This window comes from Scatophagus argus, chromosome 10, assembly GCF_020382885.2.
Source record: "Scatophagus argus isolate fScaArg1 chromosome 10, fScaArg1.pri, whole genome shotgun sequence".
NCBI classification, from domain to species: Eukaryota; Metazoa; Chordata; class Actinopteri; family Scatophagidae; genus Scatophagus; species Scatophagus argus.
Window position 1 is genome coordinate 3604137 of NC_058502.1, and position 143858 is coordinate 3747994.

General features: G+C 42.1%; 6 protein-coding genes, 1 long non-coding RNA gene and 1 other non-coding gene across 13 annotated transcripts; 4 read left to right on the forward strand and 4 right to left on the reverse strand.

Moving 5' to 3' along the window:
• The first annotated feature begins 2851 nt into the window (after nucleotides 1-2851).
• On the forward strand, nucleotides 2852-30478 carry cdh5 (cadherin 5). The gene is made up of 15 exons (XM_046401308.1): nucleotides 2852-3746; nucleotides 11081-11320; nucleotides 11587-11866; nucleotides 12392-12508; nucleotides 12694-12861; nucleotides 12982-13163; nucleotides 14910-15023; nucleotides 15414-15556; nucleotides 15650-15783; nucleotides 16948-17057; nucleotides 17151-17253; nucleotides 21026-21156; nucleotides 21360-21474; nucleotides 24993-25125; nucleotides 25372-30478. Exons 2-15 carry the CDS (start codon nucleotides 11081-11083, stop codon nucleotides 25754-25756), a joined length of 2355 nt encoding a protein of 784 aa, XP_046257264.1. The 5' UTR covers nucleotides 2852-3746; the 3' UTR covers nucleotides 25757-30478.
• A 5876-nt stretch (nucleotides 30479-36354) lies between these two features.
• Nucleotides 36355-67762, forward strand: bean1 (brain expressed, associated with NEDD4, 1). The gene is made up of 5 exons (XM_046402620.1): nucleotides 36355-36487; nucleotides 41083-41202; nucleotides 58325-58528; nucleotides 59293-59434; nucleotides 66193-67762. Exons 2-5 carry the CDS (start codon nucleotides 41178-41180, stop codon nucleotides 66590-66592), a joined length of 771 nt encoding a protein of 256 aa, XP_046258576.1. The 5' UTR covers nucleotides 36355-36487; nucleotides 41083-41177; the 3' UTR covers nucleotides 66593-67762.
• A 2954-nt stretch (nucleotides 67763-70716) lies between these two features.
• On the forward strand, nucleotides 70717-81157 carry LOC124065875 (transmembrane protein 41A-B-like). Of its 2 annotated transcripts, none has more exons than XM_046401744.1 (8): nucleotides 70717-71239; nucleotides 71357-71444; nucleotides 71541-71630; nucleotides 73071-74657; nucleotides 77333-77483; nucleotides 77605-77766; nucleotides 78502-78640; nucleotides 78730-81157. In XM_046401744.1, exons 4-8 carry the CDS (start codon nucleotides 74518-74520, stop codon nucleotides 78963-78965), a joined length of 828 nt encoding a protein of 275 aa, XP_046257700.1. In that variant the 5' UTR covers nucleotides 70717-71239; nucleotides 71357-71444; nucleotides 71541-71630; nucleotides 73071-74517; the 3' UTR covers nucleotides 78966-81157. The 2 variants fall into 2 exon arrangements, with proteins under 2 accessions (XP_046257700.1, XP_046257699.1); XM_046401743.1 differs by having other exon boundaries at nucleotides 70718-71239; nucleotides 71312-71444.
• A 269-nt stretch (nucleotides 81158-81426) lies between these two features.
• gpr155b (G protein-coupled receptor 155b) lies at nucleotides 81427-91120 on the reverse strand. Of its 4 annotated transcripts, none has more exons than XM_046401739.1 (21): nucleotides 90963-91119; nucleotides 90792-90852; nucleotides 90350-90566; nucleotides 90027-90174; nucleotides 89754-89883; nucleotides 89452-89630; nucleotides 89172-89324; nucleotides 88901-88968; nucleotides 88419-88590; nucleotides 87741-87896; nucleotides 87490-87573; nucleotides 87153-87276; nucleotides 86929-87013; nucleotides 86617-86704; nucleotides 86062-86281; nucleotides 85816-85893; nucleotides 85493-85647; nucleotides 85282-85377; nucleotides 85134-85198; nucleotides 84883-85020; nucleotides 81427-84015 (listed from the first exon to the last, which is right to left on the reverse strand). In XM_046401739.1, exons 2-21 carry the CDS (start codon nucleotides 90799-90801, stop codon nucleotides 83481-83483), a joined length of 2901 nt encoding a protein of 966 aa, XP_046257695.1. In that variant the 5' UTR covers nucleotides 90802-90852; nucleotides 90963-91119; the 3' UTR covers nucleotides 81427-83480. The 4 variants fall into 4 exon arrangements, with proteins under 4 accessions (XP_046257695.1, XP_046257694.1, XP_046257696.1 ...); XM_046401738.1 differs by having other exon boundaries at nucleotides 85463-85647; XM_046401741.1 differs by having other exon boundaries at nucleotides 83870-84073; nucleotides 85463-85647.
• Nucleotides 91121-91548: 428 nt separating this feature from the next.
• On the reverse strand, nucleotides 91549-91630 carry trnas-cga. The gene has a single exon. It is a non-coding gene; the product is annotated as a tRNA-Ser (tRNA).
• Nucleotides 91631-91995: 365 nt separating this feature from the next.
• On the reverse strand, nucleotides 91996-111142 carry wipf1b (WAS/WASL interacting protein family, member 1b). Of its 2 annotated transcripts, none has more exons than XM_046402148.1 (9): nucleotides 110989-111142; nucleotides 97365-97467; nucleotides 96967-97096; nucleotides 96638-96808; nucleotides 95733-96438; nucleotides 95290-95390; nucleotides 94863-95081; nucleotides 94085-94198; nucleotides 91996-93486 (listed from the first exon to the last, which is right to left on the reverse strand). In XM_046402148.1, the coding sequence occupies exons 2-9, from the start codon at nucleotides 97422-97424 to the stop codon at nucleotides 93434-93436; spliced, it is 1554 nt and encodes a 517-aa protein (XP_046258104.1). In that variant the 5' UTR covers nucleotides 97425-97467; nucleotides 110989-111142; the 3' UTR covers nucleotides 91996-93433. The 2 variants fall into 2 exon arrangements, with proteins under 2 accessions (XP_046258104.1, XP_046258103.1); XM_046402147.1 differs by lacking the exon at nucleotides 110989-111142 and adding an exon at nucleotides 104529-104769.
• A 2024-nt stretch (nucleotides 111143-113166) lies between these two features.
• ciao2b (cytosolic iron-sulfur assembly component 2B) lies at nucleotides 113167-115465 on the reverse strand. The gene is made up of 5 exons (XM_046402773.1): nucleotides 115225-115465; nucleotides 114489-114568; nucleotides 114118-114243; nucleotides 113898-113943; nucleotides 113167-113765 (listed from the first exon to the last, which is right to left on the reverse strand). Exons 1-5 carry the CDS (start codon nucleotides 115349-115351, stop codon nucleotides 113665-113667), a joined length of 480 nt encoding a protein of 159 aa, XP_046258729.1. The 5' UTR covers nucleotides 115352-115465; the 3' UTR covers nucleotides 113167-113664.
• Nucleotides 115466-131268: 15803 nt separating this feature from the next.
• LOC124066308 lies at nucleotides 131269-131920 on the forward strand. The gene is made up of 2 exons (XR_006844572.1): nucleotides 131269-131465; nucleotides 131704-131920. It is a non-coding gene; the product is annotated as an uncharacterized LOC124066308 (long non-coding RNA).
• Nucleotides 131921-143858: the final 11938 nt, after the last annotated feature.

Here is a 143858-nt window from a genome sequence, read left to right on the forward strand (position 1 = left end):
TCATATCAGGTCATGTTTTTGGCAACCTCTAAGAAAATCTTTTAAACAACTAAACTAAATTTTAATGATAAATGCTTCTTTGTCTTTGACAATTCAAAACAAAAAACTGAGCGAAAATCATCAACTTCCACTTTATTTCAAAGTGAAACAGAGTTTTGCATTGTTTTTAGTCATTTTAATGTGGAAATGTTGCCATTTTCCAACACTTTTTATCTTTAACCTCACAGCGCTTCGCCCTGACACGAGCCACCTTTGTAGGAGTGTTTGGTGATTCGGCTACTCCATGTTGTTTTGCCTGCCCTCTGAATATGCTTATGGCAAAAGCATTGTAGGTGCTAACGATGAAAGTGGCCCCTTTAGGCAGATATAGCACTGTTAAAAAAGATCTGTCATGTTAGACATCTGCCTCTCTCTCTCGTTCCTTTTCTCCCTCTCTCAGTCCTCTGGTCCTTGATGTTCGGCTCCCACTGGTATTCCTCCATTCAAGCCACCAGTGGGGGAATATCACCCATTTCTTTACATGTCATGAGTGCAGTGAGGATGCAATTTTTAGTGCCAAGGTGTTTTTTTTCTGTCTGTCTGTTTTTTTTTTTTTTTTAAGGAAAGTAGGCCAAGAGCATGAGGATTTTTGAAAAGACAGAGTGACAGAGAGAGACATGGAGTGGGAGAGGAAATGAGATGTGTAAACAAGAGAGTTTCAGTCAGATTTGTGACATTTTGTCTTATTTGTTTGTGGGACAACCATCACTCCTGTACACGTCTCCTCGTCTTCTGAAAGACAGCAGACAGCCGACATGAGGACAAACTCTCTCTCTTTGTTATTCCCTTTTCTCTGAATACATACACGCTTACATCACACTGTCTCTGCCCGAGTCAACTCGATAAAATTTAACTCAATTTAAAAGTGATTTATAGACACGGCGCTCAAAAATTAATAATTAATAGTAAGAAAGCAATTTAGATGAAGTGAAATATGTATTACACAGAATATAAATACAGATACATAAACCGCACAGGATTAATTATGGTGTAGTGAATACTGATTAGAATAATGTAGGGTGATCTAAAAAACACATTTTCACTCACTGTCCTTTGGGCTTCTTCTTGCTCCCTGATATTCAGCTGTCATCAGAGTCACTAGTCATTCCCTTATCTGTCTAAAATGACAGATAACACGCATGCACGCACACACGCGCACGTACATTTTCGCATGCACTTTCAAACAGAGGGAGAGAGAGAGACTGAAGAGAGTGAAAGATTTTCCCTGAAGTTAGACGTTAGGTCTCTGTCAAAAAAACAAGATGACACTTAAAAGTGTGGTTCACAGGGGAAGCAGAGAGAGAAAAGACGGTAAGGGGAAATCAAAACATCTGAAGGTAAAAAGAAAGTCATGCATACGAGTGATGGATTCACAGGTGATGCTTTCACACGGGGCTGCATTAATGGCAGCGCGTTGCTTCAGCTATCATGACGCTAACAGATCAGTGAGTTCGAAGACAGCGACACCCTGCTCTGAAAAGCTGTCATTATAATCCAGTTAATCTGGAGCTGCTTCACATCGTGTTAATGACAAGTTTAATGTTTAGTGTGAGTTTTGGAGGAGGGCAGGTTGGATGTTTGGGTCAATAAAAAAATGTGTCTTTGGACCCTATCTTACACCCTTTGTGTCGTTGCTAGTTTCCGACCAGCACTGTTGTCATTTTCACGCCCAGCACCCATTTTGAACAAACTATGCATGTACTTGATGATGTCTCTTCTTTCATGGCTGTTTGGAAGTCGGTACATTGAGGCAGCAAATAGTGACTGTGCCAACAGAAACCATCTGAGAAACCTAAAGTCCATTACACGTATGCTTGAACCTATTGTGAGTTCTTTCCTCTTTCAACATTTGGAAAGCTGATTTTTGGAATGTTGGCTGTTGTCGGTATGCTTGTTGTTACCAGCTCAAACTGTCCATCAGCAGAAACCAACATGCAGCGTGTAAAACGCACCATCCATGCACAGGTCATGCTCTATAGCACCAGGTTAGCTTTAAGCATAGTGGACTTTTCTAAACCGTTTTGAAAGGCAGTGAAAGAAACCCCTTATATCTTTCAGTTTATAGAGCTGCAGAAAGTAATGCATTTTGTGCAACACCATGAATCCAATCAATTACACCACTGAAATGGAAATACTGCATATACGGAGCTGCTGCTGAGAAGGGAGTTTCAAAGTAAATGTTGTTTTTTTTTTTGCCATGTTGACGTTAGGCAGTACTGCTCCCAGCTGTAATAAGAACATTGTATGTAGAGTGGAACTGAAATTGCAAATAACAAGAGAGCATAGCAAACAGACAGAGTGAGAAGGAAGACAAAGAGGGAGGGATGGACATGGAAAAGAAAGACAGGACTGCTGTTGCCACAGGAGAGGCTTCATGTAAAAACACACAGCCGCCTTTCCTGTCCAATTCGCCAAATTACTGAAGACCGACTCCCCCCTTGGAGAGACGAGGAGGAGGGTGAGATAGATGGTGTGTCTATGTGTGTGTGTGTGTGTGTGAGATGGGGCGTCCTACTCATCTCATTTACTGGCTTAGACAAGATCTCTCTGTCAGATACACTCACACACACACTCACCCCGCCGCGGTCTGAAATATTTACTAGCCTCATGTGGGGAAATCTCAAAGGATTATCCTCAATAACCTGTTTAACTTAATCCTTATCTCACACACATGAATAATAAATCCCCCCCCACTCTCTCTCCCTCTCTCTCTCCCTCTCTGAGAAGTAACGCCTCTCTCACCTTACTCCTCATCGCCCTCCCTCCCTTCTTCTCTCTCACATACTCACTCCATCTGCTTCATGAACATGAGCCGGCTGCTTTCTCTGCCTCTCCGAGCATCTTTGAGCTGTTTTGACATATGTGCTGCCTCTGTGCTTCTCTGCTGCTTTCTTTTCTCTGCCTTTCTACCAATCCCATACCTCTCTCCATACCTCTGTATCTCTCCGTTTTCCCCTCCAGGACAGGAAAAGGAGCGGTAGCAGGGAGCACCAGCGAAGAAGGCTGACCACAATAACAGGAAGAGGAAGTGGGCAGTGACCCGTGTGAGAGAGGACTGCGGTTGGACAGCTGTGGTTCAACACTTTTGGCCACTGGATGAGAAAACCACATCAGAGACGACAGGAAGAAAAAAAGAGCACGAAAAACTCTAAACCTGTTGGAACCCTGTGGAAAAACCTTGACGACCCGAGGAAGGAAAACAGGCTGACAAAGACATTTCTGAGTAAAAACTTTCGACTTGGAAAGTCTCGAGACTCGACAAAGTGATATCACAGCGATTACCCGCTGAGTAAACTCTGGTTTTCATTCCTGAATTTGTTGCTCACAGATTCTGTAGGTTTATCTTTGGAAATCCAGCTCTGGGATACATTCTCACTCAAGAGGAATCAACCAATACTTTCATCATCTCAGACTTATCTTATTATCTGGTCCAGTCCAGAAAAGGATTTGTACAGAAGCCTGGTGATCCAAGAGAAAACCCTGCCTGTGCAGCACCTGCTGCTCTCGTTCAACGTCAGAAAACACCAGCAGACAAAAAGGAGTCAGAGCGAGGAAGAGTTGAATCAGGAGGTGGTTTTACTCCCCGTCGAGCGTACGACCACCTGCCAGCCACTGATTTCTACCACAACCTGCCACATTAATAAAGCACAACTCCAGTTTGAGCGAGCAAGAGAGCACTGTGAAAGATTTGGGCATCATTTTGTGTGGTAAGTTTCCTTTTTCTATACTGTCCAGGTGTGTTATGTGTACCTACATGGTAAGTGTATGAGTCGGTTTTGTGAATGTACAGCCAGATACATCCAGAGCTTTCCCACTCAGAAAATGGGAGTGTGAATTTACATTTCCTACTGACTAAAAAGTGTTGTACGGCAGCACAGCCAGAAAATGTAACCCAGATCCTTTGAAAACGCTCCGGGCTACTTTCCCAGTCACTCCAGGGTGAAATGCCCATGAATACTGGTCAAACTGTCGAGAAGAAGGTACGGAAATAACTTGAAATGATGGGCAGAAGCCCTTTAAGGACAGCCTGTCGACCACCGTCACTGTTCACATATGCTATGCCAATGATCTCGGACAGCTCGGTGTAGATTTGAATGCTGTAATTGAGCGCTGCTACCCCTCCTGAGGCCGGACTGTCATTCCTGAAGGCAGACGGCTGTGACCATTAAGACGATACAGGATGATCTGTGGACAGAGGAGGGGGAAAAAATTTAAAGGCAGACAAAATCCACCAGGAGGTGAGCAGAGTTCTACATAGAGAAAATTTTGTCTGCAACTGTCAGCGTGATGTCAAGTCGGTTATAAAATATTGATGACAACATTCAAAATTTCCAAAGTAGGTGGTTGAGTGGTGTCATTTTGTCAGCTGAAGACTTCCCTGCTTCACATAAACAGCTTGTTTAATATCATTCCTCATCTGCTCAATCAGCACATGAAGGAGTGCATAGAGGAACATCTACAAATGAATTTTTGTGGAGACCGTTTTTGCTGAGATGCTGGTGCAGCACTTTGCAGTGTAGTCGCCCCGGAGTCCATCTTTTTTTTTTTGTCTATTCTGTGTATGGGAGATTTTCTCTGTGGATTTGGATCCATGTCCCAGAGTGACAGAGGTGGTTTGATTTGGTTGTTACGTCGAAGGCCGTTGATGCAACTAAGCCCAGTGGTCTAATTCCTGGAGAGGGAACTATCAGGGAAAATCCTGTGGTGTGCCATCTGGGAGACTTCACCCTACCACACACATACACACAAGATTCATGATTAGAGCCATTCGTTCATTCAGATATATGTCAGCGTGGTTGACAAGCTGTCCAGCTGTGGCCATGTTAGCTCCACTGAAGTCTCTGATTACAACTGAAAGACCCAGTTTGGGTTTTATTTTCAGTGACTGACCTGTATTCTTAAGAAGACGATACCACACTTGTATCTGAATAAGTTTTAATGTAGCTTGTCAATGTTTTTATTTTGATCAGTTCTTTCCATATCCAAGGATTTGATTAATAGGAACATGCAGTCCAAATTGGAATTGTTCAACATATTTGAAGGCTATCCTGTTTGGTCTGTAGCTCCACCTTAGTTCAAATGTTCAAATGCTTCAGACTGGCCTGACTGGACATATTTTAATGTTTTTATTTTATTAGTATTTCTATTAAGGAAAATCCAGTCAATAGTGCCGTTGGTTGAAGATGGTAACAAAAGCAAAATGATCAACAGTAAATGTGACCTCATTAACATTTGGATCATTCATTATTTTCTGTATGGACAGAAAAAATAATCTCTTCACATTTTCACTATTTTGAGGGTGCTCAAGTTGGAAGTTTTGCCTTCAGGAGAAGCAGCGGATGACCGCTGAGCCAAAACCAAAGAGGAGAACGCGGCTTTAAATTACTTTCAGATGACTGTTGGTCATTACTGTCGGTTGGAAGCTGGCTGACATCATTCATCGCTGGTGCACTTTGATAAAATCTGATTTGCTTGATTGTGAAAGAAAATAGAATTAAGTTGAAAATGTAAAAACTCAAATCAGACCATAAATACGGTCTGGGACATGACAGAGTCAGCGAGGACACAGTGTGTGTATGTGTGTGTGTGTGTGTGTGTGTGTGTGTGTGTGTGTGTGTGTGTGTGAATGTGTGTGTGTGTGTTAGTAGTTGCAGTTCCTGGTGTGACTTGCTGACAGACAGATTGTTAAAAGCTGCTCTGTGATTAAACCTGTTTTAATCTCAACAACAGACACACACACACACACACACACACACACACTGCACTGTTCAGCAGTTGAACACCACAGATTTGAGGCTGTGAAATCACTTCCTGGGCCACATGTACACAAATAAACAAACTCCTGATTTTTCAAAGACATAACTTTGAGAGAGACATTTTGTGGCTGAAGCTTGTCTAATGCTGAAAGGCGTTGGTGTGTTGATACACTATATAGACTAAAGTATTGGGACAGCTGACCATTACACCAACACATCTCATTGTAAACACACAGACAGCTTTGCAGCTCTAACAGCTTCCACTTTTCTGTGAAGGCTTTCCACAACATGTTGGTGTGTTTCTGTGGGAATTTGTGCCCATTCATGCAGTAGAGCATTTGTGAGGTCACACACTGATGTTGGACCAAAAGGCCTGGCTCACAATCTCCGTTCCAGTTCATCCCAAAGGTGTTGGATGGGGTTGAGGTCAGGGCTCTGTGTGGGCCAGTCAAGTTCTTCCACACCAAACTCATCCAACCATGTCTTTATGGAGCTTTGCTTTGTGCACTGGGGCACAGTCATGCTGGAATAGAAAAGGGCCTTCAACAAACTGTTGGCACAAAGTTGGAAGCATAGCATTGTCCAAAATGTCTTGGTATGCTGAAGCACTAAGATTTCCCTTCACTGGAAGCCAGGCCCAACCCCTGAAAAACAGCCCCATAGCACACTTGAATTCAATAATAAAGAGGTCTGCGCCCAAATATTTTGTCTAAATGGTGTGAGAAAGTGTTGGACCTCTTGGAGCATCAGCAAATCGATATATCCAGATATCCATCTTCACATCTCAGATTTCATGACCGAGGCCTGAGCTGCGTTTTATTTCCGTTTTTAAAACACAGGATCAACACAACCAGACTTGTGCACGAACTTCATCCGCCCTTCAGCAATCGCCAGGATTATGAAGTCTTGTTGACTCGTTTCTGTGCTTTAGCCTTTGGTTCAGTGAAACTAGGTCAGACCTGTCTGCCAGTCACAAAACATCCCGGAGAATGACAACTGTATCTCTGCTCCTCCGTCACACTCGCACACACTGCCTTGCCTGCGGACAATGTACAGATGTAATTACAGATATTCCTGGATGTTATTTATTCTTCATACCTCCGAAAGATGCCTTTGATATATGATTCCATAAATAACTTCCATGCATAGCGCTTGCAGTTGAGAGGAAATTTAAAAAGGTGATTATCAAAAGACTAACAACTGCTGGCATAAATAAAAACGACAGGTATGAACAACAAAAATCTAAACTTTATGTACACCTCCTTGATCACACTCAGCACTCCTGTCACTTTCCATACATCAAGCTGTAAACCATCTGCTGATTTACCAGTAATCTTTGTTACATAGAAGAAAAAAAAAGAAGTCTGGCTGTATGGGCGTGTTTATGCTTGGCATCATCTTATCAGGTGCTAAATGCCCTTTTAAGGTGAGGCAGAGAGTTACGGGGATGGTGAGGAAGAGAGGTGAAGAAGAACAGGTGAGAAAAGGAAAAAAGGAGGAATGATAGACAGGAGACAGGAATAGACTGTGTGAAAAACAAGACGCAGCTTTCACCTCGGGAGATTCGACTCGAGAGAAGCGGAGACTTTAAGAGGAAAGAAATGATTGAAAGAACGAGAGATAAAGTAAAGAAAGAACAAGTGGAGGAATGAGTGCGAGACAGACATGAAGTCAGCAACTGAGTACCAGGAAGGGTGTGTCCGCTTACTAATGATGACCTTTCATTAACAGAGCCGACAGCATTTCCCAGAAGGCATTGTGTTTACACTTCCTGTTACTGATAAAAGTGAAGGAGTAAGACGCTGCCCACCGAAGAAGGAAATGCAGTTTTAAAAAATGCCCATTTAGGGAAAATGCCCACAATGGATTTGTCATCACAGAAAAAACTTTGTGTGTGTGTGTGTGTGCACCCCAGTCATAGGATGTTATTGTGTGTGTGTGTGAGTAAGATGTTGTACGTGACGGTGAGGAAAAGTCTCGCCGGAGTCTGAGTCGAGCAGTATCTCAAGTGCTTCAGTGTTCTTTTCATGATGCAAAAATATTTTTCTGTAATATCCCAGGACAGCTAAAGCCCCAGTTTCCCCAAACATTATCCATTATTAACCCAATAAAAGTAATATTTTCTATATCAAATCTGTGGTGAAGTTGTGGGCTGGAAATGTTAAATCTCGTTTGGTGTCACTGCAGATAGAAACTTGAATTTTCAGTGTGCATGAATAAGTTTAACCAGAGAGGTTTGACAAGTTATAAATTTATTCGACAGAATCACGGCTTTGACACATTTTCACAACTGATCACTTAAAAAGGTCCTCAAGTTTAGTCTGTTAAACAACTTCAGTCATGTTTCATGTGGGGAACTTTTGTGTGTTTGTTCACACTGTTTGAATCCTCAGATGTGACTCTGCACATCTGATTTTGTTTTCTTTGAAAGGCATTTAAGATCTCCTTGCTGCAGGCCCGTGTGTTCAGAGGACAGTGTGTGAGAACACACACAGCGCAGGGTGAGATGGCTTTGTTTGTCCAGAACATGTTGAGAGGAAGGATACGGCTTGACGCACAGTTAAAACTAAGCAGGGTGAGGAGGAGGACACTGGAGGACATTGGAGGTCACTGTCAGGAAACATGTTTGGTCTCAGACAGCAGCCACGTCTCACTGTGAAGTGTCTGATTTTGCGAAGAGAGGAATGATCGAAGAAACTATACAGTTGTACAGTGTTTTTAGGAAGTGAGTTTTTAGGGTCCCTTTAATTAGTGCTTTTCAGCAATGTGGATTATCAGTTTTATACATGTGACATTTAATATTTTGCATAGAGAAGCCACTGCTGTGGTGCCCCTGAGCGAGGCCCTGGTCCATAACTCATCTGACTGAGCATTGCTTGGCACTACCTTCATAAACTTTATTCTGTATGTCCATGAATTTACTTTGAAATGAGAAGGGGGAAAAAAGAAACTAGAAATACTTATACTTATGGATTGAGACTTTGTTTTCATGTTTGTTCAGCACTGACAGAAGTGCAGTAAATAAATGTTTTTATACATTACCAAGACTCAGTGCATCTCATGGCTCGTATATCACTGTAATATTGCAGCCACTCTTGCTTGCAGGGGTTTAGGTTAATTAAGTGTTTCAGAAATGCTACTTTGAAACTGAAAAATTGTAACTGCATTTAAGATGGAAAATGGATGACAAAATGCTTTGATTGCAAAGAACAGTAGCAAATGAGGTTGAGATATTAATTCATTACCAGTCAGAAAAAAACAGATATTTACAGACTCTGTAAGTTCTTTAATCACTTACACTTCCATGCAGAAGTCCCCAGTAAATTCCAATAAAAGGCAATGCACTTCTGCTTAATTAATTTAGTCCTGAAAAGAAACTGAACAAAGAGAAACACGGGAGAGAAAATAAAACCCAAACAAAAGGATGTGAAGTAGAGGCCAAAAAACACTGCTGAGTCTTTGTTTGAGCTGATTTGTGGGGAGCCGTGTGAAGAGGTCAGGGGAGGTCAGCAGAATACGAGATTAGGCCATTAGAGGGAGAAGACTTTGTGCCAGTGTAATCCCCTCATCATAATCTCTCTTTCTCCCTCCCTGCTGCTAATGGCTGGAAGACAATAAAATGCACTAATCTGTCTACTGGGATGGCACAAGGCTGCGCGGAGATATCTACTGGAGCACAGAGCACATATAGACTAAAATGTTTTGAAGATTATTTCCCTGGCATTTCTGCTTTATTAGATAGAACCAAGTGGGGGGAGACAGTAACCATGGGGGAGAGGGAGACACAGACAGAAGGGGTGAGAGGCAAGAAAGAATAGGAGGAAAAGCTGAAAGTTGACTAGACTGCTGGTGTTTGTGTGCCTTATACATTTTATTTTGGTTAAATAGTGCTAAAATGGCTTGCAGGCAGGAGAAAGTGATGCAAGGCTGTGAAACGTCTCCCAACTTATAATCAGTCAAAAACCAGAAATCAGAAGAGGTGCCAGTTTGGTTTAAATTTTAGCAGTGATTCCACCATATTTTTTACTTTAATATGAGTTATGGCCTCAGCTGAGGACAGTCTAGCATGTCTCCTTTATGGAAATTACTACTGCAAGTAGTTTGTCTGTTATATTAATGTAACCCGCCACTGATGTTGTGAGAAGCTCTCGATTTAGTTATTTAAGAGGTAGCCTTTGAAATCAACTGAGTCGAAACATATTTTTGTCCAAAATTATAAAAAGCTGTCATTGTGTTGGTTAGTGGGTTCACGTCAGACTGAAATATCATTTGCTGAGTGAATGGAAATTTTGGGCAGAAATTCATGCTCTCCAGAGGGTGAATCCTAACGACCTTGGTGGGCCCCTGAGATTCCCTCCATGGCTACCTTTAGGAGAATTTTGTCTTGATGACCAACACTTTGATTTATCTTTTGTCACAGACTGGCTTTCTTTACGATGAATATTATGATGAGGCCGTAAACTCTTCGTCTCGTATCTTTATTTCTCAGACCAAAAGGTAAAGTTGAGAACAGAACATACACTTATGAATGAGCTACGAATCTGCCAATTTAAAGGTGTATCCAATGCCAAAGCACTCCACAGAGGGGATTTCAAGAGCTTGTACTGGCAACTAAGCCTTCACTGAGTGCGAGAGACAATTTGCTGAGCTTTATTAAAAGGCAAAAAAGAGAGAAATACCAATCAAAAATTCAAAATGTCAAATCGTCCCTTTATGGAAAATGGCCTTTCTAATGGCTGATAAAGACTGACATCCTAAGTGGCTTTAATGTCAGTTCCTCTCTCCATCTCTGTCTGTCTGTCTCCTTCTGTTTCTGTCTGTCTCTCTCTCTCTCATGCTACGCCAGTGGGTCAGGACCTAAAATGGGTCACAGGCCTATGTTTAATAGATCCCCATACGACCACAGTAGTGATATTCCTCAGCCAAGGTCCCATGATGAGAGGCTAAGTGATTCATTTGGGTCCCAGGCTGAAAAGGTTTAAGAGCCCTGGTCCTAAATGATAGCTAGACCTCGAGCCCAGTGGCGGACTGTAAGGGGACAGCGAGTCCTTGGCCTTCACTCTGAGTCTCACCCTGGCACAGTGAAGGAGTCTGTCCACAGCTGATAAGTGGTTTTAATGTGATCTCCTCTCTCTTCTTTTTTGCTCCCTCTCCCATTTCCTCTCCCTCCATATTCATCTCTGCTTCCTCACATCACTTACTCTGGTCTTGCCTCTTCCTTCCCTCACCCTTATTCATGCTTTTACTCCTTCCTTTCCCTCGTTCCTCCCTCCGTCCTTACCTAGATGATGGCTTTGCTCCAGCTGTGGACCATGGGGCTCGTGGCCACTGTAGCCTTGTCTGTCTCACTTACTGTTGCTGAAGATTTAGGCCTTCCCGTGGGGGAAGCGGAGAAGCTGGGCCCTGCTGACATTGTGAAGAAGGAGTCTCACCCTGTCCTGTTCAGGCAGAAGAGAGACTGGATCTGGAACTCTCTCTATGTGGAGGAGGAGAAACCTGCACCTATCCCCTACAAGATAGGACAGGTAGGTTAACATCAGCTCTCACTGGCCGCAACGCACAACTTAAACAAGCTGACAAGAATCTCCTTGTGTTTATGGTCTACTTCTTGGGCTCAGGCAAATGTGTACTTCTGTCACTACCATTCAGTTTGGTGCTGTAGCATGACAGGAATCTGGGCCATTAACTTGTTGCTAGTCAGCTCTTTGATGAATATCTGAGTGATTCTGCACTGATACTTTTATTTGTGTAAACTTGCTGAGCCTATTCCTTTCCCTTTCCCCTTTTGCAGCTGAAATCGAGCCAGAACCTGGCAGTGAAGAGTTTTGAAATAGATGGTGAAGGAGCAAACACCATCTTCACTGTGGATCGCAAAGGAGACCTGTTTGTCACCAGAGCTCTGGACAGAGAGGAGAAGAACTCATACCATTTGACCGCCAGGATGTTTGATGGGAACAGGAAGTTGATAGAGGATTCGGGACACTTTATTGTCCAAGTTACGGATATCAATGATAACAGCCCAGTTTTCCCCAGAACATATAATGGATCCATAATGGAGAGGTCCATGATAGGTGAGTTGGATTAATGTCGAAAAAATAATTTGAAAAAGATCATCAAAGATGATCAAGAAGTCGACACCAGATTGGAAAGTCACTCGCGGTTTTTATTTTTCATGTGCACAACTTTGGTGTGATCCAAGCAGCCCAAACTCTATTAAAAAAACAAACAAACAAACAAAAAAAAAAACCACTTACCGGTACATACAAAAAAATAAATACAAGATCGTAAATGAAACAACTTTACATCATTGCAAGCATGAATTTACAGTGATAATTTAGATTAAAAATAGACTAAACTGTGAAAAGTCTGGGGAAAACGAAGCACATGTCAACACCTGTCACGATCATTAGCACATCCTTCTGTGAAAAAGGCACATTGCCAACTTAAGTAACACAGTCTTAGCACATCATCATAATTCATTAATCAGCCACGATGTTCAATGTTAGAAAATATCAGCTGCACATTTTCACAGGACACTAAACACTGTAGCAAGCTTTTTAATTAATGATGCAAATTCTCTTTGAAATTTAATCCAGGAACTAAAGTAGTTGAGGTTAAGGCAACCGATGCTGATGACCCCACAACTGCCAACGGAGAGCTCAGGTACTCTTTGATCAACGACCTTTCTGCCTTCGAAATCGACAGCAACACAGGTGAGCTTGCTGCACGGACGTCCAACATGATTGTTATCCTGCGGCAACGCTGTATTTTTTTTCCTTCCTCGTCAAGTTAATCTGGGGCAGGTGTAGCCATACATGCAGTTTTCACTTTAGCATGAGTCAGAGCCGGCCTCAGAGATAACACCCCTCCCCGACTGTCTGTCTGTCTGTCTCTGCAGGTGTGATCAGCTGCAAGATAAACACTCTGGACCGGGAGAGCAAGAGTCACTATGTGGTGGTGGTTAAAGCTCAGGACATGAGAGGATTTGCCTCTGGCAGCACAGCCACCACCTCCGTCAGCATCAGCATCACCGACACCAACGACAACATAGCCTCTTTCACCCGAAGTAAGGAGCAGAGTGCTGGAGTGATATGAAAATTATGAAAAATTTTAGAAGGAGCTGACACGTAACATTTACTGTATTTGTCGTACAGCAGTACACTTAATGTCCGTTTTCTGTCTTCAGGGACATACGAACTGCAGGTTCCAGAGGACCACAATGTGAATGAGAGGATAGGCACTCTGGAGTTGGAGGACAGAGATCAGATTCAGAACAAAGAACCCATCTTCACTCTCCCGAGTGAAAACAGCAGACTGTTTAATATTGAAGCCAGCCCTAACAAGGATGGCAACCTCATGCTCAAAAAGGTGAGAGGCTCACATGGCCGTGAATGAACAGGCAACTTTGAGTCTGAGTTTGTAAATCAGCCAAAGTATTCCTTGCTTGTGTTGTGCCAAGGTGGTGTTTTTTTGTGGGATTACTTTTAGTGGAAACTTGTCCACATTACACGCGATTATTTTATCCAATTTCAAGTTTTTCAAATTTGTTGAGTTACTCCACAGTCTTGGGAAGTAGAAGTAGAAGATCACACCTCAAAAAGGAAAATATGGGTACCTCAATTTTACAGTTGATCCAAAATTCAGTGAAAGAGGTTTAGGGATTGCTTTACATGCTCACTTGTTAATGCTGCCCCGTATACAGGGCACCCTATGTCCAAATAGTGCAATTTTGTTTTTGACTCCCTGCACATTATGCAACCACACGGCTATAAATTACATGAAAAGTACAACTGCAATGTCAAAGGTAGAACTTCTTGCAGGACGTAACATGGAACTGAAACCCAAACATCCCGACATCCCTCTGGTTTAAAGAGCTATTTAGGCTTGCAGGTTTGCTTCACAGGATTGTGCTCTCCAGATAAAGTATTTGGGACATCAGAGAGCTGAAAATGTATTCTAATGAAATGAGCGCCGTAATAGCTTGTGCCCACGCTGGCCTGGAATCGAATGGCAGCCCAATCTTCTCTGTGCTCCACTCGCCCCTCAGCTCTGTAGCCCTTCTCATCTCTCTCACCGGCTGTGTTTACATGTACAGAGTAAGCCAGCTATCAGCCACACTGCCGCTAAGGTCTTATTCTTGTTAAGCTGTTTACACATGCCTTTGATACCCTGCGACTGAGTATCCCTGTTACCATGAATAATCCAGTTAACAGAATATGGCTACCTGTGGTGTCCCATCCACAGATAAAGCGAAATGCAAGAAAAAGAACATTTACCTGAACAGTAGGTTATTTCTAATACAGGGGAGAGAAATGATAAGCAGAAATGTGACAGTAAGCAGGGCTTCCTGCCATATATTTGTTGACATGAAAGTGAATCTGTAACACTATGCAAGTCTCAGTTTGTGCAGATAATGAAAAAGTGAGAGGAATGAGGTATTTCCACACACGGTAACATGTTTAACACGGGAGGAAAAAGCTGATATTTAAATGTGTTTCTTAAATCCGTATGAGCTTAACCAGGTTGTTTCAGCTGAGTTGTGACATTTAGAGCCTTTTCACACCTGGCATCGACAGCTGTCCTCGGTGAACAGATGCAGGTGTAAATGCACTGGGGAGCAGAGGAGATGAATCTGAGCATGTCGGAGATAAAGTGCAAATGGCCTAAAAACAGGGGCAACATATGTGGAAATACAGGACTGAGGATGAATGCAAGCATGGAACACCTGAACTTTATTTCTTGGCACAGCTAGTCATTAAAGATGAGTTTTGGTGAGAAAACAGGGACATTTTGGATTTCCAGGAACATAAGCTGTATGTTAATAAGAGGTTAAAGTGATGCCTCGTAGGTTGGTAGTTTAATCAAGTTTCAAACTGTCTGAGAAACAAAATATCTCAGAAATCCAGTGCAACTACAAATGAACACACTGATCTGCTGACAGCATTCATACAGTATTAAAACAAACATTTGGGGTATATATATAAACAACTCATGTAAGGATGAGAAGAGATCCTAGTACGTCCACTATGCTCCATAATGAATCCTGATCCAATAAGTCCTTATTTTTCACTTACTCTCGACTCAAATCCCATTCACCTCTTTTTGAATTCACAGGCTCTGGATTACGAGACAACGAACAGCTACACTTTCACGGTCCAGGTTCGGGAAGACCTGACACACCTGCGCTTTCCTGCTGACAACCTGAACAGTGCCGTCACATCAGCCCAGGTAAATATCAGCCAGGACATCTACAGCTTCTTCATCTTCATGTCATCCTCCAATTTTCTATTAAGCAGAAAAGAAGGAAAAGTACATGCAAAATCAGTGTAAACACAACTTAAAAGTCACTGATTTGGAAAAGGAAGAGCTGGTAAATGCAATTTTCAATATAATAAGCTGTCTAGTCTCGGCTCCCAACTGTGCAGCTGCTTAATCATCAGCTCAGCTCTACCAGGCAGCTTTTAGCAGGCAGGTTTCAGTTCAGTGACAGAAAGAAAGTAAGACACTGAAGAAAAAAAAGAACAAGCCATTTCAGTCCAGCAATTTCTAGTCGATTTAATTCTCTCTTGTTGACCAAAGTCAAAGCTTTCTTTCATCTGAATTAATTCAAACTGACAGGTATACATCAAGGTGTTGGATGTGGACGAGCCGCCGGTCTTCTCCCCGGACAGCTACACTTTCACTGTGGTGGAGGAAAGTATTGTGAACAACATAGGAACAGTCAGTGCCAAAGATCCTGACGGAGACAACAAGCACATACGGTACGATGCTGTGCAAACCTGTACCAAGAACAAATAACATGACCGGTCCTGCACAGAGGCTGTTAACGCTTATCTCCTCCTGTCTTTGTTTAGGTATTCCATCTTGGACAAGGACTGTCCCATCGGTATCAACCCGTCCACGGGTCAGCTGTTCACCCTGAGGATGCTGGACAGAGAGCTGGAGGCCACACACGTGTTCCAAGTTAAGGCACAAGAGCAGCCAAATGGTGAGTCACATTTATTAATTTCTCTGAACAATAAAACCTCAGATAGAACATTGAAACCATGTGTTTCATTTAACAGCGATAATGTCCACACAGGGAGGGAGTGAAAAGACAGTGTGTGCTCTTGTTCACCGAGCTGCTCTTATGGATTTATTGAGGGATGGGAGTGGATCCCATTAACGGGGATTTTTTTTATAGATTTCACGTATTGCCACAACACCTGGTCGGGGAGGCGAGAATAAGCAGGAAAATCACATTAGTGGGTCTCTTTGTTCACTCGCAGCTTCCAACCTAAACTGTATATTTTTAGACCAGCAATGAATGAAATCCAGAGATCTATTTTAGTGGCTTGTCATGGTTAAGGAACACAATGGTCCCTTGAGCTTGACAAGGTCCTCGATATACAGTACATGTGTTGTAACTAAAGATAGTTTCAGAATCTCAGTGCAAGAGACAAGGCGAGAGACCCACACATTTATCAAAAGATGCATATTCAAAAAGAACATCAGCGGTGTAAAATAAACGTAAAAGCTGCTTTAATGTGACAAAACAACCCTTGCCAAACAAAAAGCTCACAAATAGAAATCTTTTCTGTCACTTGACCTTAATCATTTCCATCAAAGAAAGAAGCACACACACACGCGTGCACGCACGCACACACACACACACACACACACACAGATGATCTCGCGGCAGGGCAGTCAGACCTGCCCATTAAGGTAGAAGACATCAAGCTGTGTGACATCAACAATAAGACAAAAGAGAATCACAAGCAAACAAAAATGCTGCAAATACTCAGAAACGTATGAAGTCATCTGTGGCGCTTTCACAACTTTTCAGTAACAAAAAGAAACTGAAAAAATAGATTAAGCTGTAAAAGGAAAACACAAAGAAACTCTGTTTTAACTGATTGATTTGTTTCAGCTCCACATTTAACATAAGTCTACATCACAGTATATGAACGCTACATCCAAGGGTTTTTGTGATCCTGCCCCCCCCCAGTTTGCTCTGAAGAATCCCTGCAGGCAGAAAAGTGCATTTCTTTTGACGATTTCCATTTTCAGCACACTGTGGAACAAAGATAAATCAGTGCGACAGGAACAATTAGCCCCGGCGACAAACATCCATCTCTGCAGTTAATCATGCGCTGGTGTTTCCCCTCCGCAGGTTTGGAGTCATTTGTGAAAGTTAACATTACAGTTGAGGACATCAATGATAACAAGCCTGAACTGACTGTGGATGAGATCTTCCTGTGTGAGAATGACATGACCGACACGGTAAGAAAAACACGTTTTTTACAGTCGGTTATCACTTAGTTTGAATGGGTTTGTTGTTTTAGTCTCGACTGAGGTGTCTTTGTCTTGTCTCAGGTGATAGGAACTCTGAGAGCCACAGATAAAGATGACCAGCCAGCTTCGTTCAGTTTTAGCCTGGCCACTGAGAGCTCCAACTTCTCCATCAGAGACCACGGCAGTAAGTCTTTGTGTGCACACACACACATTTATCTTTCTTTTAATGCCTGTTGCTTTAGATTTCAGCCACAAAAAGCGCTGGAATCGACACTTGTTGGTATGCAACAACCGAGCATCCATTTGAGGCGCACAGTGCTCTGTTGCTGAAAGTTGAAATTATTTTAACTTCACAAAGCGTGCTTTGTTTCCCCCGACCAGACGGGGGATTAAGAGCCTGGGACCATAAGTGCTGTCTAGAATGCACAACAGCAAATACTGAAAATAATGAGAGCAAGTGGCTTGGTGGACTTATAGATGACTTTCTATGTATTATGAACTCATCCCAGCTGAGGATATTAAAGGAACATGTGACACACAGTGTGACTGTGGGTCTTTTTTTTTTTAAACAATAAAATTATGGAAAAAAAGTCCACATGAAAAACTGCACCAAGAAGTCAAGCATTTGCTTGGGATATTCATGAGCGCATACACAGTCTCATTATATGTACATTGTTCTAATTGTTTTAGGACTTTTCAGAAATGCTGGAAGACAGAATTTCAGTCAGCTGAAGCTACAGCTTCAATTTAAAAGCTTTATTTATTGATCACAAATTTGAAACAGCATCTGCAGTCTTGCTTTGCAGTAAATGTGTAGGATTTAACTGTGCAAGTTGAAGAAATGTCAGCTCGAATAAACACACCGACGGGGTGAAACTCTATAGATGCATTTGCTTTGATCCACACAATGATATTTAGACAAAAGGTTGGTGCTCTGTTACGTCAGATTTCCAAAACCGTATTAAGGTTATTCAATTTAGGACACAAAATGGCACAAGTAAAACAGTTTTCATCATTTTTGATCATCACATAGCCTTATAGTACATGAAAGCCCGAGGAAAAGTGTTACCAACTGTTCTTGTCAAATATTAAAAGTCTGAATAGATGAAAGCAGTAGGTAGTCAGATGAAAGATTTAGGTGAAGTGTTACTATTTAATTTAAGTGAAACTTGAAACATACTGAAAGGAAGATAAACACTGTGGTAAAAAAAACAGAAAAGGCATGAAGTTGCTTCATCCATTTCCTCTCTGCTCATGCCTGGAGGGGGCTGACATGTTGAACTGATGGAGAAAAGGAAGAGGAAGATGGATGAGAGCAAAAGGAAAGACAGATGGGGCAGAGGTGGACGACAAGATGAAAGGAGGCGAGAGGAAGAGATCAGGATTAAGGGAGACGGGTAATATTAAAGTGAGACCGTGGCAAAACGGGGAGAGGAGGCAAATATAAAGCAGAGAGAACAAGCAAGATAGAAGACAAGAAAAGAAGGGAAAAATATGAATGAGTGGAGTAGAACGGGGAATATTTATCGAGAAAGGAAGAGCGTGTGAAAGGAAGATAGAAGCTGGGACAAGAGGAGGAGAAAGTGTGTGGAGGAGAGGAGAGATGACGACCTGATAAAATATTAGAGTTTAAATGAAAGGTTGCAAAGAAAGCAACACGAGGAGGAACGGAGAGGAGAACGACAGAAAGCCAGAGGCAAGAAGAGGAGAAGAACCGGGAAGAACGAGGAAGAGCGTCGGGAGGGAAGGGCAAAGAGAGGGGAGGAGGTTGGGTAGTTGTTGATAAGTGCTGGTTGTCAGTGTAAACCTCCGTGTCTCCCCTGTGGCTCAGGACTGTGGTCCCCCCCAAAATCATCTGACAGCACCTCACACCACTTAACACACACACACACACACACACACACACACAGCAAGAGCAGCGAAGTGAGGGCTTTTAAAATATTCATTGACTACCAGCTCTTTAAAATTTTCTTTAAAAAAACAAAAAAAAACAAAAGCCATGCTTTCATTAAGGGATCCAGAAACACACACACCCACACTCACACACACAAACACACACACACTCCAACAGTGAGTGTAGCTGCAGAGTGAAGTGACAGGACTCGGTGTTCAGACCAGGCGGCTACACGAAGCTCGTTGCATTAAAATATCAGACTGAGGAGAGAGAGAAGGAGGGAAAAACAAAGAGACAAAGAGAGGAAAAAGACTAACAAAATGACAAAATACAGGGAGAGAGAGAGAGAGAGAGAGAGAGAGAGAGAGAGAGAAAGAGAGAGAGAGAGAGAGAGAGAGAGAGAGAGATGGAGAACACAGCAGAAATATAGAGAGGATGCTGAGAAGTACGCAGAGATCCAGTGCAATGGGAAGGAGATAAACTCAAACAAAGGAGGAGCAGGAGGAGAGACGGATAGGAGGGATGAGATGAAGGGAGGACAAAAGCTGTTTTCATCTTTTATTCAGTTAGTTAAGGCATCATCATCTTGTCCTCACACACACACCTTCAGTGACTACATGTTGTCTTGTAGGCAGCAGAAACCTGATCTCATTGACGTGGTTGTGTGAATCTTATTTGGGTGTTTGAACTTTCAGACACAAACATCTTTTCTCTCCTTCCTCTGGTAGCATCTTGCCACGCAGTTAGCTTGAAAACCAGCCGTAAGGTGAAGTTTTGGCGACAGAGCTAATGAGCTTGCTGACTTGCTTGTAAGGCTATTTTGGCCATGATTTTGATTGACGAGTGCTAACATTTGCCCAGCTGAACGACGTGTTAGCTATTAGCTCACCTGTTGCACTTTACCTATTTGGTATCCTTGTAAATAGACCTCAGACAGCCTTGTTTTGGAAGGGATATGCTGTTTTTGTGTTGTGTGGCCTTTATATAATGGAGGTGAGTAGTAATTTCCGTGCTTCAAAACCCTTAAAAATTACATTCAGAAAATTCAACAACAGCACATCTTTCAAGACACTTTGTCTTATGTTCATATTTTTCAATAAGGCCTCTGAAGGGTGGAATCAGAATTAATTTTTAAAAATGCGAAACAAGCCTCACAAGAAATGAAGCTGTTGAGATTCATTGTCCCTCCTCTCTCAAGGCCGATAAAATTTGTGCGAATGTCAGAAACGCCGTGGTTGTTTTTATTTAAACTTGCCCTTAAACCTGAGCTGTGGTGTATTTGTTTGAAGGTTTGACCGAGTGTCTCTAGGTATGTTTGAGTGCTAACGAGGGTCTTTCCTGCCATTGTGTTCTCTGAAATTCCTCCAACGGTGGGATATTGTGGAAAACTGCTCTCCCGATCATCTCGGCAGGAAACTAGTGCCTGCAGGGGATTTGACTAATGACTGCATTGTTGGTCAGGTCTGCTGAGGAGACATTGTTCTGTTCTGATCAACATGTTTCAGTTCTCTTGTTACTTCTACTCTTTTTTGTTTTCGTTCTATTCCCTCTTGGACTTTTAGCTTCTTGTGTTCTTTGACTTGAAGAAAATGTCTGACCATCAGATGATGGCATTGAATTCAAATGTTTGGGGTTTATACTGGTTTTGGAACACATTTCCAGTCACAAAGAGGAGAACAGTATGCGTTTACCAGTTTGTTGGCCTTGTGTAAGATGCCACAATTTCAGGTTTTTAAGATGCTGCCATTATCTATAATCCTAAATCCTAAATGCACCGAACCGACAGATAATCACAAATGATCTGTCTGCCTTTATGCAATGGCTCTCTTCTTGTTCTCATATCTTGTTTTATCTGTGGAACAGACGCTCGCTGTATAAATAGACTTTAAAGACTCTATGTACACAGAGCAGGTGAACATTCGATCTGCTTTAGTGAGATGAAGTGATGACTCAGACAAATTAGACATGGGTTTTGCAGAAAGCAAAGGTAATTTTATGTCTTGAAGGTGCTTGTCATATTTTTGTACACTCACTGTGTGTATTTATACGCTCCTTTCTTAAGACAGCACAGCAGACATCATTGTGAAAATGGGGCCGTTCAGCCTCGATGACCCCAAAGATTACAGTGTGGATGTGCGCATCTCTGACGGAGGACAACCCATCCAGACCAGCATCACCAAACTGGCAATCAAGGTCAGTGTGTGACTTGTGTTAGTAAACTGCTTTCAACATTATATTTGGTCAAAGTGACAGGTTTCAATACAATAAAACCCAGGAGGTGTAATCACATGCAGTGTATAGTTTATACTGGACGTACAGACAATGAGCACAAGTTGATCAGCCCGTTCATCTCACTCGTGTACTGACCGAGTGATTGTTCATTGTGCTTGTTGTAGTCCTGTCGGTGTGATGTCAGGCGGATTCCTACGCATTGCAAAGCTGGAGCTCGCAGGATGGGAGTGAGCGTTCATGCCCTTATAGCCATCCTGCTCTGTATACTCACCATACTGGGTAAGTTTGACTTGCTTTTGTTTCCTCTTGTTTTCATCCTTTCTTTCCATCCATCTTTCATCGTTGCCATCTTTGGAGGAAACGCTCGTTATTGAGTCTTTCTGCACGGAGATCAGAGATCATGTCAGGGTTTTTGGCAGGGCGGAGACAATCCTGTTTTCTTCCTAAAAGTGCCTGAAGAACTTTTCTTTCTTGTGAGTTTTTATCTTCAAGAACACCTCAAATGGGAAATTTAAATCCGTTAAATTTAAAAGAAAAAACAAAAACCTTGTGATGTCGGCTGGAAGCCTGCCAGACACATGTGTGCTCCTCACCTCTGCTTGAGGCCACAGAGGCTCTAAGCTACATTCGCTAGCAAAACACACCTGAATCTCAGACATAACTGCCAGTGGTCACCTTGCATTGTGGGTAATGTAGGTGCTCAGTTTTGACAAGGAATAATATTAGTGATAATATTAGTGTAATTACTCTCATTGTCAAAGGGAGGAGACAAAAACAGGTTATTTCCTGTTTATTGCACATGTTCTTTTGATCCCATGTTAAGGTGGGGTTTGCAAACACATACTCTGACTTCAGTATGTCATTAGAAGTAGGAAACAGTTGGAGGTAAACAAATCAGAATCACAGTCAAACTCGTGCGAATTCCAAGCAAGCAGAAAAATGCATCACGTCCTGTTTGGCTCTGGATTTGTTCGAGGTTTATCGGATACTAATATACAAATATATATGTGAAGTGATTGTGGATTGAATCAGGAAGAGATGACAGGAAAAAGAGACATTTATAAAGGGAAAAAAAGTCGATTATTGATGCACTGATTTTTACTTTAAGTCTAAGTGGTTGTTTTACAGTCTGCCAACAGTCTGCCATCTTAAACCCACAGCGTGTTTAGTCTGAGAGGAATTCATGAAGATCTCATCAATGTTGCAAAAAGCCAGCACTGAGTGATTGGGGCATGTGCACAGATTCACTTGCCCTTGCTTTGAGATAAATAAGGTGTTTTGTGGGGAACAGTTCCCCTCCCTTTGTTGTTGGTTTTATGAATAATGCAGCTGCGGATGTGGAAATAATGCCTGCGGTTGTGCGAGCTCAGTATTCTCTTTGATACCTTCGCCCCCTGCTCCATTTTTCTGGGGAAAAAGAGACACTTGTCATGTTGGATGAGAGACACGCCGGAGATAGTTGGCCAAACAAGAGGGATCTGGGATGAGAAGTGCTGAGGAAGAAAGGCAAAGAGAAGAAGAATTTAAAGATTAAGAGGGACGGAGGCGGAGTGACAGATGGGAAAAGAAACTTATATCTCGACTTAGATATGGGAGGTGGAGAGGGGTGAAGCAGGCACACAGACGAGAGGCGAGTGAGACAGGAACTGAGTGACAGAGAGAGACAGAAACAGGTTAACGAAGGGAGATGCCGAACAGGAGAATTGTGGGAAAAGTAGCAGAAGAATAGAAGTGGTAATGAGGAGAGTTTATCAGTTCTTTAGGTGCCGTCTGCTTATCAAACACCACCAAACACTCAACCTATTAACTATTAATACACTCCATCACTATCACGCTCTTTTCCCTCCGTTTTTTCCTTCATCTCTCTCTTCCTCTTTCTCTTTCCCTCTGGGTCTCTCTGTCTCTCTCTGCCTCCCTCTTCCCCTTTTTGTTTCTCTCTTTCTCTTTATCAAACACCCCCTCCCTCCCAACGCAGGCCAGATTAACTATTTAATGCACTTGTCATTATCTGCCAGGGCCCAAAGCAATTTACCGCGCTCCCCATTCACCGACACATTTTCTCACAAGAAGTCGAGTTTGACACACGAAAAGAAATTTTTCTCAGTCGTTTTTCTACAAAGAAAGGGCTTCTTCTTCTTCTTCTTTTTTTTACCCCCTTTTTCTCGTCCCTTTAAGTCTGATATCTCCAGAGCTTATTAAACTGCAGAGCATGTGTTGTAAAAGATTAATCTGTTGGTTTCCCAGGCAAACTTAAATTAGTCCCGCTCGCCCTCGACTAAAAGGCATGGCTAATGCTGCCCGTCCGCTGAGAGAGAAAGAGGTTCATATTGGGACTGAGGCTCGGGGCCTAATCTAATGTCAAATGTATCCTTCTTCTCCTCATCTGTCTTCTCTCTTGATTTCTTCTCGACTTTACTTCTCGCACGTCTTCCTCCTTCCCAAAATTGTTGGCTGCTCTCCTGGTTTGTTTCTCTTCTCCTTTTGCTCTCTCTCTTCCTTGTCCTCGTTCCACATCTCTATGGCTGCTGAGATGCAGGGCGGGAGCAAGAAAAAGAAAAAACTTTACTTCTGCTCTGATTTCTTATCCATTTGGACAGTAAGTTTATGCATAAGAAATGCAGCAAAGGCATTGCGATGTTACTGTTTCTGTCTTCACATAACCTGTGAAAGTAAGATTTTATAGCTCCATTCCTGACAAACACTCTGCTGTGACTTTGCCTTTCAGTGCTTTTTCCGGTTACCCGAATGTCTTTACAGTTAAGCTGGAAACACACATTATGATTGCTATGCCTGTTGTAGCTCAGATTTGGGTGTTATGCATGGTCTGATCAAGGTAGACTGAAATCCAGTGCAGCAGTCATAATCCCTTCAGTTGCCAGAGATCTTTGACCCTTGAACATATAAATGCTAAATGTCAATTTGGGGTATTTTCTAATGATTATTTCCTTGTATCCATACAGTCTGGTGTTTACTCTCTTACATCCTCTGTTTTCCTTCTCCTCCTTCTTTATCATGTGCCAGTTCTCCTTCCCTTTCCTTTCTTTCTCATGTTGTTTTCTCATAGTCATTTCCACATCCTCTCCTGTATTTACCAAATCTCTCTTTTTCTTTCTTATGCTCCCCTCATTTTTCTCTCTTTGTGCTTTATGTTTGTCTCTGGATGAATCAATTTGTTTGAGATTTTCATGGTCGAGGCGAACGTCTCAGACACCTTAAACCATCCACTCCTCGTTCCCCCATCCTCATTCTTGTTCTGTTTTCAAATCTTAGTCCCTCATTAGTGTTCCACTTTTCTCACTTGTTTCCCGGCCCCATTCTTATTCTGTTGTGGTTTTTCTGACCTAATTTTTTTCTTTCATGTTTTTAAATTCATAGAAGTGTTGGTCCAACAGGAAAGATGGCAGGACAATCTGTTGACGTTTGTGTTCTTTTGTGAATGTCTTACCAACACCTACTAATTTCTTTAAAAGATGAAACACATAACAGAGATGTTTTCACACATATTTGTGGACTGAATACAAATATTTCCTTTATCTGTTTGTTTATCAAATAATGATTTCTTTTGAATGCTGCAAGGCCGGACCTCACACTGCTCCAAATGTGAACTGAATATCTGATTTTCTGGCTGTCAGTCAAAGCCGATCTCGTGTTCAGTTTGATGACCCACTTCGCCCCCCTTTTGTCTAAAATGAGCAAATAATTTCAACATCGTCTTGACTTGTGTTCAAGGCGCTGCTGATTCAGACTCAGCTGTTCACAGAACAACAAAACAAACTCTCCTCTGCTGTGCTCTTCAGTCATAGTGATCCTGTTTGTGATGAGGAAACGCTACCAGAAGGATTCTCTGGCCAGTATGAAAAACAGCGGTGAGATTCACGAGCAGCTGGTCACCTACGATGAGGAGGGAGGAGGAGAGATGGACACCAATGGGTACGTCGTTAAGAAAATCTGAACATACTTTTTCTCATTCTTCTTCTTCTTCTTTGTTTTCTACTCACAGAATAATGAGAGTTTCAAAGATTTTAAAACACGGAAACAAAACAATCACCTCTAACTTATATAATTCAATTATCTCTGATGATTAAACTGCAAGTGATTGAGAATAAAGGCACCAGATTCCATTGTCAGATGTGGAGCTGATCAGTTTGTGGTAAGCTAACATACCCTCTGTTGCAGCTATGATGTCTCAATCCTGTCTTCTGCATGCCACGATGGCTCCCTACTCCGTCGCCCGGATCACCACCCCCACCCGTCTCTCTACGCCATGGTCCAGAAACCCTCTCACCACTCTCAGCCCACGGCCTGTAAGGGCGACATGGCCATGATGATCGAGATGAAGAAAGACGAGGCGGATCATGACCGAGACGGCTTCCCGTACGACACTCTCCACATCTATGGCTATGAGGGACCTGAATCTTTAGCTGGAAGTCTCAGCTCTCTGGGAAGTTCCTCCACTGGTTCGAATTTGGATTATGACTTCCTCAGCGACTGGGGGCCGAGGTTCAAGACCCTGGCTGAGCTATATGGTGTGGATGGACCTGAGTATTACCATCAGTACTGATGGATATGGTCTGCTAGTTAGCATATGGTTTGCCTAAATGCACATACATTAAAAACAGCCATAAAAATGCACTGACACAAAGCCAGAAGCGCATAGCAAATACACCCAGTAACACACGCATACAGCCAGGCTCTGATACTTTTCATTTTGTTTCTGGACAAGATACGTCGATCGAGTAGACAACCATGTTCTCCAAAGACTTCTCTGGCTTCTGAAAACAGAATCAGGGCACTCTTTTTTCCAGTGTAACAACAACTAACTTATGTTATCATGTGTAATTCAGTAAGTCATCCCAGTCTGTTCACTGCCTGTCAGTAAATAGGAGCTTCATCAAACTCCAGGAAGCACCATTCAATTAAATAAGTTTTTGTTTTTGGAGATCTCTGGTGTCCTTTGCCTCCTAAAATGACATGTTGAAAAGATTTTTGAAGTAACACCAGGACATGATGCCAAAGGGGAGAGTGACAACAGATTTGAAAGATTGTTGGTGACAGTGTGAGATTCACACAGTGAGGGTGCATTTTATTCCTTCACAGTGTTGTGATGTTTGACATCACAACCCATGGAAGATCTGGAAGTCAACTTCAGGCTGTGTCTTGGATCCATGATGGGGTAATCAGTTCACTGCTGGCCAGCAGTTTATGTTACTCATAAATACAAATTTTTTTTGCATTCAATTCATGTCACAGCTCCTTTACGCTGCACCATTTTGCATCCCCTTGTTGATACTAGTGACTCTATTGCAGGTAAAGCTTTTTGTATCATGTCTCTTACAAAATTTGTCTTTTCAATACACAACTAGACAAAGATTCACCACAAAAATAATACCTCAAACATATGCTTTGTCTTAAAATCTGAATTAAAAACTGAATACAAATAAAAGCTTTAAATTTGTTTATTTTCATCCTACAGGGGATGCAAAATGGTGCAGAATAAAAGATACTTTTGCCATGTTTTTATTTAAATTTTTTCATCTTACTCTTCTCACTGGTGTTGTTGGCCAGTAATTTATACAGGGCCAAAAACACAATGAGAACAAGGCGATTTTATTTTGGATCTGAAGTTGGTGGTCTGATTTGTAAATGTGATTGCTGGATTTTTTTTGTGTGTGTGTTTGTTTGAGGTGAGGTGAAAAACTAAGCAGCTGCAAGAGTTTTAATTCTAAGAGGTCTGAGTTGTTTGATCACAGCGAGATGCCAGTTGTGTTTGCTTTATCTGAAATACAAAAAAGGACTGTCTTTAAGGTAAGCTATGGAAAACTCACACTGTTCATCAGTCTGCAATGTCCACCGGGTTGTTTTGTGACATTGCCCTCCTTGTAGGCAATACTTACAGTTTTACTACATTTTCCTGAATGCAATCTTGCACCAAGTCTTGACATAACACAAGGTGTTTGCCAAGAGAGTAAAGAACAAGTTCATATGAGGTCCATCAAAAGTTTTTGAATAGAAACCTTAAAACTTGTATTTTTCCTCCTTCGTTTCTGAAATCCACCACCTAAAATTAGTGAGGAGTCATTTTCCAGCAAAGTCATTTTGTCCATTTTCCCAGTTATCTTCTACTCTTGGGAGAGAAACAGGCAGACAGAAAGGAAATGGCACTATTGCTGCTCAGACAGAATTACAGCGTGTTCCCAGGGTTTATTTGACAGAAACTATCATCACACTTATTGTTGAGATGAAAGCCCAATTCTCAGAGGCCTGCTAGAACAAAAGTCATTCAGACAACTCAGGAAGCACCGAGTGGCAGCTGCAGCTAGTTGGGCAGTTGTGATAGCTCTGAGGTGGCAAGAATAACTTTAACCTCTCATCCTTTTTGGCTACCGTCAGGTCATAAAACGTCTTCTTTAGAACATTTTAGCATATTTACGGAAACAAAAACAAAACAAAACACTGTACTGATCATTCATTTAAAACAAAGTTTGAATCCCTCGACCGACTTGGCACTATTTCTCAACTCTGGGTTGTGCCATCCAACAGTGAGGCAAACTGATAAAGGGTTATTGATTTGACATTACTTTACTCCTATGGATTGACTGACTAACCATTTCATAATTTATTCACATTGGTAGGTCTTTAGTGCCCTTTTGAATAAAATTTAGACCTATAAGTAATCAAGAGCGATTTTATCCATGGATTGTCTGACTGCCGGCCAGCTGGACAGGAAAGTAACTGAGTAGCATTTGGCCTGGAGATAAATCGTGGCCTTTGGAGAAAGTCATTTAAAAAGGTTTATAAAAGGTAAAAAGGTCAGTCATTGTCATTAAAATAGTCTTGTGGGCAATGACATATCTCAGTACATTGTTGAGCTGAGTTCTGTGCTGCTGAAGATGCAACCACGTGTCCTGAGGACGGTCCTTTTTGCTTCTGCAAATGTGAATTCATGCTAGTTCAGACAATATAGTTTATTTACTCTCCTGTTTATTATGTTTTGTTTGGACTTGAGCTCGTTCCTTTAAAACTCTGGCCTGCATGGAATGTCATTTGATAAACGGTGGATACAATAGCTGGAAGCCCGCTCATTGCTTTCCTGTTGGGTTCACATATATACAAAGTGTAGCCAGTTCCTCCACCTCACTGTTTCTCTCGCTCTCCTCCTCCTCCTCCTTGTTTGGGTCACTGTAACTCTACAACACTGCTGCTCTCTCTCTCTCTCTCTCTCTCTCTTCGTCCTCTAATCAGCTAAACCAAACAGTGGAGTCGACTTCCTTTCCATCTGGGGCTTTGCGCCCGCCCACTTCCTGTTCGCGTTATCTCCTGTGAGGGAACACATTGTGTTCACTTCCTGTTAGCCCAGCTTGGGAAACAATCTTGGAGAGGAAAAGGGAGCGAGGCAAGAAGAAACACTGGATAAGGTTGGGGGTTAACAAGAAAGAAAGATGAAGAACAATGTAGAGCAGTGATGAGTTTTCCAGCCGAGCAGAAACTTCAGAGCGAAGATGCTTGTGATGAAACACTGAGATCCATCACACACACACAAGTGATGTTAACATTGTGCTGCCCTGGCATCTTTATGAAGCAATGTTGAACACAACATTCAAAAACCAATACAGATTACTCACAATTTATGTATTAAGATTTATAAAAGAGAACTCCTCATCCTGGTGGCTGAAAGTGGCAGAAAAAAAAGTATTTTAAAATCAAAAGGACTTAAAGCCTTATTGTTTTTGTATTTTTAAGGTTTGCACTGACTATTTCATTTGAATCATGAGTTGAAATATAAGACCTTTAAAAGAAAAAAGAAAATGTGAGTTAGTGTGAGTCTAAGCCATCCATTGCGCGAACAATGACTTACTCCTCTGATCGCCATCTTTGTTTGAGTCAAACAATGAAGAGTCACCTTGTGAATCTTCACCCCAAATTGGAGGATATAACTTTTTGTCCTGCCATTCCAGAACTGTGGCTTTGAGGAGTTTGTGTTTTATCATGGCTATTGTTGATTACAGCTTTTATTTTGAATGAAAAAATCTGTGTTGTTGAAATTGGCAGCCTGAAAGAGAGAGCTGCTCCGTTATCTACTTTCCCAACAGCAATAAGTGTTATGTGTACTTAGGGTGAGAAAATAGGAGAGGCAGATGGAATTTCCTAACAATTTTAGCCAGCAGTGTTTTCCGCTGTTCCAAGTTCTGCTCCAAAACTGTATGTAAAAAATTTGAGGTAACATATTTGTATACATTTACTTCTAAAAGATTCATCAGTAGATCATCAATCATTAAACAAGCACATGTTTAGATGTGTATGATTCCATTTTAAAAGTGCCATCAGATATCGCAAAACTTTACACAACTTAAGAGGATTCCTGTATTCTCTTTGGCATTGTTGTGCATTTTCAAAGCCCAACAGTAACATTCGTAATGTCCTAAAAAAGTGCCATATTTGACTTTTTTTTTGCTGGCCCGTGAAGGTTGTGGGAGAGCATTCGTCTCCTCTGTCAAACGTTGAATCACTTTGGATCCAGGCAGTGGAAATAAATCTCTCAGGCTGGGATCCAGGCACAAAGAAAAAAAAACAAAAAATAAAAAACAGTTGTTAACTTTTATGTCAAGAAACAAACACCCTATGTGTATCAATATACTCTCTTCACAAAGCAAACCTTTACGGTATTTAACTGTAATTTCATCATACGCTGTGGGGCTATACTTTAAACGAACTGTATATATTAAAAAAATGTGCCTAATAGTGATTTTTCTCTGGCCTCACCTTGTTTATAGTTTGTCTCAGTTACTGTGTTTAGAAGATGTTAAACTTGACACAATCTTTTTTTTCTTAAATTGCTGTAAAAAAATAACAAAAGGTCCATTTTCTACAAACAAAAGAGAGTAGCATGAGTATCACTCACTCATCACTCTATTGTATCACTCAGTCACTTCATGCATGAGTGACTGAGTGATATAATTTTTTTTTTATTTTTGCTTGTGTGTGTGTGTGTGTGTGTGTGTGTGTGTATGTGTGTGCTTGTGATTTTACATGTACATACACAGAAAAGGGTGTCAGCCTAATAAAAAATAGCAGCAACGTGATGATTTTTCGCCTGTGTAAATACAGTGAGGGTGGTTAAGGGATCAATATGTGCCTTTTATTCTTTAAAAACAAAAAAAATACTGTAATTCATTTTTTGATTACAAACACAATGTTTTCTATATTGTTTTTATGGTGTATAGCAACTACTTTTTATTACCTGACATTTTTGTAAGTGTAAAATAAAAATAAACACTAAAATAAGTTTTGTTGCCTTTGATTTATGTTTTAAAGTTCAAACTGCTTAAACAAAGCAAAACAAAAGTGAGCATGTGGTTATCAAAAAGCAGAAATTCATGGATTTTCTTTTGAGGAAGCAAAGACAACACATGTTTTAATGATAAAAATCATCATGCACATCCATCAAAGGAGAAAGTGGACTTGACATCCCAACAGCTTTGACATCAACCTGAAAAACATAAAATCGTACGTTTCACCAGCCAGTTTTTAAAGTCAGCCAATGTTTTTATGAATAAGATTCCATGTGGTGAAGATCAGCTCTGGTCCTTTGTGTAAAATGATCCCACATGTTACACAGTGTGAGACTGTGTCAGAAGAGCTCAGATCTCCTCCACCTTGATCTTTGACATGAGATCAGAAGTGAGTCCGCTGTTTTTCTCTTCTTTTCTAACTAAGTGTAAATTCAGCACAGGTTCATCCCGTTTTATTATGGCAGAGGCTGGCGGATTGAGGGGTCAGACCTCCACATGTGATCACATCCATATGAGACATGAACTCAAGATATGACGGAGTGTTAAAGATCCTGAGGTGAAGAATGAGAGAGACGGAGGGAAAGGCTAAAGTGATGTCTTGGGTTGACACCCTGCTGGGACTGAACCCACAAACCACACAGACACTTTTACAGATCAACTTAGAAGATTTTGTAATTTTGATCTGGTTGACAAATTACTAGAAAACAGGGCCATGTGTTCTATCACCTTCAGGCTCTGTTCCATCTAATGTTGTTATGTGTGACCACATGTCTACACATATGTATGTCAGGAAGTACAGTTTCCAACAGATAGTAAAATCAAAACTAATTTGTTTTATTGCCTAAAATGATCCACACGACTGTTCCAAAAAAGTTTCAGAGAAAGGACAGTCATGCATTTGAACATTTGAATAACCAGCCAATGGTTTCATTTTTCTAGTGACAACACTCTGACTCCAAGAGGCCTTTACTTTTGCAATATTTTTCTCTCTGTTCCCTCAGTTTCTCCCATTCATAAAAGCCATCTGTTTGTTTGAGCCTTTGGAGCAAGTAAATCATAGACTAAATTCAAACATCACATCCATCCTGAGGGCTGAGTGTGGCTTGAGAAATGATTCATGTGAGTGTTGTTTTAAGGCATAAAGGTAGTTAAGGCTCAAGGAGGAAGAAAGAGTGAACCCTGGCAACACACAGGCCTTATATGGCCAAAACCCCTCCCATGTCTCAGGTGCAGCCAGTTTCTCTGAAGACCAATTCAGATCAATCACAGTACAGGTGTGTAGAGTGCGACACCAAATTCAAACTGGGAGAGCAAAAAAAAAAAAAAATCACCCTTGAGCATGATAAGGGACATCAGAGACTAAAAACATGATATGCATGGTATCCATAAGGTGCCAAACTTAACCTACATGTACAGAAAGAACAATGAGTCCATGTGGACCAGCGTGCATCCCCTCCTTGATGTTTTCTCATAGTTCCTCTATAATCAGGAACAGGGATGCTTTCAAAAAGCTCTCATTGACTTTTGTGAGCTGCACAGACACCAAATTCACTCTGTCATCAGTTATTCAGGCGAGGAGGATGGCTGGAAGATGTGACGGATGTCTGCAGGAAGGAGTGAGATGGAGAGGAAAGAGAGATGGTGATCGAGTGAGGGGCGAGGCAATGCTTCCATCTCGTCTTCCCTCCTCCCTTCAACCTCAGCTCAACTTTGTTCTACTTGTGGCGAGGATGGGACAGGACCAGCTGGCATGCCAAACATTGCATTTAGCTACAAAAACCAGACTATTAAACTGAGGCGTGCTTTATCCTTGAATATGATTACATGGAGACTGCGAATGGATAATCCTTTGAAGCCTGATCAAAGAAAGTCTGAATTTTGAAGTGGGCTGCAGTGTGTGTGTTTACATGCAAAAGGAGTTGATACGGGTAGCTCTTTACATGACTACAGCATGTAATCCAGTTAGAGAATACTCTGCGACTCGTCATGAGGAGTTACGTTCGTTTCTGTTGGCATGAAGAACAGCACAGGACAGAGAGAGAAGCATGGCTACCTGCAACAACAGAAACTGAAACTATCACACACACACCCCATGATTTTATGTACATGTGGTTGATATGTGCAGGCTTTGAGGGGGTCATTTTTCAACCTGGTGTTCACGTTACTGCACTAATGCAGTTCTTCAGTAAGTTCATATAATTGGAACAGTGTATAGAACACGTAAATTCAGAAACACTAAACAATCTCGTTGTCAGAATTAATGCTGGGACTGTATGTTTCTGCAATTTCTGCAAAACGTTTCAGTTCTCAATTTTATGTTGAATACAGTGCAGCGAAAAAGCTCCAGTTAGGTTTGAGCACAAGAAACACTTGGTTTTGGTGAGGAAAGGATCAGGTTTTGCCTTAAGATTCCTGGTCCTGTTGCCACAATCAACTCTACCAAAATGTTCTTCAACAAAAACAAACAAAATGAATGTGCTCTGACATGTTGTAGAAATGTCGATGTGATCTGTATGAAATGTACCAAGTTAACATATCTAGAAACTTCTGCAGAAACATTCATCAGTAAGATTTTATTCTGTTGACTGGACTGAATGTTCACATCATCAGAAAAGTAAAAAACATCCTGTCACTGTGAGACTCCTGGATTCAACCTCCACACAACACCACAAAAACATTTTTATTTTTATGACTTATGATTTGTCCATCCATTTATATTTTTGTTTTGTGAGTAGCATAAAGGAAATAAGAAAGGCAGTAGAATTTATCATTCCACAGCCTCGTGCTGTGGAATGATAAATAAATGAGCCTTGCACCTCGCACTTTGATTCTCTCTGTGAGTCAGGGGGAAAAACAGAAAAAGGTGCACACATCACCTTGAATGTTCTACTTAATGTGATGCTGCAGCCATAAAAAAGAAATCTTGGATTTATGGTGCATCCAAAAAATAAAAAAGCTATTTAAAGGGAACTTCAAAAGGAAAAAAACACAATTTTTCACACATTCAAACCTAAGAGACTTCTGTTTCATGGATCATTGCAGCAAATGCAAAACTCTTGAGGTCTTGCGTCTTTTGACGCACATTTCCCTGAGATTAAACAGTATTTGTGATCGTTGGAAACACTGAAATCCTAACAAGAAGTCAGAATGAACTTCAGGGAGTTTAAACAAGAGATTAAATCCAGTTGAATTCAATATGAGGAATGTCTTTTATTGTCAGAGACAAACTTGTTTCCAAAACCTGCCTGCTCGTCTCCTGACTCCCATCATTCGATACAATCTCATAAATAAAAACTCTGTGTCTCTTGTTATTACAGAAGAAGAAAAACTGTTTTCTTTGGGTTGTCTGAGCAAATATGTCCCTGTTTTGTTCCACAAACATCTTACAGACTAAACACTGTGGCACACAGGTTCTGGCCTCACGCGGTGATCAGGATTTGGGTCTCCTTTGTTTCATGTCCTCGGTTGGTCTGTGGAGCAGATGTGTTTTTGTCTCTGTCAGAGGCAGGAATAAAGCTGTGGCATGTAGCTAAGAAGGTGGAACATGTCATTGCCAGATTTAGAGGTCCAGTTCCCTGCCTGTAAGTCATGGCAGAGCAGGATTACCGTACTCAAACATACCAGTGCCCCTCCCACGTGGATGCCCACTGGAAACAGGTCTGGTCCTCATTCCTGCTTTGAAAAACACTGCAGTCAACCATCACAAAAGCAGAGCTGCATCAAACATCCCACTGACACACTGACAAACAAACCTGAGTTCAAAACAACCGCTACAAAAGCAGAAGCTGTTACAGATGAAGACGCCGCTGAGGTCCGATGTCTCACTGCTCGTTTGACGAGACCTGTGAGGGACGAGTAAGACAGGGTCTACTGCCTAATGAGCTAAGAGATGCGGTGGTTTTGTGCTATAACATTGAGTCCATTATCAGCTGCTGTAATGTCATATAAAGCATAGACACCAAAGGTGATGTCAGTACTGCCACTGTGGCTGTTTGACCAGCATCCTCCTCTTCTTTGTCCTCTCATTCTCTTTGCCTGTCACTTCTGTTCAGAGAGTCTCGTACAGTCTAGACCAGCTTGCCTGAGCCCCCATGATTTTTATTAAAATTTTTTAAAAAATAACAAAAGGAATCATATTTATATTTAATGATATTTACACAGATTTCTCTACATTGCCTGATCTGCTGAGATTCCATAGCAACATGTTTACATTAAAATTTAACAATAAAGGGTTTCAAAGTTTTACTTTGTGGCTCCAAATGTTAAACACCATCTCTGATACTCATTATGTGCGTAAGAAATGAGACAGTAGATTATTTACTAACCACAAAAGGGAGAAAACAGGAAAACCTGAAAAAGCCAGACTGACAGCGGTCTAAAAACTGGCAATGCTCTGTCGCCACCCTGTGGTGGAAAGCCTACAACACACCCTGTTTCGTTTCCATACATGTTTCAGGCTCCTTTTGTGTTGACTTGGAAAAAAAAGCACAATTAATATATATTTTGACTTTAAAAATCTGTCAGTCTGTCAAGCCAGCCGTCCTGTAGTAAAATGCTCCCTGATGTCCTGTCAAACAATGTCTTCCTGCTGCTTTTTCAAAACTGATTTGTTGATAATCGGTCTGTATTGATACACTGGATGTTGCTCTGGAGGGACGACACTAATTTCACACCTCATTCTATGTTTTGAAAATAGTGGTACTAATATTGATGAATTGTCCCCGTCAAAAAACACAAACTTTCAGTGGTTTCAGGGTTCGAAGGGCCTTAAAATCTGCGTGGGTCCGTTGAACACGTGACTCCAAACCACGAGCACTAATGGGCTGCTTTAACAGCCTTCCACCGGGTTATGAAATCTGGCTGCAGTGGTTTGTTGTTCGGCCACATCAGACTCAGTGAGTCTGGCTCACAGTTCATCCCCAGCAGGTGCTGGATGGGGTCAAGTCTCGATGCATGCCAGTCAGGTCCTTGTAACCAGGATGTTGGGTTTTCCACGTTGAAACAGGAAAGGTTCATAAATGAAAGAGGAAGTGAGCTAATCTACTTTAAGGGTCCATTCACTCTATTTCTACTTGTTTGTATTCTATTTCTCTCTTGTATAACATCCCCTGAACTGACCGTGTATCAGTGACTCTGACCAGATCAGACATCTGATTAATACTCGTGAAGGTTTCGGTGTCATTCTAGTTTTTAATGTACTTTTTACAGTCGACTACTCTTCCAGTAGGACAGGACGTGCGCCTCCGGGGAGGTTTGCGCACCTGAAATCGTTGCCCTCGTTTCTCAGAGCACCGCGGTTTGTTTTTGGTGAGGGATTTCCTGGCTGGCCGTCTCACCGTCGGCGTATGCCTTCCTTGGATGATGCGCTTCCCTTCCCGAACACTGACACACTTACTGGGCTGCAGAGCCGAGCCACGGGACGAGCCACGGGACAGAAACACGGAGAGGAAGCCGCGAGGATAGAGTCAGACGAAGATGACGAGGATGCAGGAGAGAGAAAAGAGCCGATGAGAGCTGATGATGGGGATAAGGCTGTCGACAGGCGGATGTTGGTAGAGAAAAGAAAATATAAAGCTCTGCGTGTTTGAGGGTGGTGACTGTGATGATGATGATGATGATGATGATGATAATGATGATGTCTCGGTTGTGAGGACGGGACCCCTCGGAGCAGCAGGAGGAGGAGGAGGATGCTCGGATGATTGCAGCGCCTCTCTGCTCAGTGCTGATCATCGTGCGGGTAAGTCTCGGGTATCACCGAGAGTTTAACGAAGCGCTATTCTGAGGAGGTGGGCCAAGTCCCGGGAGAGAGAGAGAGAGAGAGAGAGCGAGGGAGGGAGAGGGAGAGGGAGAGGGAGAGGGAGAGAGGGGGGAGAGAGAGGACCTTCGGACTGGCTGAGCTCTCTGGGATGTTGTTGCTGCTGTTGTCGGTGATGTGAAGCGACATTAAGGAGCTGATGAAGGGACTCCTGCCTGCGTGTGGACACGTTTCTACATTTTTGCAGGTAAGCAGCTAATCCTCCTTTTTCTCTTTCTGTCTCTCTCTCTGTTTTTCTCTCTGCATCCCAATCTAAACTCTCTCTGCTCTGTACAAATACTCCATCTAGTACAGTATGGCTATAGGGAGTTCATACTGAGATTACCATCATAGTATTTATCTTCTATTGTATCATAGTGATATTATGTAATATTCCAACAGAAGCACCAACAACAGAATAAAACACTGTAAAACGTGGGTCAAGCTATGACATACATTACGTTTATTTATGTATCTGAGTGTAGTTTTGAGGTATAAGTACTTGAGTATTTCCATTTTATGCAACTTTGTCTACATCACATTTCAGAGGCAAACAGTGTATTGTTTACTGAATGCAGTAGTTTATTCTTACAGATTTAATTCACAGATTCTTACAGTTTTAACCAAACTGTAAATAAAAACGACCTCCACGCCAATCTGCTACAGCGTGCAAACAAGCTGCTTACACCTCAGTGCATCAGTGTAATATCATATAGCACACACACAAAATGTGTTTGGCACTCATCTCAACACAAAAGGGAAACAAAACTACTACAGTGTGTTAGCATGAACCAGAACTCCCTGTGCTTACATTACTGAATTATTCCTCTACAGGAAATTTAAAAAAAAAAAAAAGTGGTAACAAAACAGGAAATTAAAAGTAACATAAAACAAATGTTACAATGAAGTACTACAAACACACTGTAGGTCCCTATAGGACTGTTGCAGAGGTTTTTGGACTCATCTCCTCTCTCTCGCTCAGCTCTCCTCCCAGGCTTTCCTCCCACACACTCTAACTCTCTTGTTTCAGCGGTGAAGTACAGAAGCCTCACAACCCTTCAGTAACAGAGCAGAGAGGAACCGCAGCCAAATGTTTTCATAGGTTACTTTATCACTCACAACGGCGTGCACATGATCAGCTGAAGTGTTGGGGTTATATAAAAGTTATTTAGATCCCTGAAAGAGAGGGAATCCAAACAGGTGCAGGTGATGTGATGAAACCGTATGGGTCAAGATAAAAACAGTAAAATGCATCACAGCCGGGAAAAGAAGAAATATGGAAGAGCGTCCCCTGATACGGCCAAAGTGTGGTCGTTTGTGTCACTGTGTTTACAAGCTGTTTCCAGTTTTAAATGTGTGACTTCATCAGTGCCAGAGGTTGACAGTTTGATCTAAAGAGCCTCACAGTGTCAGGGCTGTGTACAGACTTAACACAGGCTTCCCCAGAGGATATCAGAGCTATCTGAGTGACTTTCCCTCTCCAATCAGCCATGAAGGTCAATGCCACTTACTCATTTATGCAACACGTGTGACTCTTTGAATTCTGACAAATTCCATCAGCTACAACTGAGATGTAGTTTTTAGATGTATTTTTTTAGTCTATGATAATGATGACAACCAAAACTATAAAGAAAAGATGCAGGCTGGGTAATAATTTAGAAATCTCTTTAAAAACAAGTACTTTAAACACAGCAAAGCGAAGGTGGATTGCATGAGGACCTTGTAACAAACGATGAACTCCCTGCTCCATGAGGACTGGACCCCTGACCCTCTCGCTGTGGGGTCGAGTCTGTGACCCGGCTGTCATGGGAACTGAACCCGCGGGCTTTCAGCGGCGGCTCTGACTGCTGCGGCTCCTGCCTGACCGCCTACAAACACTATAGTCAGTGTGATCTTGGTGCCATTGCCAGGACTGACAGGTTGAATGGATGACAGGGCTGTGTGGGCCAAATAGACTGTCAGAAAGAGCTGGGAGGAGATGGATGAGAGGAGGGAGAGAAGGACGCAGAGAGAGAGAGAGAGAGAGAGAGAGAGAGAGAGAGAGAGGGAACACCAGAAAGAGAGATGAAGAAATGATGGAGTGCTGTTGTGGCTACAGGCGATATCCAGCTCCCTCAGTTTCTCTTTCTCTGACTGGTCCTGTCCCTTACTCTCTCATTCTTTTCTCTCCACATCATCACCTGCTTTTGTCTTTGTGTTTTTGTCTTGTGTTACCGCACTTACCGCTTGTGGCAACTTGACAGATTACTTACAACACTTGCTTTCTTTCAGTACTTTTGCCCATTTCATTACAAAGGCATAATAGGTCGCTTGAAAGAATTCCGAGATGGCCAAAAGCACTAAAATCAATTCGCAAATGTGACCTTAAGCTTTGGTTCAATTTAGGCAGCTAAAAATTGATTGAGGTTTTGGATAATCACCTGCTTGGATAAAAGAAAACCCTCGCTGACTATCAGTACAAAAAGAAAGATGCAAAGTGCAGGGAGAACATTCACCCTGGTCATCACGTGCTCTGCTTTGCCTTTTAGCAGCTGTGTGCTGTGGTCTCTCCTCCAGAAATGCTTTGTGTTCCTGCATGCAAAGTTGCAGCATGTAAAATCCCAACTATGTGGAGCTTTTATCCTTTTCTTCCTGTCCAGTTAGGATTTTTAGAAGCTGTTTATTTCCAACCAAAGTCTCTCTTAGGACATTCATACACGATTTTTGAGAAATTGGCAGTCGCCTCCTGTTGGCTGCTCTGACCAAAGCAAGTCTGCAGAGGAATGACATCATCTCCATTTTGTCTCTTAATATTGCAACAGAATCATGTGCATTTGTTTTCCCACAATACTAATTTTAACTGCATGCTTTGTTGAGCAGTTTGTTTTATTTATTCCAATTTGCAAACTCTCTTTTGTCTTGTCTTGCCTGTCTCTTCATGGACTGTTTGTAAGTAAGATTTTTATCTGAATTAACTTGCTTGGATAATATAATAGTAACAGTGATTAGAGAGTGAAACTGGTTAGAGAGGCTCTCCTTGGTAAACCACAGAAAACTTCAGCCTTCCGTTTAAAATGAGGCTCAGTTTGCGATGACCGTAATCAGCTTATAATGACGATTTAGTGCAGCAGCTGAAATTCCTGAAATCAGTCCTGAAAAGCTTCTGAGGTCTTCCTGCAACGAGGAGCTGCAGCAGCACTTCTCAAATATGGAGACAGTGAGCTCAGTTACCAACCTCAAAACATCACATTGATTTGTCAGAGCACTTTTCAGTAAACCAACACAAGCAAATGCAGCGTCTACAGCCAGCCATGTGAGATAATGTGTAGCATGTTACTGTTGCATGTTACTCAAGACAAAAGTTATTTTACTTCATGTTGTGTGTTAGATCACATTTTCCATAATGTAGAGGAGGTTAAGTCATGTTGTGTTTTCCTCTCTCACTCACTCTTAGCTCGTAGCTTCAATTCTTCATTCACTGTGCCTCAGAGTTTGAGTCGACACAAATCCTGCAAATTCTGCTTCCTCCTTCTCACTGTCTCTCACACACACGACTGTGGTGTGTGTGTGTGTGTGTGTGTGAGGGAGAGAAGAGAGATAGTTCAGCCTCTAGCTGCCAGAGTGTGTTGTCTGTATTATCTGTCTGTGTGAGCAGGGACGGTTATGTAACAACAAAGCAGAATGCGTCGTAGGTTCGCACGAGTCTCTCTCACTCACTCACCCTCACACACACACGCAGACACACACACACACACACACTGTTATGCTCCTCTACACTGTCTGTCACAGGACACGAGGTGATGGATTCAATTGTACGCAGCACTCATGATGTATCAGAATTAGAAGAAATGTGGTGTGACATCTCATGCCCTCCTCTCATTGGATGGATGGTGGTGCAACAGGCTGCGCGTGAACAATAGCTGATCACAAGAAAAAGGTGACCAGGAAGTAGTAAAAGTTAGAAATATAAGATCCGAAGAGGGAGACGGTCTGCTTAAGCTTCTGGAATCCAAGAAACAATGGGATGTAATCCTAATGTGGTAAAAGCACAGCCAAATAAATAAAACAAGTCAGTTTTTAATTGTGAGCATCGTTAACAGGTGCCCGCAGGTGAGACAATACAGGTGCAATATCAAATGCACAGGTGTGTGGTTTCTGTCACTCGGAGGACAGACACACGTAGTGAAGAAGCGTGGGAACGTGGGAGTTGTCTTTACTGTTCGCATGTTATTGAGGTTACATTTAGACGTGCAGGTGAACTTTTTCACTTTTGACAATGAAAATATTTATTATTATTTTTTGCTATAATCATTATTGTCATTACTGTTATTATTAGTGTAATAATTTCACTAGTATTACAACAATGTAGTAAATCAGTGATAGCTACATACATGTATTTAAGTGTGTGTGTGTGTGAGGCTGGTTCAGGTATTGATTGGAACATCTAAACCCTGTGGTCATGTTCCGAAAAGAGCACTGGACACACATGTACAAACCACACACACACACACACACACACACACACACACACACACACAGTGGCGTGGGTGGCCACTTGAATGCATCTTGCACACACACACACACACTCACACACACATTGCCTTGGGCTTTATAAACAGCCGGGCTTGGAGGTTGTGACTCGCACATCAGTCTCCGCTCGTCCCTCTTTCTCTTTCTTTCTCTCTCCTCACAGCTTCTCTCATTCGCTTCATTTATTTCTCTCATTCTTCATCTACCTGCCTGCTGTTCGTTTTCCTTCCCTGCTCTCTTTAGGCCTGCTCCACACACCGATCTGCCTCTCTCCCTCCCTCCCTGTCTTTGTAGTTACATTTATAGCAGCGCTGTGTGGTGGAGACCAGCTGAAGTTGGCTTCCTGCCCGTTGAGATGTGCCAATAGGAAACACTGTGAGCTGGGGTTCATGCTGATGAAATTGATCTGCTCAGGTAAGAAACAAGACTCCTTCTTTTGTTCCTGTGCTTTTTGTTTTGTTTGTGCTTTAATTAGTCTCCTGGTAGCTATTGTTATTTGTTCTAGAGCCACCAAGAGCGGAGGAAACCTGATTCGTATTAATGTTGGCTTAAGGTGATGAGAGAAAAGCCTCATGTGGGATTAATGTGGAAATTTACAAGACAGAAAAACAGAAAAACTTTAATATCAAATACGAGTCTAACATCAAATGAAATCTGATCCTTAAACAGAACAAAGAAAAAATAAATGGTGAGAGCATACAGGGTTATAAACAGGTGTGTGTCCGTCAAATGTATACGCGTGTTTATGGGATATATACAAACACACACACACACACACACACCTCAAAGTACTTTATATCCAAAGGAGTCTGAGTAAAAGAAATATTTAAAATTAAAACAGAAATGAAATGTTTTTAACACTGGACACACATTACCGTACTATGCAGGATATTATATATTAAATGCCAGGCAGCGCTACATGTTACTCTGAGAAGTATATAAACTGTATGAAAGTTTTATTGATTTATCAGTTGATTTATCATCACTGTCTTTGGGTCTGACAGATTCTGAGGGGGAAACATACATTTCATTCAAGTTGTTTCTTTTATAGAAATTAAATTAGCATTGATGGGTATCTGCTAGCATAACAACAAAAATGTTGTCATTGACTTTTAAAATCACAGATCATTCAACCTCCGGTTTCTTTAGATTTGTGTCAGTAAAGGAAATCTTAAAATATGCTTTGCGTTCTTCTGACATAATTTGTGGAAGAGCAGAAGTTGTGCTTTTCCAGCGTGTTTTGATTTGTGAGTTGTTGTGGATATCCTTTGTTTATTTTTAGCTGGATTACAGGTTGAGCTTTTAAACTCCAGAGAACAAGGTAGACATATTTATGGAAGCATCCCTCCTCAATAAAAGATGAGTCGCTATCTTATGCAACAACTCCTGACCACACTGTGCAGGCAGGAGACGGAAGGAGGGACGGACGGACGGACGGACGGACACATGGGTGACTGTTACAGACGTGTGCTAGCCTGCCACTGTCTCTCAGCCGTCCTCCCCGTCTGACTCGCTGTCCTTTTGACACCCTCTTTATATCTGTTTCTCTTTCACCCCCGTCGCCCACCTTTTTATGTCTCCCTCATTCTCTCCCCTCGTCTCTCTCCCACTTTCCCTTCCCCTCTCTGATCTATTATTCACAGCTCTGTCTCTGGCTCGTTCTCTCTTTCCCTTGACACCTGAAATCCCTCCGTCCGCTCCAGGCCGTTTAGACCTCCACCGACAGTGCTTCCCTCCTAGGAAAAGAAACAGAACGATGAATAAAAGAACAGAGCGAGGAGACAGATAAAAAGCTTTGGGGTGGGCAGCTCTGAAGATATGTCGAGGTATTTCTCCATGTGGCTTATTGTATAGGCTGACATTTTCCACAGTCCTGTGTGATCCTTCAGAAAGACTGGTTCCAACTGAAAGATTCACTGCGGACAAGAAGCGGAAAATGTTCACACTCGAGACACATCAGTAACTTAAGCTTTTTTTTTGTTTGTTTTTTAAATCTAAGTTTAACCTTTAGGTATCTCACACTATGGGATGCCAGCAGGTTATGGGATTTCAGTATTTCCAAAATACCTCTAAACAACAGAAACAAAAGATATATAACTTTAGGAAAACGTTCGTAATTCATGCTATTTTGATAACGCATGCCGATGTTTCTGTGCTGACTGGGCGATTTCTTACATTAAAGTTATTGTGGGTGACGGAGGCCGTGGTGTTGTTTCAGGAGGGGCTAACTGAAACAATGTCATAAAACTTATCATTCATCATTTTAAAAGGGTTGTCACACCATAAGTCATTCAGAAATAGAATAAGTGGAGTCCCGACACTGCAGGTGGTGAAAGATGAGGAATTTAAGAGCAGGGCGGGTCTGACGTGGAGCAGGATTTCGGATGAAATGACCAGCTGGACGCAGGAACAGCTGGCTCTGATGACATGTGACAGCAGCAGACAAAGGAAGTTTTAAAGCGATGACGGCGATGAGACGCCGGGCTTACAGTAGTGGTGGCAAAATCAGATTAGCTGAACTGAAAAGTGTGAACACCCTCTGGCTGAGCTGATCCGATTGTGTCTGAAGAAATAAACAAGCATGAAGTAAGCATGAAGATCGTTTTGCTGATTGAACTTTGACTTTCACTTTCGCATTAAAATTGATGAAAATCTTGATGACTCAGCAGCAGGCCTCAAAACTCAAGATGAAGTTTAGGACTTGGGACTTCAGGATTGAAGATTTTATCCATTAAATGTGTTTTTCACCATGATGTCCTGTAGTTAGCCGGGAAGATGAAACTTTCATGTTTTGCGGACCTCTCAGCTCTGTTTGAGCTCCATGATCCCGAACTCCTCTGACGCTTCAACCTCGAAATCTGCTGTTGGGACGCATGCCACCCAAACCCAGACTTCTCCATTGATTGTGCTAGTGATCACCAGCAGAGGAATGTGATCGATCAGTGAGCTTTTCCCAGATAGACTAGGGTTCAAAAAACTTTATCGTGACCCACCCTTGGGTGCTTGAGCAGTGTGTGAAGGAGGCAGTCGTGTTCCACATGGCAGCTGTTTGTGCCTGAGGGTTCCTGTTGCTGTGCGTCGGCGAAGGGCGTGCAGCCCCAACTGCCAACATAAACATCCAGATCTGTTTCCATAACCGGGAGAACATGGAAGTCGCTTGGTTGGTTAGAGGAAGCATCTGACTTCAAGTAAAATGAATGTTTTTTTTTCTGTTTTGTTAAAGTTAAGTAGGCAATTAGGCAAAACAGCACAACTCTTATCGTGTGATGCACTCGTCCAATACATCGAAACTCAGTCATGACTTTGATCTATAGAGATGATCATACAAAGCTGAAGGTTGTTTAACCAAATGAGCATTTGTGTGCATGGGGTTTGTGGGTGTCGATGTGTGTGTGCTCACGCCCCACCCTCTCTTATCAGTTCAAAAGATAAAGGCTAAACACAATCTACATATTAGAGCACTGGCATGTGCATGCATCAGATGAGGGCAGATCTGAAATGGAATCTCCTTCTGTTCCCCCTCGCTGCACACATCTTCCATCCATCTATCAGCGCTGCGGCACAACGTCTCGCCTTCCCGCCGCTGAGCCATCAATCATCAAATTCCCATGCTTTATGGAAATGGGAGGAAAAACTTCATTTAATGGCATTTTACCTTCTATCTCATCCACCTTTCTCTCTTTGTCCGTCCATCCATCCAGCCGTCGGTCCGTCTGTCCGTACGCGCTCGCAGTGTAAGGTCGTTTATTTAAATCTATTTAAATGGATATGAGGCGCGTGCATATGCAGGGAGATTTCACGGCCCAGCAGGTCAGCAAATACCAAAGTTGTTCCACCTCACTAACCGCCCATCAGGGCCCATAGACAATTAATACACACCACAGGTGGTGGAGTTTGTGTGCGTGCCTGTGTTGAGAGGAAAACAAGTGCCTATCTATCTATCTATCTATCTATCTAGAATAAAATGCCTGAAGCAGCAGGGGAGAGAGGTGGTGAAGCATGGACGAAATAAAAAGGGGATATAGATGGAAGCAAGGAAAGCAGTGAACAGGAGAAAGGTATGCTGTAGGAAGTGAAATGGGTGTCGAGGGAAAACACAGTCACTCTGGAGGGGAAGTATGGCAAAGGGGAAGAGGGCAGAGAGAAATTGAGAGAGGTGACTTGGAACGTTTGAGAGAATAAGAAAAGGGGGGAGAGTGGGAGGGAGGAGCGAGAGGAAGGAGAAGTGAAGGGTAAATGTCTTTGCTAATGTCTTCGGTGCCAATATTGACTGATGCTGGCTCCCTTTGACTTCACTACACTCGCCGCACCCTCCTCTTCAGTTCATTAGCTGTGTCATTTGGAAATGGATGTATTGGCTCAGTTGTTCAGTGTGGATGGATGGATGGATGGATAGATGGATGGACATGTAGAGTATCGAACGTCTACCACTTAGACTTATTTACTACAAAACCACATGTAATACTTAAACACACCGAGACGATTCTCTAAAGGAAACCATCCAGTGGTTCATCTATTCAGACCGATAAACATTTCATTCCTTCCAGGCAGTGCTAACTTCAGCTAAACTCAAATCAAGTTGTGGGTGAATGAAAGTTGCTTGAAAAAGGGAATTCAACCAATGGTTATTTATTTAACATCCGAAAAAGGTTGTTTCATGTATAGTTTGTATTAATCTGCTACATTCTGGTGGGAACCTGTTGATTCTGAGACATGAGGTGCCACCTACAATAAAAGTGCAAATGGATGAATTTCTACAAAATAAATGAATGATAGTACAAGAAATAATAAACTGATTTCCTTACAACTGCTAATTAGTTGTGAGGCTGGATGGATGACAGATTGTGTGTTTACAGTATTGCATTTTCAATAATTTGATCTACACTGTGTTACACAGAGTGAGTGAGTGTGTGTGTGTGTGTGTGTGTGTGTGTGTGTCCAGAGGGGAGAAGGCTACACAGAGGGGTGTGTGCTGCAGCTGTTCTAACATGATTAAACATCGCGTCTTCCTCCCCTGTACACCTCTATTTCATCATCTCCTCTCCTTCTCCTCCACCGTTTTCACACCCCTCATTATCACCTACGCAGCTGAGCTGAGAAAGAAAGAAGGGTGAATGAAAGAAAGGCAGACAGAAAGGAAGGAAGAAAGAAAGAAAGCCAGAGGGATGGGGAAAAAAGGCAAGAGCCACACAGGGAATCACACATAAAGGCAACGAAAGGGAGCCTCAGACGGAGCGTGAGGCGAGGACGGTCAGGGACAGAAAGAGGTCACAGTCCTATCATTCGAAAGGAAGAGATCTGTCTGAAATGGGCTTCTGTGATATGAAGTTATGATTATTTTGGCTTTTATTCATCAGACGGCTCCAGTTGTCACGAGCCACCTGCACTTACTGGATTGGGTGTAATCCTCCTCCTCCTTTAGAGACAGATAGAGACACTTCCAGGCAGATCATTTGGGAGAAACAGAGGACAGATTTTCAAAAATCCTGCAGATCTCTCTCTCTCTCTCTCTCTCTCTCTCTCTCTCCATATATATATATATATATATATATATATATATATATATATATATATATATACATATACACTAACACATGATGTTGTGAAAAAGAGAAATCAGAGCAATACATTTTCATTGAATTTTCACCATGTCATGGTGTCTGTCAAACTGTCATGTTGGTTTGGACTCTCAGTGGACGCCTCATGTCTCTGTGTCTGTCTTCAGGCCAGGAAGCTGATAATGTTGTTTGAGAGATTATTGTGTCACAGGAAAGGCGTCAAAGATTGTCAAAAGGTTGTTTGCTGCTCCGTCTTTTTGCTTGTCTTTTTTTATTTTTTAGAGAAAACCACACAGCCAGGACCAAGTTGGCATTACATGAGTAGTACATGAGGTGATTGATATTGTTTTTATACCAAGGATCAATCTGCATCTAACTGTATATTTCCATAAAGAGAGCAACTGGGACATGGTGTTTCATCAAAACAAAAACATTGTATGTTGGACTGTGACCCTCTTGCTAATACATCCATTGATGTTCTTATATAGTTTCTGTATTAATCAACTGATCGTACAGAAGAGTTACACAGAATATGTAGTACATATACTTGAAGGCATATAGTTTAACGAAGAATATGTAGTACATATAAATGAGATGTTGATTCCAAATATTCATTTAGGACCAGCTCTGCCTTTTCATGAAGAGAGGAAAAGCAGAAATTGATAAAAACAGACGTAATGTCTTATAATGCTAAGGATTTCTGAATGTACACTCTCGAATCTGGAGTTCGGGCTTACTGCTTTTTGCTATCTTGTCAGTTTTGGGCAAGAAAACAAGGAGCAACAAGGTGAGCCTCAAATGAGTCAGGAAAAGGAAAAGGATGTCCACAACAGAAAAGACAGACAGGAGTTTCTACCTGTGAAATGATGAGAAAAAGCAGTATAATATTGTTTTTTATTTAAAACCCTTATAATGTGCTTCCTCTGTTAGACCAATAATGAAATGTCCTGATCCATCTGTGCAGCAGGTCTCTGTGAGGTGAGAAAGAGGAGAGGAGCTGGGGAGGACAGGTGTTGTGTTGTGACTTGTTGCAAGGTGAGATGGCAGGAAGAGAAAATTAGTCACATTGTCCCCGAAAACGTCAGAGCTTCACACTCTCCAGCGAAAACTGTAATCACAGCATATTTCACCAGATGGCCTTGGTGGAAATGGTCAAGTGTGTACATGTTTGAGTGCTCACAGCCTACTGTACTCTGTGTGTGTGTGTGTGTGTGTGTGTGTGTGTGTGTATGGTATGTGAGTATATAAAGTAGCTGTGGGATAGTAGATGGATATTTTCTGCATTGCCGAGGTCTTGATTGACCAATCACGTCCGGATTAAAGTGCTCCCTGACCACTTGGACCTGAATCTAAGAGGCTCATTGACGTTTTATGGGCATTTTCCAATCATACCTCAATCTGCAGTGTTTATTGATCAATCAAAGATGGATCTGCAGAGATCACTGACCAATCATAGAAGGATATACTTCAGGCATTGCCAGGATTTATTTTCAGTTTGGTTTGTGCCACAGAGATACCAGAGTCGCACTGGGTTTTGAGTGATCTATGAGTGCATTTTGAAAGTACGAAATAGACAGTTTTTTAGGCTAAGTTTCACTTTGGCATAATCAGACCAACAGGACTTCCAGTAAACTATCAAGCCCCCAATTCATTAAAGCACTTCTGTTCCTTGTTCCTGTAGATTCAATTAAAATTCCAGTAAAGACTTTGGGCGATTGAATACAAAGGGTTTTATGACTGATTTAGATCATGTCATTTAACATCTGGTGAAACAGCAGATGTTTCTGTCACGATTGCTTAAGGGATCCCATTGCTCAGGCAGGCCCATGGTGAGAAGGTGTCGCTGCCTGGACTGACGGACGTTATACTTAACTTGGCAGTAAGCATATAGCACAACAACACTGACTGATGTAAGCTGCGTAGACTTTTGACATCTAATTAAGGTGAGCAACTTGACCTATTTTTCATTATTAAAGGGTTTGTCCTTGTGCATACTGAGAGTCTAAGCTGTGATATTGGGCTGTATAAATAAAACTGGCTTGACTTCTCTTTCCTACTGTTTAGATCCTGACAGATAAAAAGCAATCACAACTGGACACTCAGATATGACCAGGTGTGAACATCTGCCTGTCTCAGCTGGATCCAGACACAAAACAAACACACAAGCTAGCAGAACTTCAAACTCTCTTGTTGTCTGCAGTATGTATCCGTCGATCCTCGTCGTGTACTCGCTGACAAAACACATGCAGCGTAAAATAACCTCATGTTATAAAATGTTACATCACTGCACCTGTCACTTAAACAACTTCCTCTGCATCATAATTCACGAGCGGTTAAGTCATCAGAATTAGGTCTGATTAGCCGCAATTTTAGGGACTAATAATAAATAATAATAGCGACCACAACAATAACAACAACAAGCAATGGAAGGAGCTGAACGAGTGAAGAAAAGGGGTGGATGATTAAATGAGGGGAAGGGAGGAATGTGGGCCAGCAGGGTGTGATAATCTGTCTCTCTGCCATCTATACCACATGGGAGGGAGAGAGAGAGAGAGAGAGAGAGAGAGAGAGAGAGATTAAGGGGATGTATGATGTACTCTGACCCATATTCATGCACACAGTGATGTTTTGTGACCCACATACCACCTCATTTAAATACACATCCTAATTTGATACTGATATGCATGTGAGTGGGTGCGTGGTTGTATTTTGCACTGCAGTGTGTTGAAGCTATCGGTTAACCTTTGAGGTTTTGCCATCGGAGTAATTTGTCTGTTTTACTGAATGGAAGAAATCAATGCATCGCACAGATGCATTCATTCACAACCACAAAGTGTGCAGTGAAAATCAGAGGTGCATTTAGGAACTCCTGGATGGGAGTGCACATTGGTAATCTAAATAGTTTTTAAGATGCACACTTACAGTCACGGAAGCCGTACATTATTGATAACACAGTTACACAGTTTATTCTGTCTAAACAACCCTCAGTATTCTAATATGAAATAATATATCATCATTTTGTGTCTGTTTGTGGTCATTTTGTTTGTCTTTGTGATAGTGTGTCTCTTTGTTGTAGCTTTGTATCTCTTTATGTTGTTTTTCTTCCTCATTTGGGTCGCATCCATGATGCAAATAAGTTAACTACGTGTCACCTTCTAACTAAGAGGGGGACCCGGCTGGAGGGGGCAGCAGTAGAAAACTTGTATGAACTTGTATGATCGAGGAAAAATGTCAGCGAGCTCTATTTGCAGTTGTCAGAGGGGTGATGCTTTTCTGTCATCATCAAATATCACCTATGATTTGAATCCACATGCCACTTTTGGCCGGGAGTCAGCAAAGTGTGTGGCTCGCCTCGCCCCCTCCATCGGCTCATACCACTGCACCTGTCACTCATCTTGATGAGCCGTCAACCTTGAAACAGCGTCAGGCCTGAGGCTGAGCGAACCATTTGTGTGTAAAGCTTCCACAGGCCCTGCAGGAACAAACAGCAAACACATCTGCATTCACAGAAGTACAAGGTCTTCTGAATATGTCCTATATTTACCTTGCCAAAGGCATATCTTTGTTTCTTTATGATTTCTAATATTATTGTTATATGCACAGGGGGAAGCAACTCCCTAGAAATAATCATGCACTTTAATTTGTACTGTTTTCATGCAATGCCTTTAAATTACAGCCAAAAATCAACCATTGGCTTACATTGATGTTAAAGGCGGGAATTACAGAGCAGCCTACAGAGCCCTTTTTAGACATGCAATACCTGACATCACTGACATAATCTGTCTGTTAAACTAATGGCTTTTCATCATTCAGACATGGAGGTCTGTTATGTAAATGTCCATTGCAGCTTATTCAGATATGACAGGACATTTAAGGAGAGAGAGCCAACTGAGATACACTGAGATATGCAGGAGAGGAGTGTGTGCTGCTGTTTTACAGGCTGCATCGGTGGCTATTTTACTGCTTTAATCAATGAACACGAGGAATGGTGACCCGTTGATTTAAACTCTCATCTGATTCCTCTTTGCTCACATGCAGCCAGAGAGGTTTTCATAAATCAATTCGTGCAATCGTCGTGCGATTTTCACCAGCATGTCGTGTTTCACTTTGACTCTCAGGTTTGGTGGTTATGTGGGTTGCTGCAGGGGAGACTGACACAATTTTGACACAAAGTTTGGAGGGGCTGTACAGGTGCAGTGAAAAAAGCTTGAAAAGCTTGTCAAATAGTGGATGGCTACCTTACAATGTCACACTTTGAATGAATCGCCGACGAGGCTGCCGTATTTGACACGAATCGTTTTCAGTCCGGTGTTAAGTTAATCTTTAAAACATAAGAGGACATAACATAACATAAGAGTCCCATTCTTGTCAGGGATTTTACTGTTGCTTCCTTTTTCCCCCCCTCCTTTTCCTCCACCAGCAGTAATGTGCCATGATGGTTTAATGGCCAATGTTCTGCCTCCTTCAACAACCAAAGACCCCCTGGCATCTGTTCGATACAACAACAGGAAGGATCAGAGTGCGAAAAGGAAGGGGAACAGCAAGACAGCAGTGAAAGACAGCCAGACAGGAGGATGTGTGTTTGAGAGAGACAGAGGTGTGTTGTCTTCAAGAACCCTGTTGTCCTTTGACCAGGCTGTAGAAAGGTTGAGGCTTTTCCAGCACACTGCACAAGAGAGGAGATAACATCTGTCACTTTGAGTCCAGCCACGACCACATCCTCTGCAAATAAAGATACGGTGCATCTTTTACTGTAAAACCGGACGCTCTGGAAACACATTAGGCTTGTCGGGCTGGACATCATCACATTAGATTAATTAAAATCTTAGTGTTGTTAGTACAAGCCGGTGAAATAGTATTTAGTTCATTTTTAGCCTCTGTCCAATGACTCTCTTTGCTTCATTTCTCTCTCCGCACTTACTGCACACTTGCGTGTTCAGTAGAAACAGTCGTGTTTTACTTGAGTCTTTCTGAAGGGGATATTTTTAGCGATAAGACCGCTCGCATGTCCGGAAAAGAGGAACAACATTGTTTCTGCAAGCATCGGAGTATCTCTGGCATCCCGAGGGGCTCAGAGGCTGGAGGTCATCCTGCTGCTTCTGTTGCTGAACACACACACTCTGAAAAATAGAAAATGAGAAAAGACGGAGGGTGTTCACATGGGTCTAAAGAATGAACTGTTTGTTCTTGTTGAGCTGTCATTTGATCATTACTGGCATCTTAAACATGTAGCAGGTGCTCTTAATCAGAGGAGCCTCCAATGTTGCTTTAGTAAAAATAAGCCAGACAAGAATACTTTATAAAAGTTAAGCCAAAGCCGAGAGGTAATTGAAAATAAATCTGTCCTGTCAGTTGTATTATAAAATAAACAAGTATCATATTGTAATGGAAAAATAAGCTCCTCCAGCTGAGAGGTTAATTAGTGCCTGTGATGTCTGATGTTAATTCAGCTCAGGTCAGGTGTGGTCTGATGGGTTTTCAGAAAGCAGGTAAACAGGGAGGAGCAGTGGCCATGACTCAGGAGAGAACAGCTCGGTCCCAGCAGTGGCCCAGTCCCCGTAGGGCTGAATGTGAAAGGTCTGTCTTTCAAAAATTATTTTTTTCAAAAACATCTTTTTCCCTTCCCTTATGAGGAATGAAAAAAAACATGTTTTACTTTTTGACTTCATGTTAAAAGTTTGAGAGATGACTGCATGCTGTGGCGGAGATGTTTTCAATACCATTTTAAGCTTACTGGCTGAAACTCCAGCTGTGTGGTCAGAGACCTGCACTGATGTTAATGCGTCCTAATGAGCATCCTGGTCTAACTGCATTGATACTGACTGTTACGTGCAAAAAGACTAATTAGCCTTCAGTGTCAAATGTGATAAATTTGTCCATTAGCTAATTGGTATGTTAGTACTGAATCTGACTCACTTTAAGCATGTTAACATGCAGAGCCAAATGGATTTCGAATGGCAAAATCACCTCATAGTAGTACTATACTATGTACTGTACTGAACTACATTTCTACCTTTTTACTTTTTAAAAGATTAACGTTTGCCACAGTGTTTTGTCAGCTCCTGAGGAAAATACTGACAGATTTGGTTAGAGGGAGGAAGTTACGCTACCGTGGCAACAACAACTCTTCCTCTGGTTCACAGAGGGAGGAGAAAGACACGCGTAGCAAACGCCTGGTTAGTGAATGAGAGTAACAACAAAAAGGTTACTGAAGGTCATTGAATCAGATCCTCTTCAGCTCTGCAGCCCACACGCGCCTGTTTAAAATGCACCAGTGAAGGAAAACAGATGTTGTAGTGGTGTAGATTTGTTGCTTCATTGTGGGTTTTAGTGAAGATTTTCTTTATTTTCTTTCACTGCATTTGGATCATAACACTGTGTCATTTCTCTGGAAAGTAAGAATTTAATTGAGCATAGAAATTAATTATGTTTTCATGCATACATTTTTATTTCTGCAGCGTTTTGCATACAGAACATGTTTCTTGAATGCACTCAGACTTCTTTATTGTTTCTATGCCAGGATGGTTTGTGACTTCTATGAAGTCAGGATCCACACTTTGTTATCATACAGTTTGGTGCTAAATGAATGAGTGAAGAGCCTGAAATGTGAAAATAAGCCAAAGCTGGTGAAAATGCAACCGTGAAGTGAACAACATCTGCTATTTCTTTATTTTTATTTTTTTATGTATATATTTATGTAGTTCTGCCTTGATTATTTTTTATTCACTATTCTCTTTAAAGCATATTTTACTCACATATCATCTGGAGGTTTTATATCATTTTGGTTTCTAATATGCAAATAGTTGACTGTACAAACAGAGCCTGAAGAGTGTCCTGACCTTGGAGAAGACGCTGACGTCTCAGGAGGGATGTGTGTGTGTGTGTGTGTGTGTGTGTGTGTGTGCGCGTGGGAGGGTAGCAGTCCAGCTGTCAGCTATCAAAAGAGCAAAGACTGCAGTGGTTTGTTGGGTTGCTCTGAATGTTCCTGGACGACTGAAGCGCAGGCTGAAAGAATGTAAAGAGAGAAAGATGAAAGGTTGAAGGGAAGGATGTAAAAGTGGCAGAAGGAGGACGAATGGTTGAGGATGGGGGGAGATGGATAGATGGATGATAGTTGAGCGGATTAAAGACAGTTTGAGGTTTTTCCAGATTTTCCTGCGGGTTACGTACTGTAGCGTCGTCACTGTGCCACATGTACAGCCACAAACACAAGTGTGTTTTTTAAGGATCAGTCATGAATCATCCTCCTTCAGTCACACTAAATATACCACAGAGATGCTGAAGCCGCTGTTGGCTCAGCCTTTGAGTTTGTTGTCGTCCCTTATTGAACATCCTGCCAAGAGGAACTCTTTCTGCCTGGATGTCTGTGGATGTACAGTCAGCCTGCACTATGGTATATTTCATATTGAAGAGAAGATGGTTGTAACTCATAATGACAAGCTGTCAGATTGAATCTGAGTGGATGCTTGATGCTTCTCTATAATGTATGCAGCTAATGTACAAAGTGATGCTGCGTACGCAGCAGCAGTCGATATCACAGGCACTTAACCTTTATAGTTTGTGACACCCAAAAATAAATGAAAGCCAGTGACCCCAGTATGGATGTACACACACACACGCACACGCACACACACACACACACACACGCACACACACACACAAACACACACACACAAACACACACACACGGCGCTTATATGTTGATCTTTGACATCACATTACGTTGTCTTCCCTTGTGAGTTCCTCTCTCTTGATTTATCATTACAGGACTCCAAACAGATTCACATTTTAATAACAAAACATTATCCTAAATATGAAGGTGATAACGCTACATTTTTATATTCACGCTGAATTTATATGTCTCAACTCTCGTGATGACCACTCGCATTTCCTCTGCTTCATTTTCACTTCATTTCATGACTTCAGGCTGAAGAGAAATCCAGTTAACAATTAGATATTCCCACTGTGCTCCATTTGCTGAACTCCAGGAGCCGTTTGCTGACACAACGGACTTCATATTTTTGATGCACACAGTGGCCTTTGTACCCCCTCTTCTTCAGTAACGCACTCCACCAGCCAACCACATACATGCACTCACACTTTCTCAGTTTTAGAGTTAGCTAGTTTTAGAGTAGCATTTTGAGGAAATTCTTCTTCTTGCAGTTATTAAGACCGGGGATGAAATAATTGTGATAAATTTTTGTGAAGTTGTAAAATCTTGCAGGTCTCATTGTATCCTTAACGTTGTTGAGTGTTGGTGCAACGTGGACACAAAAGATGGTCTTGTTCTGTGATGAAGTCCTCCCGTGAAGTCAAAGCACGGTCGTGGTTCTGCAGGCTGACTGTGAATCCACGAAAGCAGAAACTAACAAATGCTTGAATCTCATACACACTTAAATGAACTAAATAATCCTCATGTCAACACTCAGCTTAGGGCTTAGAGTGTCAACATCACCATTACGAACTGGCTTTTTCCAACACACTACAGTATATGGTGTAGCAGGCGGGTGCACGTTCAACAGTGAACTTTAGTGACAAGCTGTCAAAGTGAATTACTTCTGCTGCTCTTTCATTATATATGAACATATACCATATATACTCTCTCTCTCTCTCACACACACACACACACAGCGGTCACTGTGTGTTTCTTCCCTGCAGACACGAGCTCTGCTGAAGTTCTTTTGAGCAAGATAGTGAGCCCTTAGCGAGCACGAGCTAAGCCACAAAGCCACAGCCGCCTCAGGATTCAATATCACAATTTGCTGCTCAATTCTGGCTCTGAATTTGTAAATGTTTCACAACTACACTCGTCAGTTTGTTTTCCAGCAGTTGGCCTCAGTGGATTTACAGTAGCATCTCATAATGTGTGTTATTGTGACTCTTGCTTTTGGCCCTGATTTTAAAAAAAAGGTGTGACTCTGTAGTGCACAGCAGGTTTATGATGTTTTCTAAGGTTAGTTTAGATTTATAGGTTCCTTGCTAACCACCATCATTTACACTGATTTATGTCATGCGATGGCCATGCAGGGCTAATATTTTTACACTCAGACACTTTTACTACCCAACAAACATACACACTCAGATGCAAACCGAATTTCTCTCCTCTTTCTCTGCTTTCTCTCTGCAGCTGGGTCCAGTCCCCTCGGGGTTTTGAAATATAACACTATCACCATTTATTACAATCTTTCCCTCTCCTTTTCTCTATCCATTTCTTCCTCGCTCAACCCAAGTGACTGGGCGGCTGCTTCATCCGCAGTCTGTATCTTTTAGATTCTCCTCCTCTGTCTTAAATCACAGTGAAGTGAGGAGAGCAAAAAGACATTTGATGGGAGGTTTTGTCCAGTGGCCTTACAGGACGTCATTCAGCCACGTCTTACGATGACGTTTTACAAAAGAAGTAGAAGTCAAAAACAAAAACGCACAAATTATGTTACAGTTAATTCCTGCCTTGCACTGTGACTTGTTTACAGCAGCTTGAGCTCATCTCTTAATTCAGTTCAAAGTCTCTTGAGAGGCACTTTGAGGCAAGAAGGTTTGCACGCAGTACAATGCACACAGACAATTTATTTACACACATAAAAACAGTCTGATTCCCAGAGCATCAAACACCACTTGGTACATCAGAGCAACGGCACAAAGTGAGAAAGTCACACACAGACAACTTTCACCCAGGAGTCCACATCTGGGAAAGCAAACACACGATGCCAGTCTTTATCTAAGCATCTCTGTGTGACTGCAGTAGATAATATGGAACTTCATTCATTAATTCATTTAAAAGCAAAACAGAATCCAGGCAGTGGTTCTGCTTTTCATCACAAAGTAATTGGTAAAACGATTTAGTAAGATGTCAACTCAATTTCTGGGCTGAATGTTTGTGCCTTATTCACAGTGCAGTTTAACGTGGTCGCATGATAACCTCACAGCCAAGGCTGATGGGAATATCATATGACAATTCAGAATTTTGACTTCACGATGGCGCCATCTGAAGAGTCAGAGGATGATCAAAATCAACAGGGTTTGTTCTCTGGGGACCATGAACGTCTGTACAAAATTTCATGGCAATCCATGTTATAGTTGTGAAGATATTTCAGTCTGGACCAAAATGAGATGAGACGGAAGAACAAAGCGATTTGTGCTGAAAAAAGAAAAAAAGGTTTTTGATGAGCTCAGCTAGCAATTATTATGAGTTTGTCTGTAGTTCATCTGTGTCAGTGTCTGCGTGTGTTGCAGAGGAGGGAGGTTTGTGTGAATTTAAATCTATATAATTATAAATTTCCCTGTGAGTTCTCTCCGGAGAGAACGAGAGAAAATGGAGTTTATGAGGAGGAGATGAGAAGTGAAATAAAGATAAAATCATGTTAGGAGAGAGAGAGAGGAAGAGGAGACAAAGAAGCGTATGAGAGAGCAGAAAGGTCCGCTGGGAATCGTTTGGGGTGAGAGAACATTTTCCTCTTCTCGGGGATCTATGTGAAACCAAATTACTGTAGGCAACCGAATTACAGACGCAGACATTCAGGGGCAGAAAGAGATGAGAACTGAGCAATAGAGAAGCACAAAACGAAAACAATATTGTGAGTGTAGATCATTTTGTGGATTTGATTGTGATACACAGAAAGAGAGACAAAGAAGACCAGGAAACGTGTCTTCCAGCACAAAGGATACGGTCTCCCTGTGGGTCGGTCAGTGGCAAAACTGAGCTTCTCAAGGATCATCCGAGAAGCGTCTGAGATATCAAGACAGACACATTTATTTACTGGGTTTTGATGAGAATAAAATAAAGACAGGTACTTTGCTTTTCTTTTCCATTTTTGCTATTCCTGAGTGCAGGAAATGCGTTAAATTTCTGGAGTAGTAAGATGACTCAGTAAGATGTCACTCATATCTAAAGCCATCCAACAACTCCTTCAAAATAAAGGTCCAGTATGTAGGATTTAGTGACATAGGAGGCGCTGTCTCGCCCTCCATTTAAGGACCACAGTACATAATATGACTGTCCATTCCGAGTCCCGTTGTCCTCAATGCTGACACTTCCCGACCTAACTGACAACATTACAAAATTGACTGATATAATGTAGCATTAAATTTTCAATAATTCACCTCCTGATTTGAGTATCGTTAAATCTTGAACCGGTCACACGAAGAGCAGCTTTAGAACTCAAAAGAAACCATAAAGTAGGAGGTGCGTCCCTTCTCTTCACTCAGCTGTGCTGTGACTGCAGACAGACAGATCAAAAGTGACTGGCAGTAAGACGGAATGAGAGGAGGACAGACAAGAAGAGCGTGGATGGGCAGAGCAAACAGACAGATGAGACATTAAATATAAATGGAGGGGAGCAGCCTCGTTCTGTAATCTAATGATGATGATGATGATGATGTGTGTGTGTGTGTGTGTGTGTGTGTGTGTGTGGACTGCAGCTCTAGTTATCTGTCACACACTTAAATGGAATAAGTCCTCGATGACATGATGCGTCAAGAGCAAGACAGCAGTTATGTAACATCACCTCCGGGTGCACTGCTGTCATATGGACTGACAGATGGACAGACGGACAGAGAAACAGACAGACCGAGGGACAGACAGACAGATGTTTATTAATGTGTTTGGGTTTTTAATGATAATTTATGTCTATGTTACTTTATGTCCTCTGCAAAGGTCAGGGCATTAACCTAATTAATTAGTACTTTGAGTCACATATATTGTGTTAATTAACATGCTCTACAGAACGTTTTAGCATCTTCCAGTCCGTTGTTTGGGATTTACTTCACTGTGTAAGCAGCAGCTATAAAGATCTGGACACTTGGTATTATTTGGTGGAGGACAACAGAGCTGGAGAGCGGACCTTATGACCTGGACATAATCATGCAAATGCAAATGAATTCTAACGTCGCTCAGAGTGTGCTGGATGTGGAAATGAGCAGTTTCACTACAACGAAACACACAAACACACACCTGACCCCCATCTATTTGTGTCTCCCTGCAGTGAGCTCCAACCAGAGCCATGGGGAGTACCCAGACTGCCGGAGTGAGAGGGAGTCGGGAGGGGAGGCGTCTCTCCTGGTGTCTCCGCTGGTGGTGGCGGGGATCGTTATAGGTCTTGTTCTCTTCCTCTCCTGCATCACCATCATCGTCGGCAGCCTGCGCAAAGACAGTCGACTCCGAAACCCACAACTCCGAGCAAGTTACGGTCAGTCAGTTTCACTAATGGACGCATTAATTAATGCTTTTCAAATTCTGTCATTATTTCTGCTCCATCAGCGCAGTCAGTGGAGCAGTGAAGCACAACTTACAGCTGCTTTATCTCTGAAAGACTGCAGAGCATTCAGCCATCTAAGGTTGTAGATGTTATAGTAACACACTTCATGGAGTCCATGAATGAACCTCGGATTGCAGTCATCAGAACATAAAGTTATTTTGAACCACACTGTACTGCAGCACACAACACACGCTGGTATGATCATATGATATGAAGATTTCAGGCCCATTTATTCAGGATATTTTATGTGTGGGGGGCTTCACAAAGCTGATGATAAATCTTCCTCATGTTGGTCTGAAATCCACTCCACCCACACCATCACGCACACAACTTGCTTCCAAAATTTTTTGTAGGTTTTCCCAAGAGAATGTAAGGCACAAAGTAAATAACAACATAACAAACAATAGCTGGGGCCAGGATTCAAATTTGATGGAGAGAAAAATAAAAAAAACTAAATATCTGATCTGTTTCAGTGTACTTTGAAATTCAGGCATCATGTGGGCTGCATCAGCTTGAGTGCTGTGTGCTTTGACTTTAACTTGTCAAATCACATAAGTACATGATAAAAAAAAAGAAATAAATAAAATAAATTGTATCCATCAGGTCAACTTCAGTTACTTGCTATGAGTGGATGTCTCCAGGTAATAAAAGCTCCATTCAAACAGGGTTTTCACCTCATGTTTCTGCCTCCGCAGGTCTGGACGGTTTTTCTTATGGTGGTTCAGTAGGAGAACTGAGGTCTACCTGCTTAGAAGACTTTCCTCCTGGTTTAGACTTTGATTCATTCAGAGAGACTCTGTCACAGGTCAACAGTCTGTACCCCGACTCCCCACCACGGTAAGCGCTTGTGTGAATGTACCCTGAGGTCAACCTGCTAGAGCATAATGCTTTCATTCAGGACACGGTATTCAGTATTTAATCACAACTGAAGATTCAACATACGTGCACTAAGTTAGCTGGCTGATGGTGGCTTCATACTCAGCATGCAGATACAAGAGTGGTATCAATGTATGTGTTTTATTTTGATGGTCAAAATGGGTATGGGGCCCAGAGTGAACCAAGCTGCTTTCACTTTTGCTAAAATATTCAGAAAAGGAATTAATGTCTGATGAAAATCTGAACCCGTGGCTGTCCTCACCTTCCACTAGCAACAGGATGTTTAAGCAAGTAAGTAGACCTTTTGCCAATTATGTCAAATGTCAAACATAAAGTGTAACTGGCCATTCAAAGCCGTGTCCCCCACTGTTCTCCGTCCACTTGGTTTGACCCTTCCTCCCTGGTAATTCAGTTATTAGGGAGCAAAGCTACCTCTTGTGCCCTTTGTAAGAGCGCAGGAATGAGTGTTTGTGTACCATGTTTGTGTGTGTGTGTGTGTGTGAGAGAGAGAGAGTGGGAGAGAGAGCGCGAGAGAATGGAAGAAGGAAAGAGCTCGCTAAAGGCCAATGTCATGGTGTTTTTGATCTAAATGTCAGCTGGTCTAATTGGCAACTTTAATAATTCACATACATCCCTCTCCTGCAGGGTGTGTGTGTGTGTGTGCGTGTGTGTGTGTATGTGTGTGTGTGTGTGTGTGTGTGTGTGTGTGTGTCCCGCACTATCCCCAGCTTTCTTCGTGATAGAAACACTAGTTGCTTCACAACTCGTGACAAAACAACACACTGAGGAAATCATCTGACACTGAACCAGAATCAGGAAGTCAAAGACTTTTACAAGGTGTGATCTTTACAGTCAGAATTTAAGAATTTTAAACTCGGCTGGTGCTTCTCATTGAAGTTCTGTTTGGGAAGCTAAAATCAGCTTTCCATCGAAATGTAGCACACATTTTTAGGTGGATTTCCAGGAAATCAGCAAAAGAAAATGGGAAACAATGTGTGTTTCTGCCCACTTCAAGCTCATTCATAGAGACAAAACGATTTGGGGCGCTCCAGTCTCGTACTTGGCAATATCTTGTGCCACACACAAAGCGCATTATTCTGAAGATACATCACCTGTGGAGGGATGCAGCTGGTCAGCAGGGTTTAGGTTTGCTGTGGGGTTTAAACGATGCCTGTGGCTGCTGCACGGCCTCACGTGGGCCAAGAAAATGTTCTCATCCCACCAGAATGTCAATGAATCCATTCATTAATGTGATGAAAAAAAAACTGAACCCGTTAATTTGCAGTATGGGAAAGAAACGTTCATCACAATGACTGTTCTCACTTTAACTTAAGCAGTAAAAACACGAGAGAGTGTAAGACGTCAGTGCGTCAAGACAAGGAAAGAACAGAAAGGAGAGGAGAAAGAGAAGGGGAGCTAGTGGGCTACGTCAGCGCTTTGGCAGCGAAGCAGAGTGTTCTGGACAGCCTGTGTGAGAGCCGGACTCTCTGGCCCGGACGATGGGACAGCAGCCAACACACACACACACACACACACACGTACAAAGAGATGCATGTGCATACATACAAATCACACATTTTGTTTATCATAATGCCGACAAGTCGTGTCTTGGTCAACAAGCAGGTAGTTGCAGTCATGTGACGATCCTGCAGTGTGTGTGTGTGTGTGTGTGTGTATGGGTGTGTGTGTGTGTGTGTGTGTGTGTGTGTGAGTGTGGGCCACAGATGGTTGAGGGAAACTCAGAGAAGTCAGATCAACAGCTCACCTACTGAGACTGTGAGCGTAACGCTTCCGACACACACACACACACACACACACACTCATAAAGAACACACATACTTACACACAATGTCTCTACCAGAAAGACTCACACTCATGGATCAGCAGCTCACCTGTGGAGACTGAAATCTTCTGCTTCCTCTCAGGGAGATGCTGGGCGAGCTTTGGCACACACACACACACACACACACACACACACACACTCCTTTATTTGTAATATTGCCAAGCAAGAGGTAAACCATTGCAGAAAGTTTAGAAAGATTTCTTCTGATCAGGTTCTTGTCAGTAACCAAAATTAAGATCTTGTAAAGCAACAGTAACTGGTTTTTGGGGAGAAACAAGCTGTAAGCATGTAGCATTCATTTATGTTGGGGCTCCTGATGAATATATTCCAATCTTTCCCCTGATTTTAGTGTTTTTGTCTCTCGGGGAAATATCCCACCTCGAATGCTCTCTGATGTTCACCAGCTAATCTCTGCCATTCAGTGCTGCACTGGTAGCTTACATTGGGTTTCTCAGAGCCTCTTTGCTATCTGATGACAGCAGGAACAGTGAACCAAAACAGTTAGGTTTGCGGGCCGTAGGATTTCATCTGAAATATTTCTTTGTCTTTGGTTGTTCAGATGTTAACTGCCTTGAAAAAAATTAGAATAACTCTTAGACTATTTCAAAAAAACGGTGAATGTAAAAACGCAACAGATTTGTCGTGCACTGGGAATGTTTTTTCACTTTGAAAAACAGTTATGTATAAACATGCATACATAGATGTTGCAGATAAGGTTGTTTCTTCAGCTTCTTCTGCAGCATTCAACTAAAACAGAGCTTGAAATGACGTTTGTTTTTCGGTTTGCAGCAGCTGTGTCTGGTGCACAAGCAGACGAATATGTGTTAGAAAACAAGTCTCTCTTAAGCAGCCCCACTGAATGATGGCAGCGGAGGCGCCGAGTATAATTAGCTTATTTCTGTGTCATACTGTACGACACAAACGGTCAGTGTCACTGATAACGACAGGAAGAGCGCACTCAAGTCCGGATGTCTCACAGCAATTTCAACAGTGAGTCAGGGAACAGTGACAGCTTAGGGGAAATGATAACACCAGACAGCAATGATGAGGACTTTCCAAGTGCCAGAGAGAAGATGAGAACAGTGACAGAATCTCAACAACTGAATCTGCCATTAGACAGGAGCCGCACGAGCCGCCGTAATGCAGCCTGATAGAAACTGATCTGTTAAATTTCTCCTAAAGCATTCTTTGAGATGTTAAGTCCAACTGTGGGCTTCATTTTGTGAGCTGCTTTATGCTGAGCTGAGAACACACACACACACACACTGAGATGCAGCATCTATATGGTTCTCTTAGTCCACAGGGACGTACGTCTCACAGCAGTGAAGAGTGGGGACATGCCAAATGTACACATGCTCACACTGGCACACAGAGACCATATGCTCTGTGCTGCAGCTCCAGTTTGCCTGCAGTCCAGCTCTGTAGAGCGTCACAACCAGTGCAAGAATACGTGCCAGAGGTCCTCCCTTTGTCATGACCGGCGTGTATCTGACTTCCCTCGCTACCGTAACAACATTAAGGTATGGTAAGATTTCGGTAGAAAACAAATCAAGCATCTTGTCGGTGAACATTTTACTGATTCAGTCAGTATTTTTGACTGATATGTTAACCAACAGCACAAATATTGCAAGTTAGTTGGATATAATTGTAATTTCCAGGAGGTATGGTTTAAGAAAAGGGCTGTGAATCGAAGTCAGGAGGTTTTGCAGCACTATCATGAGTCAAAGAGCTTCAAAACTGAGGGCCAGTTTTCTGTAGGATCGTGAGAAACATGAACAAAGTCAATTTGGCATCTAAAAACTGGTTTTATGCACAGGAAACAATACGCACAGTAAAAATAAATAAATAAAATAACAAAAGAAGAAGCCAGTTATACTTGAGCCTGGACTAAAGGCGAGTCTGACCTTTGCCAACACTTTAAGGAAGAGAGTTTTGAACCACTTTTTGAACCTCACCACTGGCTTTAGAACAAAAAGATCTGCACTTAATCAGCTTATCAACCAGAGACAAGAGAGAAGGGCGAATCCAGGGCTCAGACAAAGCCAGGAGGAAAGAAAAAGAAGAGTGTAAGGAAGCAGGGAAACGAGGCTAAAGAGGCAAAGGGTATATGAAAAGCAAAAACAAAGAAAAAAACAGCACGCAACCCAATTAAGAAACAAAAAACGTATCAGGATCTTAAACAGAAACAAGCAGCAGGAAAACAGACAAACAGAGGCTGTTGTGTAACGCCCAGCATGTGTCTCAGAGGAGACAAATTATTTTCACTCAGCCACACCTAGCTGACACACATGCACGCACACACACACAGGTTAGCAGAACACATACGTGTAAAACAGCACATTCATTATCTAGTGTGACATTTTTGCAGAAACACAAACACATGAAGCAGAAGGCCACAGGGGAGTGGAGGAGCTCATGACTCCTGAGAGACTGAAGACACAGGAATTGACACCTCTGAAACACCCTGGTCCTCTACAGCACACTCTGTCCAACTATCTCCAATTTTCACCTCGACGTGCCGTGGCTTGAATTTTCAAGGTCAATTTTTCTCCCAGAATATTTTTTTTTATATTTTAATCATTTTCTACCCTCAGTCCTTTGATTGGTTGAGACGTGTAAAGAAAAACACTGCAAATATCATTCCTAAGAACAAATAAAGTCTTACACACCCCCGTTTACACGTCGATGACAACACAGGAATTAACAATGCAGATACACTGAATTTAAAACCAGGTAAAATGTCGCTGTCAGCGTAAACGCGCCATAAAGAATGATGTTAAAGTAACTAAATCTCCAGTGCGTCTTTCCCTCCCTGCAGGTTTGTTCACACTGAGGGGGGAATAAAACTGCACCAGCTGTCTCACGAGATCGTTACTTAGAGATGTTTGGTCCTTCTGCTGCAACCAATCAGTGATTAACTAACAAAAACGTAATCGAAAGAACATGGTAAATAGCACACACTGCTTTACAGGCTGGCAAAGGTCTAATGTGTGTATGCGTGAGTGAGAGAGAGAGAAGTGTGTGATGATGAGTAGCGTGTGCAGTGGACGTTAGGCCTTTATGAACGTGCCTCGTGTTCACATCATCAAGGCTAAAATGTCTCCCTGTCTCTAAACCGGCAAGCACAAAACCGCAGACACACACTCACAGTCTGTAACACTGCTTTAAAACAGCTGGCAGGTGGGTACGGGCACACGCACATACACACACATGCACACACACACAGAGTGGGTGAAGAAGACAGACCTTAAAAGAAAGGAAAGAGGACGAGTTATAACACACACACACACACACACACTACCAGACTGATACAGTTACCCACTGAGCTGATTGAGTTACACTGATGTACTGCTTCCTATGGCCCCATCATCATCTACCATTAGCTTCACACACACACACACACACACACACACACACACAGATTTCATAATTCTGTTTTCTATTTAGTTTCATTCTGTTTTATATGTTTTCTTCTCTCTCTGGGGGAGGAGGCTGGTAAAAACACGAGCTCTGGGTCTGCTGGATGAGTTCGTCAGGGAAGCGTTTTGGGACTCTGCCAAAACAGCAGGAAGGAGGTTCTGAGTGTGTGTGTGTGTGTGTGCAAGTGTGTGTGTGTGTGTGTATAAAGATCAAAAGGAAACTGCTGTCTTTGTCAGATCTTGCTGGGTTAGACTCAAAAAGACTTAAAAAGAATAAAAAAAAATAATAATAAAAAAATAAAAAATCACATTGAAAGTGGCACGTTATTGTAAATACCATCATACAAACAACAATAACAGTAATGCTGTACAAAGTACCACTTCATGCATTTTATACTGCAAATTGTATGCTGTGTGATAATTATTCAGCCATTAGTATTACAGGTTATTTTACCCTACGTTTATCACAATGTCTCACTCAAAAGTTAAAAATCCTGTTTGGCCTTCTGAGGTGCCCTTCAGCAGGATGCCGACTTCTCGCCCGTTGCTGGCTTGTTTTCCTGTAACTGACCCTTAATTTGTGACCCCTCAGACACTGAAAAGATAAATCTCCTGAGGGGAGCACCTAACACGTGGGCAAGGACAAGCCAAAGCTTGTCTGTTTCAGGGTGTTCTCTGCACACAGTTTTGAGTGATAACATTGTGGCACTGATCAGTGCTTTCAGGCTGCAGAGTGTAATACAGTATGTGCAGCGCTGTGCTGCCAACATGCTAGATTTTGTTTGTTGTGTCCAGACGTGTACAAAAGAATAGAGATGAATGTAGGTGAGTTTTTCCAGCTATTTCTTTTCCCTATGTTGTTATATAAAAATGTTCTCTGAAGGTTATTTCTATTGCTTTTTGTGTCCATGTCAGTGTGGTGAGACAGACGAAACTGGACAGCTGTCAGCACATAATATATCATAGAGTTAGCTGTGATGTAGCATACAGAGGTACGCAGTCTGGGCTGATGGAAAGGAATTCAGAACACGACAGGAGAAAGCTGCAAATAAATGAGCTGCTCCTCTCAGAAATATTGTTCACGTTTCTAAGTTTCCTTTTCTTCAGCTTTTGTAAAAGCCATAATCTGTAGTTTCCACTCTCCGAAGTACGAGGAGGATTTTAAGCTTGATGTTTGTCCCTTTCACTTTGTCTTAAAGACCTTAAAAACCTTTTGTAACACAGTTGCTCTTCTCTTGCACTTCTGATTAAAATCGGTCTCAGAGGTCAAGTGAAATTACTGCCATTTCCACAACCCGAGAAACAAAAACAAGAAAAACGTCTTCCAGTTTGCTGCTTACTTGCTAGCTGCTGTTTTTGAGTCATAAAATGGTGCCATCATCCAAACTGGACAGAGTTAATTGTCCATCTTCACCACCACAGTATTTACAGCTTCATTTCTGTTTTTATCTCTGTAGTTACGATGAGTGTGTTGGTCCGGGTTCAACTCAGATCTACATACCTACAGATGACCCGCCTCCTTACTCCCTACTGGACCCCTGTCAGAGAGGGGTGGAGCAGGAGGAGCAGCCTAACTACACCAGTCTGGATCCCTCTCCATACTGTGGAGAGACCTCAGCCAGCGCTGCCTGGTTCTCCCCCTCCCACTATCCACTGGGACTGCAGGAGCAGGAGCACCAACAAATCTCATCCATCTCCTTCCCGCTGGAGGCGGCGCCGCCTTACGAGTCAGTGTTGGCCGAACAGGGACAGCCCCTCCCTCTCATGCCATGTGACCTTTATAAACACCAATCGGAGAGGGGGGATGATGGCAACTCCCAGCAACCGGGCGCAAACCACATTTTGCAAGACAATTAATTTGTTTCTTTCACCTGCGCTGCTGGGCATCCCCAGCTGAATTGAACAAACACTTGTGACGTGTGGCACAAAATAGCTGTTAGGAGCAGCCGTGACACCAAACGATGGACACTAAATGAGACGTACACCTCCTACACAGAGTCGTTAACACCTAATAAGGCTGGAGATTTGATGATGTCAGCTTCTCAGTGGACTGGAATGCAGCCAAGACTCCAGTTTTCATCAACTTAACTGCAGTTTGCTTACAGACAAACAACAACAAAAAAACAAACTCACTAATTATGTTGTACTGTAAAGTTTCTGGAATGAGGGTTTGCTCCCATGGACTTTCCTCCATCTAACACCATTGTCTAGTTCAGGTTCTGGCTGTTAATCTCTCTTTCTGAATGACAACAGATCCAGGAGTCATGTCACGTGTCATGTTTGAAGTTTAGGTGGACTTATGGCCACAAAATGTGGACATCTATTCATCCAATCGTAGATAATGGCAGTGTGTGGAGAGGAAAGAGTGCCAACAGTGTCAATGTGGTATTTAGTAGTGTAGTTTGAGGTAAACACAAGCACACAGAGTACCCCCACCCACCACCGCCACCACATTTCTTTCAGTATAATCCTCACCTATGAGTCTATTTTAATGTCATCCCGCACTAGCAGGACACCACTGCTGTCCTCCATTCTTTGTATCGTGTGCCGTACTGTAGCTTCCAGTGTGGTGGTTTTATCCTAGTGCTTAGAATGATGACTTTGTGATAAAATGGTTGTGAACGTAAACTAATTAGGAAACTACCTGGACGGGAAGAGTGAATTATCAACACTCCCCTCGGTTATGTCTGTTACGCCCTTTGATGGATGGTTATGGAGGTAATTGTTAAATATTCACAGCGTACATCTGTCATCGCCAGAGAGGAGCCGGTTTCAACTTGTCCACTGTTGTACAAATTGTCATAACTCTTTCTATCAAGGGCTCTGGTTTTAATATCAGTTGTGTAAGTGGACCCCAGCAGCAACATGTAGCTCGGAGCCGTCCTCCCCGATGAGGCTGGCTTGATGCAACAAAGAAGTGACACATTAAACTGTAGATCTTAACACACTGGAGGAGTGGATGCTTCTGCCTTTGTCTTTTTCTCTGTTGTGCTTTCACGAAAGAATTAACTTGAGGCATCGTGTTGTTTTTTTCTTATCGCATTAAACTAACCCTAACCCTAAACATCTCAGTTAACCTGCGTAAGAAAGATCTGAACTGAGTTAGCTAAATTACTTCATTCATCAGATTGCTGATTTAAGAATCATTCTTAACAGCATGACAGGAATAGTAATGTATACTATTCTATTTTTCTCCAAAACTGAAAGATATTCAGTTTGGGACAGGAAAGGAAAGCTTCATATCAGTGACTTGATTGGAAAAATGGCTTATTTCATGTAAACTACTACTGCATCATTTCCTAGTCAAAAGCAGAGCAGAGTTCTCACTGTATAAAAATTTTCAGTTTAGGTTGACGTGTAGAAACCAATACAGTCTTCCATGCAGAAGTTCTGCACTAGAATTTGAATTTTGAGGGCAGTAGTGATGCTTCTCAGAAACACTAGATAGAAAATGTTCAAAACAGTGAGTTCATTAAACAGTCATTTATTCAACACAGAAAGTAGTGTGGAAGCGCAACCAAAACTTAAAGTGCAGATGGGTGATAGATGTCTTCAGCCCTCACAGCTTCCAGTCCCAGAGGACCACAAACGCTTCCTGACCTGAATCAAGAGGTTTCAGTTGTATCTGTCTTGTGTGCGAGTGTGTAAATGTCTAACCCACTGACAAAACCCTGAACATAATCCAGGCATATTTATGTGTAACCACACAAAATGAAACCAGCTATTCACTGCTGTTAGTGGCCAAGAGCTGAACACTTCCACTAAGTCCACGGGAGACCCAGAGACCCTGTCACATCACCTTAAAGCTCTCTGTGTTTCACATCAGTTGCCATATTGTGACAAAGACAGAAGCAAAGCAGCAGGAGAGAAAATCCTGCAGACATCACATCACCATTTATCACCAGTTATTGAAACAGGAAGTAATCTGAGGCTGAGTTTTAACAGCGATGCAAATGTTACTTATGATTTTGGAACAATTTGATCAGTTTTGTTGTAACTTTTGTCTCAAAATTTAGGAGACAGCTTTTTTGTTTTGGTGTTAAAAGATGTGCCTAACAGCCTTCAGACTGTTAGCTTGAACATTGCAGCCCTAATACAATAATCTCAGTGCAACTAAGGCTGTGCTTTCCACTGTTCTATGTTTGCTTGTGTCATGGCATGGAAGAATCCTGCTTTCATAAGTTGTGATGTTGGCAGCTGCATGTGAGTTAATTGCAGTTCACATATGTGGTTTCACGTCCCAGCATTGCTTTGAAATGCTGACCGTCCAGAGACGATTTAGTCAGGTTCAACACAAATTTTGATTATTGTCATAGATCAACCCTCTGAAGTGACTTAACCACCTACAATGCGATTCTGTTTTAAGCTATGCATTCTTCTCATTTTCATTCATTCAGGGAATGTTGAAATTTTTATTATTTTAACATGCAGAGCCACTTCCTGTCAGTTCAGGCAGTTAAATTCATCTGCTACTAATGCAACATTCATTTTTGTTATGTTTGTTCCATAATGGAGGACCCAAAATGCAGACATGAACATGAGGTGTAAAGTGAGCAAAGGGACCTTGGATGACTTAGTTTTAAAGAACAGAAGTGGACAAACTTAGAGATTGGAAGTGAAGGAATAAAATAGTCTAAATAAAGAATAATCTAAATTAGAGATATCCTAGAATTCAAAATAAATTAAAAAAATGCGCAAAAGGAAACCAAAGAAAAGCAGCAAGAATGATGCACTGAGACACAAGAATCACAGCACACACACAACAAAGTGAAACAGAGTGCAGAGTCAGCACAGGTTATATGCACAAAGGAGACGAGGCACAGGTGAAACCAGTCAGGGCCTGGCAGCCAATCAACACCGGAGGGAAAACTGGCCAAGGAAATGTAAAGTCAAACAAGGCACAAAAGGAGCCTAAAATGATATAAAACTAAAATGATATGAAAGATAGACATGAAGGGCCTCATGTGTCGTGTAAACAGGCCCAATAAATCCCAAATGAATAAATACAGCACATTCACACAGCTTTAAAGCTTCCACACAGTCAGTCCTCCATAAAAAGAAACAGACAACAAAGTCATATAAATATCCTTCTGGAATCTGGAAAACACAGACCTTTAGAAACCAGGCAATCAACTGATATCTGAAAAAAAAACTGGAGTGGACAAACCATTTGTATGGAGCTCTGAGTTTTACTCTGAGAGCCTGTTGAAGCCCTCATTATGGTTATGAAGGACAAACCCACTGCCACTTCGTTGACATTTATGCATTTTTTACTTTTCCAAAAGTACGTTTAAAAAAAATGAACCGACTGAATGAACATGTAGGGTCCCAGCACAGCTCAAATGCAGAGCTTTTCACAGTAAATACATACTCACCATGCCGAACTCCCAAATGACATTCAGACTTTTCACTCATCTGGTCAATAATGATCCTCAGATTGTTATGATCCACTCAGTTTTAAAGTGTGACCCTGGAAGGTGAATAAGATTAGTATTTTAATGCTTTATTAGATCAGAGATAAAGTTGTAAAGATCACCAGGATTGTCTGTATGAGAGTATTTGCTAGTGAAAAACACTCAGTGAGAAGTAGAGAAATATTTTTCAGATTGCTCCACATTTGTTTGCATATCATTAGGCTGCTTTTTTCAGCTGTAGGACGTGTGGGTGCTTTCTCTGTATAAGTAAACGGTATGTGAATCTCTTGTGTGTGTGTGTGTGTGTGTGTGTGTGTGTGTGTGTGTGTGTGTATCACTTCGTCTCTCCTCTCTCTTTTCTTGGTCTGTCAACACAACAGACTTCATGTATTTATTGGGCACCACAGTCAGAAATGTTTCTTTATGTTCTGTATTAGAAATGTGCTTTAATATTTTTCTTCTGTAGAGAAGAAGGAATAAAAATGAACTCTTACATGGATCTGAGTAACTGGAGACACACACACACACACACACATTCATCATTCAGGGCTGAGTTCCAACACCTGTTGGCTCATTGTGCTGTGTGCAGCTCCTCTCTTGCACATATCTTCGAGCATATTGTCCGTATTCTGATTATTTGTCACCACATCACAGGAACCTTTGCTAAATTTAACGTATATTAGAACACCGACAGCTTGATAAAACTGCAGTGTTGACCTCCTCAGGCTGACTCTGAGACTGTTACATTTACATGCAGCAAAATGTTTGCTTCTTTGGATTTTGTTGCACTAGTCTGGACTCTTGTTTAACTTCAGGATCATAAGAACAAGCTTATCTGATGGAGGCCATGAAAGAAGTCGCATTCTGAGATTTGTGAGAGTTGTTTTTCTCTGCTCTGTGCATTTCAGTGCTACAGAGTGAGTGATTTATTTTTGGAACCTGTTTTCCAAAAACTGACCTGGGTAGATTTTTAAGATAGTCTGAACTCGCAAAAGCTGAAATGCCAGTCAGTCCAGTATTTAAGTCAGACTGACAACAGAGGCACCATAAACAGCGACTTCTCTGACAGACTGCCGCTGCTGAGTTTAAGGTGAGTCGTTGTTTAAAATCGCTTCTCAGGTCTTACTGACGGTGAAAAAGGATCATTAATTTTCTATCGCAGAACCAAAGGCAGAGGGTTACACTAAGCCTGAGTGCTGTCTCGCAGAAAATGAAAGCTCAGATTGTGTTCCTGCTCGTTGCTCTTGTGGTCGGACTCAAAGCGGCGCCCGATGGTTCCCACGGAGACCTTGAAGGTGTGTGTGTACCTGTGAGTCTTATTGAGAAAAACACTGACACAAATCAACAACTTTCTCGATTTGTTGCTGACAGCATCTGCTCCACTCTCGCAGTTCTTCCAGATGACGTAGCCATACCCGAAATTTTGAACGCCAGTTGGGTCGACTTGAACAAAGCCAACGAAAACTCAGAGAATGCAAAAGGTAAAAGGACATCACATTACGCCATTTTAATGCTACTTTCTAACAAGCACACAAGTCCTTACCTCAGAAAAGTCCTTTCCAGCCCACTTGTGTATGTTTCTGCAAACGTTCGAACTTCATCGTCAGTTTTATGTTGTGTCTTAAAGTCTGGTTAAAATCATTTGGTTTGGCTTAAAATGTCTGTTTTTGTTGCCGCACACACACGACTGGAAAAAATACATATATAAATAACCTTTCGTTGGTTGAAGCGTTATCTACTACCCCCTTCTTCGCTGTAGAAAATTAAGTCTAAGTAATATGAAATGTTTTGTTGTCTGACAAGATATTTCTTGTCCAGACAGTTTTTATGTTACTTCACACATTAAGAATCAAACTGTGCGCATCGTTTGATCCAAGAACCAATCTGATAACCTTAAATAAACAGACAGGGAGTTTGCCATTAACTATAAGACATTTTAAAGCACTGTTACATTTATGATGTTGTCATACACCTTCCATTTTCATTATTGCCTGAAATCTATTTATTTCTCTCAGCAAGCCAGTCTCATTTCCAGTAGTAGCCTGATTCAGGACACTGCAGACACAATGAACAGTTGGACTTATTTACTGAAAGATAACAAAATCAGAACCACAGTAGGATGCAAACAGAGCAGATTACTCAACGAAGAAGTGAACTCAAACTAAAATACTTAAATACAGGCTGAACTAACAAGGGAATGAGGTGGAGGTGAAAACAATGGGATCAGAGCAGGTCTAACGAGGCTGATGCAGGACAGGTGCGCATTAAGAACAGGTGCTGGAAGAGACAGACAGGCAGAGAGAGAGAGAGACAGAAGAGCACTGGGGAACACAGGAAAACACAAAGGAAAATACTCAAGGCACAAATGTGATCACGACTCACAGTAGCATTGGATGCAAAACTGCAGTCATTGTGAAATAAAACAACAGCAGGGCAGTATCACTAGATGCCACTGAACAGTACACACTGATTCATGGATAGTTAAGTGTTACTCGGATTATTGCTTGCAACTGTATCACAGCAACAACAACATTACAAGGAACTGCTGGTTCGTTTTTAGAATATCCGTCTCAAACGCGTGTCTGCAAGTTGGCTTTCACATCACTGAAAGTAATAAATGATTTTAAACAAAAAAGTAGGCCATATCAACTAAGCCACAACTGTAGTTTGAGCTAAAATGTCACATGCACAGGGTGGTCATTTATGAGTCATTTAAACTCTCAGAGAGGATGCGTCAACAACATGTGAAACGACAAGTCAAGCCAAAGACATTCACACGCACACCACATCTTCTCAGCATCTCCACAGCAGAGTTTGGGGTGACTAACTTGGGCTGACTTTTTTTGAAAGTGTGTTTTGGTTGTTCTGTTCCCTGGATGTTCATACTATTTGTAACGAAATGTTCCAAACTTCTTTGGCAGGAAAAGATGCCAGCTTGGGATCGTGAGGGGGAACATCTTTGAAAACCGACGGACACAAGCTTGGAGCCAAAAGATGTTGAATAAACACGGCAATGAAATACGTGTGCTTATGTTGCACATTCTCATATTAAAGGGATAAAGAGTGTGAATCAGTTTTAAAATGGAATCCGAGCTGGCTTTATTAGGGGCTTATATTAAAAAATGATGTTATTTAAGAATATTAATTTTCTTTGGTTATTAAGTCTGAGATTTTTCTCAGTTTATTGTATCCCTGTATAATAACATAATAGATGTTATGATATTATTTCATGCACACAATGGACTAACACTCCAAAAATGCAACTGTCGTGGCTGCATGTAGCATTATATTTCAAAGAAACCAATTATCCAACCTGAACATTTTACTAAAAAGTCATCAGAATGGAATTCTGAAAAAAAAAAAAATATATATATATATATATACATACATATATATATATGTATATATATATATATATTTCCCTTCGGGGATAAATAAATAAAGGAATTCTGATCAGCAGGAAGTGAAATGTCTTTTCAGTCTCTTATTACAATACTTTTCACGTCAAAGAAAACAAATGTGTTTCTACAGAGAATGTAATTTACAGTGGAAAACATAAATACTGTGTTCAGTTTTCTGCTAGCTGTTTTTGGAGACTGATTTTACTTTGTTTCACTTTATTGCCTCCACAGAAAAGTTGCCTGCAGGCACATGAAAAAACATGGAAAAAACATGTACAGACAAATTTTTTATATGTTTCTCTTTAATCATTTTAGAGCTCAGGAGACGTTTTTGGTATTTTATCACATTTTTAACGTTTACCAGTAACCCACTGATGAAATCAGTGCTGCATTGGATGGGATATATTAATATTACTACTGCTTGTGAATGTAGATTCATAGAATTTCAATATCTGACGTATAAACTCCTCTTGGCCTTTAGCATGTCGCCCCCTAGTGGTCCATTCGTGTAAATACCAACATATTCACAGTCTACACAAACAGCAGCTGAACTCTCCTAGAAATTAAATCAGCCAAACTAACCATATTTAATATCCCTCTTTGAGAGGCTAATAGTCGAAATAAATAGTTTTAGAAAAAGAAAAATATGAAGAGGAGCCGCAGTGAAACAGCAGCGCTTCGGGCCGTTATGTGATAGTGTGACACAAATGTCAACAGAGTCTTTTCCCTGAAGAAAGTGGACGCTCGCTGGCTGCCATGTGATCCATCTGCCGAAGCCAGCCAGAAAGTCAGCCGTCATTTGCAGCCTGTTGCCCGGTAAGCGACACCCTTCTTCCTCCGTGCCGTCCAACTGAACCGCAACACGTCGCCTTTCTTTCCCTCGCCGTCTGCCGCGTCATTCCTCTTTAATTCAGTGTGAGTTTCCAGCGAAGTTTACCGGTGATCAGGCCCTTTCGGCGGGAGCAACATGCGCTCCGTGGCGGGACTGGCTGCCATCGTGGCGGCGGCAAGTGTCTACCTCTACCTGCTGTCCACCCATCTTCCCCCGGGACCGCAGCCCGTCCGGCCGGACTCCGAGGGGCAGGACGAGGGGGTCCAGGAGTACAGGTAGGAGCGGTGGAAAGAGACGATACAACTTTGCATGTTCAAACTTGAGATGTTTTCATCTTAAAATACAGAAGAAATCAGCCTTTTTCACTGTCAGCCCAACGGCTCAAACACACAGATGGAAGCAGGCCTTCATTCAGCTGACAAACAGTAACTGTCACAGTGTTTGTTAATTCTGTCCAACCAAGTGCAATTACTCAACTTCTGTGGTTAAAAACAAATTTGAGGTACTTTTACCTTAATTCCATTTTATGCTACTTTGCACTTTTATTTTGGTAGCAAATGTTGTACTTCCTACTCCACTGTTTGTCTGAAAACCTACCAACTAGTTCATGTGCAGATTGTTATCATGGATAAGTTATGATGTATGTTGCTTTTACTTCTGGTACTTATCAGTATATTTTAATGCCTATACTTTCATACTATTACTTCAGTAAAACACTATATTAAAAAACCTTGTATTGCTATTTTTACTTGAGGAAAAGGTCTCACATGTGGTGACTCAGTGGTTTGTGGGTTTTCCCCTACATTACACTAACGTGAACATCAGGTGGTGTAGAAATGAAATTCTCCACAGCCATGATGGGGACACTCTGTGTTCGGGTCCCGGGACTTTTCTGGGTTGTGACCCCCTCTGATGAATCACTTTCTACTTGTGTCCCGTCATCACACGTTTTGAATATTAATTGTCAGTCAGTTTGCTTTTGCACTTTGTTTCATTCGAAGGCTTTTTTTTTTCGGTCCACAAGGAGGTGAAAGAAAACAGCACAAATAAGAGAATAATTAAAAGCATAACTGAAGTGGTGGAAAGAGTGGACACGGCTCATTAGTGACTGATCTGCAGTGTTTTCCTCTTTCCCAGTGCATGCTGGGATATGATCCCCGTGAGCAGCTTTTAACCAGTTTCAACATCTGAAGATCTCTTATTGATATCATATATTTGTATTGAACCGTAGACTCCACACAGCTTGTTTCTGCTCACGCTGCTGATGTGCAGATCTTCGTCAAATAATAATAAAGTTAAAGTCAGTGTAGCACTAAGATATTAAATGTCTCCAAAATTCACATCTTTTCTCTTTTTTCGCTCTCTCTCCTCAGTACATTTTGGACTGATCACATTACTCCTCCATGTTTATGTGTGTTGTAGTGTGTTCATCAGCTAGTGTGTGTGTGTGTGTGTGTGTGTGTGTGTGTGTGTGAGAGAGAGAGAGAGAAAGTCTTAGAAGTGGTATGTTGAAATGTGCCAGACAGTCAAGTGCGAGGTTGTCTAGGGATGATAGAATAACGCCGACCAAGACACTCTGAAGCCAAGAGCAGGACCCATCTGTGTGTGTGTGTGTGTGTGCACCCATTACACTGATGTCACTCTTATATTATACTGTGGCTTATCAAGTCTTTTAAACATTGCGAAAGTGCACCCACTGAAGTTGCATTTGTTGGTGTTTTGTTTTTCCAGTCATGCCTGTGTGTTTCTGTGTGTTTCTGTGTGTGTGATCTGATCATAGAGTTAAGATTCATGAGCATCATATCGGCTAAGTTATCTTGTGTACGTCAGCAATTGTTTTGTAATATTCGGAAACACATATTTCTAACATATTTCTCACTTCTTCCTAGTGGAAGAACCGTTTGTTTTCTAGTCTTCCTTTGTGTAACACACAGCTGGTTTTCAGTATTTTATTTATTTTCAGTAAATCTTATTCAACGTGACTAAATGTCCAAAAAAGATGGCCTGAATTTTGCAAGCACTGTCAACTGTTGCTTCTTGTCAACCGTCAGCTATTTTAATTTTTAATAATTAATAATTGAAGTCATTTGTCAAACAATATGTCACACATTCGTGGGCTCCAGAGTCTCAAAAATGAGGATTTGTTCTTACTTGTGATGGAGTGAGTTAAAAACCCCTCTGACAGAGGCCCCTGCTGTACATGAATACTACAGAGGTCATATCTCAAGGGATTATGTGTAAGCAAAATTAAAAGTGCCCACGATGACACATTTCCCTCCATAAATACTGCACATACGTTCATGCAGTTTCATGTATGCGAGCGCTTAGGCATCATTCTGACCAATGACAGAAGAGAATGTTTGTGGCCTGACCAGTAGAAACAGGGAATGCTGAATGTCAGAGCAGGTGGGAGAGGAAGTCGGCATCTTGAGTTTCACAGGGAGGGGGATTCGGGTGAGTCTGTGTGTGTCTTCGTACCCTCTGCTCAGGTCTACAGGCAACGGCACTATTTCTGTCCCTCAATCAAATGTATCCTGTTACCCTCCCACTCGGCCTCACACACACACACACACACACACACACACACACGCCCCGTCTCTCTGATGTGATCTTTCCTCTCGTCTCTGCTATAAAAGTTTGCAGCCATGTTTTGTTGTATGAAGATTATGTTTGTTTCATTATGTTAGTTTCCCTCAAATTAAAGAAGATAACCTTGATTTTTGAGGTCCACCAAAAATCCAGTAGCTGCCGGGTCATAATGAAAGGCATTCTGGGAAAAGTAGGAAAAACAGGAAATTAACAACACAAGGAGAATAAATGAAGCATGCAGAACAAAAATTACATTGTATGCAAAAGTCTAACTTCACATTACACATCACAGGCTGATGTTTAAGGGCTTCTAGGAAGTCAGCAGGGATAAAGTTTTGTTCTGTCGTGTCTTTACATCCAGGCTGAAGTTCCCGTCGGATCTGGATGAGCTGCGGGAGCTCGCGGAGATGCTCAAGTTTTATAAAAGAGAACATCACGGCTACGTTCTGCTGCTGTTCTGCAGCGCTTACCTCTACAAACAGTCCTTCGCCATCCCTGGCTCCTCCTTCCTGGTGAGACCTGCTATACATATGACATCACCATTTTGACAAAACCTGAAGAGACTATAAGCTGAGTGTCTGAAAACATAATTATATAAGAGATAAACGACCAAGTATTCCCTCGCTCCTTCAGAACATGTTGGCTGGTGCGATATTCGGGCCCTGGGAGGGTCTGGTCTTGGCCTGCCTGCTCACCACTACTGGCTCCACATTCTGTTTCTTGCTCTCCTCTGCGTTTGGAAAGCAACACGTGGTTCAGGTCTTCCCTGAGAAGGTGGCCCTGCTGCAGAGGAAGGTAGGGGTCTCTGATCAGTAATAAACAGACCGAGAGTGTGTCACCATGCTACTGGCTCTGGGAGGCTTTTGGTCCCTATGCTAAAGTGTTCACCGCCGTGTTCAGTAAGCTAACATTTGCTAAGGAGCAAATAAAAGTGGGAAAAGTGGTGGTCTGATGGACTGAGATTGCCATCCCTACAACCACTCTGCTAGCATGGATAATAAAAGATGTTTTTCTGTAGTTTTCTTTTTGGGTTGCTATGAAGACATCATAAATGACTATTTGAAATGTGTGAATGAATGTTAAAGTATTTCATTTACGTTGTGGAAGACAAATGGGTTTCACCGCTTTTCGTTTTTTAACCTGTTTCTAACTAACCTCTGCGATTTGCTATGATGAATTTAGTTTGGCTTTTAGAAACAACCAAAACAAAACAAATACATAAAAAAATTCATCCCTCCACTAAAAACAAACTCTCATCTTTGTTACTGAAGCAGTCAGTTGGTTATGCATTTTGCAGCACTGAATTACGATTGTTGACAAAACCAATTATACAGCGAAGGAACAAAGTACGAAGTGGGTTTGATTACAATATTATTTAAGAATTATATTATGTTTATACAGTCTTGTCAGTACCTCTGTGTACCTGGAGATGCTCTGTTACTGCTTTTGTCTACCTCTTCTTTCATTTTCTCACACCTTCTTTGTCTCTTTGTCCTTCTCCTCCCATCTTTTTTTTCCTCCTCCTGTCAGGTGGAGGAAAATCGTAGCAGCTTGTTCTTCTTTCTCCTTTTCCTCCGTTTCTTTCCTATGACTCCTAACTGGTTCCTTAACATCACCTGTCCTGTCCTCAACATCCCTATGCCCATTTTCTTCTTCTCTGTGTTCATAGGTGAGGCCAAACACAAAATAAAAACACACACACTCACACAAACAAACAACGACAAACGCTGCTCACTTTGCTGCTTTTCTCCCCTCCAGGTTTGATCCCCTACAACTTCATCTGTGTTCGCACGGGCTCCATCCTCTCAGAGATCTCCTCTCTGGATGATATCTTCTCCTGGGGGACGCTGGCCCAGCTCCTGGCCATCGCTCTCATGGCTCTCGTCCCCGGAGCGCTCATCAAACGTTACAGCAAAGCTCACCTCAAGGTGGATGGCTTGGACAGTAATGGAGCCAGCCAGGCTGAAATCAGGCAGGACAGGAAGAGAAGATGATCCTGGGATAAAAGAGGACTCATCGGGTTTGGTTTGACTCCCAACACGACATGGTGACAGAAGAACCGAGATGGAAAAAAAAAAACTCTTCACTGACCCTCTGTGCTCTTCAGCCTCGTGATTTCTGGAAGGTCACGCCAAAGGCTCATCATACTCAGAGTGTGATGTGTTCAGAAAGTTTGGAAATGTCTTCGGGTCTCGTTACACCTTTAAGACTACAGCGTTTCAAAGATCTCTCAGTGCTAATAGTTAGAAATTAGAAACCCAATAGAAATATTTGGGTTTACAAAACAAATTGGGTTTACAAAACAACCTCAACTTAAAAGTTGAGGTTGAAACAGCAGCTTTCAAATGAACTTTATCACCACGATTTTAAAAATTGCCTTTTAATGTTTCTTCAGTTTCCAACCAGGGCCAACCACAGGCTCCCTGTTTTGCAATAAGTTATTAGTGGTTTGTTGTGTGTTGTGATGTTGTTCTGCTTTTCCTACCCCGTAACTGCAGTTGTGCCACCGTGCCGAGTTATCACTAGAGCTTGAAAAGTAATTTGCTCTAATTTGCTAGAGCTGCACAGGAAGCTCAACTTGACCCTGCTGTGGAGAAATCTGTTCCAGATGTCCTCACAAGCTGTCGCCGTTTGCTGTCATCGTTGATTTTACAGTCTGCTGTGCATTGGGAAATCAGACAGTGATGTTGATTTCTTCTACTACTCAGTGACTCAGTGTGCAGCCACTTTGGTTCCAGCAGGAGTTGCATGGAAAAAAAAATGTTTGAGCACATTTGGACTTTGAATCGTCTCAAGGTTGAACGCGTCTGTCTGTTCCTGAAGCGCTTACATGCGTCTTCAGACGAGTTTTACAGCAACTCTGAGCAGATCAGATGTGATTCTCTCATGATGGTCTCAGCTAAGGTGAAGACAAAATGATTTTTAACACCAACATTCTGTAACTTTGGTGCTTTTTCTGAACTCATTCACTTGTGTTGTGGAGTTGGCAGCTCGCTAAAATGCACCCTGCAAGCACATTTTCCAAATAATTCTCACCAGCTAACCTTTGCCGAGCCGGCACACATAACATCTGGAGTTACACACATTCTCACCTTGTTGCTGCCGAGCACAATAACAGTCTTTTACTGTGACAAATGTTTACTTGCTCAAGAGCACCTTGACATCACCTAAGGCAGAAGTTTTACCGGCTCCCCTCTTCATGAAACGCAGAGTTCTACGATGTAATCAGAAGCAGATCACTCGTGTACACTCTGTAGTTGTTAAGCCACTGGACGTTAGCACAGATTGAGGTTTGATCTTCTCATCCAACACAAGAAGAACACAGCCTTCCTGCTGCTCAGTTTCACTCTTTAACAGAATTTAACCTGGAAACAGTCATGAGGGGCTCTGGCATCTTGTGTTGTTGTGAATACGAGACCTTTAACTTAGTGTGGTGTTGCACTTTATGCCTGCTGCTGTCAGGGTAAGATAATCGTCTGTTGATTGACTGATATACTGTTTAACTATAGGGAAATGTTTGGTTTATTTTTTTAATCAATATTTTGAACAGTCTTAAATCAGAAGCAACTTACAAGTGTGCTTGAAATTCAGCCGTGACTGTAGCACAGAATGGCACAGTCTACAACTTAAGTCATTGCTTTTTACTGTATGTTTTAGAGGTATTTCGTGTTAAAAAGACAGTTCACCCTAAAATCAAACGTATTTCCTGTAGTGCTGTTTAGCCATTGAGCTTGTTTTGGTGTGAGCTGCAGAGCTTTGGCAATATCAGCCATAGAGATGTCTGCCTTCTCTTGAATATAACAGAACCAGATGGCGCTTCACTTGTGGTGCTAAAAGAGCCCAAAAAATACATTTAATATACAACTCAACAGCAATGTCTCCTTCCAGAAACCATGACCCAGTTACTCAAGATAATCCACAGACCTTGTTGTGAGCAGCTTCATGTAGGAATTATTTGACAGTGTATTTATGATTTTGGGGTGAATTGTCCCTTTAGTGTCAAAAGCTTTTGTAAAATGTATATGTAGCATTTTGGATATCAGCTCTTATATTGTCGTCTGACAGTGTAGGGAAGTTCAGGAAACGTCGGCATTTCCACTGTTGAGTTCTGGGAATGTAAAAAAGACCCAAAGTGCCAAATATCCTGTTCACTTCCCCGCAGCGAAATAAAATAAATCCAAGAGGTTTTCTTTTTGTCAGCACGGTGCAGCTCTAAGCAGATCTCATGAACACAGAGGCAATTTTTTTGTTGTTAATGTTGCTTAAAGTTTTAAAGGGTCTCAGGATGAGAGATTTAAAGAGATTTTAAGAATCTTTAAAAATCAATTCTGCTGCTTTTTTTGTGCAAGGTATATAAATGAAATATGATATGTAGCTGTTGCCGTTTCCAGGGTCGAGTTTTGAATTCTAATCACAATCAGTAGTTTGTGTCGTGACAAAGTGAAACTACGTGGGTAGTTTTGCGTAGTTTTATTTGTGCATTTCTTACGGTCACACAGTCATGGACCCTGATTGGTTTACAGCAACACACTTAAAACAAAACATCCACAGTTAGACCTCACGTTAAAATCTCTACTCTCTCAGTGCTCTCCAACTCTTTCCCACACATCACACAGAAGCTCAAAGACATTTTGTTCATGCAAATAAACATAAACACAAACACACACACGAACACACACACCCCTTCACATTCACAGGCAGGCACTCATTTTAACAACTCGGTAAACATGAGCACCTGGCGCAAATCGCATGAACCTAAATGTTGTGTCAGTTGGCAGAAGACATGCAGATTGATGTATATGCCCACAGATTCTGGGAGGATTGTGGTGAAGAAAGGGGATCCACAAGAACATCCTGTCTTTGGACATGATTCTTCAGGGGGAAAGGTCAGGGGGTCGACTTTGCCATCCTCAGGTTTCACTGCTAAATCTCAAATCGCAGCATCAGTCTGACATTAGCGTGGTCTTTGTCTCAGCTCATATGTACATATATCACCATCCAGACGCCTTCTGCAGCCCTGCCAACACACTGTAAACTTCTTGGTCACAATATCACCAATCAGCAGCAACTGAACAGGTGAAAGATTAGTTGTAGTGTAGTTACTGGGAGCCGAACGATCTGTAAACATCATCCAAGTCAGCTTTGCATACAATATAAGCTAGTTTAGGCCTGCAATTGTGAGTATAAATCTTATCAAAGTTGTCATCTAACTACAATATTCTGAGTGCTTGAGGGTTTAAGAAAATCATTTTTGGGACCAGGCAACCAAAAAAGTAGCAAAGATGGCTCAATGTTCAGCCCGGGCTCAAAATGCATTGCATTCAGTGACGTGACCACAATTCATCCCCAAAAAATGTTCCACATCGACAGCAGCAACACAATTACACAATGCAAAGATAACAAACCCCCGCTGCAGCATCATCACGAGACAAATATCCAGTGTGTTGCATAATTTCAAAAAGAGAAAGATGTTGTGATTCCGTCAGTGCAAAAGGTTCAGTGCTAAGCAGAAGTCTGTGCTGCTCAGAGTCATGCGAAGACCAGAGTGGCTAAAAGACACAGCGTGCAAAATACCAAATACTGAAATAACAGGCAAATTCTTTCATCTGAAAGAAAACGTGCCGACATAAAACAGAACGAGCAGGTGGAAACATCACTGGCTTTCAGTGAGCAGTCCTGCAGCTCATTGGCTAAGAGCAAAAAGTATCAGTTTACTGGTCCAGTCACTTGCACGCACATAAATAATACAATATCTGAGGACTACAGGCAAATGAATGGCAACTTGTCCTGAAAACAAAGCTTATTTGTCTTTCACACAATGAAAATGTGAGTTCACTGGCTCACAGAAATCCATAAGATGAAAAATCACTTTTCTGACATCTGAAGGTGACCCTGAAGTGACAATCAAAGCCAACTCAGTTAAGAGCGGTGAAAATATTTTAACCAAAGGTCTTTAACAAAAAGGAATGAGGAAGACTTCCAGCAGGGAGCGCTTGTTTCCGCTTCTTTCTCCTCAACCCCAGTCATCACTTTTCTTTAGCTCTCATATCACCTGTAAATTTCTCACGGATGTTCTTAATGAAGCCTCTTAGTCGCATGAGCCAAATATTTTCAAATCTTCTTGAGGTCTAACAGGCAGCAACCACCACAAACAGCCTAAGAAACCTGTAGCAAACACCTTCAGATACAACACTTATCTTAATATCAATCTGGAACAAATCTGTCTAAACTGCCACACATATACTACAAGAGGTTAAACTAGCAATGGAGAAGTTAGATTCTCCTCAGTGGCTTTTTGTAGGATATGTTTCATTTACTTCAATACAATTCGCTTTTCCAGAGCTGCCATCTAGTGGTCATTAGAAAAACTGCACCATAAGGCACTTCTGCTTGTTCTTTGGCAATCATCCATGGTGACTGCCGCTTGGTACCTTCTCCTATTCTGTCTCATTTCTCTCCCCTCCTCCTCCCTACCGTCCTCCTGCCGCCTCCTTTCTCCTCATTTTCTCTCACATGTTCTGGGAGCATCCGTCCCCCCTCCCTCTCTCTCTCACCTGCGTGAAGTGGTACAGCAGGGTGGGTTCATCCCTGAAGCTGTGCCAACCTGTCAGGTGACCTAACACTCCCCCCAACTGAAGTCGAACGGCATACAGTTGGGCCTCGGCTCGTCCAGGGCACAAGCCCCGCTCCACAAGCCAGTCCACCAAGTCACTACCCCGAAACACACTCTCTAAATGGGGATGGGGAAGTTGGCGGGGGGGGCTTGAAGCATGCTGGTGTCGGTGATGAGCTTCGTTGGACTGGAGCTGGGAAACCTGCTCCTCTTGGATATCAGAGTTGGAAATATGAGCTTGGTGTTCATTCTCAGACTCAAGACGGGGTCGGGACTGAAGCGAATACTGGCCACAGGATTCATCTAGATTGTGAGTTTGGTGCACCTCGAGGTTTAGTTGCTCCTGAGGATGTGCATCAGGGTGTAGGTGTTGGGGCTGGTGGGAGGGGAAATGTCTCAAAGCCTCCTCCTCCTCCTGTTCTCCTCCGAACCTGTCATTATCAGAGGAAGGATTCACCTGTCGAAGCGCTCACACTCTCCCCTGAGCCACTACAGGTGATAGAGGAGAAACCAAAATGGAAAGGGGCAGCCAAAGGGAAGCAGGGAAGAATAAAAGGAAATAATGAGGGGAAAGAAAGGAAAGAACAAGCGTTAGTAAAGAAGAGAAACGGGAAAGCAATTGTGGAAAGCATTTTATGTGTTAGAATAAAAGAAAAGAAAAGTACCCAAGACTGATTAAACAGGTGAGCTAACGTGAGCTTTTTCGGTCCTTAAAAATCGACCATAGCCTGCCTAACGCCATAAATGTTAAAATATTAATTAAACATTATCACTGCACAGAAACGTCTGATAGTTGCACGGTGGTAGCTGCAGTCACAGCTGAGGCTTCTTCTCTGTAATTTTTATAGCGGCAAATTAAGCACATTTTGCAAGGCACAGTGAAACTTAAAGGTACAACATATGGCCTAAATGTCTAATGGCTTCAACTTTCATGAGTTATTAACTACCCGGTGGACAGAAAACATCATCAGCAACTACAGCAAAACAGATCAACAGATAACATGCAAAGAGATGAAAGATGTCAAGAAAAATCAAAGGGAAATGCTAATAATAACAATGGGGACATTAAAGGAGTCAGAAATCTTGCAGGGATGCAGTAAATCAGGTCAGATTCAAAGTGGAATCAAAGCTTGAATAAAATCTACACGGCCATTTGTGTTTCCATAAGCTTAACTCAAATGCATTTACCCTTTAACAGAAAAAATACAAGCAGAAGATGTGGAAGAAATCTGATTGGATTTAATCTTTCCAAAGAGAAGCTACAACACACTGCGGGACACACACACAATAGGGCGTACCTGCGTGTGTGTACTATGTCTTGTACACACTGGTCTTTGTGGTAGCGGACAAACTGGGTACAGGTGAGCCTGACCTCCTCTGGTACACCTGAGGGACTCAAATCCTGGCTGTCCCTGCCCTGCCACAGTCCGAGCAACCTGACACAGACACAAACACCACTTCAGCTCTGCGTGTCTCATATGGTTATTTGATCCCAAAGGAAACCATGCCGAACAACTCAAACAATCTGTTGATCATCTGGAAGTCTCACCTCTTTTTAAAAGGCAGGATGATGAGGTGTCTGTCCAGACCAAAGATCCCAAAGGACAGGAAACCCTGGGATAAAGATGTGTGTATTTACAGTTGCAGTTAAAGTTAGACACGTAGTTGTGCATTCAACGACGACAACACGCAGGTACCTGCCCGTAGTTTGCCACAGCGCAGAAAAACTGTAGTTCAAGGTAAAGTCTTCCTGGATCTTTGTTGAACAACCACCACAGACAGCTGGACAGGTTCTAGAGACAGACGGAGACATTCACCAATCAGACATTTATTTTTAATTTTTTCACTTCTCACTTATTTTACACTAATTACACTCACACACACAGTTAGTGAGTGTTCAAGCCTCACCGCAAGCAGGCTGACAAAGAGCAGCAGACAGAGCAGGACGTGCCTGACTGTCTGTTTGTCATCAGTGGTTTGTGGACCAGGTGGTGGCAGGTTCAGTGGCTGCTCAGAAGAGGAAGATCCCTGCTGCTGCCCATCACACAGCGCCCCACTGTGGCCTGGAGTGGAAGAAAAAAAACATACAGCCTGTTAAGATACCAGTGTGACTGGTTAAACATCCTAATGCTTTCATGCCGTTTCAGATCACTACATGGACCTTATCTCACTTTCAAATATTTCTTTCAAAACATTTTTCCACTGCTTTTGATTGAGTTTGTGCTGGTTACCTGTGCTGTTCGGCTGCTCCCTCTGCGTACTGGCTATCATGTCAGGTAAAGTCTGGAGAGGTGAGAAACTGTGGGGGTCTGGCAACACAACAGAAACAGTAAAAATAATCCAGACAGATCGTCAAGTTACTCACCTGATGATGGACTGGTTACAGTTATGGACACATTTCAACTCTGAACATATTCAAATTACAGGCAGATTTTGGTTTTATTCATACATAAATATCGATTGGAATCCAGAGCTACCTGAGTTGATGCTGCAGGCGGGCGAATTGGCCACCTGTGGCTGTTGTTGTTGTGAATCATCCAGGCCACCAGGGGCCCTAAGATCATCACTGATGCCTGTCACAGCAGCTCTGCTCAGGGCCTGGTAGCCTCTCTGCTCCCTGTCTCCCTGGCTGAGACCCATCAGAGATATTGCACCAAGCAGCAGGCTGACTGCAAGCACCACTGCTGTGGTGATTATCTAGGAGCAGGACAGAATGGAATATGAATAAAACGTCTTGGACGACTTCTAAAGACGGTTCAGAAACAAGGTGGCTCATTGAAAAGTGATTTCCTGTATCTGTGTCACATGGGTTTTGCCATTTCCCCATCCTTTCAGAGCACTAGAGTCAGGTCTCAAGTCAATGGCCATAAAAATCCTAATTACAAGAAAAAGTAGGGATTTCCTTGACAGATTTAAAAAGGAAATAAGCAGACTTGAGTAGAGAAAATAGAGGAGACCAAAAAAAACAGAAATAAACAGAACAGAGTGAAGAAAGGAATGTAGAGCTGAATTAGAGCAGATCTTTTTCTAACCTGAGCTCTGCCATAGAGGAAGGCCGAGTCTATGGTATCAGTCCTGTCTCCTGACATAAGAAGACCTCCGACCATCAGGAAGGGAACTCTACACACACAAGCACACACGCAGACAACAAGTTGTTCATACAGTTTTTAAGTATTAAAATATCTGAGATGCTGAACTGCAGCAAAGCACATTTTCACTTTGCTTTGGTGCTTTGGGATGCGTTGATATACAAAGGAGACAAGCTGCTCTGCCACACCAACACAGATTACAGAAGTTTTCTTAGCAAAGTGAAAAGTGTTTGGTGTTTGGGTGAGCAGACCTACCCCCAACCCAAAATCATGAACACTCCTGGTCGCAGTCTCAGCAGATCATCTCTGTTAGTCAGAGCCAGACAGAGAGGGATTAAACCTGAGAAAAAGAAAACACAAAAAACAAAAATAAAAACAAAACAGAAGAAAACACAAAGCACCAGCGTGCACACAGTAAACTCAGTTGAGTATACCGAGTATTGAGCCAAACAGTGCTGTTCACAAGCAAACACACTTACCACTCCAAATGTAGGTGCTGTAAAGAGACCCATAGAGCAGAGCGAAAGTGAGAATTTTGCCGAGGAGATTATCATCATTTTTCACCAAGAAGTTCCACAGGATCATGCTGACACAAACCAAAAACTAGAGCAGAGAACAGTACAGCAGGTTAAGGCAGAACAGGAACGTGAATGTGAGGAGCCAGTGTGCTCAAGTAGTATTTCCTGGACATATGAACACAGACACAGACAGAAAACTCAAAATATCATTATAAAAAAGCGTCAGTGAAGAAACACATCCTCCACTATTTTTAAAATGAACGTGCTGCTTTTAACTGAATTTTAACTGGAGACTGACCTGAGCCAGGAAAAGATTTAAGGCAAAGAGGTGAGGAATTCTGTTAAACTTCCTGCTTAGTAACATCACCACAATGGTCCACACCTGAGAGAAGAAACGGGCACATGATCACACATTGTTATTTCTGTGTCTGTTCTTCTTGTGGTCAGTATTTCAGTGCTCCTTCCTGTCAGACTGAGTGACCCACTGAGTGGCTTTAAAAACAATCGTCTAACTGCAAGAGACCAAGACATGTCTGCAAACATACTTACTAATGCTACAAGGCTGACGATGCTGATGTTGAAGCTAACGTTTTCAAGTTCTGTCACCAGGGGGGTGGGGTCCATTAGAGGAATTGTTAACAACCAGGCCGACACGTACATGATCGGTGCAGACAGGAACGTACTGATCACCATCCCTGATGTTACCTAAAGAAAGGACACAAAGAGACAGAATTTAAGAAGCACAAGACACAACACAAACTGTCAACATGTAATCTAGAGTCAAAGCAAATGTATTCTAGAAGCATTTCTGTTTTCTTAACATGAAAAACTGTCTGAGTGGAAATGTCTTGTCTAAAAGAGAAATAGTAACCTTCAGAGCATATGAAGCAGCTCTTTTTTATCTACATAAATCAACAAAACAATCTTATCTTTCACTTTTTTCTGATGAAACTAAAGACTATAAAAATTCTAACAATAAAAACTAAAACTATAATAAAATATATCTGGTACAGTGTGATGTCATCACAGATCAAGTTTATTTTCATTGTTGGGCAAAATGGCATAAAATCTAGATAGTTTACTACTACGTGGAGTACACAAATGCAACCTGGGTGGTGTCAAGGTGTAGGGGATGACTGCAGTGTGTGTGTGTGTGTGTGTGTTTGCTTTACTCTTGCCATGTGACCTGGCTAAGTTACTATAAATTGCTGTTTAAAATTTACTTACCACCTCAAGCTCCATGTTGTAGTGTCCAGCGTAGATGGCCACACTTGGTGCGGTTGGGAAGACTCCATACAGGAAAGCAAAGTTAGACAAACTGGTGTGGTTGGCACTCGTGCTGTTGACTCCAACATCCAGAATATCCACCATGTCTTTACAGACCAGCGGCATCACCAGGCTGGAAACAGAGAGACAAAAAAATAAACCAATAAAACTTCATTAATGGCCAGTTGTTTAAGCAGTTAATGAAAATCTGATCAGGAAACACCATGTATATGTATATTACAGTCTGCTATACAACAGCCCTGCAAAAAATATGTGATACGTTGTGCTTAAAACTTTCACTTTTTGGCTGATCTTCATGTATGTACTAAATATAGAAAAGAAAAAAGAAAAAAAAAACATTTTTCAATAGGGTTAGGTTGAAGTAATATACAGTGTACTGTAAGTAAGGCCACCATACATAATCACACACAAACACAGCTTACAGTTTGGCTGTGATGAGGAGAATCAAGGCAACTCCGGTGTCTCTGGTTAGTTTTCTGAGCTGGCCGACCTGCAGTAGAAACAAACGGATTATTTTTATCTGATCATGTTATTCTTATTTACACACGATTCAAAACCCTTAAAAGAAGCTAAAAGACAAAAGATTATACTTACCTAAAAAAAATAAAATTCAACACAAGTCAGTTTAAACAAAATGTACAAAAAGGCTTAACTCAACCACAATTGAAAACAACTGAACAAAAACAAACTCACCATAGTGAGGCCGAGGTAAAACAAGGCTGTCCCTCCAAAGGAGTTAGCCAGGCCATCTATGAACTCTGACAGAACAGCAGGGATCTGCTGGCCTAGCACAAAGTGGGCAATGATTCCTACTATCACCATGAATACAACTGGGTTCTTCAACACCTGGAGAGTTGACAGAAAAAGGCTTAGAAAGAATGACTTGAAAACCCAGTGGAGAGAGATCTTTGAGTCTAACCTCTTTGAGATGTGTCACACATTCCCCTTAAAAACATCCATAAATACACAGCACCTGTATGATCACAACTCCCACGATGCCAAGAGTGCTGCGCTGTGAATGGCTGGCCTGCCTCCACTTCTGAACCTCACAAAGAGCAAAGCCGATGGGATTGAGGAGCATGAGGGAGACTGGGGCAACGAGATAGATGTACTGGAGGTACTCTGGATATGTGCTCCGATACAAAGCATCAACTAGAAAAATAGAGGCGGACAGAAAGAAAGAAAGACAGGAATGCATACATGTTGTCTCTTATGTTCAGTATTTTTCTTCACAGACAACTTATGGAGGAATATACATATCAATGTCTGCCTCACCTATGGGGTATCCTAAGGCAAAGTCATTGCTTTGTGTAGCAAAGATGGCGTACAGGCCAGCCTTGCTGTATCTGCTGTCTGGACTGGCCACCATCAGAGTGAGCACACATACCAGCACAAACACCGTCACCTACACACAGGATGGGAGCACCAAAGTTCTGTTTATTCGTATGGTTCTATGCCTCACAAGACTTCTTAAGAACGTCCACAGGGAATTTAGCAAAATCAGACTTACAGACACAAAATGAACACACAGATGCACCAGACACCAACCTTAGCGACCAGGACACTCCAGAGAAACACCCAGATGACATCTCCAAAGTCTAACAGCACCATGTTTTTGAAGAGCAGAGCTGGAAGAGCAAACTTTGACACGAAGTTCCCCAAACCCTTTGCCTGGCTCTCTGTGATGATATCTGCCCTATTGGTGGAAGTGGAAGAAACAGCCTTAGATACACATTGTTGTCATCACTTTCATATTTTTATCGGGCATCTCCAGAATTCAAGTACAATCTTAACATGATGGCTGCATGCATGTAACACTTAAGCACACAAAACAGTCAATATGGTTTGTAACTGGTTTTGCACAGCCCTACCTGCCAGCTATGTAGCCACACAATATGATCCCAAAGCACTCAAGGAGAGCTGGGAAAAGCTTGTCGATGGACATGTGGGGCACCGCAGCAGAGCCCACGAGGGTACTGTGGGATATGTTCTTCCCGTGGATCAGCACATACTTGCTGGCAGTCTCCATGGTGACAGAATGATGAGGATGGTTCAGGATATTCAGGTGATGGCCGGGGAATATCAGAACTACAGAGGAAGGCAGGATGGAAAACATGGAGAAGTATGTGAAAACAGGGTGCTCGGGGTGCCAAGAATCCCTATTTACGCCTCTGTGCATGAACATACCGTTAGCTAAGTTAGCACAGTCGAGTCAACCCGCTTCATTCTATGACGGGAGACTTCTGGAATTTAACGACATTGTAGAAAACTAAAACTAATGTTATGTCACGTTAAACAGCCTAAGAAGCTAACCTCTTTCCATCACGCCACCATTGTCACTCCCAGCTGACCGTTAGCGCTAGCTAGGTGCATGCTAAAAACATCACGGGATATGCAGCGTTAGTTGGACGCAGTGAGACATAACTTCAACATCTGGCACTGATATGTTACCTAAAATGACTTCTTTAGAAACTGTATCCTTACCTCTGTCACTTAGAGGACCATCTCTGCTCAGATATGTCCGAGATTCATCTGGCTTGCTGCTTGAGCAAACCTGTTTTCGCCGTTTGTGTGAGGAGCTCTCCTCCAGAATCTGACAGCTGCGGTAAGTGGCTACGCCCTGAAAAGTGTCTGACAGACGACTCAGCCAATCATCGCGCAGATACACTTCACCCTCCGACTGTGATTGGATAAAGGCGTGCGGTGAGACGCTGTATTCATACGAAAAGGAAAGTGATTGAATCACTGGACCTCGTTAAGGGTTTTATAGTGAAACAGCTACAGTGTGAAATCCAGCAAAAGTAATGTGGTTAACCATCAGTCACACTGTAGCTGTTAATATGATGGTCTTAATATCGCTTCAGTTGAGAAGCAACAGTGATTTACATAAAGTGAGGAGGGTTTTAACAAATCTGCTTATAATAACAGCAACACAAGAGTCCTTGTTTGCACGCCTCAATGTTTAAATTCGCAGACACACATACGAAGCGAGTCTCTTCATATTAGGATGTCAGCAACATCTCTCAAGGAACAAATGTAGTTGGCCTCTCTGAACAGGTGAGAAGACTGACGCTGTGAGCAGGATTTGAACCTGCGCGGGGAAACCCCATTGGATTTCGAGTCCAACGCCTTAACCACTCGGCCATCACAGCTCCACGAAACGCTTCAAGGATGGCTCCCACACCTTCCAGGTACGAGGGAGGACAGCACAAAGTCAAATAGACCGGATGCACGTCAGCAGAAGAAAATGATCTGCAAGTCAACATTACTGAGAAATTCAGGAATTCACAATGCTGCTGAAGGACGATGACAAAATTAAACATCTTCATATTTCTGCCTTAATACCTTAGAAAAATGATATCAAATTTTGTCTGGGATAATTATGTATAAGCAAGAAAACCATCAGAGGCGACTAATGCAAGTTTGTCAAAATGCCAGAATTTAACCAACATCATGATATAACATAATCAAATCTCAGTGTCTCATATCTAAGGACACATCAATGTATTGTCCAGCGTTATTGCACAAATATTCTTTATTGGATAATACATAATATATCACTTCAGCTGGATGCTGACATCCATTACATGTCTGATCAATTGTTTGTCCTTCTATGTGCGAGAATGTCAAATTATTTAAAATGTCCAATCAGTCCAATAAAACCACATTTTGCCCCATGTGGAGCACATAAAGCCTCTTAAAGCGTTTTATTTGTTGATGTCAATAGATTTACTTCCATATGATTGTCTTTAAGAAAATGCTGCTTTGACCAACACATGATAATAATACATCCTGTATACAAAAAAAAATCATTCAAAGCAGTGCAGGGTGAAGCAAAAAAACAAACAAACAAAAAAAACCCTAATACTGCACAGCTCAGACATATAACTTAAAATAATACAGTCCTTCTTGATTAAATCATACAGATACATACACAGGTCCTCCATAGTCAAGGCAGCTTTAAACAAAACAGCAAAATAAGAATCTGTTCTACTGTAAACTCGTGCTGCCATAACATCCTTTGAAACATCTCAATCATGAACATTAAATGCGCGCTCACGTCACATTTAACAAATGAAAAGTACCGTTCAGTGGTTGCAACAGAAACACACACGTAAATACACACACTGTGAAGGCACATGTGGCTTTGGCAAATTAAACACCTGCTTTTCCAATAACGTTTTCTGCAGCAGTTTGAATCCGTGTCTGTCCGCGTCAATGTTTGCTAAATATTCAAGATGTGGCAATCGTGCTGCTGTATTGCTTCCGTTTTTGCATTTACATCAGCAGAGATGATCCAATCCAGCTGAACAAACATACAGACATAATTTAAGGCACAAAAGGCTAATTCCCTTAACTCATTTAAGCAGCCTGAAAACATTACAATCCTGAATAGAAAAAGGCACGAGAAGAGAGTTTGTCAGCACACCTGGAGGAAACCGGCTGAATTAAAAGGCCTGTTCTGTAACCCTGGGACTCCGATGTTGACAATAACGTTGCCATATGATGTTGATTTAGCTTCACCTAATGCTGTCTATGCTGGGTAAACATGCATGCATGTGTGCTACCTGCCAAACGCAGGTTTATTTGTCAAGTAAGACTTTGTCTTCTGTTTTAAAAGTATTGCTAGTTTGTAAAATATCTAGCAAGCAACTTATGGCAAGCAAAGGATCCGGAGCCGGTGGTTTTTTTCTTCTTATCTAAAACAAACTGTACCGGAAAATGAACAGGCTTTGGTGTTTGGATGGCGCCACTCTGCTGCTGCAGAGGCACATGGTGTAAACTCCACATTGTGAGTCCGTCCTTTTTCTTGGCCAAAGATATGTCCATTTTATGTGCAGTCCATAGATGAACCAAAGCCACGAGTAAAAGCGCAAATGAGTGGAACACAGAGAAAGCGAGAGAGATGGGCAACAGAAAAAGTAGTTCCAGGGGTCGTGTTTGCTGCCACATCTTCACCTGGGTATAGGTGGAAGAGGTGGAGCTCCTCTCTCCTTTTTACCAGAACCTGAAAAGAAGCAAAGACACAGAAGGGTGAGGCTTTCCCTTAACTTTCCAGACATTTGATTTTCATCCACCAGGTGGCAGAGTGTCACTGTTAGCTCAGACTTTCACCATCCTGTTGGTTTGCTTTTATGTCTGACAGCGCATCTCAAAAACAAAAAAGAAATATTTGTAAAAGAAAAAGGTTGTTCAGAAGTAGTGAAAAAAGGTGATTCATATTTGGTGAAAATCACAACATAGCAGAGGTACGGTGTGTGTCTTCTGTTAATAAGTACGCAGTCTTTCGTCTGTCTCTTACAGTCTGCTTTTGGACATTTCTGAGATTCAACTCAAAACAATTTCTCCAGAATATCAAATAATTTCAACCTGCACAGCCTGAAAAGCTGTTATGATTTCCACGTCTAAACTAACAATTAGTGAGAGAAAATTCAGTGACTGTTGGTTTCATGGAAACTTCAGAAAGAGGCTGTATGACAGTCAGCCTGAAAGCAGGACTCCCCCCCCGCCCCCACAGTTCCTGAAAAACACTTTGGAGACATGAGATACGAGTTGTGTGTGTGTGTGTGTGTGTGTGTGTGTGTGTGTGTGTGTGTCAGACTGACCTTTGCCGTCAGTCTTAGCAATCTTGCTGGGGTAGATCTTCTGGAAGTGCACATAGGGCTCAGGTGGGGGAAGGTCTGACACAGGATGGAAATTGAATCGAGACTCCCACTCATCTGTCAACAGAGAGAAAAGGACGTCACTGTGTCCATTTCCACCAGACGGACAAAACTCCTGTGATATAAGCACTACGCACATTCACGTAACGCATGAACAGACTGTTACAGTCTTCTAGTTTAAAACAACAGCGGGTTTGTTTGTTTCTCTCTTGAAGCAGGATTTCTCTGATTTGATACAATCCAAAGAAGGAAGAGGAAACTACTGCTTTTCTGATAACCCAACATATCAGATTTTATTTTAAAGTACATTTTAAAAAGCAAAATTTAATCTAAAGCACAAAGGGAATAAAATCAAACTCTAAACTGAGAAAGATCTGATCAGATAATGAGTACATATAAGAAGATTGTGACTTCAGGAAAAGTGATGAAAGACTGGGATTTTTTCCTGGAGCAGGACCTGTGGGACCCCTGGTCCCTGCTCGTCTCCACGGCCTGCCAAATCAAACTTAGTCCCTTGGTTCAAAGGGATAAAACAACACAAGCTGGAGTTCAGTGGGTTTCTCTGCCATCGCTGTACTCACTGGAACTTGGCAGTAAAACCAACACTGAGGGCAACACACTGTAGAGAGCAGGACAATGTTGTCCTCCTCAAAGGCACAGAGCAATTGTAGCATCTACTCAGCATATATCAGACCTGTTACACCTTCTCGACTTTACTCACCCTGTATCTGGTTTTGGTGAGAGTTTTGGAAGCCGTTACCCATGGGTGGTGGTGGAGGAGGGAGCCCTCCTGAACCCGGCCTGTCTGGAGGGAGGGGAGGTCTTCCGCCGGGTCCACCTCGAGGAGGCTCCGGGCCAGACCGGCCAATAGGAGAAGGAGCTGTCGATGACCTCACGCTGCCCACACTACGCCCTGAGGGAGGAGGAGGAGGAAGAGGCCCTTTGGGGGTAGAAGTAAAAATTGACATGTGAGCTGAGCTGATGGGAAGCCAAGTGATGCTTTTATGATCCTGAGTATCACTGAAATCCTGCATTCCCATGCAATATGTACATGAAGGCAAATGTCACACTATCAACTTTTCATTTTTTTTATATGGCCTGTATGCAGCAGTAATCTGTTGTTCAATAACTCAAACAAGTCAGTTCACCTGTGCGTGCCGAGGCTGGGTTCCTGCCAAGAGACGGCGGCCTCTCGTTTGGCGGAGGAGGGAGAGGTCCTGTCCGACCGTGAGGCGGAGCCGGACCGTGGCTGGCAAGGAGAATTCAGATTTTGAAAACAAACACCTTCTGAAATATGGTTTAAACTTTCAAGAACTGAATGTCTCCAATGTACAGAATGAAATCTGAGGTGGGACATGCCTCGCCTGTCTCAGCTTTTAATAATTACATGGACAAGTTTATATCATGTGTGAACTGCAGCATCACAGAGCAGCTATTAGTTTTACGTCTGAGCAGACTTTGACGCTGCCGGTGTAGAGTCATATCTCATGATAGGAACTGCTGCGTACACGTCGAGCTTCAAACACAACTCATCCATGAACACATAACAAGTACGGATAAAAGGCAGAAACAGATAAAACCTAACCAGTACCTGTTGAGTGAGCTGTTCCTTTGGGGCAGCCGAGGGGTGCTGTTGTCGTCCCCTCCAGCTGGGGATGGTGGGATAGGAGGAGGGCCCGGTCGGCCCGGCGGGAGAGGGGGCGCACCCCCACCAACTGAAGGCCGAGAGGCAGAGGAGGAAGGGACAGATGAAGAAGGTTTGGAGTTGACAGAAGGAGGTGGAGGGGGTATATCGCGGGGCATAGATGGCCGATGACCTCCTACTGGTGGCGGTGGGGGTCTGTCATCGGGAAGGGGAGGCCTACCTCCAGGAGCAGGTGGAAAGGGAGGTCGGCTGTTGTTTGAGGGTGGATGAGGAGGTGCAGGGAATCCGGGTTTTGGTCCAGGAGAGGAGCCTCCTGGCGGGGGAGGGAGAGGTCCGTGCCTCCCTGGCGGAGCACTAGAAGGTATCGGTGCAGAGCCCTGGGAGGGCCTGGGGCCTCCGGGGAGTGCTGGTGGAGGTGGGCCCCCACGAGACTGGTTTGGTCGAGGTGTGTTGGGTACGGGAGGAGGGAGGCCTCCTGAAGTGTCTTGTCTCGATGGGAGATTGGGCCGACCTTTGGGAAGATCAGGGACGTTGCTGCGGACACCAGCGGGGGCTCCTGGCAATTTAGGCGGGCCTCCACCGCCACCGAAGGGAGTGGGCCCACTAAAGCGGCCTCCTGGGGGGGGAAAGGGCCCTCGAGTAGGTCCTGAGTCTGGAGGAGAAAGGAGGTAACGGTAACTAGTAACTATGTTCAAAGTGTTACTGGTGCAGTCCTCCCTGTGTTGTTTATTATCATTATTATTCAAACTCATAATCACCATACTCTCATTCTTTCCTACGGGCGATTAACTTAACCTGCCAGCATCTGGACTGTGGCAGGAGCACCATCCAGCAGTTAGTTATTTACTTACCACTAGAATCTCTGTTTGATGCAGACCTCAGCTTTGGCATCCCTCCTGCAAACAGGCCTCCTAAACCACCAGGTGCCCCACCACCAAAACCTCCTCCACCACCTCCTCCGCCGCCGCCGCCTCCTCCGCCACCTCCTCCTCCACCTCCACCTCCTCCTCCTCCTTTGGGTTCTGAAAGGACAAACAAAAAATATTAGATGATTTCTTCATTTTCAGGATTTGTTTACCACATAAAATCCACCCTGAACTGCTTCACATTTGCATAAAGATGTGGTATGAGCATTCAGGCCGGTATGTGCCTTTTTTTTTTATATAATCATTTGACTTACTATCCAGTAAAGGTCCACTGCGGTCATTAGTGACAGCTTTCTTTAATCTGGATCCTTTACAAATGTCAGACAGCAAAGCATTCCTTCCATGCTGCTCTGAACGGCTTAGATTTGGCTTCTCTGTGTTGGCCTGTAACACAAACACACATGCAGGGATGTACAGTCACTGAGACAGAGTAAAGTTACAGAAAATACCCAGAGAGAGGAAGAACTACCCATGACTTTGTTGATCTTTACGTGTTAAATCCATTAAATCCAGAATAAACTGACAGAGAGTTCAAGTGGGAAATGCTGTGTAATGACATGATTTATCCACAAGATGTCTCTGCTGAGCAGGTTCAAGAGGACAGAGCAGCAGATCCCACCGGGCAAAGAGACAGACAGATAGGATGACTTACAACAGCAAGGGTGGGAGGAGGGGGAGGCCCTGGGGGTGGTGGGGGAGGCGGGACCGGCATCTTCCTCTCTCCACTTTATTTTATTTGAACTGGACGCCGCACCCTGGAGAGCAGATGACACACATATCATTATATATATATGTACACATATATATTAAAATACAGCAAAAGAAGAAAAGAAACACTGGGATTGCTTCATATTACTTCATTCAGCATGAGTTGTGAGAACTTTTTACTGTTATCTTTCCACCTGCAGTACAAACAGACTCTCTGACTGACACTTCTTGCTCAGTTGTCATGAGCTGCAGATTTGAACGTGCTAAAAGTGACAAAACCATGAACTTCTCCTTGGAGTCAATACATCTTGTGCACAATGAGCAGCGGTCACAGTATTTAATTTCATTTCCTCAAAATGTGTCTTGGTGGCAGGTTTAAAAATCAGTTTGCTGAATACAGAGTTGAAACTCCATGAAAGGTTTTATCCTGTTAAACAAATTAGGACTTTCGAGTTCCTCTAACAAACAAGACAGCAACAAGAGGCGCACACACTTTCAGGGTTCAAAACCATAATTTTAGGGATCTCATAGAGGAGTTTCAGAGAAAGTCTGCCTGAAAAACAAGTTCTAGGGAAAGAAAATCCACTGTAAAATGTTCTGTAAAATCAGCAGAGAATTCTTCTAATTTGATCATTTTTGTAGAAAGTTTTCAGTTTTTCTTGAAATGAAACTCCATACAAACATTGCAGTGTCTTCACAATAAAGTGAATTCTTGGAGAATACAGACACAGCAGACTGAGTGTGAGCAGAAAAGCTTTAAATACAAAAAAAAAAAAAAAAAAAAAAAGCTCAATTCGGCCAACCGTGAGCTCACAAGCTATGAAAAGCTGCCAATAAAGGCTTAATCTAACAGGAACTGCAGTGTTAAGTTCCCTAAAACATGACTTTCAAAACATGGTGTATTTCTGCAATTTATTTTTAAATGGACAGATTCTTACAAACCACCTCGCAAAGCACGAGTGAAATAAGCAGAGCAGGAAAGATGATCGAGTTCCGTTCTGTGTTAAAGCAACTTGAAATTGATCCTTTTCTTGTAATTATTGAAGCTCCACTTGCTGGCATATTGCTGCTTTACCTTTTGGTGCAGATACTTAAAATTTGCTTTCAAAACTTTTCAGGGTCTCTCCTGTACACCAGCAATGCAGACAGAAAATATAATCAAATTATCTGCATGAAAACCTTCAATTATAAAAAGGTAAAAACACAGCCTGCGTTTAAGGTTAAACCAAACCTCATTACTGTGACGAGAGTCAGATGGAGCACTTCCCCATCTAGACTGTATGGGCTGCTACACACAAAAGCACCAGAGCTCAGAGGAGATATTTGGGTTCCTCTCTGTCACCCCGGCTTCATAAAAGGGTTCAGATCGAAAGCTTTGAAGGCATCAAAGAAACATGGACGGAACTGTGACTAATGATGGATACATCATTGACACAGGCCCATAGCATTAAGCTAAGCTCTGTGAGAGAGAGACAAGAAGAAGAACAATGTGGATGTAACAGCAGATTACAGACCCAAAACCATCCATTTTCCCCTCACACCAGTAGTACTCACACAGCGGTACTACTCACACAGCTTGGCCTCTCATTTAATTTTCAGTCGCACACACAGTCAGACCGTCCTCTCGGGGCCTCTTACTTCCTGTATGCTGCTGACAAACAGGAAGTCACCACGCAGCTCCAGTACCGCAGCCATCCGGTTGCCAGGATGAAGAAGCCTCTACATCTCAGCTTCGTATCATTTTGACCTTCTCCTCCTTCCGCTCACTTTCTTTCTTTTCAACCGTGCGCAATTCCCACACTGCATTTCACCTCTCTTTACTGCTTTTATTTATTTATGTTTTCTCTGCAACTGCGATCAGCATCCCTGCATGGTTTGGACCTCTTCACCTCTTCTGGCTCTGCACTCTGATTACAGTTTATGCTATATTAAAACTGAGGAATAAAATGAACAGAAGACACCTGGAAAGCTTACAACAAGCACACAGACCCGCTGGGCTCTTTTCCTCAGGAATAATTCAGAGTAGCAACCTGAGCAAACTGACTATTCAAAATATTAACTAAAATATAAGGTCAAGTTAGGATAGGCTTCACACTTTCTATTTTCTGTTTCTGTTGCAGTCAGCTTCAGCCACAGTGAAAGCTGAACGCTTGGACAAATATTTATGCACCTTTACAGGATAAATCATTTTGTGGCATTTTTCTGCCATCACATTGAGGCTGACATTTGTGGTCTGAGTGAAATATGCTGACACAGATTTATGTCCGGCTTGGGGTGAATTATTACAACCTTAACTTGTGCCATCATCGGGTTAAGTTTTCTTTGGTTTATAACATCCGGAAATTTAACGACGTTTCAATCAGCCTCAGCTGTACTTCGTGTTTATTTGTGTTTCATTTATGTCAAAGCACCACAGTCCAGAACTGATGACAATCTAACAGGGTGAGTCCAACTAATATGAAACATCAATATGCTCACCCTAATACACAATCTCCAACGTGTTAATTCACGGTCAACAATTCATCAGTTAAGGTCTTATTAAAGATAAGCCGTTTACGTTCATCTTTCATGTGATTGTCACTAATTTCTCACTATAGACCATGAGGAAAAAAGCCCTCAGCACAGCACAGAAAACAAGCCTGAACACTGAGAGAGAGCCAAGCATAGACCGGACAACATGTGCAGTACACATGCCTCAGCATGAAGAGCTCCAACCTGCTACACTCTGCGATGGAGACTGCAAATGTGTATGAAGTCTGCACGAGCAAACACTAAGAGAGTGCACTTAAAAAGATGGAATAATATCAAGATGCTGGAGTGGAGGGAGAGCTAATGTGGGACTCCTTCATTAGATGGTCTAAAGAGTCGACTCAGTGTGGACTGAACAACCGCGTCAAGGAGGAGGTTCAAGTTGAAGAGCGGCTTTACATTTGACAAACACACCCTACTTCTGATTTTCAGTGTCTGCTTTGTGACATAATGTAAAAACAAAATTCAGATTATTAACATCTGAGGCTAAAATCTTTCGCTGAAACTTTACTGCATGTAAAGCAGTCGCCAATACAAAGCATTCACACTGATGCTTAAATCCCAGCAGACACACAATCACAGTGTCACACACACACACACACATACACACACACACACACACACACACACTCTCTCTCAGCGATGTCTATCACACACAGCAGACGACCCACTTAATCAAAACATCTCTTAGCACTGATACAGAGCAGGAGGAGGTGCCTGCAGCAACAGACAGAGATACACTACACAGACAAAAGTATTGGGACAGCTGACCATCACACCAACAGGGACTTTAATCACATCTCATTGTAAACACACAGACAGCTTTGCAGCTCTAACAGCTTCCACTCTTCTGTGAAGGCTTTCCACAACATGTTGGAGTGTTTCTGTGGGAATTTGTGCCCATTCATGCAGCAGAGCATTTGTGAGGTCACACACTGATGTTGGACCAAAAGGCCTGGCTCACAATTTTGTTTTCATTTGAGTGCTCATTTCTTATGATAAATGTTTCTTATGTTGTAAGTCAACAGAGCCTTGTTTCTGTTTAAGGAAAGAAGTATTTGCTAATTTTTAGCTTTTCAATAGCTCAGAGCAATAATCACTAAGGCACAATTCATTAACAATTTTTGAGTCATACACCAGTTAAGGCAAATGAAACGAGCATGGTTACGTGGTGTTTTGGCTGAATGAGGGCAAGAACAGGAAAATATCACTCACACGAGCAAACGTCTTCAGTAAATCTGGCTATAGAAGCCAAATGCACATGTGCACGTTTCCACTGAGCTTACAATCACAGATGTTTCCATTTCCCCTCCACCATGACTGGACGTGGTGTGACAGGGAAAAGTATTTCAAATAAAAGCACACAAAACATGCTGAATTTATGAAACAGAAGCTCGGCGACCATACAGGGCAGGCTGCTCATCAGGACAGAGCTGAGGGTAGTCAGGGTTTCATTAGTCAGTGAATGTGGCTTTCACAGTTTTGGTCAGGATGTAGAGGCTACACATCAACTCATTTCCTGCAGCAGTGATGAAATGGCGCTGAAATAACTGCAGATGAAATCAGGCAGAAGGGTGAGAGTCAGTGAGTCTTTCATGTGTTGCAAGGACGACAGGGACTGCAACGGAAAACTCCTCTTTGGTTTTGTATAGATGATACTTGTCATTTTAGCCCAAGTCACCCAATTTGTACAAACTGAGTCCATTTATGAGCTGACTGTCAGCTGGCGCAGGATTTGCTGGTGATACAGCGGCAGCTCTGAGTGAACACAGAAAGACATCAACTTCCGCCATAGGAAACAGGCCTGCGTGTTGAAATTTAAAATGCACTACCCTACTTCTCTCCCCTGCTCTCTCTCTCACTCTCTCTCTCTCTCTCTCTCTCTCACACACACACACACACACACACAGCCTAATATTAGCTAAGCATTCACAATGGCGCCTTTGACAGACGGAGGGAGAGAGAGATGGAGCGAAAGAGACGGAGAGACGGAGAGACGGAGAGATATGTGGGGACTCGAAGGGTGTGGACCCTTTGAAGAGACACCGTCAAGACACAGGACACATGCAGAATAAAGCTCACATATGTTTCAGTTTACGAATGGCCATAAAAAGGCTTCTTCATCCTGCCAACGAAGCTCCTGTGCTCCTCGACCTCATTAAGAGTGACTGCACACACACACACACACACACACACACACACACACACACACAATCTCAACACATTCCCTCCCAAACACAGCACATGGATAAATGTTGTACATATTCTGACGTTCTTGCACTTCTGAAGATTCACTTCGTTTCTATGCCCCGACTATGTGGGACTCTTTACTAAGCAGCTTCTGTTTGTACCTCCTTTCACTGAATAGTTTTTTGTTTTTGATATCTTTAATGGTCTGTTGCACTTGTTTTGTGTTGTTTACGTCATTTTCAACTGTTACTCGACATCACTGCTGTAAACGAGAGCCTGCTCTCGATGATCTCCAAGTTCAAATAAGATTGTAAAACCGGTGTGTTCACACTGGCAAAAACGCTCACTTTAAAAACCAAAACCTCAGATCACATTTACTCCAAATGCTGCAGTGTGCTCTGATTGGTGGACAAAAAGAAAATGTGGCAAAGCCTTTTCACTCCCAGCACATGTCTCCACCAGGCTGGAGAACAGCTGGCTTTACATTACTGTGCACACAGGGGTTACTGGATACTGCAACATTTTTTGCAGAATGACTTAAAAGAAAGCCTGATGTTCAGTGAAGACACGTGTGGTTTTCACAGGGCTGGTGGTGGATGCGAGTGTGTGTATCATTAAGTTGAAACCTCGCATCACTTTCGACTCAACTCTGGCCAAGTTTTTACACAGCTCAAAAGTGACTGTTAATCTTCCAGAGACCGTAGGACAAACGAAGTGAAGTTAACACCCACCAAGTGCCACATGAGGGTAAATTTTCGGTTTGGCAAGTAAATCTTGCAAGTCGTCCCCTGGTGACTGGGCTGGCCAGGGTTATTTTATTTTCATTTCCTTTCTGGAAATAGACAGAGCACACCTGCTGTTATGTTCTTTAACTGTAACATTTTTAATATTTTTAATAATAATTTCAATCTGGCTAGTAAAACGGTTCAGACACTGATTCAAATAAAATCTATTCACTACAAACACGTCCACGCTGGAGATCATCACGAACAAATCACAGAGCTGCTGGTCATTAAGAAGATCAAAATCTGAGTTGATTTTGAACCCGAGCCAGTGAAAAAGGTAATTTTAGACATGAAGGTAACCCTGGGTAGTAATAAATGTGTCTGCTGTGCAGGAACAGTGCTGAGTGGCTAAGCTAACATCCTGTGGTGTGTTCACATGCACTTGCTCACGCTCTCACACACACACAGACACACACATAGCGGCTGCATCTGGCAGCACATGTGGGTCTGCTGCTGTTGCTTCAGACTTCGACTAAGCAGCTTAATTTTACCTCTTAAACATGGCTGAAATAAAGAAATTAATGCTGAATACATCTTGTGGTGGAAACAAGCACAAACAAACTTTTGCAAAAGGTTGAGGATTTCTTTTTGCAGGGTTTCCGTGTGTGTGTCTGTGTGTGTGTTTCCTCTCTTGACATACGTGCTGTGACCACATGTGACTTAGTGCATTTAAATATGGACTTTGAGCAGCTCATATTTATTTGACAGATACCTCAAAGTTATGAAACCTCCAGCTGCGGCAGTTCAAACCATCAGCAGTATGCTATAAAAACACCTTCACTGTTATTTTTTCCTGCTTTTCCTCAATGGCATAAACCACTTCCTATAAAGAACTCGACAATGAAATGTCCTTTGCTTTGCCTGATTTTCCTGGGGGTCTTTAATTTTGAAAAGGCTGACTTTTATTTTCAGTAATTCTGGGAAATTAAAATGTAATTAGTGCATTACGGATTTTCATCGTTTGGTATTTTGCTCATCTTTGCCTCGTGCATAGTCCCACAATATGACATCGTAGGCTGACAAGCAAATAATAAGCCCTTTATTTATCTGTAAGGATTATACATCTCAGGTCTCTAGGTGAATTAAATCAAAGTGAAACAGATCAATATAACACTGTACATATCCACAGAGGATATCTGTACTCTTGCACACCAACAGGCATCATACATACAATCAAGGGACCTTCTAGTCTCTTTAACTGCTTTAATGGCAGCAACAAAGCAAACATGCTGACCCTTTTCTGAGAAAAGTTAGCCTCCCACTCCATAGCAAAAATCAAACGTCTGTCACTACCATACAAAAATCCTAACCGAATTTTTGCTGGAACAAATCGATTAAATGAATTAAATTGAATAAACGTTTAAACGATTGATCCCCTTATTGCTTCAGCTTTGCACGCGGGCAGCAAAATCACTTGGTTTCAACAGCGTCTGGGCTGCAGTCCTCTGACAAACTGCAGCAGAACAAATCGGCTGCCTTTCTGACAGAAAGTGTTCAACAGACTGAAGGCTGCTTTCCAGGGTCAGAGGTCACCAAAAGACGCACCTCCAAAAGACGTTTTTTCTGCGTCTACAGCAAGATGAAAACCTGTTGGTGGTACTTACTCAATCTGTGTCCATAGAAGAATCAGCAGCACATTCAGAAGACAGTAGAAGAAGCACCTTAGATCATTCCTCATAAAAGTGCAAAAGCAGCCACATGCAGCTGAAAACCAGACAAAAAGGCAGAAGATTATCAGCATCTAAACATCTTCGAAAAACACTCATACACCAAGTAGAAGTTCTTCATTCCTCTTCCCCAAAGTGACAGCTCACAGTCAGAGACGTCCCGCTTCAGCACACACAAACGTTATATATGGCACACGCCACTTCCTCTTTTTCAGTTCCCCACCTGGGGAGGGGGAGGGGTGCTGCTTTGGTTCTCACTGGTGATTCAATTGAAGTCTGCAACAAGATTTTACAAGCAGCTCAAATACATAATCACTACATTTAGCATATGCTTTCAGCAATCCAGCAAAATATAACAAAATGCATTCAGAGAGTGCATCACTCTGTTCTATATATATCTATCTATATATATGTATATATATATATATCTTCTATATTAATAGGGTTGCATGATTAATTTTAAGCCCCAGTTTCATCAAAATTAGATCACTTAGTGTTCTTGGAAATTCTGACATTTCCTTACTGCGCTGCGTCATCTAAATCAGTGTGTTACTGGTGTAACACAATGTGAAACTCATCTACCCAAAAGTCTGTGACGTCTAAGATGTGATCGATTACACGATGTACTTCCCGAGTATTTCAGAGTAGAAGGAAGAAAGGAGAGTCCACGATGTCAAGAGGACGAGATATCAGAGCAGAGGACGAGAAACAGTGACCAGATACTGAAGGAGACAAGAGGACAAACGAAGAGACAAGGTGGAGGAGAAAGGAGGGGGACAGACTGGATACCAGGCAGAATCACAGATGCAACTGTATGCCTGCTGCTGACTGCATCCTTCAAATACTCACAAAAATAAACAGGAAAAAATAAACACTTTGTTTCTGCATGTTGAATGGGACTGTGCCTCATTTACCAGGAATTCATTCACCTCGGAAAGTGGCTTTCCTCCTCAAAACGCATTTTGACATGAGGAGACCACATCACAAACACAAAGAAAAACAAAACTTTAAAAGAAAAACCATCCACTGTGTTTTACTGCTAGAAAATGAAGAGAAACTTCTCATTTAACTGAGAGTGACCTTATCCCAGCTCTTAAAGCTGCTGGACAAAAGGGTTAGCATAGCACAACAGCAGCCACTTCCTGTGCTCTCAGTGTCACACTTCCTGCCTCACAACACAGACAGGGGCGGCCTGCCAACCCGCCACCGGCAGCACTTCTATACTCTCCCTGTCGCCTCCTCGTTCCAGCCAACTCCAGCACCAGAGCCGGAGCCGTCTTAAAGAGACACCTTGGATTTCTCCCCTCGACTCCCTCAGCTGTTTTTCTTTAGCGGCCTTGCAGCCTCCACTGAGGGGGAAAAAGTGTCTGAGCTGGTGCTTCGCTTAACCATATTGAAAAAAAAAGGCTCGTGTTCTCCACAGAGGCCACTGCAATTGGCTAATGCATCAGGAAAAAATGTTGGCTGAAATCAGCACGTAGCCTTTACACAAAACAAATGTGCAACAGGAACTTGATGTGACTCCACATGTAAAGCTACAAGAGCTTTTTCTGGCAATGCGGAGCCTGGAACTCATACTAGTAGAGTGAGTGAGAATGACACATTCAAAAAACAAACGTACCTCCACATCCCCCCAGAAGCAGTTAAAAAACCCAAAACTTTTTTAAATGTTTGAAAAATGTGGGTTGTTTCCTTCCTCACACGCCTCATTATTAAGAAAAAGAGAATATTTTTCCAGTTTAATTTTGTTGGTGGGATGAAGTATCAGAAGCACCTTACATTACAACATAAAGCCATGTTCAGCCGATGCTGAATGAACTCAGTGACTTTTGCAGATGCAGGTATGACATCAGTGCCTGTGACTCTTTTTCCTTTTTGCTGAGTTTGGTTTCTGCTATTCTGCCGTCATGAGGTCCCCTCACCACGTTACATCATGTTGTTGTTTTGTGCTGCTGAATCAGCAGTGCCACTATAGTAAGTCCCAAAAAACATATTCATTAACATTTGGGATTAATACTTGGCTGAATAATATCAATTAAGGAAGCAGCTTTAAAGAAACAGTGCAGCATTTTGGGAAATAAGAAGAGTTAATTTCATCGTAAAACAGCAAATTGTTATTTTTACTCTTTGGTTTGCATGGGAAAACAAGTAAGGTACATAACGTTAATGTGCTGTTAAGGTGCTGCTAGGCAGATTTTGTTACCTTTTAAACAGAGCCAGTTCAGCTGTTTGCCCCTGTTTCCAGTCTTTGAGCTAAGCTAAGCTAAACTGGTGAGGTGAAATTACCAAAATATCAAATTAAATTAAGATTAAAGTGACATATTTTGTCATTGGAGGGAACTCACTCCAACGAAATTTGTTCTCTGCATTTAACCCACCCAAGTGACGTGCACACACACACAGCAAACCCGGGGCAGTGGGCGACCGCGTGCAGCGCCCGGGGAGCAGTGGGGGTTAGGTACCTTGCTCAAGGGTACCTCAGCCATGGACACCGGGACGGGGAATCGAACCAGCGATCCACCGGTTACGGGTCCGACACCCTAACCGCTGATCCACGACTGCTGAAATTATTATTCAACCAGAACTTGCAATGTGAGGTACAAAAGACTGACAATTTCAACCATAATATGTTGATTGCTTCTCATTTTTGTCTTTCCAAGGCTTCAGCAATATCAAAATGACATTCGCATCCACACTGCTAAAAGAATGTGGCTCCATGCAGCCCGGACCTTCAAATGTGTTCAGACTACAATCGGATCTCGGTGCATTCACACCTCCTTATAGCTGTTCATGTTAATGCCGGTCATACATTTTAATTTCAATTTCAATTTCTTTATATAGCACCTTATACAATCAAAATTGTCTCTAGATGCTTTACAGAAACCCAGAGCCTGAACCCCCGAGCAAGCAGACAGTGGCAAGGAAAAACTCCCTTTTAACAGGAAGAAACCTTGAGCAGGACCCGGCTCGGATGGGAGAACCATCCTGCTGATAGTCGGCTGGGTAAAGGAGGGGAAGAAGAGGTAGACAGGACAGAGAGGATGAAAGAAAGAGAGAGAGAGAAACATACATGCAGTAAACATCATAACAAGACCTATGTGCTATCAAGTTCAAGTGTTTCTTGGTGTTTACTCAGCTCACTACAGGACCTGGGAGGTGGAAGTCCACATCACGACCACACAGCAGTTATTAGATTCATTAGCTTAAACAACCAAAGAAGGAGAAGCACGACAGAACAGAGGAAGAAGAGAACTGAAATGCCTCCCCCATCCTGTACGTCTCAGTCACATGAACATTAGTGCAGCTCGCCTGCAGGCCAGTCACTCGCTTTAGATGCTTTGTGATCACACATCACACCACGCATGACTCACATACTGTAGGCCAAGCAGAGATGCCACAAAAACGCCATTCAAATCCTTCAACTGTCTGAAAGCTAACTCGGAAATTTACACCAAAGTTTGACTCCAATGCCAAATCACACTGCAGCTGTCTTGACATTTAGGAATTTCCTCTGGCTGAAGCTTTTTAACTGCTACCTTATTACACACAACAACAAGATGTCATAACTCAAAAGATGGGACAAAAGGAATGTATTACATGTACATGTAGCTCAGCATTTCTGTTCAAAAAATGCTTTGAATGTAAATCTAACGCTGAGAGCATTTCTTACTGAGCACGTCCATCATTTGCGTTTAAATTTTGACCACTGATGACTTTGATCTGTTGCAGTCAGCACGGTCACGAGGCTCGGTGCTGGACGGACGGTGACAAGCCATGCAGACTCACATGCTTTACACAGGAAACGGAGCTGAGCACAAACAGCACAGCACAGTCACTGCATTATGTTTCTACTACGACCCACACACGTTAAACAAATGCACATGCTCTCCTCTGACTGCAGTACAGGCTCAACAGTGTTGCCGTTCATTCCACGGCGTATCGGCTCATCTCTGAATGGAGGACAGGCTCTTGAGAACATCCCTGAATAAAGTTCAAGGGAGGACAAGAGAAAAGTTTAAATAAATGAGAGAGCTTCCACCCAGGCCCTCACTTCCTAACCAATGCTGGGCTCATCCCACTGAGCTCTTGAGGAATGCCAAGAACTCAGAGCTACAACAAACTGAAACGAGTTCTGTGACAAAGCTCATGAATGGGAACACAACCAGAGACAACACGAGCAAGTAAACAGGGCTCTTATCTGCAATGACCTCAACACATTTTGTTATGAAACCCCAACTGATGAAATCCAGGAACAACTGAACAGCCTCTGCACAGACTTGCTGCTGCTGGGCGACAGTCACAACACAAGTCGGCAGCTTGGCCCAGAAACACTAAAGAATACACACGAGCCACATGTGTCTACGGCTTCCTTATTACCTTATCTAATTCCTCAAAGGGGCTTGAAGAGATCAGCAATGTCACCCACAGGTTTCTGCAGCGACTCTACTGTGACCTGAGATAAGATCAGTGCCATCCTTGTTGCTTAACCCTGAAAATCCAAATTCTGAGAAATGATGTGGAAGGCACAAATACTGTAAAACATGCACACATTTGCCACAAGAAGTTTCAAAACTGCCACGGATTCATACATAAAGTGAAGTGAAATTAGTTGATATTTCTAACTTCTTGTGGAAACATAACTGGCTCTAAATAGTAACAGCTGGAGGTGGCAGCAGCTCCTGGTTCCTCCAATCTGAAAGTCAAAGTGACCTTCTAAGGCTTTGAAGATTTATGGCTGTGGGTCTGATTTTGACATCTTTGTTCATTTTAAGTGGATAAATCTTTTTAAACACAGAACATGCAACCCTGATCCAGAAACATACCGACAAGAAAGAACGGAGAGACTGTACAGGAGCACTTGTGTCAATACAGTCACACCTGTGAGAGTCAATAATCCACCTAATGAGCCACAATCAGCTTGTGTAAATACGTCTTCATTGTCATGATTCCAGCTGCTAAGGACCCTGGTGTGTGATGGCCAAAGTGAACTGTGGCTCACTTCAAATGTCTGATTCGACTCAAATGAAATGTTTGGAGTAACTGCTGGCCTTTTTTTCAGTTTAATTTATGTATTCATTTTTTAAGAGGTGTAAATTGATGCCTCAATGAGTTTGGTAGATCCATTTAGTAGCTTAATAAACAGATGAATATAAATCAGATTGAATTCTGTGTCTGTATGCGTATAGCAGCACGCACGGGCACAAGAAGACCCCGAGACCCCCAGGTATATATTCATATGTGTATATTTACACTACACGCACGTAGCATTTGGTTACTGTGCAATCAGCAGTGTGATGCAGACCAAAAGCGTCTCTTTGGAGAAAACTGCATTCAAGTTGGCTCTTCAATCCAGACTCTAAACAAAGTGGTGCTCAGTCCCCCAGTCTGACCGTCCTGTCCGCTACACAAGGAGGCACCAAGTTCTGACTTCAACAGTCCACCCGGGGCTAAGATCAGTCCGGCAGCATGTGAGAAAGTGAATGTACAGGCCTCAGTTCCCGGAGAGGAGACAGCTGATTGGTTCTTCTGTTGCCCATCAGGTTGGTGTCCTACTGGCACGTGTTAACTCTGAATTCCTTCATTCAAAACAAGCAGTTCTCTATAAACTACATGTTTACAGAACAAGCTGAGCCACACAGTGTGACTGCATAAGCACACGGAGAGTGACTGCTTGCAGCCAAATGGCATTCTGTCAAACTGGTTGCTAACACACACACACACACACACACAAATTCCTTTTTCCTCATCTGAATTTGTGCCACTTAAAGATGTGGATAACGTGTCCTGCTGGAGGCATTTCTTTGCATCAGCATGTGTGTGTGTGTGTGTGTGCGTGTGTGTGTGTGTGTGTGCCCACCAGTGGTCTGTACTCCCCACAAAGCTCTCACAAAATAAAAAACCCAAATATGTGAAAACACTGCAGCCCAGTTCCTCAGCTCTTCCTCTGGGGTTCCTGCAGCTCTCTTGGCAAGAACACAAGCCTTATGTTCAGCCTGACTGCATGTGACGAGCGACGCAGCAGAGCTTAGTCTATTAAAACACAGAGTTTCAGAGGAAAAACTGTTCATACGAGACGAACGCTCACCATCGTTTTGAGGGTGGAAGCAAAGACAAACCCTGGCCTGTCGGCAAAAGCCCCGCTGGAGCCCCGTGCGGGTTTGCAAGACGTTTGTAGCCGACTAAACTCTTCTTGAGACGGTGGGATAAATAAGTTCGTCCCGACTCATTCGCCATCACTGCTGGAATGAGTCCCAGCTGCTCTCTGGAAGATGACAACTTCTTTTTGCTTGTAAGCCGAACGGGTCTGACGCGTTACGCTTCACTGGAGCTCTTTTTCCACACACGCACACGCAAACAAAACTTAGACCGAACTCAACACAATGTTTGCTTGACCTACCTGTGGAAGTATGAGAGGCTGTGCACGGCTAATAATCTCCCATCGACCGTCGGTGTGCTGAGGCTGGTGGCGAGGAGCTCCGTGCAGCCACAAGTCTGCTCTGCAGAGGACTGGCAGGCAGGCAGGCAGGCCAGCTCCACTGGCGCCCTCCAGAGCCTTACATACTGCGGGTTGTGCAAACTCTCTCACACGGAAAATCCTGTGAGGACATAACGTTACTATGTGGACAAAAGAGGAGATGCTTTCTGTAAAGACATAATTTAAGTCAGCTAAACACCCAGAAGCCCAGAAGGCTTAAAAAAAAGTAACTTTGGTAAAAATGAAAGTCACACATATGAATAGTAAGCCTACTTCAGTTAAAAAGAAAAAAGTATCCGATATTGAATGTACTTTAGTATCACACGGTCTGGATGATTATCAGATGTGATATTCGGCATTTTTCCAGTTATGGGAATCAGTGCAGTCTGCAAAGTGGTAACTAAAGTTATCAGATATACACAGTGGAAGTACAAAAGGCTGGAGGAGTTACAGTCCAGCAGTGGCTAAATGAGGTCATAAATCATATAAAACCTTCTTTTTATTTTGCTCAAGCGACTGTCAGTTAAGTTGGTTACTGTTAACTCAGTTTGGTGGTTGCAGTCTGCAAGCTTTAGTAATTATCTATCTTTATATAATATCGTAACAACTGGATAAAATTATGAAATTAGTCTGTGGTTCCCTGTTTGCAGTGGAAGTCTCAGTGTATCTCACCGCTTTCCTTTTTGCTATCTTTTGCCTGATTCGGTGTCAACACAAAAACAGCTCTTCACTCCTTGTGTGCTCTGATCGGCCTCACTAAACATCTAAACATCTAACTGGGTTTAGTTGCAGGGGCGGGTTTTCTCATTCCTCTTCATACTGAGACGACCGTTTTGGTTGCTTGAACTTTGTCTATGCACGGCTCTGGCTTCAGCTAATGCAGCTGTGCCGGCTGGGTCTTTTATCCGGGGGTTTAGCAGTGATGCAATGTTTCCAGATGTGGAACAAGAGCATGAAAAAAAATCCTTATTAGTCTACCCTGACGAACAACAATTACTTCCCCCTGACAAATACACGATACACGTCTGTAATGCTGATGCAGAGGCCCGAGGCTGCACTCAGTGCGGTTCATTTTTCTTTATGTTGCATATGCTTTGTAATCCACGCTGGTTTCGCAAATACTCTTCAGTTTGATCTTTTTTGTGTTTTTGTTTTATACATTAGTAAGATTAATTATTTTATGCCTGTGTCTGCCCAGAATCACTTCAAAAGGTGCATTCGGACAAGACTGGCACCAAATAGCACATTCAGAATCAAGTCAGCAGCGAGATTACATAACCATCTCCTCCCCACCCCGCAAAAAGTAAGGCTTACACTTATTATTGACTTCTAAAATTACGTTTTTCTAAAGTGACTTACTGTTACGTGCATTTAAACACTGTAGAACCGACAGCTAGAAGTTAATATCAGGATCGTTTTTCTATTATTACTTATTAAAAGTGATACTGGGTTGTTGAAGTTTACTTTCACCTTATATTTGTATATTTCCTGTGCATCACTTTCGCACAACGAGCCACAACCTTTGACAGAAGGTGAAGGCAGACTGGTGGCAGTTTTGCTCTCCTTATTTGTGCAAGATCGTTATGAGTTTGTCTGCCTGCCTGAAACGGAAAGTCTAGTTGTTGACTGTTGAGTTCACTGAGGCGGGAGTGGGTGGACAAGCATGTTGGACAACTCTGGTTTGTTCTGCCAGATATGATGAAGAGTAACTCGTCATTATCAGCCTGCACCACCGAGTTTTCCGGGGTGTGATTAGGGCTCCCCCTGGTGGATTGATGCAGACATTAAGATGAGGTGTTTTACTGTGTGAACAGTTAAGGACAGTCTATCTCACTTCGGCAATACTCACATGTGCAAAAAACCTTCATTCATGTGTGCTGAGTATGAAGGAGGGCAGCAGTCAGCCTTAACAGCGCGCTTTGCCAATGATTTGTCTTGATATTAGCGGCAGGACTGGCTCGCTTTGTTACACAAATGAAAAATAGGCAGATAAAAATTGACACTGAAGGATGCAGCAGATTTACATCATCTGTTTTTCAGATTTCCATTCATACACGCAAGACAGATAATTTTCAGAAATAACACACACACACACACACAACTATCTTCATTTTTTAATTATAGATCTGTGCATTTTTAATAAAATGTCCAAAGCATTAATGTTATATACAAATGAGGATTGATACTGCAGACTCTCTGCAGATGGTGAGTTCAAATACTGTTGGTAACATAATGCTTTGCATGTTACAATACAAATTTAATAAAAAAAAATTAAAACTGGAATTAGACTGAATGATCTGACAGGCAGAAAGTCTCGACTTTTCCACGCTGATTCATCATATTTTTTTTTACTTTGTCCGAACTATTCTGTATTATGTGTAACAGTTTCTACTGCCCTCTTCAGGTGGACACATTCAACTCTTAACTATGAAACTGACTTTATTTCACTGCCAGCACCAGTTGAGACAATTCACACCTGGATTAATGACAGATGGGTGCAGACAAATCTCAGCTTTCAAAGAAAAAGTCAAACACGATTGGCTGAGCAAAGAATTGTGCTGCGACTGACAGCAGAAGATGACAAAGCAGACTGGCTGCTCAGATGTTCCTGGTTGAGAGGCACTGGTTGACCACCTCCAGCAGCGATGAGTTCTCCAGAGCGGCTGCCACTCTCTCTTTGTCTGCCAGCTGTTTGTTCACTGCACATACGCAATATAATGGAAAAAAATGACATGACATACAATGAAAACATTCAACAGCAAATGATTAATGGGATATGTTATCTAATATCCAATGATTCCTGCCGTCACTGTGTGATATTTTCTATTCACCTGCTTCCTCTGAGGCGTGAGTCCCGGGAGTGATGTGGACATCAATCTGAGCAGAAGCAGAAACACACAGCGTTTAGACTGCAGCCGAGCAACAAAACACTAACATGCAGAAAATACACACTGTATGACGGACTGCTCATATTAACCAACGTTCAATAAAAGCAGGTGGTGTTAAACGTGCAGCCCTGGCACAAACACACAAACACACAAACACACGTACTTTGAATCTGTCTGGCAGGGAGCGCAGCAGCTTGACTTTGATTGACAGGCCAATGAGTGTTGCCATGCTGCAGTGGGGGATGGTGGGGGTGAACTCAATACCCACAGTGCTCTCTGCATCGTTAACCTGACAGCAAAACAGGTAAACAAGAACATACTGGATGCAATCAACTTCTACAATTACATTTTTCCTTTAATTGACTGTTTAATTGTTGCAATGGCATCAAGTAAATGAAGGCTGGGGTGTGAAAATCAGTCACATTTAAAACTATTGTTTTCTTCTTCAGTAAGTGCAGTAAAACTTTGTAAAGCCAGATGAGTCTGCAATGGGGTAAATGGTCCTACCGAAACACACAATTTAAAGGTCGGTACCTTGACTCGGACTTGCTCCACGACATTGAGTTCCTCCAGAGACAGAGGATGCTCTGGGTCATTGATGGATCTGATCAGATGTAACTTTAGTCAAAGAATATAAGACAGCATAATAAAAACAACACAAGTCCTGTCTCTTTGTGCTTCCCCCTAATGTCTTCAGCATGGACTCAGTATGATATGGAAGACATTAGTCCCACAGTTATTGTTCATTTGCTAATCTAAAAGTGTAAAGTGAATTAAAAAATGTTTGTCACTTATTTCACTGTAAAAGTACCACTGATCCCAGCACTGCCAACACATTTAGCCACTTTAATCAAGCAGTAATTCACATCACATCAGCCTGTCAGTTTCGTCGGACAGACCAAACCTGAAAGATGAACATGTGACACAGAGAAAACCAGAAAACCCACAGAGCCACGGAACCGGGACCAGTCCGAAGTTTGAGCTTAAACCAGACGATTAACCACTTCCTTATGGTCCACTAATAAGCTAATCGTTTAAAATTGGACGGGCAATTCAAGTATTTGTCCAGGTAAAAATGATCCTAACTTGCACCATTTACTGTTACCTGAACGGCACATTAGAAATGAGGCTACGGCTTTAAATGTTTTAAATGCACATGTGGCTTGTGCCCGGAATGAAAATTAAAACAAAATTTAACAGGCACATCTGTCTGATTTTAAACCAGTCCAACCGGGACAGGAACAGCTAGCTGAAGTTAAAAACAGGATATCGAATATTTCTCTGTCGTCGATGGGGTCATGGACGTCTTCATCCTCATCGGTCGCCGTCAGCAGCCTCTCGCCTGCCCGCTGGAAGATCACCGGGTTCGCGTTCTCCAAGCGGGTTCCCCCGGACATTTTTACACGTTAATTTAGTCCACGTTGTGCAGTAAATGTGCGAACCAGCGGCGCAAAACTGCGCAACTAAACACAAACACAAATACTTCCTGGACTAACGGAAAGCGATGGAGTCCAAAAGCGCTCGAGAATAGAGTCTTAAAGGGACAGGCCACCAACAAGCCACTCCTCCAAGTAGCTTCTGTGCGTGCGCATGTGTGAAGTGGAAGATATTTTGAATAAAACTGCTCACGGTAAGGTTAACAATCGTATGGAACAGCATCTTTATAATTAAATGTTGAATTATTGGCTAAGTTTTTAAACCGTTGTTCAGTGTCGTTTCAGTAATTTATTTAGTTGCTTTAAAAATATGTAATGCAAATAAAAACAAAGCCTTTTTGGGATGAAATGTACCTTTACTGGGCTGGTTATGACTCCTCGTTTGCCCTACAGATGGCGGAATTTGCCAGATTTTAGCCCTCAGCAGTAACACTTTAAGGTTTCAATGCAAATCACCTGTCTGTTAAAAAGTAAAGGCCGTGCTGTGATTAATTCAGCTGCCTCAAGCACAAAGTAGCATCATGGAAATAATCAAGAAGAGTATAAGTACCTCTAATTTGTACCTAAGCACAAGCAGTGTACTTGTGTACTTGAGTATAGCTCCCACAAAGTCATGTAACTGTCAGTTTATCTTGGCTAAAATGATAAATAAGTCTAATTGTACTGTCCAGTACAGCAATAGATACCCATTAACCCTAGAACGTAAAGTGCTACACTAACAAAATCTTAACTGGCTGTCGAAGTCGATGGACAGACAGGAGATGGGTCAATACGGGGAAAAAAAATAGTAATTATTTCAACATGTTGAGTATAATGAGGCAGCATATGGCTGCGGACACATATATGATGGGTAACGTGTAACATAAATGTCATGCAGAAGGGCAGCAGCAGATGAAAAGGGTAAAATATTTCCTAATTGCGAGGATTTGGACTAATAACTGGCTAGAACTGTTTTATGAAAGATTGCTTCTCTGCTAACCACAGGCAGTTTTGACAGGAAGAGGATGGTGTGCAGTTAGTATTAATATTGTGTTGCCACTGCCAGCATTAATATAACATCCTCCTGATAATCTCACCCCTTCAGGGATTTGCACCACAGGCACAGGTGACCACATCAAACAGAAATAATTTGACAAAGACAGAATCTTAATGAGTTGCTGCTGAAGTCAGAGGTGATCAATAACAAATCAAAACCCCATCTTGCATTTCCTTGAAAATCAAATTATTTAAGACCCTCGTTTCTATGTGAATCTCTAAATCACATAATGTGGTTTATTGAAATTAAACCTGATCCGAGCGTTTTGGGTTGAAAACTGCAGAAGAAGACGGCAGTTTGAAGCAGAAATAAAACACAAGCAGGAGAGTTGTGCCCAACTGGAATGACATAATATGGGTTTGCTACTGCAGGATGTCAGGAGTCCTTATAAATACTGTGGAAAAAAACACAATGCTACAGCCTGTTAAAGTCAACACAAAATGAATAATGTTTCTGTCTTATTAACAGTCAGGGTGGTATCACTTCAACATGACTGCATTTAAACCAGTCTTTTTAAAATTCTTAACAATACTGATAAATCAGTGTGGCCGACTATCTGTGGAGACTGTCCTGCACCTGTCGAGCCCTGTGTGTATTAGATGATTAATTCTGCTTTGTTTAAAGTGTTTCAGCACACAGCGGGTCCCACATTTATATAGAACCAGATCTTAATCATCAGCTAGCACTGCCGCTGATGGCTCCAGAGCAGCACACCTGATGTGCATACAATGAGACAGCGAAGCTGTTGGCAACCACCAAAGAACATGTAATATAAACAGCATGCATAAGGGCAGCAATGTAGAGAAGCAAGAGAAGAATATTGTCTGTTGTGGTATCTAACACACTTAGGATTTATTCACAAAGACTGAACAGGTCTGTAGGGTTAAACCGTCAGTATGGTTTAGATAAAAGTTCTTGTTGGATTGTTGAAAAGCTTCAAACATCGCTGACTTAAAATGTGGTCGGACAACACATCGTACAAACCAGTTAGGCTCAGGTATACCTCGGCCTTTATGGCTGCATGAATATAAAAGAAGGACTAAATTAAAGAAAGTTAGCCATCACACCCCTGGTCTGTCTCAAAGGGGTACTTGACACAGGCACTGTGCATGGAGTAGCTGCTAAAAGGAGCCTGGCTCTGCAGGACTATTTGCTCCCCTCAGTTGTTCCCCAAATACGCCTCTGCTTAGCAAAAGGGTCTTTGTGGTTGGCCCAGATTCTCCACAGATCAGCCATAGTGTCCTCTGGTTAGCTCACAGTCTGTACACGTTACTGCTAAACCAGTGAGGTCTTTCAGCCTCCATTGGCAAATGTTTGTCTTTTCCTGTGGTGTGTAACACTGACAATTTGGTTGCCGATACCATAGTACTGTAACGTGCATGTTCACAGTCACAGTACTGAAGGCCTGCAGGTTTTGCATCTGGTGTAAAATACTTCCTGCTCATGTTATGACAGGACTCAGGGTCCTGAGGAACAGAAAACTGCTGCTGTAACATCTCGTACAAATGTTTTAATGGATGGAGTTTTCCATCTATTTGTAAATGTAATCAGAAAATCCTGCGTGTGTGTGTTTATACAGTATAGTGTCGTGTAGGCTCAGAGCAAAGACTCAAAGCCACACCACAGTAATTTCTAAGTTTTAGCTGTGTCCAATTGTTCTGGAAAATCTTCCCTCGATGTCCAGAAGAATCATCAACAGGAGACAGGATTCTGAGCAGCAAAGACTTTAATGCCGGCAAAAAAGGGAAAAACCGTTCACAAAGCACACTAGGTACACATGAAGAGTCTCTCCTAGAATGACTGGTGGCTTCACATTATATACCTTAAGGTCTGGACCTTTCCACGCCTATTGTCTATCCCTTTATAGGTTTCTTTTTTTGTCCTGAATTGGGTGGTGTCTTTTACACCATTAGGTTTTCTGGGGACTTTCCACTGACCTCATTTTACACCTGTTTATTTATTATTTTCATGTGCTTCTGTGCACAGGTTACAGCGGTATGTCTTGCACGGCTTCTGTGTGCAGAGTGCACCGTTATGTTTTTCATGTGCTTCTCTGGGCTGCGCTTCTGTGTGCAGGTTACACCAGTAGCTTCGGTACACAGTCTTCATGTGCCTCTCTGGGCTGCCTTCCAGTTTTTTTGCCTAAGTTTCGGCTGGTAGCAGACACCATTATCTCCAAGCCTTTTCCTGTGCTATTTTTTAAAAATAATTGTTTTATGCCGGATTACAACAAATGCTCTTTTTCAGGTTTACAGCAGTTACAATGAGGTTACATTGACAGTGTATAGCTACCATAGACAGTGTTTCACTACCATAAAACAGTTTCACAATTACAGTTTTTACCTTCTATAGCTTACAGGCCCTTAACCAGTTGTATCCTTTTAATACAGCTGTGTCTTGCTTTTCTTTCATTCTTAATGGAAACATAACATGACTACTTCATGCTATCATATTGCAGTGCATACTATAACTTTAGCTCATCACAACTTACATAGAAATTATACCACAATAGCCCTAAGGCCTTAAAGTGACGGGCTGATTTTGGTGGAAGTGATTTTCAGTGTTCTTATGTCACAAACCTGCAGGCAGGCTTCTGTCTAAGTGTTAATGGAGTGAGATATTTTACACTGACAGGTTTAAATTGTTTCAGATTTGCTACCAGGTGTGTAATTAAGCCCACAGAGACCAGAGTCTTTCGTGCTATACAGCTTTTGGCCAGAGAAGAAGTACACAGAATGTATTGAACCTGCTGAACATGTTGGCTCTTCCACAGGGAGCTTCTTTGTTTTCCCAGAAAAATGAGGTGCTCTAAGCCATTTATGATTTACTGAATTAAATATACATTTGCAAGGTCAGAGTTAAATGGATGGCTGTGAAATATAAACCAGATAGACACTTGTTTTTTGTTTTTTTTTTAGCAGCGAGTGCCAGCTGAACAGTGGCAGTGAAGTTTTGAATCTGGTGAATATAAAGCAGTGTGGTCTGCATTCACTCACAGGAAGAGCTACTGTCCATCATTCGTGGATTCACAAAATCAAACATGCATATTCAATTGCAAGGTCAAATTCTGATTCAGAAACACAAGGAAAATGCACAACTATGAAGCGCCCCCCCCCCCCCATCACCACACACACACACCCAACATACACCATTCAAACAGGAGCCTCCTCTCTTGAAAACACACAGTGACATCGGGTCACATGCTTCACACTTGAGGAACGGATTAAAATATTCAATGCAGAAAGACAGAAGAGGATCACTTTCTTTTACAAATAGACAAGCTGGAGGAAGAGTTTCTACTTAACTGAGTTTTGAGAAGAAACTCCAAGTTTATTTTATTTTGAACTCTGACAAATTTAACAGTCCGTGATGTTGATGTTTGCTACATAATATTATCTCACCTGCGTTTGACAGCGAGTGTGGCATCATGTCAGCCTGATTTAAATGTGTATGTAGGTGATGATCTGGTTTTTAGTGACCTGAATGACCTCAGACATTTTTTCTAAAAAGAAACAGTCAGATGAATGATTATTTGCAGCCGTAAATAATAGAAATTTGCTCCCAATTTGTAACCGTGTCTCCAGCATTTTGCATGCCTCATTAAACTTCATCAGGTGTTTGTTTTGCTCAGAGACAGAACACCTCTACAGAACTGTTGCTCAGCTGTGCAGGATGGGTTTCATGGGACCATGCAGCGGGATTCCTCTCTGAGGAAGTGTTAATTAATAATGTCATTATTTTTCTTCAGGAGAGGAGCAGCAGAAGGAGGGAGCGAGCGGTGGAAACAGAGCCATATGAAACAGGTTATTAATTTAGGTGCTTGTTATCTCTTGTGATGGTTGGGGTTGTCATCACTCGCTCTCCTCTGGGCAGAGCTGACTGTGAAGAGAGCTGAGGGGATGCACTTCAGTTCAGCCACTGAGAAAATCAGCTTCAGTTCAGCTTCAAACATCACAGTTCTTTTCCATACTGTGTTTTTGCATAGTGTTCAGATTTGTTAAATGTCCTGGAAAGCGTACGTTTTTTTTTCCCTAACATTTAAACAGTGACGTTGCTCCCAGTCAGTTTGAATGCATCATCAAACTTTCTGTGCTGATATCCCACACTGTCACTCAGAGGGTGAGCTTGTTTTCTGTCACAGCTTGCTGAAACATCTCCTTATTGGACGCCTTTATTTAGTTGCTGCACAAAGATGTTTTTTGTTTAGGTCCGTGCATTTTATTTGAAATTGATCATTTCTGCTTGCTTCCACCTTAATGACCAGCATATTTATAGATGTCATAACCCTGTTTCAGTCTGCTTGTGGTTATTTTAGCGTCTTTTAGCTCCACAGACACCGGACCTACAGCCAGCCTCATCTTCACAACACGCGAGGTTCCAAATGCAGGTCTGTGAGGCTTCAGCTTCACTCTGAGTTTATGTGATGACAGTCACATGGAGTCGAGTCACCGGCCATATCTCTGCGTATGTGGAGCACAGTGTTTTCTGGCAATTCTTTGGCTTCTGGTTTACGCTGAGGGGAAATGAACCTTCACAAAGGAGTGAGCAACATAACAGCTCCCTGATAGCAACATGTAACAGTTAAAAGCCATGGATCTGTCCAACACTGGCTACGTTATCCACCTCACACACACACGCGCGCGCGCACACACACACACGCACACAAAGAATAGTTAATCTCAGATGAATCTACCATCAAATGGATATACGTAAAGGAAAACTTCTATAAATATTTGATTAAATAATTAAGTAAATGCACTTACTTACTTCCCACCACTACTTATATTCAAAGTCAGAAAATCCACTTTTTAACTCTTTTAACTTTTAGGGTTCTGTGTGGTTTGAATGTAGAATAACTCATTAAATTCCCACTACAACCCTCAAATCTTAGTTTGATCACAGTTTTAAAGTTTGGAGTGGGCTGAGTTCTCCGAGGTCATACATTTCCATACATAAGTGAATGCCCATGTTCATGCTGGAAGGAGCAGAGGGTGAGTTATTTTTCTGTGGAAATATTTCTGATGTTGGGGAGATGAGTGTTTTCTGAGACAGGATCTGACTGCTCTCGTGTGTGGTTTTCACAAAACAGAAAACATCTGCTTAAATGTTTCTGGATGTCTCTTACTGTTTCTGCACTTACATTCCAGAGTATTTATTATCTGTGTCGTTTGCATTAGGTCTGCTCGGTCGTGGATGCAAGTTGTTGAAGTTATTATACTTTCACAGTCGCGCAGAGTTTGAAAGTTAAAGGCCAACTCCATCTGCGTTTTTCAAATGGAAACTCCTACTCAGCTATTAGCAAAAAGCAGTGATGCAGATTAGAGCACTGATGCCCTTACTTCGCCTCTGTAAACCTTCACAAACAGAGGTTTGTTGTAAAAGCACAGGAACTGACAATAATGTCACCTCTGAAGATTTTTCGGCTTAATGTGGCAACAATATAAAACCTCCTCAGATTTCTGAAATTCTCCTTAAGTATGATGTTGTACCCCATACTACAAGAAGGCTTACTTTACAACATGTACAGTAACATACACAATATAGACAAAAATATCCAGACACACTTATTTTGAAGCTATTTTTCAGGGTTTGCTTTGTGGTTGGATGAGTTTGGTGTGGAAGAACTTGACTGGCCCACACAGAGTCCTGACCTCAACCCCATCCAACACCTTTGGGATGAACTGGAATGGAGCTTGCGAGCCAAGCCTTCCCAGAAGAGTGGAACCTGTTATAGCTGCAAAGCTATCTGTGTATTAAGAATGGGATGCCATTAGAGTCTCTGTTGGTGTAATGGTCAGCTGTCCCAGTATTTATGTCTATATAGTGTATTGGCCTACAATATGTTCCTGACTGTTTGTTGGCTTGAGTGCTTCACAGTAAAAAACAAATGTTGCCAGCCCATCCTTATGTTGTTATCATCTGTAATGACTGCTAACTTTGAAAAGAGAGTCTGTGCAGAACTGATTTCCCCCACCTCCCTTAAACTCTCAGCTATGGTGTTCTCTAGCTCATAGAATAAAGTTTTACCTTATTCACTTGTTTAAAGAAAAAGTTCTGACTGGGAAGACAGTTGGGAGAAGTCTGTTTATTCTCCAAAATCTGAGAAATAATAGGGATAAATTATATAGCAGGCTGACAGGCAACCAGACAGACACGCCTGCTTACTCAGCAACCAGCCAGTGAACCTCAGGACAGCTTGATATGAAGATGATGGTTGTTTTTCTCTCTTTCAATCAAATTTATATACGAAAGACTATGATGAATGTACCGGTGGAGAGAAGAGGGAAAGTTCCAGAGGCAGAGTTCAGTATTAAAGCATCATGGATTTGTGGTGGAGTCAGTGCAGACAGTGACACATGAGGGTGGAGAGCTTGAAAGGATTTCATATTGATTCAACCTTGCACAACTACACAAAAACAGTCACGAGCTCACCGAAATCAAACCTTGATGTGTTCACTGATCTGCTTGAAAAAGTCATAGCCAGGCAACCAACCTCTTTTTTATCCAATGATAAGCCTTCAGAAAAAAAAAAACAGAGTAGGTTTTTATCTCTCCATTGCACCAAACCCACACTGGCTGTGAGTGAGAAATGATCTTTTAGTTAGGGATGACTCAGACCGCACCTCTGCCCTCCTCCTCCTGCATCCATGCTGTTGATCACAGCTTGTTATTACACTGTATCCAGAAACATCCAGCCACACACAATCCCGACCCGCATGAGATTCGAGACTGTCCTCACCTGAAAAAGTACAGCGAAACACCTACGGTATGTTCGGTGCAGAAGTGCAGCCCTGGACGGATACGAGAGAGAAGTCAGCTGTCTCATGTAACTGTCCAGCTGGAAGAAAAGCTGGAATACCAAAAGTTCTCCTTCATCTATACCACAGAGGAGGCAAACAAAAAGGCAAGCAATCCAAGAATTTGTGCTTTTCAAGTGCTTTGTCGTACAACTTGGAGAGCAGAGCTCTTTGGAATGAGGTGCTGCATTTCCTTTAAGCTTACTCAACAAAAAACAAACTCAGGTTTATTTTTTTTTCTGCGTGCGTTTGCTTTGAACTGCTTTGTCTGTCTCAAGAAATACAAGCGCACACAAACTCTTGTTCAAATGAATTTCTTATGGCAGCCTTACACCAAGAAACTGCATCACGCCGCTGTTTGGAAGCTGCCACGTGGGATGGATTACAACAAGGCAAAAACAGCAAATTAAACATTGATGCTACACTGTGTGTGTGCTTGTGTGGGTTTTTTTTATGTGTATTGTGTGTACTGCATATTTCTGTACTGCATAATCTCATGGCGTAAGACAAGTTCAGACGTCTGGTGAAAACTTTATGGCTTGTTTGATGGTCCACTGGCCCATCGATGAAGAGGCCAACCAGGACTGGCAACAGGCCTAAAGCTGCAATCGCTCATTCTCATTTATGATTAAAATGGCCGTTTTTCTGTTCTCATGATGTGAACAGGGACTCGACATCCAGCTCATAACAGTTTTATAAAGAATCTTTGGATCCCCCACCCATCTTAGGAGCGAGAGGACAATTACGACCGTATTAGGGCCACATTATAGAAAAGACAATCAGAAATATCAGACTATTTTTAAGTTAAAAAGTCATTATTACCAGCGTAAAGTGTCAGGTAATACAGTGTCAGTAAACAGCACCATGAACAGAAACTCATTCACCAGAGAACCATGTCGTGTATGACAGTAACACAGCTTCTGAAGTGTAAACGCTCGAGTTTGAACAGCTTGGTAACGACCAGCAGCTGCGTCTCCGTCCCTGCCAGCGTCCAGCGCTCTCCAGCTCTGGCCAACATTTCCCATCCTGTCATCAGAGCAGATTGGGTCTCTGTTGACCTTTTACTCTAATTATGTTCTGTCAGTGCGTCTTGTCTGCTACTCTCAGTCTAATTCATACTTCCTCCTACAGAAGGAACGGACTGACCTCTGAATTAAGACTGCAGTGATGGGTGTTTTAATCAAGACACTGAGAGCCATGATAGATGGCAGAGACTGTTATAAAACTGACCTCATTAACAAAGTATCTATCTATCTATCTGTCTATCAATTAATCTATCTGTCTGTCTGTCTGTCTGTCTGTCTCCATCTTGGTTTTGATATTCAACAAAGAGCACCGTTCCCGTTGCCCTCCAGTTTCCAGGGCGGTGGAAACTTCCAGCTGAGCGCCGACCTATTTTACTTTTAAGGATAGCAGGGAGGTTGGTGTGTGATCTATGAGGGCTTCAAGGCTCAGGGCTCTGATGGCTGCTAGAGGAGAGGCCGAGGAGAGAAGTAACACATGGGGTTTTAGAGGAAAATCACTTCTGTCTGACACATTGCTGTGTGTGTTTCTCCGATGACGACTGAAGATTGGGCCTCTGAAATAAAAATATCTGACATTTCTCAGAAAAAAAGCAAATCAAGTCATGGATAATTTGAGAGGATGGTAGCTAGCGGGAAAACCCTCCCATATTTTGGTCATACACAGTTTTAGATATATAGTGGGGGCGCACTTACACTGATCTTTGGATTTTCAATCAATTTACAAGCTGCCAGCACTTTAAAAGAGAAGCAGGAATATGTGATCCACAGAAGTATCACATTAATGTTTCAGAAATAGCGATGTGGGAGTTTGATCTGAAATCCTGCACTGTTAAAAACCACTGGTCATTTATAGTTTCTTACACCTCTGGATTCTTTAATAGCTGCAGGTACAATGTAATGAATGAATCAGTGCGTTGCCAAAGTAACATAAGGTCTAACATTTGCTTAGCTAAAGTCAACTTACTCTTACTTTGGTCTTACTGACCAAAGAATCAAAGAGAGAAGGTTACGTGGTACGAAGACGTGAGGTCTCGATAGTGACACTATCAATCACAACCAGAATCAGTGTACTGCATGATATTGTGAATTAGCAAAAATAACATGTAAAGTATTTCACTAAGGTTTCCAATTCTCTCTAGTCTCTCACACACATTAAAAAACTCTGATTAACTGTTCCAAAAGTCATCCATCCATCAGTCCCCGGTGCAGCAAATCTCAGCTCAGAGCCTTGTTGGAGTACCACCGTTAATTTACATTCAAATTAAACTTGACAATACATCTGTTCTTGTTATTAACGTTGATAATCCCAGTGATGTGTGGGTTTCTCTTCAAACTTGATACCGGTGCTGCGTGTGTAAAACACACACACATACACACACACACACACACACTCTAGAGGCATTAACTTTTAACCATCTTTTGTTCAGAGTTGGCATTCATTGCCAAAGCAATGAGATTCAATAGCCTGTTCAGTCTGAGAGGGAGATCTCTATTAAGATAGGCCTGAGTGACTGCAGGCTTTAAGAGCTGAGCAGCTTCCCTACAGCCAGTAATGGGAAGCAATTCAAACCAGGCTGAAACAGAACAGGGAGGAAGATGAGTGGTTGAATTAAACCCCTGGGAAGCTGTTGTGCTCCACAGAGCACTCTTCCGTAGTTATGGACTCTTTTGTCCTATTTATGGACTCCATTAGAAGAAAGAGCCGACCATTTTGTTTTGTGTGTTTCACCTGTGTTTACAGTGAAGGTCTGTGGCACATGCATCACTGTGTTCAGCACCGACTCACTCAGCAGTCTGGTTTCCTACAGCGCAGAGATGATAATGTGATAATGTGAAAGTTCAGGTAATAATCTTGGATCTTTCCGCATAGATATTAGCTTGAAAATGTCTTGCAGGAAGTGATGCATTGTATGTCTCAGGCTGGAACAACAAAAGGCTGATTGGAAAAAAAAAAAACAGACAAAGGAGTTATTATATTTTTAGACACAAATCTAATCCTAATCAACAGCACTTTTCTTTCCTCCAGCTTCAGATCAGTTCTGTATCACCAGAACAAATAACAGGTCAGTGCAGTGCCAGTGTATTTAAGCTTTCACAAGACTGAATATTATCCTTCCACTGGGTTGAATAAATTTTAAAATCATCAATCAATGGTGTCCTTAAGATATCATCTTGGTGTTACTTTCCCAAATAATGAAACTCAAGCAGTCTGTGAATTTTACATAAAAACACTTTCAATTTTACTACTCTGACAGTGTGAATCGGAAAGAGGAAGAAAGAAACTTCAGGTTTTATAGCAGCAAAGCTCATGTATAGAGACAGAAGAGCATCCTCCGAGGTTCCTTTAAACTTTCCTGAGACGGAAACTCATAATAAGCTTGCACATTTATTTCAGTAAACCTTGAGGCTGAAAAATTTGTGATCTGAGGCTGCAAGACCGAGAAGACTGCTTCCTGTAACACTCATGAAGCCCAAATGAGCACTAAATGTCTGATCACTTCAAGTTCATGACTGCTAACATTAAGCGTATTATTATAGAGCTGGTAATGAAACAAATTAAACCTGAGTATCTATTCATAACCAAGCCAGTTTCACATCCAGGCCAAGATTTGTCAAGTTCCTCGTATATTCCAAGAGATTTTAAATTCCATAAGCAGCTCATCTCACTCCACTCTCACTATAATGACATTTTACTCCCTGCAGGTCACTGAGGCCACTTCACAGACTGTGGGGAAATAAATAGTCTTTTTATTTTTGCATGAGATTTGTGTGCAACATGTGGTTAGTGTGAGTGATGTCTTTTGAATCACCAGTGGAGGGGCAGCGAATTTTTGTTTTTGATGTAAAGCTTTGTGATACTGAGCTGCGTCCAGACAACACTGGTCCTGGTTCTCTGTTTGAGCTGATATATTTGGAGGCCAAAAAAAGCATATCATCCAACTGTAGATTTATGAACAGCCTGGCCATCTCTCTGTCTTTGGTTTTAAAGCATCTCTGTTACCTTGTGTTAGTGTTTGTATTTTAGAAATATTTCAAAGTGTTTGATTTTTTATCTTTTAAACTTTTGAAGATAAAATCGAGACCTTTTCATAAGTTTGAACACAAAATAAAAACCACCCTGAGGATCAACACAGAGCATCCTCACTCTCACTGTCTGTAAGCAGATGTGCTTCTTTCATTTCTTGTTTCCTTTTTGTATTGTGAATACAGGAAACTGCAAAATGCCCCATTGTCTTTTTAATCTCTTCTTCTGATGGTCTTCTCAGTTGAATTTCCTTCTTCTCAGCATCTGTCAGATGATCAGATTACATCACATATTCAAGCATCATGGGTTGCTTCTCACTGGCACAGATACAGTATCTGGATTTGTGGTTTTGTGTGTTTCTTAGAGTGTAGACTGAGATAATATCCAACATATATACACACACTGAAAGCATCAAATCAGTCAGCAGCTCACAACACGAAGCCAAATCATTAAGTCTGCTGTCTGTATACTCAAGCAAGGCCTCAGTAGAAATTTATTAAAGACAGACATTTCTGGAAAAGCTGGAGAGATGATTGATAAATGCTTTCTTTCACCCAGAAATCAGTGAGTTCTTCTTACAACCTGTTAGATAAACGCATTTATCAAAATTAGACTGCAGATGAATTTGGGAGGATTTGTCACATAATATTTCATGCCTAAATATCTTCTCCTTCAGATGGTTGGCTGTCAGTCATACTGACGTTTCTTGGCTGAATTGTCAGAAGAATCTTTGACTTCCTGAACTTTTTACCTATCACCTTATCATCTAAGCACTCAGAGTTCACCAGTGGCTGCAGGGCTCAAATGACTCAGATGTTTATGACAAAACTAAACCTAAAACCTCTCAGGGAAGCCTCTGAGATTGCTAAATAGCATTTTTATATCAACCAACTTCCTGTTTTCTCACCCTTATCTTTTGTGCTCCTTTTTTAATTTTACTTTTCTGCAGCCATGAGTTTTACCTTTTCTTGCTTTATTTAAATTCTACAGTTTGTTCTGTTGACTGCTAGTTTGAAAGACTGACAGCTTGATGATGTCTTCTGAGAAAACTGAGCGCCTCTAATTCTGCTTTCTCTGCTCAGGTTCCCTCAGTCAGTCTACAAAATGGATCTGTCTGTGAATGTGCAGAGGCTCATTCGTTCAAATTAAAGCTGTTCGCTTAGCATGTTTTCCTGTCTGCTCACATGAATATCACAAAACTAACACCTTGATATGAATCTTGATGGATTTTAAAGAAGACTATCTGTTAAACCAGAAGCTAAAAGAGATGGTTAGCTTAGCTTAGCATTAAGACTGGAAACAGAGAATAAAAAGCTATCTTAGCTTTCTCTGAAGACAGCAAGTCGGCATACCAGCACCTCCCTGACACATCATATCTTGTTTATTTAATCAAAAACTTTGAAGGCGCTAGTAGCTAGCCAGAAGAGCCCCCCTCCGCCAGCAAGTTTAAATTGAGATAACTCAGAGGTGAGTTTGAGTGTGTGATGCTCAAGATGGCATCTTAATTTTTAAGCCCTTTCTTTTGCAGCAGTGTGTATGCATATGGGATAAAGTCTTGTGGTAACACAGCAGTTATCGCACAAAGGTATTGTGACATATTTTCAACAGTAGGGTCACTCACAGACACACTCACAAAACACAGTAAAACCATAAACTCAAAATCTTTTAGTTCCAGGCTGTACCTTTCCCGTCCCTCAGAAGTGATATGATATGTGACAGGCTGTCTCTCCTGTTTGGATGACAGAGTGATCCAGATCATCTTGCCGGACCAAGTAAATCTCAGATGAATACACTGAAAATCAGATATCCCTGCCCTTTGAGGTGATGAACAGGAGCCTCAGCAGCTCTGAACATTTCATAGGCTCATATGAATGCGTTCTGCACCCAGAGCAAAGATGCCAATTTTCTGTGACATTTTGGCTTAATGAGTGACGGGGGAATGGCATGTTCCTGAGTTAATGAGATTTATCCAGAAAGGCCAATCTGCTGATCGAATGGCATTTCTTCCCCTTTTAGACTGATCATTCGTGGCCAGAACAGCAGACTTTCTCCAGACTTTCAACTTCCCACCATTAAATCTATTACTAGAACCTTTTAGGAATGAAGGTTATTCATTCATTTTGTAGCTACAGTAAAGAGCTGGTTCCTCTGCGTGCTGCAAGCATGAAAAGCTGACAAATGACAAGACTTAAAAACAGGCACAGCACACGTTCGCCCCATTACATCGAATGAGTGCTGCAGATGACACAGACAACAACAGATAAAAGCAGGGTGGCAATCAGAGGAGAGATCCAACAGGAACGTCTTGGCAAGACGAAATCCAGGAAAAAAAATCCAACACTCTCTTTTGTAGTTTTCTTTTTGGTCTTCCCAACAAGGTGTTTTGATTTTTAGGGACCTTAAAGGAACAAATGGGTTGCTTGGCAGTAAAGGTTTGCTTTAAAACAGTCCAGTAAGCATAGCTTGACTGTTCTGAAGACACTCACCATAACCCCGTTTTAGCAGTTTAAATGGCTGTATTATAATATGTGGCAGATCCTGACGCACTCAAATGTCGCCACTGAAATTATGGACCAGTTTATGGCAATGAGGGTCCTCACATGTGAGTGTGAAAGTTAAAGCGAGTGATTTTGTGTTTTATTTAGCCATGCGTGGGCTGTATCTGTGTGTTTTCTCTCTCTCTCTCTCTCTGTGTGTGTGTGTCTCCCTGATGGCACACACTAATCCTTTCACTCTTTAACCAGCAGGCTTGAGGGTTCACTGGTCTCCATCAAGGACAAATGCTAATCAGATATTAGAGCAGATTAGCACACAAGCATCAGGAGTCTGTTTTCGCACATTTTATATTTTCCAAAAAATAATCCAGAATCCCTGAGCTTCAGACTCGTAGAAAGTCAAGTGAAGTTGCAGTGACTGGTCAATTTTACTTTCTTATATGTTTTGATTTCAGTATTTGATGCCCTTCAGGAGATATGATGTAGACTCAGTTTAGATTATTAGCTGTTCATTGTACATCTGTTGTGTCAATCAGATGTACAATGAATGCAATCAAATATGTATATGTATAATGGCAATGAGCCAACATATCGACATTTTATTAAGACATCAATAAACAATACACTAACAATACACAGTCTAAATAAATTACAATCACTGCTGTGTCATAATGAACCTGAAGATTTGTTTTTGTCTTTTCTTTGCTGCATAAACTCATCCTGTGTTTGTGCAGAGTGTGCTTGTGCATACTGAACCTGCATCTGCAGCTTGTGCTCATGACCAATTTCTTCAAAGTGTTTTTTGAAGGTGGGGTTGTGATTTATTGGAAAGTAGAAGCTCTTAAACCTACAACTTACAGGACAGGATTAATACCACAAATAGCACAGCATCTGCCATCTGTTACCAAGCGTGTATGTGTGTGTGTGTGTTTTATGTGTGTGTTTGCCCAAGGTTGAGGACAGGTTGTGATTTTACAGCCTCACAGGAGCTTGTTCATACATCAGTGTTAAGTTTCTGCCTCCTCCTGTGATTATTTTAACAAGTTCTCCACCTCCACTTGTCGTCTCAAAAGTTCCACGGGAAAGAAAAGAGCGGACAAGTTTTCTCCATAATTACCTGCGCAATCACCAGAGCCTGGTTTGATGCAGAAAAAACGCCTGCAGTGACTTTAACTAAGAGACACGGATTCAATAACCCGAACCAAAGTGCCTGTCGCCTCACCACAAACAGGACCTGAGAAGCAAAACTCGGGTGTTGCATCAGCCTACTGTACATTACTGTGTTGCTCTATAAAAACCATAACACTGGAAGAGGGTTGTCTGCGGAGAGGAATTTTCTGTAAATTGGAAAACGTGTATTCTCCTGGCACCTCTTTACTAATCCGTGTTCAAATGTAGTGTCTGCCAACACAACAGGCCCTGGCAATCACTGCCACACGAATTAGTCTGGGAAATCACTGAGCAGTCAATCAGCAGCACCAATCACAGGGAAGGTGAGTTTAATCAGGCTGGAAAAATCAATTTGCTCCATGTACGGCATGTTAACGGCTTTACAGAGAGTCAGCGGCGCTGGAGTGAAGCTATTTTAGAGCAGATTAGTTTGGGACTGATTAGCTGGTTGTGCTTTACCACACTGCTGCTGCCAAGCAGAGAACAGCCAGTCGCCTGTGAGGGCTTGAACGCTGCGGGTATTTTAGGTAAAGCTCATTTCATTTTCACCCGCAAAGACTTTTTAGATAATAAAATGGATGAAAATGTGTTTTAAGAAAGATAATGATTGAAAAATATGAAGGAAAAAATATCTGTAGTGTGTACTTACTTTGGCTATTTAGTTTAACACTTAAATTTGATTAGCAATGTATTCAGCAAATCTTATGCGCTTTGTCCTCTCCTCTACTGTCTCTCTCTGCCTGTCTGTCTCCTCCTTCTTTGCAGCACCTGTTCTTACAGCACACCTGTCCTGCCTCAGCCTCGTTTGGCCTGCTCTGATCCCAGTGTTTTCCTCAGCTCCTCATACCTGCACTTCATTCCCTCATCAGTTCAGTTTGTATTTTAGTCCAGTTTGAGTTCACGTCTTTGTTAACTCATCTGCTCTCTTTGTCTCCTGCTGTGGTTCTGATTTTGTTATTTTCAATAAAGAAGTCCAACTATTCATCATGTCTCTGCAGTCTCCTGCAACTGGGTTCAAACGTTCCCCTCAGCTTGTGATATAATTAAAATTGAACTCAAAACATTTTGGATAGGTGGTCAGTGTCAGTATTTTTATTCTGTTCTAAAATGCGTACATGAAGCAACGCCTGCTAGTTCAGGCAGCCAACTCCAGCGACTGCTGTGCTCACATGGGATGCTGCTCTCGCTGCAACACGTATCCAAGACACACTTTTAATAATGGAGGTGGACTCAAGTGTCCTGCTTACACTTTGCTGCACCTGCTGCTCTCAGCTGCATTTCATTTTGAGACTGGCCTGACATTAAGCAAGTGCCCAAAAGTGTTTTGTCACAAAGGGATTTATTTAAGTGATTTTTAACACTTTCGGAAGGTGCAGGCAAATGATGTCATCCTGTCGAATGTGCTGTCCGACTAGAAAAAAGCTTGTTGTTATAAAGGGAGATTGCAGACAACCTATTTTGTTGTTTTATTTGGAGGACTCAGTTCAGGATTTCCCCACCTCCACCCCAGCATCCGCCTGTGGGATTTGAATCCCCACTCCTCACTGCGCTGAGCTCTGAGTGACAAGGTCGGAGCCCGTATTAATGTTAACCTTCACACATAATCGGCTCCATGAGTTGGCTGAACTGTTTTGAAATCGAAGAATCTGAGACTATTCACCTAGTTCATGTGTTTTCATGTGACCACCAGGATCTCTTCAGATGAAGACTTGAAATCGGCATCACTATTTCATAAACAGACACTTACAAACAGTTCAAACACTTGCCCTCACAGAACCAGTTTCATCCTGTTGGCTGCCCCTTGAGCTCCTTGTGGGCTTCAAATCCTTTTTAATAAAATGCACCATCATCTGTGGGATTTAAGCAGAGACATCCTTTGTAGTGAACAGCCTCCATTTAGGACAGCAGTGCTTCATGCTTTTGTGAGTTTAAGCTGCTCAGAATAAAGAACTCATAATTACTTGTAAGGGCCTTGTGAAAGGTTTTCAATGACCCAAAGCACAATAACCTTTTATAGAGTAACTGTTGAGGCTGAGATGATTAGATGAAACCTTCTGCAAAATACGACTGAGGCAATAATGGAGGGTCTGGTTAAACTATAATAGGAAATTTAACAGCAGCTAATGGAGCCACAGCGGCACTTAAATGCTGAATAATATACAGTGTTTTAAAGGTTCAGCAAACAAGAATTTGTGCAGTTCCCAGTGTGCAACAGCTAGATTCTCCACCAATCTTTAGCACTTCACTTCCTCTCTGCCTCATTTGAATTATGCTGTGCATGTATGTCTTCCCATGAGGGTTAGACTGGGCACCATTTAGATTCCAGTTCCAGTGAATTGTGTTAATGTATGAAAATAAAAACCAATATATTTGAATGCAAAATCCAACATTTAGCAGACAGTTTTGCCTTAAAAAGTGATTTGTTACATGAGATATTACTGCAGATATGAGGGATTATATCAGTAAAAACATAAACACAAAATAAAAAGTAAATGCAGGCCCATATATTCTATTTTAAACATTTTCAGTTTTGCACTTGCTTTGTTTTGGTAATTCTAACAAACTGATTTTGGGACACTAATTCATAACCTTCAAAAACTTTGCAGTCAGTTTACTTTGAGTGTTACAGTCCTTCACTACCTGTTTTCAGGATGAAATATCAACACATGACACTTTAGGTTTCGTAATTTGTTTTGAAGTTGCTTTACTTTCACAGCACCTTAATGCAAGCTTTTATTTACTGCGAGTAACTGACAGTCGAGGATGTCAAACTGTGCTCACGCTGTGCACGGCAGGCGGAGGGCTGTCACGCTGCTACGTCAGTAAACAGACCCAGCTACCCCGTCCAGGTCAGCTTTCCCTCTCTAACCTAAAGCACACAGTCCACAACTTCACTTATTAATGAGAAGATTCAGCAGAAATCAAGGTGTGCTGGGTCTCTTCACACCAAGCACGACCTTTTAGTGGAGCATCAACATAATGAGACAAAACTGGATAATTATTTTGCACGAGTATCTTAATTCCCTCCCGAGGCTGAGAGATGGAGACCCTGCTGTGGAAGGGGTCTGAGCAGAACTGATGTGGATCTCAGGAACAAAGAAAAAAAGTAAATTCTCTCTCTTTATTTATTGCAATAACTTGCACCAACACTTAGAGAGATGAGAAGATCAGAAGATTAGCTTAGCTTGGTAATAAGACACAGCAGAGGGGTATGCTGGCCCAGCAATGTCGAAATAACAAACGCTGTGGAAATCCATCAGTGCCTCCAAAACTCACTAATTAACACAGCACACTTCTTTGTTTAATCAGTACAAATCTGATGAGTGGCAATGGTTGATTCAGGCTTGCCAGCCCTCTGAGCCACGGCAGAATATTTATGTTTCTGCTTGGCAATACTGTGCACAGTTTCTTAGTCAACTGCTCACAACAGAAACTTCTTGAGCTATCTTTGGTATGTTATTCATTTCACCTCAGCTGTACGGTTCAGTAGTAAACACCTGAGACCATTCTTTCAACAAGATGCCCCACTCAGGAGCTCTTACAACCACATATAGTGAAATAAAACCTCGATGACTGCATCACACACCCTGAACCCTCAACAGGAGCACACAGTGGACATTTTGGCTCTTTTGATGACATTTCAAAGCTCAGTTTTCTGAAACAAAAAGAAAGAAAAATTCGGGAATGCTTTGTTTTCTACCAACAAAGAGCCAGCCAAAGGATGAGCTCTCCTCCCAAACAGATGGCTGCTCTTCACACGCTGCCAGTCAAACACACAGAGGCATACAAGGGCAAAGTGGAGAGAGATGCAGGCCAAAGTGTCCAGCAACCAGGCTGACCCCAGCGGGATCAGGATTTTTATAGTTTCACGTTTGTGGAGGAGTGTATACACACCTATATGTGACGTCCTCTCAGTCCACGTTGTCTGAAATGTAAAGTCAGCACCTGGCTCACAGCCACTGAAAAATGCTCAGCTTCAAACATGCAACTGTGAACCTTTCCTGCGCATATATAATTGAACAGAATATGAAATATTGAATATAATGAGGAAAGCAAGCCAGCACTGAAAATAGAGGCTCTCTCTGGGCAGTCCAGTCAGTTCAAGGATGAAGGGTGAAAATTTACATGACGCAAATTCAAGAATTTTAATAACTTGACCTGCAGAGCTTTTCTTTTCCTCTGGTTGTTATTTCTTTCAGCTGGCAGAGCTGCAGTCACCAACTTTCCCATCTCTTACACTCAGCGGCTGTTTACATCTGCACTGTTTCTTACAGCAGTGTTTGTTATGAATAATTGTCCTGCCATTTCAGTGCATTTAAATTTGCTTCAAACTGTCATCAAATATTAATGTAGCGTTGTAATTTTGCTTCTCTACTTTCATTGGAGTTCACAGTTGCAGGGGGTTGTAGCCTCTCCAAACATGCACTGGTGGACAGGTCATCGTCCTATCACAGAAACCCTCTTTTCTGTTGTCGTGCACCTGCGAAATGATTTGGAATCATGAACGGCTGAAAAACTAGAAATCAGAAAGATAATTGATGTGATGTTTGTGAGTGTTCAAGATTAAATCCCACTCCTTTTCTCTGTCCTGGTATTTCTGGTCAGAGGAAACGCACAGAAATGGACTTTTTCATGCCTGCTCACTGTTTTGATATTTTCAGGTTCGTGTTTGTGCGAATATGCCCATAAGTTTTCTTTTAGTTAAATCATTTGAGAGACAAAAAATGTTTTCATCTTCTATTTCAACTCCAGTCATACGTGCAAATTTAATTTTGGCTTCCACTGTCACAAAAATGTTTTCATATTCATGCGTGCTAACTGGGTGTCAAATTTATCTGTCCATCAAAAGCATGTGAGGATCAACTTGAACTGTGTTAACTGTGTGTGATATTTGGCAATTATCACCTGCAGCAGTGAAAGGCACCTATTCCTCCTCTTTAAGGCTGCACACCTGCACACTGATAAGACCCACAGCTGGTGATCGTCTCTTACTCTGACTGAGCACTACTGTTCATTCAAAGGTGACTCACAGACAGTGTTGTTGACGCTCCGTCGTGATACAAGTGGAACCAGTGCTGCTGTTTAACACACTCGCTCTTTTCCCCCCACATCCTTTTGGCTCCTGAAGTTTCTGCAAAGCATTTCCTACACATCTTCATGCCTCCTGCTGTTTGATGTGTGTGTGTGTGTGTGTGTGAGACAATGCGAGGGAGTATCAGAGTAAAGGAGTGAGACAGATGGAAAACTGAGAAAGCAGGACAGAGATAGGAAACACAACGAGACGCACAGCATATGGCGAACCAGATGGAAAGCAAATCTTGCGTGGTTGTACTTTCACTCCTCGTTCGTATTTCATGCCTGCGCTCATCTCAACACCTCAACGGTTACAAAATCATTAATTAAACTTCATCAGATCTCCAGGGGCCAGCGAGGAAGAGAGGCAGGAGGCATCAAAGTCAATCAGCCAACAAGCTTCTCCCAACGTGCTCTTACCTGAACAGGGAAAATATGGCTGCTGATATCCGTGATAACACTGCCGTCACACTAGTTATCATAAAAGTCTGCTTTTTCATTTTGTGTAATCATTAATTGAACTCTTCACCTTTTATAGCTGAGATAATTAGAAAAGAGGGAAAAGTGTGGCAGATGTGAAAAAGTGTGCAGGACGGGAAAAAAAGGCCACATGTACAGAGTTCAGAACGTTTAGCACAATTATATCATTAGAGTGTCTTTAACACCTTTCTACATGTGATTTATTTGATTGTGCAACCCAGATATCCTTACATTAAAAGAGAACATAAAGGTAAAAATGGAGAGAAAAAAATCACAAAATAAGCAAATAAGACCTGACTGATTACACTGTATGAACATTATGGAGAATTATAAAGGTTAAGTTAATCTCTGAAAGTTGACAGCTGCTTTCTGAAGATAACTGATAAAAGACACGAATACTCTGGTGTATTTCAACAAATTTATTAAACCGCCAGACGTGACAGTGAAACTCCTTTCAGTGTGGGGGGAGAAACTGACAGAGCACAACAATATTTCCTGAGGTTAACAAAACAGAAAGATTTGATTGATTAGACTCGTGCGTGTGAAGCAGCTTCATCAGGTCCCACCTGCAGACAGACAGACTGGAGACCAGATGCCGGTGACGGTGCAGTGAAGGCAGCAGGTGGCTGATGGCAGCATTCAACTCATTGACTTGACTTCAATCAGACTTCGGCTTTGTGTTCGTCGCCATGATGTGCATGATATCCACCACTCATACTGCGAACCTGCTACAGCAAATGCATTTTTATTACAGCCCTAGAAGATGATGCAGAATCACTAATAAGGCAGGAGTCCCCTGAATAAGATCCTTTTACACCTTTTTATCTTTCTTCTGCGTGAGATCTATGTGGAAGAGCTTTGATTGTAGATCTAAAGGATGATGAAAGTTCTGCAATACGCGCTGGGGGGGAATTCCCTTATTTATTCAGCAGCGTGGGATCAAACCTAAAAGTCAACCGGTTTGAGCCGGAGGCCAGCAGAAGACAGTCGGGGTGGCGTGGAGGTCTGATGAGCAGGGAGTCTCGAGCCTTAGACTTTGGTCAGCATACATACTGCAGCTTTGAGCAAGAATCTCTTGCAGCTCCTGTTCTGCTGCTGCCACAACCTTTGAATGACCTGGAGGAGGATAAATGCGAAGAGAATTTCTCCAGGGGAGGAATAGAGTACATTATTTTGATTAAAGCCTCTTTATGCATCTCTTTGCCTTGAACCACTGAATGCATGATTTCAGTTAGACTTGACCTCAGTAGCTCGCATCTCTCCTGTCACTCATCCTGATGGGCTGTCTGCCTGGAAACAGCATCAGGCCTTAAGCTGAAGTGACATCCACATGTAAAAGCACCAGATAAGCTGAAGAAAGCAGGCAGAGAAAACACAGACTGCCGAGCTTTTGAACGCCTCCTGCCTTTAATGAACATATGATTGGATGACATTTGTATGTACACACAAACGGCTACAGACTGAGATTTTTAAAGCAGCCAAAATACTTATAATCTTGTTGTGAAACCCTGGTCTGGTTTGGCAGCTCTGATTTTCTACGACTGACTGAAATACACACAGCAGTAAGGAGCAAATCAGTGCAGATTCAGGTAAAACTTTGACACAGTTTACTTCCACTGAGCGGTTCGCTGCTTTGTGCTTCAGCACAGTTGGGTCAGAGTTGGCCTTTGCTGCCACATTTCATGGTGCAAATACGTTAACGTCCATTTCATAGTTCACTAATGGAGCAGTGCGAACTGCTGCTGCAGCTGCTGATTGGTTTGACGTGTGTGTGTGTGTGTGTGTGTGTCTGTGTGTGCTTGAGGAGCTGATTGCAGGTAAACAATCACTGATTCCTTTGAACAAACGCGAGAAGCTAAATCACGATGAGGCAGGCCGACTCCGTAGACAAAAACTGCTATTTTGGTTTTTAAAATGCAATCAAAGCTCTTGGATGGGCTTTGATTGTGCAGCACAGCCAAAATGACACAGTTCCTGTTCTCACAGTCATAAACAGAATGCCAAATGGCAGCGTGGAGCAGCTGCACTCTGAAAAATGAAAAGGCTTTGAAGAACGCTAAGAAATTTTTTCTTTTTTTATTGCAAACCAGAGGAAATCCCAGAAAGCTCCTTCACATGCTTCACCCTCAAGGGATTGTGATGGCGTGATAATAATTCTTTAAGACAAGAATAATGAAGGATTATATGACTGTATGCAGTTTACATTACTGTTGGTTAGTGCAGCAAAAAAAATCAGATGACTAAATGCTCACTACACATTAGAAGTAGAAAACATCACACTAAACAAAAACCGAGCACACCACCCTTAAAGAACCTCTTATGAAGCTCCAAATTTTTAGAGGGTGTGATGCCTTCCAAAATGAAGGACGACAAGAGGGAAAAATCATTTTTTAAAACTTGGAGGAGAGCCAGACTTCCCTTTTTTCCATTTCCCTTATCAGCGCTTGCAAGCGACAAACTGAAAAGCAACAAATGACAAATTTACAAAGGGACGGGAATACATTAGACAGGCTGCACGCCGCATGGCCCGGACTCAATGCTGTCCTTTCATCTGCCTGCGCTTTGTCACCACTTCTTGATTATCATTAAATGGACATAAAGGACCCAATTTTAGCTGTCTGTTGATAAATGTGATACTTCGGTGTCAACGCTGTTTGGAGCCAATTTTGAGCCGCGTGTGTTTCAAGTACATGTTGGTTTTTGGCAGAACCGCTGAGAGGTGGAATTAGTGTGAAAGTCCAAGTGCAGGAAACAAATTAAAGGACACAACACACACACACACACACACTTAAAACCATTCACAAAATCTCTGAGTGTTTATCCTGTTTTAATGGTGGTCAATAACACGTCAGAACACAGAAACAAATTGATTTAACTTATAACAACAATAATAATAATAATAATTCATAGGATTCAGATATTCCCTGCAAAGTTTGTGGGCTGAACGTGGCCGCAACCACAACTCTATGTGTTTTGAAACATTACGCAATATCCTGAGACTACATCCAATTAATTAAACAATCCAACCACTCAAACTCTTCCACAACACTTCAGCATAAAGGTCCCAGACGGTGGCACAGCAATAAAATCCGTCACTGTCTCACTTAAACAAAAATAGTTTTTACAGCGACTTCTCTTCTGCAGGCCGCTCGGCCCCCCGGCAGACAAAAGGCAAAGTTATCTGATTAATCGTCCTCTTCCTCCAGACACAGAGACAGACAGAGATAGAGGCAAGCAGCCAAAATTAATTTTAGCGCAGATGAAAAATTGCCCACACGACGACCTTCAGCACAACAGCGAGCAGAAACACAACAGAAAGACAACGAGAAGTGCAACACTGCCATGTCTGTGTGTGAACTCAAGCCACAGAACAAAACCCCGAAACATGCAGTGTGGTCTAATGAAAGGCGAGAGATCGAACGCTGTGGATTTTACAAAAGCTTCCCTGCAGGCACAAATACAATCTCATTAACTGGGTTTGTTGTTTAAATTTGTTAATAAACATGGAGTAAAAAAGAGGAAGTACTGGACTGCTTTAGTTCAAATTAACCTCCTTTTTCTTGGGAACAACAAATGAATGCTAATATTACAGCTGAATTAAGTTCCTTGATAACAGATGTAGTGTAAAAACTCTTATTGGAATTTTTTTTGGACATTAAATAGAAATGGGATTTCAGTTTTTTCACAGATCATCACATACACACATTAATATCAGAAAAACAGTGTCATTAATGTGATATACTAATAGAGCTGAACAAGCAACTGTTTATGAGTGGGAGCGAGTGGGATCAGCTCTGACTCTGGGTTTGTTTCGGTATCTGACCAACACAAACACGTCCCTGTCTCAGCGCCTGCAGGTACAACAACAGAGGACCAACAGCATGAACAAGCCTTATAGCTTTACAGTCGTTTTGTTTGTGTCTGGACTTTCCTACAATTTTAATTCTCACAATAAAATGATGTACGAAACTTTAAAGATAAAGAAATCAAGTGTAGAAATATTTTATCATTTATGTCAGTGTGTTGAGTTCTTGTGGTGTTGTATCTAAAGTCACAATTAGTAGTGAACTTAAATATTCACTTTGTGTCACAAAGTTATAGTTTGTCATCGCAAGCTGAGAACGAAGGTCACAAAAAGAAAATCCCGCTGGACCGTCCACTTGACAAGAAAGCCGTCCTCTCACATTAACGCTGTCACCTCTTGTCAGCAGGAGGTTGGCTGAGAGGAAACAGGAGTTGGCAGTGACAGACAAGAAGGACGTCGAGGAAACAACAAAGACACAGAGAGAGCGACAATTAAGGACTGAGGTTGACAGGGAGAGAATCGTTAGCCCTCATGTGGATGGCGAGTAGGCCGGAGATCAGAGGTTATCTCCGCCTCTGTTATAAATTCACCTGTTCCTGATCACAGCGTCCTGAGCCCCGGCAGCCGAGATACGTGCTGCTCGCACAGAGTTTTAGCACATTTATAAATTCAGTCCGGCACTCGCAGAGAAATGAAATAACAGCCAGGGATGTGGGATCTTTATAGGGCGGCTGCATGAGACAGCAACAAAGAAAGGAAAAGAAATCTAGGGGGTCAGATTCACCGAATGATTACACGCAGAACACTCCCACTGCAGAGGTCAGAGGTCACGGCTGTGACTGATTTACTGCCTGAGTGTAATGTTGTTAACAGAGATGCGGACAGAGCAGCATCAGTCTTTGAACCAATTTCACTGAGCAGCGCGATGTTTGCTGTAAACGATAGCATCTCTTTGACACCTTTAGTGTAAACGGTAACAGGAATGTGGCTCTGACACACAACAGTTGAATAAAGAGCAGTTTATTATCATCCTTATACCGAGCTGGACTGTGCAATAGGGGTGTTTGAAGCACATGTGCTATCTGAGTTTCCACGGCTCTGAAGCAGAACTACAAAACAGTTTTAAAATGCAAAATAAATCCATCATTGTAAAACATCAAATCAGTACATCAAACAGGCTGTGATTGTATTTTTTTCTCCGTTTTCCATTTGTGGATAAACAAAACAACAAAGAAGATATGAAAACTAAATGAAACACCAGCCTTACATGTTTTAACATTCTGTTGTGGTTTGAACTCAGAATGAAAAATGGCACAATTGAAAAACTAATGCATTAAATTATAAGTTTCCACTGCCACTGATTGGAAAATATCGCTGCGAGAACTGAAGGACTGAGAGGGTGTTATACAAGTTTGTATGGTGGGTTTTTATTTGTGTTTTGTACATTTATGTGTCATGCATCCCGTGTTCAGATCTGGGTGAATTTTATGCTTTTTCGTTTCCTGCAAAATGGTAAAAATAAAGTTGACGTCAGAGGCTTGAGTCAGGAAAACAATTAAATATGAAATCAAAGTGTTTCCTAAGGCCAAACTAACTGCCCCTTATATCAGACTGGGCTGTAAGACTCTCATCTGTCTGTATAGCGACAGGTTAAATCAAAGGTGAATCCGGCTGAATCAACTTCAGTCATCCACTTGAGTGATTCAAATCAAATCAGCTCAGAGAATAGAAGAAAACAGCATCATGTGACAATAAATCTCCACCCAAAAATTCTTTTGGTCCTTTTAGACAGGGAGACCCATTTAATTTCATTATTTAGCTATAAGGTACCCTGAGTCCTGTGGTTGTGTATGTGCTGTATGTCTCGTGTTGTGCAGTAATCTGTGTTGTGACAGCAGTTTTACGCTCTGACTGTCCCTCTGATGTCTAACTGAAAGTCGTGGCCCAAGGCAACATTTTCTTCCAGCTGAGTGGTTCCTGTCAGTCACTGCCAACAGGTCAGCAGCACTTCGAGATCGTTAAGGCTCTGAGGCGTCCCTGCACGAACACCTTCACCTAATATCACGCTTCACAAGCCCTTCAATACCCAAGCAGCACCGCGAAAAAGCCCAGCTCAGCCTAAACGCTCCCAGAACACCAAAGGACACACGTTCACTGGCCCCCTGCTGCTCGTTGAGGTCAAAGCCACCGAGAAGAAGTCAGCTGTCATTTGTCTGTAAGAGCAGGCAGTCAGTCAGCCATCCTGTTAGCTGGTCGTGCAGTCAGTCAGTCAGAGAGTCTGAGTTTGTAGAATCAAGAGTTTTTCTTGAACTGATCGCAATCCGCTCTTGTTTTAAGAGCAAAGATGCTGCTAGCCTGAGCTCAGTGTTCAGAGAGTTGTAAAAGTTTGTGAACTTTAACTGCAAAGGTCTGTTCACCCTCAATCAGCAGCTGAAACCAAGAAAACAAACAGCAGAGCCCCATTCACTGATCCAGGGAGACACACACGAGGAGTCAGAAAATCTGTGACATTTTTTGAGCAAGGCCATTTACAGCTTGGACGCTGTACAGATGCAGAGATAGCAGCTTCTGAGAAAGACCTGAATGCAATGCAGCCACAGCTTACGCCTCCAGGGAGCTCTTGTTGGCGTCATGTCCTTCCTCTGCTTTATATGCTTTCATTGTGTTTTAATCAGCTTCCCTCAACAGTGCTGCTGCCTGTTCTTGTAACTTAAAATGCTTTTGTGCTCGCCCTCCTTCCTTTCATGACAGGCTGAAGGGAAACTGCAGCATCATACACAATCGATTATTCTTACAGTATATACAGAGTTTCCAGGCATGGATTTTTCAAAGGTAGACGGAATCACACGCTTTCATTGATGTTTCTCAACATTATTCATGGGGAGATATTATCCGAGGTAGCTGTTTGGAGGTCAGGCACAAAGAAAACAAACATTTCTCGTGGTCAATAATGGAAAACAAACTGGAGTCAATAATGGAAAAGAAGCCACTTCTGTGAAATGAGCAGCACCAGGCAGAGCTGGACCAAGTTTTATGTAGAGGAGCTCTGTTGTTTGTCATACTTTTCTGGAGAAGGTCTTGCAATTAACTGAGAAAGACAGACCCGCTTCCAAAATGCATGAGGATGCAGTTTTTCCTGGCAGGAAAACGCTTCAAGCTGCCCAATAAACAAGACAAGACTTCATGTTGCAGGATTATCTTTCATTCACATTCAAGGTGAGCAAACACTGTGCATTAGCATCTCATTTTCTACAACAGTGTGACAAAGAACAAGTCTTTATATCACCCTTTAAAAGAAAAAGGTACAAAAGCCCTTTTGTTATTAATATCATCGCAGCTCAGATAATGGGATTACTGTTATAACCATCAGTTTTCAAAATTTAAGAGAATTGTAGTAAAGTGTGATCTTCATTTCCTCTAAAGAAAGAAGGGAGTCCTGGAAACCAGAAATGTTTTGTAGACTAAGAAACTTTGCCCGACTTTCCGTCAGCATGAGGATGAGCGCCGAATGATCGAACTGTCATTTGTCGGTGAACTGTTTCTTTAAGGTAGAAGTTTAAAA

Coding starts and splice junctions, on each gene's coding strand:
- gpr155b (XM_046401738.1), bottom strand. Junction 87,574..87,740: donor TCGTCAGCCTTGTAGCATTA/GTAAGTATGTTT, acceptor TTCTTCTCTCAG/GTGTGGACCATTGTGGTGAT. Junction 85,648..85,815: donor GGAGCAGCCGAACAGCACAG/GTAACCAGCACA, acceptor CTTCCACTCCAG/GCCACAGTGGGGCGCTGTGT.
- bean1 (XM_046402620.1), top strand. CDS start 41,178: ATGCTGATGAAATTGATCTGCTCAG. Junction 41,203..58,324: donor GATGAAATTGATCTGCTCAG/GTAAGAAACAAG, acceptor GTCTCCCTGCAG/TGAGCTCCAACCAGAGCCAT. Junction 58,529..59,292: donor ACAACTCCGAGCAAGTTACG/GTCAGTCAGTTT, acceptor CTGCCTCCGCAG/GTCTGGACGGTTTTTCTTAT.
- wipf1b (XM_046402148.1), bottom strand. CDS start 97,424: ATGCCGGTCCCGCCTCCCCCACCACCCCCAGGGCCTCCCCCTCCTCCC. Junction 96,439..96,637: donor ATCAAACAGAGATTCTAGTG/GTAAGTAAATAA, acceptor TTTCTCCTCCAG/ACTCAGGACCTACTCGAGGG. Junction 94,199..94,862: donor TCACCAAAACCAGATACAGG/GTGAGTAAAGTC, acceptor CTCTGTTGACAG/ATGAGTGGGAGTCTCGATTC.
- ciao2b (XM_046402773.1), bottom strand. CDS start 115,351: ATGTCCGGGGGAACCCGCTTGGAGAACGCGAACCCGGTGATCTTCCAG. Junction 114,244..114,488: donor TGGAGCAAGTCCGAGTCAAG/GTACCGACCTTT, acceptor TTTTGCTGTCAG/GTTAACGATGCAGAGAGCAC. Junction 113,766..113,897: donor TCACGCCTCAGAGGAAGCAG/GTGAATAGAAAA, acceptor GCGTATGTGCAG/TGAACAAACAGCTGGCAGAC.
- LOC124065875 (XM_046401744.1), top strand. CDS start 74,518: ATGCGCTCCGTGGCGGGACTGGCTGCCATCGTGGCGGCGGCAAGTGTC. Junction 77,484..77,604: donor TCCCTGGCTCCTCCTTCCTG/GTGAGACCTGCT, acceptor TCGCTCCTTCAG/AACATGTTGGCTGGTGCGAT. Junction 77,767..78,501: donor TGGCCCTGCTGCAGAGGAAG/GTAGGGGTCTCT, acceptor TCCTCCTGTCAG/GTGGAGGAAAATCGTAGCAG.
- cdh5 (XM_046401308.1), top strand. CDS start 11,081: ATGATGGCTTTGCTCCAGCTGTGGACCATGGGGCTCGTGGCCACTGTA. Junction 11,321..11,586: donor TCCCCTACAAGATAGGACAG/GTAGGTTAACAT, acceptor CCCCTTTTGCAG/CTGAAATCGAGCCAGAACCT. Junction 15,557..15,649: donor GGAGACAACAAGCACATACG/GTACGATGCTGT, acceptor GTCTTTGTTTAG/GTATTCCATCTTGGACAAGG.